This window comes from Cebidichthys violaceus, unplaced genomic scaffold, assembly GCF_023349555.1.
Source record: "Cebidichthys violaceus isolate CVI_PGR_0920_01 unplaced genomic scaffold, fCebVio1.0.p SCAF_22, whole genome shotgun sequence".
Lineage (NCBI taxonomy): Eukaryota > Metazoa > Chordata > Actinopteri > Perciformes > Stichaeidae > Cebidichthys > Cebidichthys violaceus.
Genome location: NW_027176395.1, coordinates 2178653 through 2291234, shown reverse-complemented (window position 1 = coordinate 2291234; position 112582 = coordinate 2178653). Strand labels below are relative to the sequence as shown.

At 41.5% G+C, this 112582-nt stretch overlaps 9 protein-coding genes across 21 annotated transcripts in view; 5 read left to right on the top strand and 4 right to left on the bottom strand.

The window, feature by feature from the left end:
* The window catches only part of dctn1b (dynactin 1b), a 40444-nt gene extending 31230 nt beyond the window's left edge, over nt 1-9214 (top strand). For all 11 annotated transcript variants that reach the window (XM_068717592.1, XM_068717591.1, XM_068717590.1 and 8 more), the window contains 3 exons: nt 6732-6805; nt 6900-6989; nt 7181-9214. In XM_068717592.1, coding sequence (XP_068573693.1) covers nt 6732-6805; nt 6900-6989; nt 7181-7318 — 302 coding nt within the window. In that variant the 3' untranslated portion in view covers nt 7319-9214. The remainder of the gene's footprint in view (nt 1-6731; nt 6806-6899; nt 6990-7180) is intronic.
* Nucleotides 9208-21796, bottom strand: alms1 (ALMS1 centrosome and basal body associated protein). Its single transcript, XM_068717581.1, has 18 exons — nt 21730-21796; nt 20313-20487; nt 20085-20205; nt 18101-19967; nt 17780-17939; nt 16521-17624; nt 16310-16425; nt 14901-15942; nt 14543-14662; nt 13744-13899; nt 12466-13436; nt 12201-12318; nt 11287-11502; nt 10920-11161; nt 10179-10344; nt 9936-9993; nt 9669-9768; nt 9208-9571 (listed from the first exon to the last, which is right to left on the bottom strand). The coding sequence occupies exons 1-18, from the start codon at nt 21742-21744 to the stop codon at nt 9527-9529; spliced, it is 6792 nt and encodes a 2263-aa protein (XP_068573682.1). The 5' UTR covers nt 21745-21796; the 3' UTR covers nt 9208-9526.
* A 1789-nt stretch (nt 21797-23585) lies between these two features.
* LOC137877630 (RNA polymerase II-associated protein 3-like) lies at nt 23586-34910 on the top strand. Its single transcript, XM_068717641.1, has 18 exons — nt 23586-23761; nt 23950-24002; nt 24309-24384; nt 24975-25141; nt 25330-25413; nt 25502-25558; nt 25676-25879; nt 26379-26579; nt 26860-26914; nt 27054-27144; nt 27241-27382; nt 27538-27642; nt 28315-28423; nt 28526-28715; nt 29098-29172; nt 29532-29634; nt 30256-30362; nt 30665-34910. The coding sequence occupies exons 1-18, from the start codon at nt 23734-23736 to the stop codon at nt 30798-30800; spliced, it is 1983 nt and encodes a 660-aa protein (XP_068573742.1). The 5' UTR covers nt 23586-23733; the 3' UTR covers nt 30801-34910.
* Nucleotides 34911-56323: 21413 nt separating this feature from the next.
* On the top strand, nt 56324-58103 carry LOC137877728 (nanos homolog 1-like). The gene has a single exon (XM_068717792.1). It carries the CDS (start codon nt 56431-56433, stop codon nt 57085-57087), a length of 657 nt encoding a protein of 218 aa, XP_068573893.1. The 5' UTR covers nt 56324-56430; the 3' UTR covers nt 57088-58103.
* Nucleotides 58104-60433: 2330 nt separating this feature from the next.
* On the top strand, nt 60434-63299 carry neff2 (neuronal intermediate filament family member 2). Its single transcript, XM_068718033.1, has 3 exons — nt 60434-61606; nt 61926-62050; nt 62208-63299. Exons 1-3 carry the CDS (start codon nt 60599-60601, stop codon nt 62266-62268), a joined length of 1194 nt encoding a protein of 397 aa, XP_068574134.1. The 5' UTR covers nt 60434-60598; the 3' UTR covers nt 62269-63299.
* Nucleotides 63300-64457: 1158 nt separating this feature from the next.
* Nucleotides 64458-66165, top strand: mrps26 (mitochondrial ribosomal protein S26). Its single transcript, XM_068717781.1, has 4 exons — nt 64458-64809; nt 65142-65288; nt 65420-65543; nt 65745-66165. The coding sequence occupies exons 1-4, from the start codon at nt 64589-64591 to the stop codon at nt 65874-65876; spliced, it is 624 nt and encodes a 207-aa protein (XP_068573882.1). The 5' UTR covers nt 64458-64588; the 3' UTR covers nt 65877-66165.
* Nucleotides 66166-68525: 2360 nt separating this feature from the next.
* loxl3b (lysyl oxidase-like 3b) lies at nt 68526-90732 on the bottom strand. 2 transcript variants are annotated; one of them, XM_068717577.1, is made up of 15 exons: nt 90323-90732; nt 86841-87212; nt 86070-86233; nt 84248-84465; nt 77611-77818; nt 76725-76905; nt 73819-73973; nt 72927-73097; nt 72188-72343; nt 71452-71611; nt 70888-71131; nt 70300-70415; nt 69985-70121; nt 69412-69523; nt 68526-69298 (listed from the first exon to the last, which is right to left on the bottom strand). In XM_068717577.1, the coding sequence occupies exons 2-15, from the start codon at nt 87202-87204 to the stop codon at nt 69225-69227; spliced, it is 2460 nt and encodes an 819-aa protein (XP_068573678.1). In that variant the 5' UTR covers nt 87205-87212; nt 90323-90732; the 3' UTR covers nt 68526-69224. The 2 variants fall into 2 exon arrangements, with proteins under 2 accessions (XP_068573678.1, XP_068573677.1); XM_068717576.1 differs by lacking the exon at nt 72188-72343 and having other exon boundaries at nt 90323-90731.
* Nucleotides 90733-92092: 1360 nt separating this feature from the next.
* pank2 (pantothenate kinase 2) lies at nt 92093-99021 on the bottom strand. Of its 2 annotated transcripts, none has more exons than XM_068717579.1 (7): nt 98669-99021; nt 97840-98192; nt 97079-97332; nt 95923-96099; nt 94801-94924; nt 93950-94075; nt 92093-93713 (listed from the first exon to the last, which is right to left on the bottom strand). In XM_068717579.1, the coding sequence occupies exons 1-7, from the start codon at nt 98859-98861 to the stop codon at nt 93663-93665; spliced, it is 1278 nt and encodes a 425-aa protein (XP_068573680.1). In that variant the 5' UTR covers nt 98862-99021; the 3' UTR covers nt 92093-93662. The 2 variants fall into 2 exon arrangements, with proteins under 2 accessions (XP_068573680.1, XP_068573681.1); XM_068717580.1 differs by having other exon boundaries at nt 95956-96099.
* A 400-nt stretch (nt 99022-99421) lies between these two features.
* On the bottom strand, nt 99422-106705 carry mavs (mitochondrial antiviral signaling protein). Its single transcript, XM_068717578.1, has 5 exons — nt 106618-106705; nt 104862-104984; nt 104146-104326; nt 101835-102556; nt 99422-101385 (listed from the first exon to the last, which is right to left on the bottom strand). Exons 2-5 carry the CDS (start codon nt 104982-104984, stop codon nt 100639-100641), a joined length of 1773 nt encoding a protein of 590 aa, XP_068573679.1. The 5' UTR covers nt 106618-106705; the 3' UTR covers nt 99422-100638.
* Nucleotides 106706-112582: the final 5877 nt, after the last annotated feature.

Genomic DNA, 112582 nt, shown 5'->3' with positions numbered 1-112582 from the left:
TATTATGTTGAACAAAGTCAAAAAACAGTCATAGTATATTATGTCGAAAACAGTCATAGTATAGCCTGTCAAAAAAAGTGAAAAAACAGTCGTAGTATATTATGTCGAAAACAGTCATAGTATAGCATGTCGAAAAAAGTGAAAAACGGTCATAGTATATTATGTCAAAAACAGTCATAGTATAGCCTGTCGAAAAAAGTGAAAAACAGTCATAGTATAGCATGTCGAAAAAAGTGAAAAACAGTCATAGTATATTATGTCAAAAACAGTCATAGTATAGCCTGTCGAAAACAGTCATAGCATAGTCTGTCGAAAAAAGTGAAAAACAGTCATAGTATATTATGTCAAAAACAGTCATAGTATAGCATGTCAAAAAAAGTGAAAAACGGTCATAGTATAGCATGTCGAAAAAAGTGAAAACGGTCACAGTATAGCATGTCGAAAAAAGTGAAAAACGGTCATAGTATAGCATGTCGAAAAAAGGAAAAAACAGTCATAGTATATTAAGTCGAAAACAGTCATAGTATAGCCTGTCGAAAACAGTCATAGTATAGCCTGTCAAAAAAAGTGAAAAACGGTCATAGTATATTATGTCAAACAAAGTCAAAAAACAGTCAGAGTATATTATGTCAAAAACAGTCAGAGTATAGTCTGTCGAAAAAAGTGAAAAAAACAGTCAGAGTATAGCCTGTCAAAAAAAGTGAAAAACGGTCATAATATATTATGTCGAACAAAGTCAAAAAACAGTCATAGTATATTATGTCGAAAACAGTCATAGTTTTGCATGTCGAAAAAAGTGAAAAACGGTCGTAGTATAGCCTGTCAAAAAAAGTGAAAAACGGTCATAGTATAGGATGTCGAAAAAAGTGAAAATGATCTTAGTGTAGCATGTCGAAAAAAGTGAAAAACGGTCATAGTATATTGAGTCGAAAACAGTCATAGTATAGCATGTCGAAAAAAGTGAAAAAACAGTCATAGTATATTATGTCGAAAACAGTCATAGTATAGCCTGTCAAAAAAAGTGAAAAACAGTCATAGTATAGCATGTCAAAAAAAGTGAAAAACGGTCATAGTATATTATGTCAAAAACAGTCATAGTATAGCCTGTCGAAAACAGTCATCGTAAATTATGTCGAAAAAAGTGAAAAACGGTCATAGTATAGCATGTCGAAAAAAGTGAAAAACAGTAATAGTATAGCATGTCAAAAAAAGTGAAAACGATCTTAGTATAGCATGTCGAAAAAAGTGAAAAACGATCATAGTATAGTCTGTCGAAAAAAGTGAAAACAGTCATCGTATATTAAGTCGAAAACAGTCATAGTATAGCCTGTCGAAAACAGTCATAGTATAGCCTGTCAAAAAAAGTGAAAAACGGTCATAGTATAGCATGTCGAAAAAAGTGAAAAACAGTCATAGCATAGTCTGTCGAAAAAAGTGAAAAAAACAGTCATAGTATAGCATGTCAAAAAAAGTGAAAAACAGTCATAGTATATTATGTCAAAAACAGTCATAGTATAGCATGTCAAAAAAAGTGAAAAACGGTCATAGTATAGCATGTCGAAAAAAGTGAAAACGGTCACAGTATAGCATGTCGAAAAAAGTGAAAAACGGTCATAGTATAGCATGTCGAAAACAGTCATAGTATAGCCTGTCGAAAAAAGTGAAAAACGGTCATAGTATAGCATGTCGAAAAAAGGAAAAAACAGTCATAGTATATTAAGTCGAAAACAGTCATAGTATAGCATGTCGAAAAAAGTGAAAAAACAGTCATAGTATATTATGTTGAAAACAGTCATAGTATAGCCTGTCGAAAACAGTCATAGTATAGCCTGTCAAAAAAAGTGAAAACGGTCATAGTATAGCATGTCGAAAAAAGTGAAAAACGGTCATAGTATAGCATGTCGAAAAAAGTGAAAAACAGTCATAGTATAGCATGTCGAAAAAGTGAAAAACGGTCATAGTATATTATGTCAAAAACAGTCATAGTATAGCCTGTCGAAAAAAGTGAAAAACGGTCATAATATATTATGTCGAACAAAGTCAAAAAACAGTCATAGTATATTATGTCGAAAACAGTCATAGTATAGCCTGTCAAAAAAAGTGAAAAAACAGTCGTAGTATATTATGTCGAAAACAGTCATAGTATAGCATGTCGAAAAAAGTGAAAAACGGTCATAGTATATTATGTCAAAAACAGTCATAGTATAGCCTGTCGAAAAAAGTGAAAAACAGTCATAGTATAGCATGTCGAAAAAAGTGAAAAACAGTCATAGTATATTATGTCAAAAACAGTCATAGTATAGCCTGTCGAAAACAGTCATAGCATAGTCTGTCGAAAAAAGTGAAAAAAACAGTCATAGTATAGCATGTCAAAAAAAGTGAAAAACAGTCATAGTATATTATGTCAAAAACAGTCATAGTATAGCATGTCAAAAAAAGTGAAAAACGGTCATAGTATAGCATGTCGAAAAAAGTGAAAACGGTCACAGTATAGCATGTCGAAAAAAGTGAAAAACGGTCATAGTATAGCATGTCGAAAAAAGGAAAAAACAGTCATAGTATATTAAGTCGAAAACAGTCATAGTATAGCCTGTCGAAAACAGTCATAGTATAGCCTGTCAAAAAAAGTGAAAAACGGTCATAGTATATTATGTCGAACAAAGTCAAAAAACAGTCATAGTATATTATGTCGAAAACAGTCACAGTATAGCCTGTCGAAAAAAGTGAAAAACGGTCATAGTATATTATGTCGAACAAAGTCAAAAAACAGTCAGAGTATATTATGTCAAAAACAGTCAGAGTATAGCCTGTCAAAAAAAGTGAAAAACGGTCATAATATATTATGTCGAACAAAGTCAAAAAACAGTCATAGTATATTATGTCGAAAACAGTCATAGTGTAGCATGTCGAAAAAAGTGAAAACAGTCATAGTATATCAAGTCGAAAACAGTCATAGTATAGCCTGTCAAAAAAAGTGAAAAACGGTCATAGTATAGGATGTCGAAAAAAGTGAAAATGATCTTAGTGTAGCATGTCGAAAAAAGTGAAAAACGGTCATAGTATATTGAGTCGAAAACAGTCATAGTATAGCATGTCGAAAAAAGTGAAAAAACAGTCATAGTATATTATGTCGAAAACAGTCATAGTATAGCCTGTCAAAAAAAGTGAAAAACAGTCACAGTATAGCATGTCAAAAAAAGTGAAAAACAGTCATAGTATAGCATGTCAAAAAAAGTGAAAAACGGTCATAGTATATTAAGTCGAAACAAGTCATAGTATAATATGTCGAAAACAGTCATAGTATAGCCTGTCGAAAAAAGTGAAAAACGGTCATAGTATATTATGTCGAACAAAGTCATAGTATAATATGTCGAAAACAGTCATAGTATAGTCTGTCGAAAAAAGTGAAAACAGTCATAGTATAGCATGTCGAAAAAAGTGAAAAAACAGTCATCGTATATTAAGTCGAAAACAGTCATAGTATAGCCTGTCAAAAAAAGTGAAAAACGGTCATAGTATAGCATGTCGAAAAAAGGAAAAAACAGTCATAGTATATTAAGTCGAAAACAGTCATAGTATAGCCTGTCGAAAACAGTCATAGTATAGCCTGTCAAAAAAAGTGAAAAACGGTCATAGTATAGCATGTCGAAAAAAGTGAAAAACAGTCATAGTATAGCCTGTCAAAAAAAGTGAAAAACGGTCATAGTATAGCATGTCGAAAAAAGGAAAAAACAGTCATAGTATATTAAGTCGAAAACAGTCATAGTATAGCCTGTCGAAAACAGTCATAGTATAGCCTGTCAAAAAAAGTGAAAAACGGTCATAGTATAGCATGTCGAAAAAAGTGAAAAACAGTCATAGTATAGCCTGTCAAAAAAAGTGAAAAACGGTCATAGTATAGCATGTCGAAAACAGTCATAGTATAGCCTGTCGAAAAAATTGAAAAACAGTCATAGTATAGCATGTCGAAAAAAGGAAAAAACAGTCATAGTATATTAAGTCGAAAACAGTCATCGTATAGCCTGTCGAAAAAAGTGAAAAACGGTCATAGTATAGCATGTCAAAAACAGTCATAGTATAGTCTGTCAAAAAAAGTGAAAAACGGTCATAGTATAGCATGTCGAAAAAAGGAAAAAACAGTCATAGTATATTAAGTCGAAAACAGTCATAGTATAGCCTGTCGAAAACAGTCATAGTATAGCCTGTCAAAAAAAGTGAAAAAACAGTCGTAGTATATTAAGTCGAAACAAGTCATAGTATAATATGTCGAAAACAGTCATAGTATAGCCTGTCGAAAACAGTCATAGTATAGCCTGTCGAAAAAAGTGAAAAACAGTCATAGTATAGACTGTCAAAAAAAGTGAAAAACGGTCATAGTATAGCATGTCGAAAAAAGTGAAAAACAGTCATAGTATATTAAGTCGAAAACAGTCATAGTATAGCCTGTCGAAAAAAGTGAAAAACAGTCATAGTATAGCCTGTGGGAAACAGTCATAGTATACTATGTCGAAAACAGTCAGAGTGTATTATGTCAAAAACAGTCATAGTATAGTCTGTCAAAAAAAGTGAAAAACGATCATTGTATAGCATGTCGAAAAAAGGAAAAAACAGTCATAATATAGCATGTCGAAAAAAGTGAAAAACGGTCATAGTATAGCATGTCAAAAAAAGTGAAAAACGGTCATCGTATAGCATGTCGAAAAAAGGAAAAAACAGTCATAGTATATTAAGTCGAAAACAGTCATAGTATAGCATGTCGAAAAAAGTGAAAAAACAGTCATAGTATATTATGTTGAAAACAGTCATAGTATAGCCTGTCGAAAAAAGTGAAAAACGGTCATAGTATAGCATGTCAAAAAAAGTGAAAAACGGTCATAATATATTATGTCGAACAAAGTCCAAAAACAGTCATAGTATATTATGTCGAAAACAGTCATAATATAGCATGTCGAAAAAAGTGAAAAACGGTCGTAGTATAGCCTGTCAAAAAAAGTGAAAAACAGTCATAGTATAGCATGTCAAAAAAAGTGAAAAACAGTCATAGTATAGCATGTCGAAAAAAGTGAAAAACGGCCATAGTATATTATGTCGAACAAAGTCAAAAAACAGTCATAGTATATTATGTCAAAAACAGTCATAGTATAGCCTGTCGAAAACAGTCATCGTATATTATGTCGAAAAAAGTGAAAAACGGTCATAGTATAGCATGTCGAAAAAAGTGAAAAACAGTCATAGTATAGCATGTCGAAAAAAGTGAAAAACTGTCATAGTATATTATGTCAAAAACAGTCATAGTATAGCCTGTCGAAAAAAGTGAAAAACGGTCATAATATATTATGTCGAAAAAAGTGAAAAACAGTCATAGTATATTATGTCAAAAACAGTCATAGTATAGCCTGTCGAAAACAGTCATAGCATAGTCTGTCGAAAAAAGTGAAAAAAACAGTCATAGTATAGCATGTCAAAAAAAGTGAAAAACAGTCATAGTATATTATGTCAAAAACAGTCATAGTATAGCATGTCAAAAAAAGTGAAAAACGGTCATAATATAGCATGTCGAAAAAAGTGAAAACGGTCTAAGTATAGCATGTCGAAAAAAGTGAAAAACTGTCATAGTATAGCATTTCAAAAAAAGTGAAAAACGGTCATAGTATAGCATGTCGAAAAAAGTGAAAAACGGTCATAGTATAGCATGTCGAAAAAAGTGAAAAACGGTCATAGTATATTAAGTCGAAAACAGTCATAGTATAGCATGTCGAAAAAAGTGAAAAAACAGTCATAGTATATTATGTCAAAAACAGTCATAGTGTAGCCTGTCAAAAAAAGTCATAGTATAGCATGTCGAAAAAAGTGAAAAACAGTCATAGTATATTATGTCAAAAACAGTCATAGTATAGCATGTCAAAAAAAGTGAAAAACGGTCATAGTATAGCATGTCGAAAAAAGTGAAAACGGTCACAGTATAGCATGTCGAAAAAAGTGAAAAACAGTCATAGTATATTATGTCAAAAACAGTCATAGTATATTATGTCGAAAACAGTCATTGTATAGCCTGTCGAAAACAGTCATAGTATAGCCTGTCAAAAAAAGTGAAAAACGGTCATAGTATAGCATGTCGAAAAAAGTGAAAACGGTCTTAGTATAGCATGTCGAAAAAAGTGAAAACGGTCACAGTATAGCATGTCGAAAAAAGTGAAAAACGGTCATAGTATAGCATGTCGAAAAAAGTGAAAAACAGTCACAGTATAGCATGTCGAAAAAAGTGAAAACGGTCACAGTATAGCATGTCGAAAAAAGGAAAAAACAGTCATAGTATATTATGTCGAACAAAGTCAAAAAACAGTCATAGTATAGCATGTCAAAAAAAGTCATTAAAAAGTCATAGTATAGCATATCGAACAAAAGGGCTTTCATTTTTAAATGCTACATCAAAATGTCCTGGTTGTCTCTATACTACGACTTTTTTATGACTTTTTTCGACATACTATACTATCACTGTTTCCGACTGTTGTGCACAAAAAAAGTCATAGTGTAGTTTGTTGTAAAAAAGTATCATTAAAATGTCATTAAAAGTCATAGTATAGTCTTTCTTAAAAAATGTCAAAAAGATGCCATTGTATGGTATGTTGTAAAACGTCATAGTGTAGTATGACTTTCATTGCACACTATACCATGAGATTTTGTAAACATTGACACTCTAACATGACTCTATGCTCAAATTTGTGCTGCAGTGACCCCTGGTGCTCAGCTCCTGGAACAGACGGCTAGATTACAGTCCCTCAGCGACACTCTGGGCAGACTGAAGGTAAGCACGCCTTTCAAATACTCCCCTTACAGGCTGATTCACCAACAGTTCAAATGTCCTCCTCACTCCTCCTCTTTCCTCTCCACTCGGTCAGGACGAAGTAGCTGAGCACGTCGTCCACCAGCATCCTGGAGCGCGAGTCTCGTCTGATTTTGCGACGTTTCCTTCAACCTTGTTTGTTAAGGTAAGAGCTTCAGATGCACCTGTTAAACAAATGTTATCAAGCATCTACTGTCTCCCTACCTGCTATCATTCATCTCGTTTTTCCTTTTATCAAGAAAGCTCAGTCAGATGTCTTCAAAAACAGAGCAGGGAAGCAGAAGTGAAAAGGATCTTACCACAATCCACCATGTTGAACCCTTTTCTTGTGTTTAGGCGAAGGAGGAGAAGCAGGGCGACACGGTGCTGGTGGGTCGGGTCATGGTGCCGTGTAACCGCGGCCAGGAGCAGGTCCATCGCCTCGTCCTGTCACAGTCTCAGCTGCAGAGAGTTCACAGTCTGCTGCAGACCTAAACTTCACCTGAGATCCTGCCTGCTGCACCAACACAACAACACCACCATTACCACCACCACCACCACTCAACAGCTAAATGATCTTTATTTGAAATGCAAGTTGATCTGTGACAGTCAGGGCTGTAGTTTGAGACCACTTTGGATTTTGGTTAGTCGACCGATTATTCAATCTAGAGACAACTGTGATTGTTTTACTCAAAATTGCCAATCATTCAATGATAACAGCCCCCTAAATTTAAGAATTTGCTGCTTTTCTTTGTCTTTTAAAACACTAAACTGAAAATCATTAGGGGTTCAAAAGAAATCTGAAGATGCCACTCACTCAAAACTTTGTTAAATTGGAACATTTCATTGTTTTTTAGCATTTTATTGACAAAGCAATTAATTTAAAAATATATATTATTAATTGTTATCACTAATTGTAGACCTAACTACAGTTGTTAATTTCTAAAATATAAGATCAGGAAAAAGGCATATTAATTTAGTGGTATACACTTCTACAGAGTTAAACGACCACCATCAAATATTATAGTTTCTTTCCTGGAAAACTTCCCAATGAACTTGGTTTTCAAAGTGATTTGGACTAGACGTCCGTTACTCCACTACAGCCCTGAATACTGTAAATTAAAGACCGGGTGAGGCTACATTTAGTTTGATGAGATACTTGTAACTGCTGCATGCTGCCCAGATTCACAGATTGTTTTTGCTGTCGAGTAGAATATGTATGAAGCTCCTCTTTGACCCCGGTGTGGAACCTTCACATTGTGGCTTATAGTCGGCCAGAGCGTTTCTATGTTACACTGTTAAAGCTCCACAGTATTAGAGGGATCATGACTGTGTGTTGTGTTTTTAAACAGGTGTCACTGTTGTGTGCTCCCATTTTTTATAACTTAACTGTCTAAAGGGAAAGAAGGATCACGTGATTTAGAAATGATTTGTCCATTTTAAAGTCGTGGATATTTGACTGCGGTTTGATCAAAAAGAGACTTTTTTTGCACATATTTCAAGTCCCGAGTGACCGACGAAAACCACAGAGAAGGAAATGCTGCACAGTCGCTCTACTCGGATGTGACTTTAATTCACTGATGTTTTAATGACAAAATGATTTTAGCAATGAAGTCAACATGCAAGCAAACTCCAGAATGTGTCGAGGGTTTAGTATTTAGCTCTGTGGTTTGATTAAAGCCGCACAGAACAAAAGGAACATCTGATTAACCTCGAGGGATTTACTGTGTAAAACGCGGATAAAATGATTTTGCTTTTGCAGATATTTTCATGTTTTATTTAAAAACTCAAATGAAGCGTTGTATGGTTTAAATTGTTTAGTATTTATTACACTCGGCGTCTACTTTTACATGCTGGGTATAAATGACACGCTGGTTGTATTGGTCACGTTACTGAATTACAAAACAACCTTTTGTTCTGCTGAGACTCCTGCTGCTGTTTCAAACGTCGTCCGAGCCTTAAGCCTGCAGAGAGCCTGGTGGTGAAGAGCGGTCACCTGCCTTACGTTTCCTTTGTTTAGACCAAACCTCGTTCTGCGCAAAACTACATCTTTGCCAAAGAATCGTTGTTTCTCTTCACCACGTTTGCCATGGCTGATTTTAAAAAGAAGTTTCATTATTAATCCATGCTAATTGTTTCATTATTGATTGGTTTAGACTACGTTTACACAGTATTGTCACAACTTGAAGTTTTATTTTACAATTAATTTAATTAATGGACATCTACATAACTGTAGCTTAAGAGGGAAAATGCAGATATTTATTTATTCATTATGTTATTTATCTGTGATGTGCTGATTCAGCAGCTTGTCTAACTTGTCTTACCTTTTCCCTCGTGTGGCTTCCTGCTCTTGCACAACCAATAACCGATCAATAAAGACATTAAAGCCAGTGTGTCTTTGTCAGCCTTCACTGTCTTCATTCAAAATGTGGAATTTAGAGAAAATGTTAAAAGAAACTGTTTATTTTTTTTTAAATTAAAACACATTTTCAAGTTTTAACGGATTAAAACAAGTAGAAAAAGGTCAAAACATTTATCCAATGATTCTACTTTTCTACATAATATTTCAAATATCAACTAAAACATATAAATAAAAACTATTTTTTTAGTTAAGTTAGGTAGTTTTGTTATAAAAAATGTAAAAAACGCCTTCACATCACTGATTTAATCTGCAGTAAAAAAGAGGTTCACTGGTCTGTTTGATCACTGCCACGCTGCTCTTCTGCCCAGGATGTGGTTAGTGATCCTCTGAAAGAGAACAACAGGAACCAGCTGTTAAAGAAAACGTGTCAGGTGATTTATTTTTTGTAGGGTTTGTGAATGAGAGCAGCGGTTCGTGTCGTACCTTGTTGTAGAGTTGAGCGTTCAGCCGGTAAGATCGATACTCTGCTTTTCTTCTTTCCTCGTCTCTCCTCCGCTGCACCTCTGGGAGAGTCTCATAAATCCTGGTGAAGAGGCAAAAAGTTAGCAAGAGCCAAACTTAATATTCTGCAACATCTGAGTCAAACAACAGTACTGCAGCACCAGTTGTACTTTGATCACAACACTCATAATACCTAAACCTTTAAGACAACGGCTGCATTTGAAATGTCATTAGATTAGAAAACCTTACTGTTTGGATCTCTGTATCATCTCTTTTCTGGGAACAGCCCTCCTGAGCAGAGCGGTGCCTTAACACACGTATAAAAGAAGAAGTCATCAGTCCAGCTTTAGAAAGAACACATTCAAACATGTGCAAAGACTGTAAGGAGCCTCAGTTCAGGCAGTCCGTACACTAGAAATAGAGAGCTGAAGTATCCGGTGGGTGTGACGATACAAACGGCACATTTCCCTCCTGGTGTTTGTCGTCGGTTACCTGCAGGCTTCTGGAACCTCCCTGGTCCTCCCGGCCGGCTGAAGAGTTCGTCTCTCTCTCTGCTGAAGACTTCCTGGAGCTTCCTCTCCTCCGCCTGCAGAGCCAAGCGCTTCACCCTCCACCTGGACTGAGAGATGAACTCTGGACGACGCGTCTCCAGAGCTTCCTGCAGGGTTGGAGAGGAACAGTAATGTTTTCAAAAACACACAAAAAAAAAAGGATCAATAATAAAGAGATTTGAATAAAAACATAAAATCATATCAGGACTCCCAACAGTTTATCTTAAAGGCAGTGAAAAGTTATGTTTTCTCAATCAGCTTCTTCCTTTAATAAGTGATTGTTATTCTACATTAACAGTTTTCAACCAAAGTTAGAAGTTTAGGTTGTTTCACATGAAAGCTCTGAGTTCAGTTGGGAGGAAGTGAAACTCGGCAACAAGTGGTTTGTTTTTGACTGTTAAACGATTAATAAATAATACCTAAAATTGTTTCTTTTACTTTAATTGTTTATATATTTAAAGGTACTCTGATATTCAGAGCATTAATATGGCATAGTGAAGACATAGTGGAGTAATGTCTACCTAAGCAGAGAGACTCTCCCTCTGTGTGATGTAATCCAGCTTCTCTGTGATCTGTTTACTCAGCCGGGTCGGCACAAACAACATGTTCCGCTCTCACTTGTTAAATGTACAAATAAAGAGCCTGTTCGGCGATGTTCTGTGAAGAAAAAAGACAAACCAACCTGAAGAGAGACACGAGCCAGACCCGAGGACATCGTTTTGGGTCTTGGATCTAAATCGGGTTCAGCGTGTTCGTTTCTGTCCTCGTGGACTTGTCTCTGACTCAGCGGTTCTCTCCATGGATTCATTCTGCTGTGCGGTTCAAACCAGGCGGTGCTCGGCCTCCATGTCGACTCCTCCTCTGGACGGTTCTCCTTCCTCGCCTCTGACCTCAGGTCTTCAGCAGGGATGAACCAGGAAACACCTGGAAAGGACCAGGGGAATTCAAACCAGACAAATCAATAACAATATTTAGTTTTACTGTTTACATTTGTGCAATAATACAACAATAGCTGAGAGCACAGACACCGAATCTGTAGTCTGACGTACCTTCAGGGAAGGTCTTTGGTGGGCTTCTCTTGCTCTTTCTCTGTTTTTGTGACCCCTGACTCTTAGAGGGGCTCCTCTTCCCTCCAGAGGAGATCTGGTGGGACGTTCTGGTGTCACCAGGCGAAGGGAACGTGGTTCCAACATCTCTTGTGTGGCGTTGAGTCCCATTTACATTGATGTCATTATAATGTAAAGCTGATTCATGTGCATTTCCTCCTGTAAATAAACAAATTACTTGACTCATTCTTCCATCATAAAAGGAACAAGTAACTCTAGAATTGCAATAATTTGTTTTCTTTTACAAATAAAAAGTCAGCTTCCAAACTGTTCGAGAGGAATAGTGTTGTAGCCTTAGCATGCTAAAGCTAATGAGTTTCTTCAACTGAGTTTATTGTATCTTTTAGAGTCGAGTCAGCCCAATAAATGTTTACGTAGCTCAGACCCGTCGAGTCCAGAGAACGAATAATTTGTCACGCTGCCAAAAATAATTAGTGTGAAAAGTGTGAATGTGATGAACTGAATAAAGAATTTGTTGTTAATTAAACTGGACAACCAACACTAATGTGGCGCTTGGTAAAATAAAGTTTTGATTTTACAAGAAGACTCTGTTGGTACGTTTGGGAACGACTCTAAAAGTGTTTCGTATCTTCAAATACTCTTTTAATATCCCGCGTTGGAAAATGTTTGGTCGTCTTATATCCGGGCCAACACAATAATAATAATAATAATAATAATAATAATATGTGACATTTTAACACAAATGTATTTCGCTTCTCTCTATTGGTGACTGAGGAAACGCATCAGTAATTTATCATGAACAGACATATTTAGCACTGTGTGATGGGTCTCTCTTGGTAAAAAACAAAAAAAACATAAGAAATATACAAGTCACTTCAGCAAACGCTCTCACTGACCTGCCTGGACGCCTCTGCTGACCAGTTTAACAGCCTTCTTGGCTGTCAGAGTCCTGGAGGCGCCGCGGTGAGACGCTAGGTTGTCAGTGCTGGTAGATGTTGTGGAATCAGCAGCAACCTGAAGGCCAATGAAATGACAAACATTTAGACAAATAGATTGAAGGGTGATGACCAAATAGAGCTGTGTTTATCATAGATATGATTATCCTTATACATCTGGAGTTAAATTAGCTTTTTACGGTCGATTATATGCAGAAATACTTACTATGGATTCATCAGTGGTCTCTGAAAGTGTGATGAGGTGAGGTGGCTCTTTGTGTCTTCCTCTCCTCTGTTCCCTCCCTTCTTTCTGCTTGTTGATGGTGTTGTACAGTTTACTGAGGCTGGAGCTCGACGTCAGGTGCCGGACTCGGTGGGCGCCGAAGACTCGGATCAGCCGCGCCGTGTCCACGGTGGACACCGAGCCAGAGACGGTGGACAAGGTCTCCGACTCGTCTCTGTCAGCGGGACAGAGGCGCTGATTCCGGGAGGAGCCCTGAGAGAAGCCGGAGGTGAAGGAGTCGCGACTGTCCTCGTCTGCAGGTTGAGACGTTTCCTCTCCCTGGAGCCTCTGCGTCCCGGCCTGAAGAGGGACGGGAGGTTCGCCGTGGACCTTTCTACCTCCTCTGACGTTCCTCTCCATTCCTCTGGCCTCACAGCCCACGCTCCTCTTCACCTCTCCATCATCCTCTCCCCTCCTCCCCCCCGGCTTTTCTTCTTGTACTCCCGACATGTTTGTATCCCTGGTGCTATGAATGAGGCGGGACAGGCGTTCTAGCCGCTCAAGCAGTAACGCCTCTCTGTCGCTGGTTGGTCGGGACTCCTCCAGGCTCCACCGATCACAGAACCTCTCCCACAGCTGGTCCAGAATGCTGCTGCTCTGCCGGGCAGCAGGGTGAGCGAGGTGAGGGTCCCTCCTCTCCCGGTCTCGCTCCCCTCCTGCCTTGGGGGCGGAGCTTTGGTCCATGTGATGGCCCGCCTTGTCGTAGTCCACATGAAGTGGCTGAAATCTCACGCGGCTTCGCTCTGGTAGATCATAACTCAGGAACTGCACTGGACTGGTCCCCTGGTGTCTCTTTGAGGCTTCCTGGTTGCTCGATAAAGACAATCTGGAAAAGGCAACCGATCCCTGAGAGGACGGCTTTGGAGCTTGAGACCCAGCTGTTTGTGAGGTTCCATCTGTTGATACAGAGGCACCTGTGAGGAGAGAGCGAGATAACAGGTGTTACTATAACATTCAGTTTTCTAAATAATATATATGTATTACTCTTTGCCTTATCTACCAAAGAAACATATTGAAAAACAAAGCAAAGCTGTGTAAGCAGAAGCACACATAAGTGCGATTTACATTTTAAATGTTTCTGCTGTTTTGATGTAATTCAACCAAATTAACAAATTAACAATTCAGGTTTTTTTTGCAATTTATCTACAGATGACTCTTGTTTCACGGACGCATGTAACACAACAGAAGTGACCGAGTATGCGTCCCGTGTCTTCAGCTCACCTCTGTGTCCCGGCTCGTGCATCCTGACGGTGGCCGTCTTCAGCCTCTTGCTGTAGATGCCCTCCGAGTGTCTGATGGTGACTCCGCGGTCCAACCCAGCGTCTCTGTGTCCGAGGACCTCGCTGCTGAAGCGGGGGGGCACGGCGTCGTCTGAGCCTGGGCAGAATTTTAAAAAAAAAGTGGCCTTTCACATCGTGGCGCTACTAGAACAAGACTGTCCTCATTTCTGAGATGACAGATGAATAACGCCGCAGGAAAAGTGACCAAAATTCGTCCTTTCTTTAGCTAGCAATGAGCCAAAGATGTTTAAAGATATGGAGTCTGCAGTCCCCTCTCTCCCTCCGTCTCTCTGTGGGGCCCCTGCTCTGCCTTTGTCTCACTCAGCCCCTGAACATGAATAATGAATGCACTGCCTGGTGTATGTTACAATAGACCAGCTGCTCCCCATACAGGCACTGGGGAAAAGAGAGCAGAGCACTCCTCATTTAACAGTTTAATTCTCTGGATTTAATAAACTCATTTCATTAACCTTTTTTTACTATTTGATATGAGTTCAGTTTGCTGCAAGATGCAAGAATCAGTCAGGATATTTCTCAAAAGTAATTTGTCTTCAGCCCCCTTGTAGGCCCCTCACTTATTTCCTCTATCAGACAACATTAGCCTCATATTTTAATGCCTTTTCCATCATCTGTGATTTGAAAATTCAGACTTCCACACAGTCAGACTGACTTTAAGTCAGTTATGGGGCGGAAATGCAACCGATGTTCTCTGTGACCTCCTGTATTTGAGAGGAGTGTACCTGTGTGAGAGCTCTCCATGGTGGTGTCAGAAGGGTCGGTGGAGGAGACGTCGGCTTCTGTTTGCGGGACGTAGAAAAGCTCCTCACTTCCACGAGGTTTATACGGTAACAGAACAGGCACTGTTGAAAGAACATACAGTCAACTTCACCAACCACAGAAAATCGAGAACAAAGACATGTTGACAACTTATGATCTAATTTTGCTAAGAATGCAGCATCAGAACATGCAGCCTCATAGAAGCAAATATCATAAAACACAAATAAATTACACAGTATGTTCTCATCCATCCTCTAGTTTAGAACTCAATAACTGGAGGTAAGTATTTACCATACACTGTACATTTCACAACAAGCCTACCTGGTGTTTCAGCAGTGAACGGTCTTGGAGACACAACAGCTCTGTGACACGGTGTGAAGCATTGTGTAGATGTGGAGGTCATCCGTCCCTGAGGAACGGCGGTTTTGAACAAGGCGGACGTCTCGGCTCTTTCAGGCACCCGCCGTCTCACTGGTTCTCTGGTGTCGTACCACTCTGGTGGACTGGACAAACCGACACCTTCGTCCGGACTGCTGGCAGCAGAGGACGAGTGTCTGAGGGGGACGAATTCTTTACGTGGCAGCTCTGTAACGGCGTCAATGTGACTGGAGTGGACAGCGGTGGCCGGGCTGTGATCAGTGGCTTTGGGGGACGGAGTGAGATGGACATGCGAGACGTGACCCGTCCCTGCTGCGCGTTCAGATGTGGATGAACCTGTGGCCTGTTCAGCTTCATGACTAACACCAGAAACAGAGCTATCCTGGACGGATAACTCGTCATCTCGCCTGAAAGACTGCGTGTTGTCCTCTCTACCTAAACCCAGTGAGGGTGGGGGAGGGTCTTCCAGCTGGCCTCCCACGGTGTCTTGTCTCTTCTGATTCCCTGGCGCTGACAGAGGAGTCAGGTTACTGCTCGGTTCAAAGACCAATGCCAGCTCCCTGGCTGCCTCATCTTCTTCATCCGTGGAACGGAGAAGCACCCGGTTAACTTTAGGGTGTTCGGCGGCTCCCGTGGAGAGCTCGGCCAGGTGGAGCGGCTCTGGCGCTGGACTGAGGGGAGGTGACGTGGATGGAGAGGGGGAGGTGGAGCGCCTGTGGGTGGTGATAGATGTGAGAGGCTGAGGGTTTGTCCTAGCGAGGGTTACCCCTTCTCTGGCTGCGATCTCACGTATCTGAGCCTCTAGATCCGGGCGAAGAGGGTTTTGAAGCTGCACACTGGAGCCAGAGAGCTCTATGCGGAGGCCCTGCAGCGTCTGGCTGTTACCCAGAGGAGCGAGTGTCTCTGCTTGCTGAGGTGGATCCTGCCCCTTTAGGCCTCTAACACTGGATGCTGCACTGCTCTCTGTATCTGTGCTCCCCAGACTCTGAGAGGAGAAGAAGAAAAACAAGAACTGTGAGACCAAGCAAGGTCCTAGTTTATGTTATCCAGGGAACTCATTCATGAGCTGCAAAGAAAAAAAACCTTTTGCACTGCAAAATTGCTCAGGAAACATTTTTAATTAATATTTCCAAAAGTCTGACATGCATCTGTTGACACAACATGCCTGCCACACAAGTTACCTTCAGCCTGAGACGTGAACTGTCCAGAGATTGTCAATATTCAAAAGATTTAAAAGGGAAATGCATGAGAAAATGAACATTAGTTATTGTTAGTTTACAGTACTTTATAGATGATGAGACGGATTGCTGTGAGATTGTGGAATGATAAGGAGCTCTTCATCGGTGGTTTACCTTTATGGGGTGTTTTAACAGAAGCTCTCTCTTGATCTCTTCAATCCTCTTTCTGTCTTCTTTGTCCAACTCCAGAGTCTCACACTGCTGTCCTGATATCTTCAGCTTAATCCACTCTGCAACATGCAAACTTTTATGCTTGTGCAGATGATTTGTTTGAAACGTTTAATCGGGATGTTTAAAGTGTAAAATAAGGTGTGAATCCTCTTACCTCTGGCTTTGCTCTCCTCTTGGTCAGTGACGCTGGGCGTACTGGACACCATCGTAGCTGGAGATTCACTCTGCAGCAACTTGGCCACTCTGACTGCCAGCGAGCTCTCACTGCTCCCATCGCTCATCACGCCCTGATCGGCGTCCTCGAAGGTGAGCGAGGAGGGGCCGCTCTGCACGGGGCCTTCCAGAGAAGTCTGTTTGTCCTCCTCTGTGTCTGCAGGAGTAGATGTGAGCTGTTGTGTGCTCAAAACCGGTGGAGTCGTGACGACTGGTGGCCGTGGGGGGACTGTGTTGTCAGGGGGAGCAGCGCTGCAGCCCTCGGGCTCCGCCCGCCGGGCTGATTGGGAGAGGACAACGGACGGCCCTGAACCTCTACCAACAGCGCCATCTTGTGTTCCTCTGTATGCACCTGCTGCCGGCGCAGTCACAAGAGCTTGTGTGGATGAATTATTAGGTTGCCCCAGTGAAGTCATACTCTCTTGACCAATGGAGCCTTCTCTCAGTTTCTCTGAGGTCAGCATGGAGTCGGACGAGGACGTGGCCCACAGTAGAGAGGGGTGAGGTCTGGGATCCTCTGTGGCAGAGGAGAAGGAGTCCTGGAGCCCGCTGGTCTTCTTCCTCTGTGAGAGGAAGATGTCATCATCGGAGAGCAGACGGGGCCTTGCAGGGGAGGCTGAGGAGGCCTCAGAAGACCCAGCAGATAACGCGTTCTCCGCCTGAGAGAGGAGTTTACGGATCTCCAACAAGGCCGTGGAGCCAACAATAGAAAGTTCAGCATTTTGCTCCAAACTATGGCTCGATTGCAAGGGAGACTCCGAGTCAAACCTGTCTCCTAGCTGGATGGTATTCTGGCTGCTGGCTAAGCTGCTGTCCATGTGCTGTTGCTGGGTAGAAGGATAAGAGTCTTCATCAGGCAGGGAGGAGGGTGCCAGTCTGGGTTCAGTCTGAAGAGCTTCTATATCTGAAGAAGGAGAAACCCGCCTGGTCCAGTCTGGGACAGAAACACCGGGACCAAGACTGTCCAGGCTCAACGATATGGATATACTGGAGTCCACTGACAGAATGCTGGACCTTGAGAACTGTCCTTTATGGGGACTGCCACCTGAAAATACAATAATTTACCAATTAACAGTTAGTAAATTGATCTTTAAGTGGAAAATATGAAAATTGGTTTGGACTGGTCAGATTTGTATGGCCCGTCTTCAAATACAGTATAAATAAAAAAAATTCTCTTTAGAATGTCTGTTGCAAAAGTACCTTCAGAGGTCTGGGTGCTCTTGGTTGGTGTTGCAACTGATCCCTGAGTTGTACAGAGATCAGTGGGAGAGAATTCAGGCTCTCTGATTGGCCCTCTGGGTGCGAACGGAGTTAAAATTGTCGAGGGAGATTGGTCAATACCCAGGTTACGCAGATACAACTGCAAGAAAAGAAATACAGAACATATCAGAATCAGGTACAAATCTACACATTTATCTCTGAAACTGTATTTGAATTAACAACTATATAAGTTTCCAGTCTTAAACATATTTTTAAAAGATCCTATGCTTGTTTATCAAGGATTTTCAGTTTTTTAATTACCGGAATTCTCTCTTCGATGTTGAGCTCTCGTGGTCTGGGCAGAGGTGGTGGCGTAGATAGCTTTGAGGTCCAGTACGGCGCGTAGTTATCCACCTCCAGGCTGACAACAGAAGACGCTCCGATGGAAGTTCCCAATTTAAGTCCACTGTTGTAACTACCTTGGGAACTTGAGAGCGTCAAATCTGACACATCACTGAAATGGCCGAGGCTCATGCGAGGCGAAGGTTGACCTGTGGCGCTTGGCTGACGATGGACACCATCGTGACTCTGACTGCTCTCTTCTTCTGCAGGTCTGTTTTTCTGCTGATCTTTCTGGACCGACATGACAACGGTGCTGAGAGAGGATTGGGACTGTGACCTGCCGAAGGGGGAGGCAGAGGGTCTCGTTGCAGACCCAGTGTTATCTTTGTCACTTGGAGCACTGCCCACCGCCTCCCCTCTTCTTGTAGGTGAGCCAGAGGGAGCAGTGGAGGAGCTCTGTGTGACATCCTGATTGACAGCACTTGAAACAGCCGGCTGTTCTAAACTCCTCACCTGCTGACTCAGGATGTGATTCGGGGGCTCCGATAACGCATCGTGAGCTTTCGTTTTAGGAGAGATGCCAGAAAGCCCTTGTTGTGCCAAGCTATCAAATAGTGACGTCTTGCCTGAACTCTGATTTGCCCTCCAAGCGTCTACTTTCTGCATATAGTTGAGACTTGGGAGAGACTGGACTTTTGTAGAGGTAGCTTCCTCTTGGCTCTGATTTGCTTTGTCTGGGGGATGGACATCAGCCATAGGAACATCTGGCTGTGGAGACATCCCCGTGTTTGACTGATAAGAGTTATCTTTATTAGATTCTATGGCAGAGAGTTGCCCTAATTTAGCCTTGCCACTAGATTTGGGTGGAGCTTTAAAAACTCCCGGAGTGGACTGAGACTGTGGAAGGAAACCCAGGTAGGACCCATCGATCCCTGTTTGGTTCCCTGTGAACCAGAGCTCTTGCTCTCTGTGACCCCGTTCGACTCCTGCTGAAAACGCTCCGGTCCACTGCAGGCCACCCAAATTTGTTCTGGTCCCACTCTGCTTGCCTTCAGACGTCACTGTGGGATATGGTGATGTAGGACTTTTCCTCTGTTGGTTTTTAGATCCAGCTTCACGGCTGCTGCACCTCTCCACCTCAGACAGCAGCTCTCTGTGTAACACGTCACTGCTGTCATCGGGTTTAGTGCTACGGGACCCCATAGTGATGTTACAGACCTCAGACGACAAGGTTCCTGATTGGTCAGGGTATAAATCTTTGTCGGGTTGTTGTGTCTGCTGCTGGGGAAGAGAAGCTTCACCCGGAGGACCTTCTCTTCTAACCATGCTTTGGTCAGTGGCCGGTTTACAAACTTTAGCGCTTTTAGATTCTTCGGTATAAGATGCAGCGGCCTTCACAGAGGTCTCCGAGGTGGAGGAAACAGCACTACTGCTGCTGCTTGGCATGCCAATATCTTTCTGAAGGAGTTCCAGAAGATGCTGGGCAGGAATATGCTTACTCAGAAAGAATGTCTCATCTTCAGCAGCCTCTCCCACTGGCTTATCTGGAGGGTCAGTTAGCGTCTCAAAGTCCTTCTCTCTGCTACTGGCATCATCTCTGGATGGTACTCCCTGACCGTCAGTGGTGGTAATCGGCGGGGAGTGAACAGTTTCCTCTCGTCTGCCTTCGTTTATCAGTGACAAACTGTGCTGGGAAAGAGAGCAGCAGCTGCTCACTCCTTCAGACAGGATGGTGGCCTGGGCCAAAGGGTGCTGGGACAGTGAACCACACTCAGAGGCCCGAGAGGTGCGATCCTGGGGTGGAATGTGAAATCTCTCTGATGCCATGGAAATGTCAGGGAACGCCCTTTAAAAAAAATGAATAAATACATTTTAAAACGTCTGAACAACCAAATGATATGTTACAGAAATGTATGTCCACAGAACCAATAATTGTCTTTCAATACATTTATTTATTTTTTACCTCAAAGGGGCAAATTCGTTGTCACTTTGTTGGAATAAAGAATATTCGGTGAAGTTGTGTTCCACTCCAGAGTTTGACGGCAACAGTGAAAGGGCTGGAGACAGATTACTGTCCTGGAACTCTGATGATAACGAAAATCCTGAATGTCACTCACAGGCATCGTAAACAGAGTTAAAAATTAATTTTGAGTGATTGGGTGAAATTCATTGTTTTATTCAATGTACATACCTGGCTGTGAAGAGCGCTCCCATGGCTGCTGAAGCTCCCACCCATCTGTTTCCAGCCTGGGCTGCCTCTGGTCCTGACTGCCACGTCTATGACTTTGAGCTCCTGGTTGATTTAAGGATGTTTGTCCAACACACTGACTCACATCTTCATCTGCTGGCAATTGAGGAGGTTCCCTCTGTGAACCAAAATAACCAAACACAGTGACTCGCTATTACTGTCCTCTTTTGCCCTTTAACACAGCTTATGAACAAGTTTCTCTGGAGGCTTAAAACAACAAATGCTGGTAACGACTCTGTAGCCTCTAGAGTTGGTGGTGGAGAGGAGCTGCACAGACTGTGATTCATCCTGAAAAATGTCTCACACCACCTCCACAACCTGTTGGTCAAACCTTCAACAAAAAATGTATTGGACTTATTTGTCACACAAGGAACACAACAAGAAGGCATCCCTCCCAGCTGCCATCACTTTGTATAAAGGTCCCCTCTGTGTTGGGACTTGGTTGCTCCTCTGTCAATTAAAACCTCAGCTTTTTAACAAGGAGAAGCTGCTCATCTGGATACTGTAATGTTTTACTATGTTGGTCTATTCTGTAACACAACATCATTGCATGTCAGTCCATCCTGGAAGAGGGATATCTGCTCTGTTGCTCTTCCATTTTTTACCCTTTTAAAAGGTTTTTTTTCAATATTTGAATCAAGGGTCGAAGGATAGAGGGTGTGACGCTGTACAGATTGGAAAGCCATTTGAAGAAATATTGTGTTATTTTGCTATATAAATATGTATGTATGGTAAAATAATGTAAACATTTCATGGGACATTATTGCTTATGCAAATGAGCAGCATTTGCAACACACCTGCTTGTTTGTGTTCATCACATCCTGCAGTGCAGTTTTTGAACAATTATGTTGTTGTTCTTGTAATTCCACTGATTAGCTTACCTCTTAAACATTTGTAACTTTCCCATGAGAAGTTTAACATTACTTTATTTATCAGATATAGTTGAGAAGCATTGCAAAAAGTTAGCTATGGGTAACAGGTTGGTTAGCTTGTCGAGAGACATGCTCTGTATGACCTGCACACACATTGCTAACATTAGCAACTCACATCCAAGTAACAGCCAGTCATCGACCATCAGTACTAACGATGGAAACGCAATATAATGTCTGACAATTAGGTTTTAAAGGAGAAGTAACGTTGGGTAGAATGTCTGTTATGCAGAGGATTACTTTGCTAGCTAGCTAACTAACTAATAACTCAGCCAAGTTAGCAGTTAGCTAACTAGCTAATAACAACGGCCAGCGTTGTTTAAACGTTGACGTTAGCCACGTTTCTCCGGGTGTAATCGACACGGACAACACAAAATGCTGCAAAACCCTAATGTTCGCAACAGGAATGAAGTTAAAGCTTTGCAAATTACCGCTGGGGGTTCCATGTTGTTGTCGTCCTCCTGCTCGTATCCAAGAAGCGTTGCTAGGAATTGAAGGGGAAAAAAAACCCGGAAACTGGAGCGGGAAGGAAGAGCGCGCGCGAGAGGGATGTGACTGATTTGAACTGAAGAAAGCAAAAGATCGTCTATTAAACAGATGGATCACTCGCGTGCGTTTAAAGAAACTTGTATCATTCCACTTCAAAATGGGTGGGAGTCCACCCCGCCCCCTTTTCAAGTTTCTGTAGTCACTGTATAATGTCATCGAATATCATTATGTTTTGTTTTGTTTTCCTGTCAATTGTTCAGTTTCTCTATTTTCCATTGTGTCTCAGAAATAAAACAGAGTTAACCATCTTCGCGTTTTGCTCCTCTCAGTATTTAAATCACAATAAGTTTGTCGTTTTGCTATGTTTCACACAGCACACATTATATATGTATATTTTGTAGTGTATTGCACAAAATAATATATTTTTGGCTGCTGGTGAAATACACTGACTTACCAACAAAATAGGAGGTATTATACAATCTCATCAGAATAAGAATCAGACTTAAAATTAGACTTAACACCTAGGACAAGGAAAGGACTGTTATGTACACAAGTACTGAAAATAAAATGATATATATATACAGTATATATATATATATATATATATATATATATATATGTGTATATATATATATATATATATATATATATGTATATATATATATATATATATATATATGTATATATATATATATATATATATATATGTATATATATATATATATATATGTATATATATATATATATATATATTATATAAAGCACCATGAATAATTAATGGATGATTATGCACAGTGTGTACATGTAAAGATTATTAAATACATACAGTGTGTAGGAATAATATTGACATTGACAAATGATATGTTCATTTTAAACAAATTGTGCATTTAAAAAATGTAAACTTATAATGTATAATGGCAGCAGTGGATATGTTTTTGTTAGAGGGTTACTGACAGTGTATGACTGATTTTAACTGTTCGTCAATGACGGCCTATGGGGAAAAAACTGCTCTTGTGTCTGGTTGCTGTGACGCACATTGTTCTGTAGTTTTGTAGATGAAACAGGTTGTCTCCAGAGTGGTCTGCAGTGATGTTTCATGCCTTCATTTTAATAAGAATGTCCTATTTGGTTAAACACAAATTTGTCTAAGAATATGCACCATGTAAATCTAGAGACATAGGCGGGCAACTGCCCTGGAGCCCCAGACCCAAAGGTCTGTGCATGTCAACTGGTTTTGGTTATCTGATTAATTGCATTAAATAAGACAAGATAGATAAAATAGGATAATCCTTTATTAGTCCCACAGCTGGGACATTTACAGGATAACAGCAGCATAGTGGACAGTTCAAACAAGAGACATAGTAAAAAAAAAAAAAAAAAAAAAAAAATATCGAAACAAGTATTACAAATAAGTAAATAAGCAATAAAACAGTAAAGAACATTAACTAAGTAAAAAAGTAAAAAATCCACAATAACAAATATTTGTATATATAATATATTATATTAAAGATGTGTACAGCACTTTACATACATGTTGTTTTAATAGTTATATTTAATTTATACTACTTTATAGTATATATTATACATTAGTTGTGGCATCATGACAACACATTCGCAGAGCGTTGAAAAGGGAGTTTTTTGCCCTCTGTCTGACTCTAAGGCATTACTCTACTCCGCCTACTTTACAATGATTGACAGCCCCAACATCCAATCAGGGCCCCTGAAAGACATCGTTACAATTTGATTGGAGCCTCTTGGAGGCGGGAAGCAGCCTTAAAGGTTAAAGCCAGGGCAATAAAAACTCTCTGTATCAAACACGGAAACAAGAAGATAACAGTGGTAACTCTATAAAATATACCTTCAACGAGAAAGATACAAATAACCTTAAATAATACAACGTCCGTAACAGCCGCAGGAAAACCACCTCAAATACATTTGATTAAATCATGCCTAAAAAGAAGGACATCGTTAAAGGTGAGATTAAATTGTCATTTTGGTAGTTAAGTTTCATTTAACTGTTACTGAGAACTGTTAGCTTACGAGCTAGCTGGCTAATGATGTGTCGTTTGGTGACGTAACCACAGACTTCTGCTTCGTGACGTCAAAGGCATACGTTTAATAAAACCATGTATGTTTATGTATTTTACCTTTTTTTTTTCCAGGTGGTGCTCCTATCGCCAGAATGCGAGAGAACTCGAGACTGATGCGCACGCACGTGAGTATGAGTCAAGCAGCTGGAAACCTGTATATTGTGATGTTGTTATTATTGTGGCATAACAGGTCTGTCCTATTTTTTTAAGTGTACTGTTGGTAACATGCCACCAGTTATACCTACAACTTAGTAGTTTGAGTCTGAGCTACCAGAGATATCAGGCACAAAAAATGACTGAAAGGTTACAAAGTACGTTACTTTTAGCAGTATGTAGTTCATATTTGTGCACAGTAGACGGGTGTTTGTGTGGCTGCAGCATGGACACATTAATGGATGCATTTAAAGTCGCTTGATTTCTCTCTTCATCAGGAATCCGTGGTAGATTTCATAAATGGACGTCGCTCTGCAGGCTCTATCCTGGATGTCTTTACCTCTGGATTATTAGGTAAAGGTTTTTTTTTCTCTGACAGGTTATTTCTAAGTGACGGTGGGGATAAGACAAGTACATTTAGTTGATTTTAGTCTCAGAGATGTTGACTGTTAGACAGGCTGACGGCTGTAACAGTTTAGGTAACATAAGATGCATATGTCCCTTTTCAATCAATCATTTAATAATGAACACCTGAATAAGATCGGCATTAGCTCATTACAGCAGAACACAGAAGCAGAGCTTGTATCGGAACTCTCAGAGCTGCCAACCCATTCATCCTTCTCTTCTTGTTTCGGCTCAACATTGGTTTTAGAGCTACAATATCTCGCCTATGTAATTACATATTATACAATATTGTCATGAGTCAGCAGGAGTCCAGTTTAGAGACCAAGGTGAGCCTAACACACCCTCATAATTGGTCTTGTTGTCAGTGAGCTGCAGATTGCATCCTGTTTAATATTTAACTGTTCTGTACTGTTCATCTGTTTTCTATTGAGCTGTTTGCAAAGGATTATGGGTAACCTTACAGGGCTCCAGACTGCGACCGAAATCATTTTTTTCGTGGTTTCATGCAAGTTGATGATGATCGTCATCGTATCTCCCAGGTTTAGATTTTTTGAGGACCTTTGAGGGAGAACTGGAGGACGACATCGTGTATTCTGACGACGACTACGATGCTGACGAAGATGAAGATGATCGTCACGTTTATGCACACACTGCTGCTTACAAGCATTTAGAACCACATCCCCGAATAAAACAACTCACCGACGAGGTATTTACACTTCTGTATCACTTCTTTGAAAGTGAAACCTTACAGTTCACTTCATTATCTATCCCTGGGTTGTAAATACAACGTTCTGACTGACTCGTGTACTTTCATGTTTTCATGTAAATTCATGTACTAGTTTCATTCTCAGACGCTTTGAATTTATTTGATTTATTTGCCTTTTCTTTTTTCAGGAGGCTGATAAACATGCAAAGGAACTGATAGAAGAAGAGGAACGACGTAAAGATAAAACAGAGAAGAACAAGCGTAAGAAATTGGTCAGTGTCATAATTATTAGGATTTCACATTTTGAGTGTTGTTTTTCTTTGAAAGTCGCTCACGGCACATTTCGTCTTTCTGTTGCAGCGTAAAAAAGAAAAGAAGCGGTTAGAAAAGAAGAATGCAGTAAAAGACATTTTAGCTGTAAGTCTTGTTTAACTGATGTTACAACAAATACACACATAGTCTGGAGAGAAAATCCACACAGTAAGGCCTTTTTAAAAACCACTTGTGGTCTTGTTTTTCTCTTTTTCATTTCAGGAAGAAGAACAAGGGAAGTCAGACTCCTCGGAAAATCCGGCAGAAAATCTTGTAATTGAAAGTAATGCAGAAGCAAATGATTCTCCTGAATCTGGTCAAACACAAAATGGAACGGAGGCAGCTGGATGTGATGAGAAAAGTGCTAATAATAAAGAAGAAGAAGATCTTGCAGAGATTAATAAAACAGAGGATGGGGAGCAAAAGGTTCGTGGAGATTTTTACATTTCTTGAAACTAGAGAGTGTGTGTGTGTGTGTGTGTGTGTGTGTGTGTGTGTGTGTGTGTGTGTGTGTGTGTGTGTGTGTGTGTGTGTGTGTGTGTGTGTACACCAATTATTTTCAGGCTAGTGCAGACATAATGACTCACCAGTAATTGATAGGAAGATGACGGTGTCACAAAGACATAGACTGGTCTGTTGTGTTACACCCATAGACTGTATACAAGAAGTGTTTGTGGACTACAGCTTTAAAGCCTCGTGATTGACATTTTGGCCGTCGCCATCTTGGTTTTTTGCAACCAGAAGTGTCACAAGAAGGTGGAGCAAAATACAACCAAATATTTACTGAGGTAAAGAATCAAGAGAGAAGTAGAGTCATTTTCTCATAGACTAGGAGTCGCCCCCTGATGGACATTAGAGAGAATGCAAGTTTAAGGCACTTCGGCTCAAGATGTTAAACCTTTTTGTATTTAATTATTTTCTGCAGGATTTGGATTTAGATAATTCATATTCTTCTACAACAAAATTGGTGGCCAACGAACCGTGTAATGAGAGACCTGCGAGAGAAAAAAAAAAGAAAAAATCGAAATTACTGGAAATTGCGCAGTCCAACGAGGAAATGCAAAAAGTTGTGGAGAAACCTGAAGTTCATAAGAAGAAGGAAGAGAAACATGAACCCAATAAAGAGGTGGGGACACGTTCACATGTCTTTAAGGCATAATCTTAATAAAGTTATTTATGTTTTCTGATGTTGTATTGGTCACTTTATAAAAATAGATAATACTATACAAGAAGATTTGAAATGATCAGCCTGGGAAAGCTTTTTTTCCTATTAATGTCTGACTATCTTTATTTAATGTGGTCAAATAATAACTAGTTGGGCCTTAAAACCATAACTTTGATAATCGACAGAAAGCTACATCCTGTAGTGCTGAAATACTTCACAGACTCACTCTTAACGTTAACAGAAAATCTTGGACCCCACTGCAGAAGAGTTGGCCAAAAGAAGCAGAGAGCTGGCTGGTGGGTAATATTTTACATTCACATCACTGAGACTTTGACAAAAGCAAACACATGAAAGTACTGAAGCAGACACAACCTCTCTCTCTCTCTCTCTCTCTCTCTCTCTCTCTCTCTCTCTCTCTCTCTCTCTTCCCTCCAGGTTTAGGAAATCGTTTGGCTGCCTCCGGACAGTACGAGGCGGCCGTGAAATGCTTCACCGACGCCATTAAATACAACCCAAAGGAATTTAAGTAAGCACACGGACTTTGAATTGACTTCAGACTTCCATGTTTCCACGCAGGAGCAGTGACTAATAATTACTAAGAATTACGTTTACTCCGTTTCAGGTTATTTGGAAATCGGTCCCTGTGTTATGAAAGAATGCAGCAGTATGAAAACGCTCTCAGGGATGCTGATCTAGCGCTCTCCATGGAGCCAAACTGGATAAAAGGTTTATTTAGGAAAGGGAAAGCTCTCTGTGGGCTCAAGGTAAACGACTGCTCCTGTATCCAGTTAACCCTGCTCTCACTGAGATCCTTCCACTTACGTAATGTTCTATTTACATAAAATCTAAAGGTGTAACTAAAAGCTAATGTGCTTTTGTTTTGCTTTAAGAATTTTAAATTTCCCCTCTTCTTCTCCAGAGATACTACGAGGCCTCGCTGATCTATAAGGAAGTGTTGGAGCTGGAAAGTTCGAGCGCTGAAGCCATGCAGGAGCTGAAACGAGCGCAGACCTTGCACCTCATGGTAGGAGAAGCCCATGTTTACAACAGTTTACAAAGGCTTAAAAAAAAAAAAAGGCACAATATAGACCATCAGTGGCTGAGAAGAAGCAGTAGAAAAACGTCACAACCTCCTGAGAGCGTCCAAAGCTCGTATGAAAGTTATTAATAGTCATTTTGCATGATGTTGGCTCCAAATGGCGACGTCAGGAAACACTACATAGCCCACCAGATGACACAGGATAGATGGATAATATGGGCTAAGACCAAAAGTTTTGAATTGGATGCATTTTGTCAGAATCTGTCGTCCGTGGCTTTAAAGGACCAGTGTGTAGCTTTTAGGGGGATCTTTGGCAGACATGGAATATTATATGATTAAGTATGTTTTCTTTAGTGTACAATCAACTGAAAATGAGAAATGTAATGTTTACATTACCTTAGATTGAGCCGGTTGTATCTACATCGGGATCGTCAACGGAGCCGTACGCCATGTTTCTACAGTAGCCTAGAAGGGACAAACCAAACACCTGCTCTAGTTTGTGTAGTTCTCCTACACGCTTGGCACACGGGAGAGGTTTTAGTCAGTTGTGATCTGCATTCTCACCACGAGATGCCGCCAGATCCGAACACACTGGTCCTTTTCCTTTAAACGTCCGTATGCTGGTATCACCAGGCTGTCTCTGTTCGTCCATTTTAGGAAATGGGATTCACCTGGGGCCAGAGCTCGGAGGCCTTGAAAACACACGCCACGTTAGAGCAGGCTGTCGAAGCTCTGTTTGGTGATGAAAGCAACGCGGGTCCCGGAGGTAAACGTTTCCCAAACTGTTCCTCAAGAGTTGGAGAGACGTGTGACCCCGCGTCTTCGGTGGTGTTCTGGTGTTTGAACAGGCTTTGTTGGCTCTCTTCAGATGCCGGTGCCAGTTGGGACAAAACGGACCAACCAGTGGTGTTGGAAGAAAACTACGACGAGGGAGAGTGGGAGTTTGTCCTGCAAACGAATCGTCCCAGAATGCAGCAGGTCAAAGACTCCGACTCTTTTGTCCAGAGAAGATCGAAATCGCAGTCTCCGACGCCTCATTCAAAGAATTCTGCGAAACAGTAAGACGGCATATTATTAATAAGTAGTTTTCACAAACCTAATGCAGTTGTTCTGGAATCCTATTTGTGACCCCTCACCACAGGCTGCATATGTCTCTCAGATTGTTTCCTTTATGAAAGTCAAAAGGTAATACTATTAACAATTTTACAGAGCAAAAGAAAAGTCAGAAAAATGTTGTCTTCCTACATTTAAGGCAGTATATTTATGTCTTTTGCAAACAGGAAGTATTTAACAGGATGTCAATTAGTGATTTTACATTTACGAAACAAATGTTGCACCATTGAGCAAGAACAGACGTTAATGTGGAGCGGTCACAGATTTGGTTAAAGGGTTTTTCCAACATAATTCTAAATAGTTTAATCTCTTCTGTTCTGTGTAAAGAGACATTTTCTCCATTTGGGTCGGATCCTTGGCTCCTGCTGTCACCTACTCGACGCTCCACGAGCTCTTCAGCAGGTAAAGTATCTCCTCCACGCCTCCAGAAGAAGAATGGAGAATGCAGAATACAAATAATAAAGTTAAAATAACATCCACATTTGTAGATATTTAGCTGGTGCAGTTTGAGTTTCTGGATTGCTCTCATTTTAGCATTTCATTTAGATTCCATTAATACTTTTAGATAAGACAGAAAATCACAATATGCTGAACTATTGAGGGTTTTGACCACCAGAAGGCTCGAATGTGTCGACTCTGAGCTTATTTATGTATTGCTGCTGAAGTGACGCGTTGACTGTATTCCCCATCATTGACTCCGAGCTGTGAAGCGAATCGCCTTGTGGGGATGTTAAAGCTCGCTGCTCTTCTCTCTCTCTCAGAGCCGGGACGGTCTGCAGCATCAAGATGCTGCTGGAACACCAGTGTGCCTTCGTGAACTACACCAGGAAAGAGGACTGTGACCGAGCCATCCAGTGTATCAACGTATGTATCTGTTTACATATGAAACGCTTTTTGGCGTTCAGCTGATGTGACTATCTTGAGCCACTTGCAGCTGTTAAAATAGTAGAATAAGCTTGTGTCATTTGTGACATTTGTTGTAAACGATCTTTATTTAGAATGGGATGACTTGGTGGAAAAGCACGTTGTCTTCCATCCTTCTGTTACATCTAACATTGACCCAAATCTTCAGCTGGAGCCACAAAATAAAGATCCTAAAAAGACACGATGATTTATACTCACAGGCAAATGTAAAATGTTCCTGTTAGAAGTAAATCAGAACATATGTTAGGATCTCTGTATTCACAACTGAGCAGGAAGTTGGAAATTTGGAGGAACCTTATTTTTGATTGCGTGTTGTTAAAGCAGTGACTAACAACCGCAGCTCTGTGAAAATGATGCGACTGTTTTAGAGAAGCAGACTTTAAATCCGTGAAGTTATTCATGGTTCAAAGTCTGTCTGCTTCTCTAAAACAGCCGCGTTATTTTCCCATCACACAAATCCAACTCTGACGTGAATCCCACCGGTAGTTTCGGTTTCTCGTCTTCTATTCTAAGCTGTGGAGTTTTGTTGCGCTACATTTTAAACGTGTGTTTCCTCTTCAGGGAATGGTGGTAGAGGGCGCTCCACTCGCTGTGCGATATCCCAACAAGTTCTTCACTGGACTGGGTTTGCCCAAATCGGCTGCCTCTGACCCCTTTACACGCCTCAGGTGAGAACACGCCTTCGTTCTCCATCGGACACTTTGCTTACAAGTTCATATTTTCCTTATCTTCAGACGGGAGAAATTGTTCTTAAAAGTTTAAAACACAGAAGCTGTAAGAAGGATATTTTACCCCCACATCTGCATTGGATTCAATAATGGTGAAAAGCATAAAACGAGTATTAGATTGTCTTTGTTCATATAGGTTATTCTGCTTATTTGTGACCATTCTTTAGAGGTGCAAAGGAAGCCTGTCATTCCACGGACGCAGTTTAAACTCTAGAACTGACATTGTGTTTCCCCCGCTGCAGCCCGTACAAGAAGGAGTGCTTCTTCTGGAGGACCACGGGCTGCACCAGGCAGGACTGCACCTTCCGACATGTCCCAGAGCACAGGAACATCGACAAGGACAAATTCACCAGGAAACTGGGAAGTACCAACATGTAGGAAATCAGAAATGAAAAGCATGCATTGTTTCCTTTTTGACATTTGACACAGTGGTGGTGCCAAAGTAGTGAGCTGCTTCTAGTCGCCTCTAAGTCCTCTTGGCTTTTGGTTTAAAAAAAAAAAAAAAAGACTAATTGTGTTTTTAGATTCTTTTGCATTTTTGAAAATGTTTGCACCATTGTTGTAGAAATATAAAGGACGCATCAAACGACGTTATACTACTGCATTTTAATAATGATTAATGTGCTTTGAGCATTCCTTTGCTAAAGGATTTTGTCAGGGATTCTTTTAGATCATCTAATCTGTTTTGAAGATTATGTTAAAACACTTGATTTTTACTTTTGTAGCTTTTGTTTTTAAAAAAAACAACAGCTTTTTTCTGCTGATTTGTCAGTCACCACTAGGTGGCGCTGCTACCTTTTAGCCCTCTAGGGCTGCAAACTATTCTGCTTTCATTTTAAAAGGCTGTGATTGATGAGTAGTTTTGCTGTCGGCACATTTAACGCGCCATGTTAAGTTACTCTCTGTAAATCTATTTCTGGGGCATTGAGTTCTGTACTTTATGTTTAAAATGTGTAACGCCACGTCTGTTGGAGGATAATGTTTCAGTGATGTTTGGACACAAACAAATAAGTGCCTTTTTTAGTTGCACCATTGCTGCAGTTGCTCATGGATCAGCCCAGAGGGAATAAAAGCCTCAACTTTAAGAGTGTCGATGTCTTGCCATACAATAATAAACACGGAACAAGACCAAAGACTTGGTGCAGGTGGAAGGCGATAAGCTGCACAAGGCTGAAGATAAAGCATGTCATTTAGGATATCGCTATGAGGTCGGAGGAAGCCCACCACTAAAACGTCTCCAGATTAATCCCTGCAGCAGCAGCTGTGGATCCTGTTGCAGTGTCCTTGAGTGAGAAGCTCTCGTCTCAGGTCAGCCTGAGTTAGAGTAAAGAGCCAGTTAAACGCCTGAAAAGTAACTTTTGTCCCTGAGATTTTATCTGAAGCGAGATTCTTCTAAGCCTAAAATGCCTCCCTTCAATCTCCCAGAGCGTGTCTCTTCCCCTGTTAGTGTGTGTGTGTGTGTGTGTGTGTGTGTGTGTGTGTGTGTGTGTGTGTGTGTGTGTGTGTGTGTGTGTGTGTGTGTAGATCCCTCTACCCTAAAGCACAGCAGGTTTGTTATGTGACTCGGGCAGTTCACGGTCACTTCTGTGACCCCCGTTATGTAACGTTTGGGGTGTGAATTACAAAATGTTCCCAAAGAGCTGAATAATAACAAAAAAGAAGAGGTAGAAGCAGTGGGAAAAAAAAAAAAAAAAGAGGCATTAAGCCGTGAAAAGTGCTTAGTCTTGACCTTACAGGCAGAGCAGCTGTACTCGTGGGCATTAATTGGCTGATGGTGGCATACCTCACAAAGCCCTTCTGATCTGTGTGAGATTTGAGAGCATGAAAGGCCGGTAACACTAACAACATGAACTCCGGTTGAACCCATAGAAAGCACTGGGACATTACCGACTCGCAAAACACGGGTCTATATTTAATCGTATTGGTCCGCTTGGCTTTGAAACCTGTTCAAATGCAGATAAAGAGCGATAAGAGGCTGGCGATCATCAACATGCCGGACAAAGCCGATCCCTTACTTAACTAAAGCAAACACCGGGAAGATTAAGTGCATCTTGTTAAAAGGCCGCGTGGTTTGCAGAGCTTTCAACAGATCTCTCTTCCCTCCCAACAGGAGAACAAGAAAAACACAGAAACAGACATGACATGTTGCTCTCCCACTCCTTTTTTTCTTGCTTTTGATATATGGCTATGCAGCAGAATAACCCCTCTAGAGAAGTTTTGAGTCAGGGTAATTGAGTGCATTGCTTTTAGCGCAGGGATACGTAATCTAATTTTTATTCTAATTCTTTGGTTTCTCCCCGCTGGTAACTAAACTATTGATGTGACATGAGGGAGTAGCTGACTCACGCTGTATATCAACCGTCTGATTTGTTTCTCAGGAAGCCAAAATAACTGCTCCACTGCAGCTCTGCAGCCGCTCGGCTCGAACTATAGGACCTTCCCAGCAGGGAGTGACACTTCAAACGTAGCAGTGTGTGCATTGTGGAGCAACAGAGCTTTTATTTTGCTTTCTTTACAACTAATGCTTGCGGGAGTATTTTCTTAGCAGTTTAAAATCCCCTAAAACGTATTTATTTATTCAGCTTCCTGAGCGTGAGCAACAGGAGATAGATGTCAGCCTGCACTGCTCTGTCTTGAACAGTCGAGTTTTAGCAACGTTTAAATCTAAATCCTACAGTTACAGGGTTGTTACTTAATGCTGCTAATCAAATGTAATAACAAAGAGATGAGCTTTTCTTATTCAAATCTGGAAACACAATACTTAAGGGTGTTTTTTTCCAACTTAAACTTCAATTATTAGGCAATATTTACAGTTATATGTCGTCTTTGTCAACACCAAACTTCATACATTTTTTTTAACATGTATGAAAAGACACTGTTACAATTTCTTCATCAGCAAAATCCTGAATTTTTGTCAGTATTTACATTTGAAGAAGTGAGATTTGCTTCGTTTCCACTGGAAATTATGTCAAAAATCTCTTTAAAAAAAAAAATGCCAAGATGACCAATAATCTAATTTTAAGAAGTGACCCGTCCTATTCTTTATTCTGAAATGTAAATACACAACTTTGGACCAAACTATTGCGTCTGCAAACTATTGCGTCAACAAGATGTTGTGGTGGTGGTCTCGCACAATGGGGAGGCATCTGGTTCACCGCCGTGTCGTCTCTGTGCTGGATTCCTTTGTTGCACATGTGAAATGAATACAGTAATTGTCACAATGAGAAATTGACCTTCCCTTTTAATCTAGACAGAGGCCCCCTTAACAAGTTAAAATAGCGCAAACCCAATTAGGGAATTGATTGCTCGCTTTCATTTCCCTCATTTGCATCAGGGTCATCTAGGGGCGATAAAGGAACGTCTCGTCTTTTGTCCACACTGTCGCTGCTGCTTGTGGAGCGTCTATCGCTGAGAAATGAGCCGGAGAAAAGTCTTTTGTCATCTCTGATAATCTGCTGTTGAACGCCCACAGAAAGAAAGACCTTCAGGAGATTAATACCAACTACTTCACCAATACAGACGTGTTCACGTCACCGAGATGATTTGATGCACAGCTGTACTCTACTGTCGTGTTGAAGTTGTGTTACAGGTTTTGAATGTGATTTATTTTAACTGTTAAAAACTCAAAGTTCTCGTTGTCAACAAATCCCTCCATGAAAAGGCCCAAACCAACGACGCAGTAGTCCGTCTCTGACCTCTCTGCTGCTTCTTTGTCCCGTCTTTTCAAGTCCTACTGGTTCCTTCAAAACACGTAAATCTATACATTATACTTTCATTTAAAAAAAAAAGGCTCAGGTATTTCCTAAAACAGCTGGCCACTGTAGTTTTCAGCAAACTGGGGACTATTTTCAGCGGTGGATTAATACACATTCGGTGCGCGGTGAGTATTTACAGTGCGTGAGTCAAAATGTGGGGAGCACTACTATGTTACGATGCCTTTTGTGGCTCCAGAGTGAGCCTCGAGTGATGTCACTTGAGTCAGCGCTGTTAAGACTAAAGACTACAAGTTGAGAAATGAATGAGAGAGGTTACCAGACCGCTGTAGCTCGACCTCATCTCAAGCTAGCAGCCCGGGGCTACAGTAGTACAATAGCTGCTAGCATAACGCAACAGAATCTTCAACCAAACTGTCCGTGGCCGGGTTGCATTGTGGGTAATGTAGGCTTGAGGTTTTGACAAGGAACAAGAAAGCAGAGTGCAGCGCTCTCTAAAATGTCAGACTGTGTGTTTTTAATAACAATGGAGCTCTATGGCACAGAGGAATAAGATATTTATTTACTTAGTTAGTTTGTTGATTTTAGTCTTTTCATGGGATTTGTTGACAAAAAGAAAAATATAAAATATCACCAGATAAAACTGTTAAAACATTTAACATTAACAAAGTGATATGATGATTACTGTGTGTAGTTAACACAAAAACACTGGTATGGTCCTTGTAACGTCCTTGTTTTCATGTTTCAATGTTCAATTAAAACTGTGCATCCATAATGTACACTCCTGTTGATTTTCTTTACATCATTATTAAAGAGTGCGGGGTTTTTTTTGTGTATATGTGCACTTTTATGTTTCCCCCGACAGACTGTAGGGTGACAGGGAGGATAATGGCGTCGACTCCCTTTGTCGTCTTGCCTGATGAATGGCAGTTTAAAGGTTGAATCTGGCTCCTCTTCCATCTCCTTCAGACGTGCACAGGCACAGTATCTAAGTGTTGTTACTTTATTTTGCTCTTTGTCTCTGTGATCGATTGAGAAATGGCCTACATGGGAGCAAAGTGTCATTAACATGATTAGAGGCTTGTAAACAGAAGAAAAAAAAAAAAGGCCGTTGGCTTTCTCAAGGCACCGCTGAACACACTGTCATGTGGAGCTGGGCATGCCCCGACCTGTGTTTCCTTCAAGTATTTACGTGGCTTAATGGGCCAAGAAATATGTGGCCTGTGTGTGTTGTAATCATTAAAACCTCCAGTCGGGCTGTATTTCATCCCGCTATCGACCGACGTATCTGGAGGTAACATGTTCAAGGGCATGAAAAAATGCCACGGCCTCGTAAATCCTCTCATTGTTGCCTCAAGGAGTTTGACTTCCAATAATTGATGCCCACTTCCATACATCACCCCGTGTTCATTCCTGCAGAACTCTTAATGCTAAATCTCACACGGGGCCTCTTTCGCACATTGTCCGGTGACGTTTCGTGTCGTTCATTTCTCAAAATGACCCCCACAACACCAAACTAAATAATGTCACCATTAATCTGCGGGTTATTCCTTGGCCTGTAATTTATAACGGGAGACACTTGTAATAAAACCTTGCCCTCCAGGCTTTACCAAAGTGCGTGCTTCCTCTACAAATGAAACCTGCTTCCTTTAATACAGATAATGCTGAGTGGCAGGCCGGCTCGGTTCGAGTCTTCTGCGTTTATGAATGGACGTGAAAAATATGATTCACCGACGATTGTTGTCACTCACTGCTACGGCGTCAGCGTAGTCAAATTTGTCTTCATTACTGAAGCGGTTTTGCAGCACCGAGCTTTATTGTTTAAACACCTTGTGTACTAGTGACACAAGGCAAACAAGGCGGTTTGCTTTGTAGTGTTTACCACCCATTTAGGAAGCACTGAGGAGGCTGTTTATCTCTTTTCTGGTTCTAGAGGCCGCGCAGTAACCAGGATGTCTGGGACGATTTAAGACTTCCTCCTGCTCGCCTGCTTGCTTTCCCCCCCGTTTGAAAATGCAGCAGAGGATCCATCCATTCCTCCCGTTGTAATGAACCTCCCCGGGGGCCTGGGCGCACCATGTGAATACGCCTCAGTACCAGAGCGATTCATTACCTCGGAAATGTGAGCTTTTGTTCCGTTTTCAGCAGAGCCCCATTAATCTCGGGCTGCCTCCTGGCATGCAGGCCAGGTACCGTTAGGTAATTACAGTTAATCATCATTCAGACGTGCACATGGACCGCGGCCTCCTCAGTGGCTTCAAAAAGCAAATCTACACTCTTGTTTACACCCCCCCCCCCCCCCCCCCCCCCCCATACTGTACAAGCGTCCCAGTTGCACCACAAAGAAAGCCTCATTTCTGTCTTTTTTTTTTTGTGTCCCGGTAACCGAAACCGCGGGCGTTTTTGTTTTTTTTGTAATTGTGTCCAGGAAGATTTGGCTCCAGTTGAGCAGCAGCCTGCACAAACAAGTAAACATCCCAGCTCCGCCTCCCCTCCAAACATTTACTCTATCCAGCTGTCTGTGTTGCACGCTTACTGAAGCCTACCGTTCACCTGCCGTTCATGATTGCCATTAATGGACGGATTACAAGATGGATCATTTTCAGGAGCAACAAGCAGAAGCAGACCATCTGTATCTCAGCAGAGGCACAGAGAGAGAGAGAGAGAGAGATGACTTCATCACCCAGGGCTTCCTACTGAAAACATGGACAGCTTTGATGTTTAGAGCTAAAACAATACACTACTGACCAAAGCTGAGCAGCAAAGAATTATGATGGACATTCATAGTCCCCAGAGGATAAATCATACTCACTTCCCCTGGAGTCATCATGAGATTAGCATTTGTTTTTGTTTTTTAAAGGTCTCAACAACTATTGGATGAATTGGCTTGAAATTCATTGATCCTCTGACTTTTCATCTAGTGCCATCATCTCGTCAATCATCTATTTTTCCAATAGTTTTGGTTCATGAACAAATACCTGCGAAACTACTGACTTTCCCATCAGCCTCAGCTAAACTAATTAGCATATGTTTGAATGCTAACTCGCTAAATTAAAATGGTGAATATGATTAACGGTACAGCAGTTAATCATCAGCATGTTAGCGTTGTTAAATGAGCCTGTTAGCATGCTGATGTTAGCATTTAGCTCAACGTAAGTACAGTCTCAAGGAGCGGCTAGCTTAGCTGTAGACTCTTGTTTCAAGAAAGAATGCAAAAAAAATGTAATAATTCCTGCTTCTCAAAGGAAAATATTTGCTCATTTTAGTCTTAAAGGGATAGTTCGGAAAATTTGAAGTTGGGCAAAATGTGTTTTAGCCACCTAAAAGAAAGGCTCACCCATCTTCAATGGGGAACGATAGCCGGTATCTATGTTCTCTTCAAAAGTCACTGTTGTTTTACCTCACAGAACACAGGAGTTGCTGGTCTACCGCTGCCTCGATCTGTTAGTGTGTATTATTGTGTGACTTGTATGTGGTGAATAACACCGCGATATAAAGGCTTGAGTTCTGCTACGGAGAGTTCTGTCTGACTGCAAGGTAAAGTGGAAAATAAGTGCTAAATATTGCACTCAAATTGATTTCTTTTCTTCAGGTGGGTACGGTATGTTTTGCGGCCGCCTCCGTCCACAGCAGCATATTGCTTTGTTTCTGTGCCTCTAGACCTGTTTGTTTCTCTAGCTATCCCTTTAATATCTTAATATATTTGGGTTTTCAACTGTTAATCAGACAAAACAAGCAATCTAAATGTGTCAACTTGGAGATTGTGACGGCCATTTTTCACTATTTTCTGATGTTTTACAGACCAAACTATTATAATGGATGAAAACAATTAATTGCACTTATTTTTAAATTGAACTCCCTGCAAAGCAATGGAGTACAGGCTGCTGGTTGATTTAGTTGAAAGTGTAATAATAGCCCAGATTGCATTATTATATAATTCTACGGGAAAAGAAGATTTCCATTCTGAGAATAATAAAGCGTTTCCGTTATCATTTATCGTTCATTATTCAGCATCTCTAAAATATTCAGTCAGTAAGACTGTTATGATTTGCAAGAAAGGGCATTAAGGAAAAATGTACTATCCATCATCAATTAGTATTTTCCTTTTTGTTGTACCATGTTTTTACTTTCAGCTGTAGGTAATAAAGGTACTGGTAATGTAGTAAAAAAGAGAAACAGGGATATCTGCTGTAGAAAAGACAAAGAGGAGGAAACGTAGCAGACGTTTGAATGTTGATGCAACATTGTGGTTTAAGACCGAAAGCCTTTGCATATAGATTCTAGTTGTTTACTCTCTTTCACGTTTCTCCTCATGGTGAAAATACAAACTGTGCTCCTTTTCTTTGACACGTTGTTGTTGTTTCTTTTTTTTCTTTTTTTTACAACAAAACCCTTCAGCTGTGCAGTTCCCCAGAAGAGCATCCATTCAGTCATCCATTCAACACCAGCATCGAGGGAAAACTGTGGAGACTGTTGATCAGCTCGCTGCTGCACATTCCTCTGAAGACCAGCCACAAGCTCTCGGGGTATTGATTAACATTTTAGATATGAGCAAAGAAGAGAATCAATGTGTGCTGTCCTATTAGCTAAACGTGCCCTTAGCGGTTTGCTGTTTGTAATGTGAATGGAGATAAACCCGGCGCTTAAAGGCTGCAGCAGTAAATAAGATAGTTTTAGTCTGCTTGACCTGCTTCAAGGAGAACAAAAGCAAACTCAAACAAGGCCGCGCTGTTGTTTGCTTTACTTGATAAAAAAAAAAAAAAAAAAAAAAAAAAAAAATACAAAACACAAAAAGCAGAGATCGGAGTGATGGTCGAAGTATGCTGAGGACGTTTGGTGTCCCGTCTGTCGGAAATGAGGAATGAGTGAGGTTTGTTATCTGATGTCGGAGGAGAAAAGAAAGCTTTTCTCAGGTCTGTTTCGCACCTGTTGGGTTGCGTAAACAAAAGGAGGGAGAAGCTGGAAGATGTCCTGACAGTGTCGTCATCCAGACTTACTCATGCATGCAGAGAAAACAAAATCACAAAAAGAAGCAGAAATTGTTCTTTTTCTACATAAAAAAAAACCAACTAAATCCTGTGAGCAAGGAACCAAGTCTCCTTTGGGTTAATTAAATAGCTCAGACAAGCTATTCTTAATGTCAACAAATCAGTGATGAACGCGCTGTGAATTATGTCTGCCAAGGACTTACCCTCCCTTTAAATGTTCTAATGTATAACATCAGCAAAAAGTAGTTTCAAGTCCATGTTGGCTCGTTGTCAAGCAGGCTGCAGACGCATTAAGGTAAAACTCAGAGCCAACTTGGGACTTGAAACACTTTTTGCTAATGTTCTAAAAATACAAAAATGCAAAAGGAGCTTTCAAACAGTGTTGCAAGTCTTTGCAAGACACAAAATCCCATGAAATCACCGAAACCAAACCACGAACTGCTCCTGAGATTCAACCATTAAACTTCCATTTATCAGGGATGACAACAAAAGGGGGTCAGTGCCATTATCCTCCCGCTCACCACACTCTCTGTGTGGGAACATAAACACGCACATATTCACATCAAAACCTGCACACTTGAATAATTCGGTCACATGAAAAGAAGCAGGAGTGAGCATTATGGATGCAGGCAGGCGGTTTTACTGAACATGCGTTATGTGCGGAAACATAAATAACATTGGTGTTATAAGGACCACAGCAGTGTTTTGGCATTTCAAGCTATAACTACCAAAATATTTATATTACCGCTGACATTTGTCTGTAGTGTTTCAGGCAACCAAGGGGAGGAAACTGTTTTGAAAGATAAGTCTAGTGACTATTCTATCATTTTCATATTAACAACTTGTGTGTGTGTGTGTGTGTGTGTGTGTGTGTGTGTGTGTGTGTGTGTGTGTGTGTGTGTGTGTGTGTGTGTATCAAATCCTGATATATCTTATTGCCATAGAGCTTTATTGTTGTCTGCAAATGATTGAAAACGAGTCGCACTGTTGCTCTGGGTGACATGTTCCTTCATTACCATAAACACACACACACACACACACACACACACACACACACACACACACACACGGTAGTATATTTTGACTTCATTCCTCCTGCTGCCCCAAATACTCACTAGCGCACCAAATGTGGATTAATCCGCAGATGAAAATAGTCCCCAAGAAATAAACTATTTTACTTTTATTTGAGTGACATTTGGCATAAAATGCAGTGTGCAGGGGATTAGTTAAAGGTGCATAATATGAAACAGTATAAAAACTCCAAAAACAGTGTTTACCTGAGAGGGGGGGGGGGGGGGCAGAGGGTGGCTGCTAGTGCTAGTGCAGAGCAGTGGCCATAAGCTAGCACGAGGGGCACGCTCACATGTACTGACGTGCACGCTCACATGTACTAACGTGCACTAAAAGGCACACTCGGCCGGCCCGGCTATGTCAACAAAGCACGGAGAAGCTCTGATAACAACACACACACTATTACACGATGTAATCTTGAACGAGGAAGTATAAAGACAGACAAAGCACATGTCGTTTATTTGTCACGTAACATGCGTAATGCAGTTACTGCACTTCTTAACGACGATCTAGTCCTAAATATAACTACGTAGTTTTGTTGCCTAAACCCAACTGAGTAGTTCCCTGTAAAGAGGGAAGTTTATTTTGAAAGGACTGTATGCATGTGACGAGGGGAATTGAAATTGATACAAGTTTTTGGCTTTGGTAGGAAAACATATACGTGTATGAATTTGTGGGGTTTGTGAGTTTTTAAATATTTGTATCTGCAGTAAGAACCAATGGTCTTAGGGAAAGAGGGAAGGGAAGTCAGAAAGCATTGAGAGACGGATTGAAATGTTGTTTTTTGGCCTTTCAAAATAAAGAACACCAGCCTTATCGTTTGTAGTTTTAGGGGTATTTGTACAGGTATGATATAACTGTAATTATGACGAAGTCGTGCAGAAACAAGCTCCAGATTCTACAAGTTCAGGACCATATCTTTCTCAATGAAGCCTCGCCGATTGTTTGCTTTTACCTTTGTGTCCTCCTCACCCCGCTGCCACCTTAAACTGCAAGACACCTGTCCCTTTGTGTGACACTGTCCACACATGGTGCCCGCACACACACACACACACACACACACACACACACACACACACACACATCTATTGAAAACCTCTGGGGGTTTCTGCCCAGTCATTTGGCACATTTTTGATGTTGAATCAAAAAAAAGACAAAATGAGAGAGCGAGGAGGGAGCAGGGAGGGAGAGGGAGCAATCTAGGCTTTCCACTCCAGTGAAAGGCACTCTTTGTTGAGCACTCCTCTGCAAACCCCCCCCCCCCCCCAACCCAACCCCTCCCTCTGTATCCACCCTTCATCCCCCTCCCTCCCTCCCTCCCCCCTCCAAAGCCCGGGCGGATTTTTCATTAAATGCTATCACGAATGTGACTGGTCCTATTCATGGGCAGATGGAAGGCTGGAGACCAATACCTTCACTGGAGAATGACAGGAATCTGGGCTGTAGGTGAAGGTCCGGGTGGACGGACCGGGCAGACTTTAGAGGACCTGACGAAGACACGGGGGGGGGGGGGGGGGGGGAAATGGCTTTTTCTTTGTGTTTAAGAGCTTTTTCATTTCCAAATATGTATGATTTATTCCTCTGGACCAATGTGTTCTCACTCTGATTTTCTCCGGTCAGACCTCCTTTGTCTGCAGAGAAAAGAAAAACAACCTCACATTTGTTACATTCAATGGCAGCGCAGTGTTTTCTCTCTGTGTTCTGAGGCTCCTCCAAGTAAGACCTCCTTGTCCTCATTTAAAAAAAAAGAGAGAAGCTACTTAAAGTGTTAAGAGCACTCTGCCTAAACAAAACAACATATTGTGCCTCTGTTTCCTCAGACAAACAAGGTGACCAGATCCATCCGCTGTTCATTTCTCACCAAAGGGAAGAGATGAACCTCTCATATTGTTAGAGAGCGGTCGATTATGTCGCGGCACAATGGGAGGCAGCGGGTTGGAAGAAAACACAAACAATGATTTCCGCAACAGCAATTTAATCCTCTGGCGTTAAAACCTGACACAAAGTGGACAAAGGCGAGGAGGCTGGCACGAATAAACCCCTGAATCTGAAGATTAAGCACAAAAAAAAATAAAAAAAGAGGATCCTTTGTGCAAAAAAAAGGCCCTTTATCTGCTTTTGAAGTCTGTGAGACCTGCCAGCCGTCCTCAGCCTCTCTTTGTAACCGGCCCCCATGTCCCACAGCAAACCACCACCTCACTTTCATCTGCCCGTCATCTTAGGGGGCAATTAATGCCATTCAGGTCTACCCACTACACGCAGAGAGAGAGGGGGGGGGGGGGGGTGGTGGGAAGGCTCGTCTACTTGTTGAAGCAGGGACTTGACAACAGTTTAGTGCAGCCTAATTTGGTGCATATAAGGCAAGTGTCATTTCTTGATCTGATAAAATTCGGCGCTGCTCTCCTCTCTCTGTTATTATTTATATTTGATTGGGCTTCTGTTTACAGGCAGGCAGCGTGGAAACCAGCCAGGCTGTTGCTTAATGAATATTTCACTGCCTCCACACAATGAGCCTCCCATGATAGCCCTGTGAGTAACGCCCCGCTCTGCTCTGCAATAACTCCAACTCATACTTGATAAAGCTGCATGTGAGGAGAAGCCCCCCGGGTTTTTTTGTTTTTTTTTTATCGTTGACCTTTTCGCTCCCCGCTGTAGTTCCTTTACTCTGGGGACTCCCACTGTTTCTCCTCCGCCGTTCTAATACAGTGGCCCCGGCGTCTGCGTCTGCGAGAGGCAGGGGAAATAAAGCCTCCATTTGCATTACGTAATTTCATGCATTATTCAGAGCTTCAGAGAATCATTTCACCTCGACAACTCCTCAGAGAGCAGTGAGGAGATAACTGTTACTGACAGGACTGGCTCATGAAATGCAGAGTGACTTAACCACCCAATCTGCAGATATTACCCCGGCCTAAATTGGAAATAGACACCGGCGCACTCACGCAGATGCGCTCCGACAAAAGTACACACTCGCAGTTATTTTCACTGTTTTCTCTTTTATCGCTGAGGGGGAACAAGTGATATCAGATGCAAATGTTTACGGTGTATCTGCTTTATGATGCTCTCGATGTTTCAAAGGGGTTTCAAAGACCACGCCACAGATGAGTAGTGCTTTTGGCTGTTTTTTTTTTTTTCTTCCTCACACGCGAAAGAGGCACAAAGATTTTGAATTCAGCTACTGTTAGATAATGATGTTCTATTTGTGCTTGCCTTTCCCAACGCAGCTCTTTCTGCAGTCTATAATGTTGTAGTCTTTTAAAAAAAAAAAAAAAAGAAAAACGGGGCAATATGTAAAGATTGTATTGTCATAATCTGTCCCCTTTTTTTGGTTTAAATGGGCTGCATTAGTGTGGAAGCAGAACTCGCAGCAGCCAGTTGGTCACGAGGCGAAGAGAGTGCAGACAGGCCAATTAGTGCAGTCAAACAGCCACTGTAGCACATAAGCTGCATAGCCGGGCTGCTCACAGCAACTGGACGGTGTTTCTTTATATTGTCCGGGGCTCGAAACCCGAAAAAGAGTGTGAAAGAGCCAACAGCTCCTACGGTGGTGCAGTTGTTATCGTAGGCTGCTGAGAAATAAAGCTTTCTCCCTCTAATCATAGACAATGGAGTGTATTTCATTAAGCCAGATAATGGTGTGTGCATTTCATTACCATAGATAACTAGGGATATTTAGATGAGGGATGAGGTGCTCATAAAGCGCCAGTTGGTAGCCATGGTAACCTGGATCTTGGCAAACAAAAGAGTCGGGGAGAAAATGTTTGCTCGGGGACGGGAGAAAGAAAAAAAAGGGGGGGGAAAAAATGGAGAAAAGAGGCCGACCGAGAGGAACCGCAGAGCTAAACAGAGCGAACGCCCCCATGTCGTTCTTTCTTCCTGCTTCCAGAGGAGGACTCAGGTGACCACCGAGGTCCCCCTTTGTTCTCAAAAGTTAAATATGCTCCCCCTCCGCACGGTACCCAGGATAATCACATGCTAATGTAGCCGCGGGGCCATATAATAAACTTAATCACCCAAATGTGGAAATCAATGTGCAGCAAGAAGAAGCCATCCATCCATCTTTCGCTGCGCTCCTGCGAGCGTTACGACCCCTGTGTGCTCCGCTCACGCTGCCAGTCACAACCTGACTTGACGTGTCGCGTGAATTTCAAATGAAGACGAGAAGAGCCTCTGAGCCCAAATCAGCCCAAAAGCCTGACCTAGACCTTTGGGCGACGGTTCTCATTCAGCCTGTTTCAGAGCTGTCAGTCTGAGGACGGGTTCTATTACAGAGGATGACATTATAGAAATGGAAATCCTGCAACATTAAGCCCTGCTCCTCGGATTGACGTCTGTCGTTAATAAGGTTGAAACATCGTTTGCGGCTGGAAAAATTAAGGGGTCGGAGTGAGTGACGACTCAGTTCAGCCGATTTGACATTTGCAAAATATAAACATTGATTATTAATGCGCATATTTCTTTTTGTTATCATAAATTGGCCACTCAAGCTTCTGTAAATTACAAGTTAAATCATAACTGAGTCATCTAATTTGACAGATTAAAGCATTTTGTCATACTACCGACATTTATATTTTTCATCAGATGACATAAAAAGACATGGAGGGAAAAGGTCTTTTCTTTTCTTTTCTTGGTTAATGCACTTCTTTGCTCAGTTTATTTAATTCATTTGTCCCTTATGTGCATCATGAGCTTCTATTCCTCTTCTTATGACTGTGTGATTCTAGAGTCAGAGTCTACAGTCACGCTGCAGTGAGGCTGTACTTAATCCAACGTTAGCAATCAAATGCTAACATGCCGATGCTAAGCAGCTGTAATGTTCACCATGTTCACCATCTTGTTCTAGTCTGTCAGCATGGTGACGTTTACTGATTAGCACTAAACACAAAGTTAAGCTCTGGTTGATGGGAATGTCATTAGTTTTGCAGGTACTTGATGAAAAAAAACAAATATCTGACACATAAAATTAATATTTTTGACCGGATGAGGATACTAGCTGAAAAGATAAGAGATCACCAAAGTGAATACAATTCATCCGGAGGGGAACATGAATGTGTATTGTGAGGTGACTTTATTCTTTGCCTGAACTAGGGCGCTTTCGCATTGCGTCATTTTGTGATCGTACTTCTGAATTAGAGGGAAACTAGGTTTGCTTAGCTTAGCTTCACCAGCTTCATCATCCTCTACTTGCCAAAAAAGGACATTTTTTTTAGCTTTAACAAAGCTGAAAGAAAGCACGAAAGTAACCATTCAGTTTCCCCAATATGTGATAACACCTATTTGGAAATTTATGCCGGCGTTTTTGGAGCTATGAGGAGCTGTTTACTGTGTTGTTGTGATTACTCTCACTTTTTTTTATATGATAAATCTAATCAAAAAAACCCAATTGTATGATAGCCATGACAGACACAGTGGGTTGGTTTAATTCGCTCTCTAGATCTACTAATATTTTTGACATCTTGACTCTCTGTGCAGACCTTTGTCGATCCCTCTGGCAGTGAGAGTAATTACAAAAAACACTGTCGACATATGCATTTGAGTCTGACCGACAGATGTACTGATGTGCTTCGCTACTTTTTAATTCCTCATAGCGAACACGTCTACACCAAGAGACACTATAAAGTAATTAAAAATGTCCTCATATGTCTGTCCCCCCCCCCCCCGTCACTGATGGGGGCGGTACTGTAAAATAATCAATCACTGCAGGGAAGCTAATAAAGTTCCTAAATATCATCCGCTGTTTACAACACTTCTTGCGCTAAACCAGAAGAACACAATAAGGCTGATACCAAAATAACTTGTTCTATTTATAGAACTTCATTCACTTTTGTAGTAATAAATTGTTCTTACAAGCTTCAGGTTAAATGTTCTCCTCTTTTCTTCTCGACCGTGTTTACGTTCTGAGAAACAGCAGCAGATGACGCAGATACCAGTGAATAAAGCAACACATGACCTCCACACTGAGTTCAGCCATTAGGTGAAAGCAGATAGGAGTCCATATGGACAACCTCCTTCTTGTTACCCACCATACTCCACTTTAACAGGAATGTAGCACTGCTGTCAGACCTTTGATCTTTCAAAAGAAATTCAGCTTTTAAAACTTTTATTCTACTCTGGAACTGCTTTACGGAGCATAACGAGCATGTTCTCACTAACACCCCTGCCTCACGTTCAGCATCCATATTTGGAAATCTCAAATTCTCAGACTGCAGCTGCTCCAGGAATATGTTTCAGAGCTTTGTTTAAAACATTTTAAGATCTGATTAAAAAGAAAAAGGGTTGATATTCTTGTGCCAGTATTTGTGTTTTTAGTAATGAATGTAAAACCAGAAAGAGGGTAAAAGGGTCAGATTCATGTATAATTTCCCAGATGTATTACTTCGATTTCCATGAAATATTAAATATTGGCCAGTGGTGGCCCACAGCTAAATACATACTGAGGGTGAAGCGGAGTACGAACCCAAAAACAATATTAAACTCTCAGTATTGGCCTTCAAAATGAGCTGTGTTACCATGTAGCTGGTTGCACATCCAGCATGTGAGAAACCTGAGAAGGCACCATTTCCCTGGCATCAGAACTCAGTTGTGTTGTTATCTAAACATACCAAACCCACATGGAACCAGATTTTTCCGGTTTGAACAGCAATGAAAACATCTGACAAACCACACAGGTGAGAAACCCCTCCCCACACACACACACACACACACACACACACACACACACCAGGGTGGATCCAGCCTGCGACAGTCAGGCATGATAATGTGGATTCCCCTGATGATGTGTCTGGATCCAGACTCCAGTCTTGGCCCACAGTAATAGGATCAGCCTGTTTGGGCCTGACAGGCTGAGCCTCTCTCAGGGTGGCCCATCTGGCCAGCGCCCAGGCCCCGGCGCCAGCCACCGGCTCCACTGTGCGGGGACCCATCTGTGGTCCCGTGTGGTATCGACCATTACGCTGCCAGGCCTGTCCCGGTCTGCACATGGGTCCACGGGTTCTGTGTGTGTGTTCTGCAGATGGGATAGTGGGTCAACTAATAGCAGCAAATCACTCTTAGGGATTGTAGTAACCTGCCTGAGGTGTACAGATGGGCTGGCTCTATACCGCTGGTTTCAAGCGGGTTGTTTGATGCAGGAAAAGCACAATTAGCAAAACAGCTAATATTTGGTAAAACTCACTCAGTATTCACAAACTGAGTCAGAGTTCTTTGACCACTTAGAGCCACTGTAAATGCAGACGGCATCAGATAAGCTGATTCACTTTGTTAATTCGTCTCCCAGCAAAAAAGCACTTTACAGCAAACAAAGTAAAGAATATAGAGATGACTTTAAAGATAGATTGAGGCGGGGGATTGCAGAAGAGCTTGGAATTCGGGGATGTACGAAAGATTAGACAGCAGCGATTGTTTTCCGCGCAGCTAACGGTAGCGTCCCGCTATCATTCATTCATCGGCCCTGTTTGGGACTAGCAGGTCTTTTAGTGCCAATTTCTGCAACAGATAGAATAATAAAAGACATCAGACTCAGTGGGCGAGGTTTCTGTACGTTACTCTGTTTTTATCAGATGACGGATTTAAAAAAACAAGAACTACGGACTTGGTTTTCAAAGGCCTCTAGATCTTTAACAATAAAGTTAAAGCTGCTCCTGTTGGAGCCACTTTGAACCCAGAGTGAGTACAAAGTTAGTAACAGTTCAACTGTTAAATTATAAATGTAACTTAATGTGATTCTAAACTTCATGCTGGTTTTTTTACCAACCTGGACAGCAAGTTTCCATCATGTTTGTTTTTCCTAAAACTACAAAAACAGAAAGTCAAGTCAGAAGAACTCTCTTAAAAGTAAGTACAGTATAGAATAAGTGGCATGAAAAAAGTTGAATTCATTTTAAATAACAAAATAATAATAATAAAATGTATATTTTTTTGCACTACGTTAAGATTAGTTGATGCCAAATTCCTGTGTGATAATCACACTTGCTATGATATTCACCTGTGTTTGTTCTCCTGTACTTGTGATATTTCACTGCTCATCATCATAAGATATATATATATATATTGTTTTATAACACAAAACATGATTTGAAGCTCGCTCCACTGGACTGCATTAATCAACCTCACTGTCAACTCCACCAGGTCCCAAACCTCAACAGCCAGTAATACAGTCCCAGATCTGACGGTGAATGCATTGACGAACACGAACACACGGAGACCGGGATTACCATCCAGCCATGTAAGCAGTCAACTCAGTTATGTTGGATCTGTTGCCCATAAGTCCGTAGTTTCAGAATGCAGACGTGACAGCAGCCGCATAGCTGAAAGATCACAAGAGACCGCCGAGCATGAGCTAATATGAGACGCATCTGCTGCTCAGACCTAATGGCCTGTGAGGTACAAGTACATGGAGTTAACTGCGTATTACTGTAGAGAACCAACAGGAATGTACTCTGTGAGCAGAGGATTTTAGTACAGTAGTATAATATGTACAGTACATCAGAGTTTAATCAGAAAGCAACGTCAGTCTGCCTGTTTGTGGGTCGGAGTATCACTTTGGTCCACATTGAAATATCTTTTTATTAAAGTGTTGTCTTCTCCTGTTTTTAAGGGCCGAATTACAGTAAAGTGACGTAATTTTCCGAACTTACTAGCTGTTCTATCATTTGCCTTTACCTACTTATAAACACATTGCTGATGATTATCAATCAAAATCCCATTGTGTTAAATATTTTGAAAAGCACCAAAGGTCTACCCAACATTATCGTCGCAATATCGATATCAAGGTATTTGGTCCAAAAAGTATGGCGATACTTGATTTTCTCAGCACTAGTGGATTGCGATGAAATTTTGTACAGACATTCGTGGTTCCCAGGGGATGAACCCTACTGACTTTTCCTCTCGCGCCGCCATGAGGTTCACATTTGTGGTTTTGAGGGAAATGCTTCGAGAACAGTTGGATGGATTTGTCATAAAAATGTATTAAAAGAAATCAAAGTTCCCCTGAAGATGCCTTATAATTCCTGAACTTCTCATCTAGCACCATCATCTAGTCCATTAGTCCAATACTTTGGTTCACGACCAAATGCTACTGACCTTCCCATCGGCTGTACTTTGTGTTCAGCGCTACTAGCGAATGTTAACATGTTTGCATTGCTGACTTTAGCATTTAGCTCAAAGTACAGCCTCACTTATTTCTCTGAAAATGACTCACAGTGATTCTACTGCACAGCTATCAAAACGTATGAGCGATTGAAGACTGCGGCCTTTTGTTTTTGTAATGTTTCTGAGCGGGTTCTTCCTTTTTTCTTGAGGTTTGATGGTTCGCCATGTTTCTTAGGATTCTTTCTCTACAGTTCATCTGAGGGACTTATTATTCAATCGGTAGCCCACCTAATGTCCAGCCCTAAAGGACAATGAGGATCACACAAGGGGACACTGCAAGATAAGTCGGATGGTCCCTATAAAACCTTTTACCTTACATATACACATTCACCACTTTATAGCACTATGTTACAACCCATTAAGCTCCATACTACTGCATATATTTTAGACATGGGTGGCCACAGTGGCAATTAAAGCCCCGGCAGTGCTAGTGTTAGCATTATGCTGCAACCATAAAGCAGGTGCACGTATCAGCATTGTTTTAGTAACAGGCGAAAATACTACGAGTGGACTTCAAACGCCTCGCCGTCCACTCGCCTGGCTGCACAGTTTAAAAGCTCGACCTGGTGTGCGGGACAATGGCGGCTCTCGAAAGCATTGTGGTAATCAGGGACGATGGAATTTTCCCTGCATCATTAAAAAGGGATTGGTGCGCTCACTGCGTTCATGGGAAGTGCCGTTAGTTAACCCAACAAAGGTGCTCTGGCTGTGGACCCCCAGAGATGAAGGGCATCGCAGGGGCTCAACGAATCCACCTCTAATCCTCTCGGCCCCTTTGTGCCGATACACTCTAAAGCCTTTGACCACTTCCCACTCTGATCTCTGCAGATTTGGGCAAGTTAAACAAGTTTCTGATCCGTGGGCCCGCAACTTCCCTCCTCCTCCTCCTCCTCCTCCTCCTCCTCCTCCTCCTCCTCTGCTCTCCTCGCTGTGGTGACAAGTTACAGCAGAGAGTTTTTTGACTCCCTTTTTACAGTAATACAAATATATATTTTATACCATTTAAGACCTTTTTTTAAAACCAGTATTACAAAGCACTTTTTAAGCAGTCCCAACTAGACAATGGTTCATCTAGAGACAAAACGATTTGTGGATTATTTGATTAGTTGAGTGTCCAATTCATTGTTTTTCTTTATCTAAAATGATGGTAAAATGAACAATATGGGATTTGGACTGTTGGTCGCACAAAACCGTCATCTGAGACATCACATCAGGCTTTAGGAAAGCGTTATTTATAAATGGTACATTTTATAGACCAAACAACTAATTGAAAAACAAGAGGTAGATTATTTGATGGTGAAAACAATTGTGGGCTGCAGCCTCAGTTTCAACACAATTAACAATTCATTGATTAAGAGCAAGTGAAGTAAAAAGCTGTTTAATTTAATTATAAAACAGAGGATGACTTCTGTTTAGAGATCATCAATCAATGTTTGTTTAAACATTACAAACTGATGTGGGACATAAATATTGAATGAAATAATTACATAAACGGGGAGAAAGCTCCAAACTCTCACATCGGAGAAGCAAGAAACAGGAACTATTTGGCAATTCTGCTCGATGAATTATTTAAACGATAAATCTGATTTGCCAAATCAATTTCTTGTCCATCAACGAGTAGTTTCAGCTCTGATGTGCGACGGTAACATAATATAGAAATCAAGAGTTAAAGGTGTCAAAATATTCACGTAAAACATGAATATTAATGTGCACATTTAGGTTTTCCCGGGTCTCTAGCTCTATGGACGTTCATCCACATCCCTGTCAGTTGCACCACTCTCACCCTGTCAAGAGGATATTGTGTTTGTGTGTGTGAATACATGAATGCCGAGCTGCCGGGAGGAGAGGGCGGAGCTTTTCGGGGGGGGGGGACCGAGTAATAGCAGAGAGCTGGTGGTCGTGACAAAGCACTTGACAGGCCGAAAGGCATCCCCCTAATTTCGCGTTGACCTTGGCTTGTTTAGCATTTCCCCATTGCTGCTGGTGACGACGACACGCGTCTGGAGTTGGGTGGACTCAAGGAGCAGACGGTGTGTGGTAGTGTGTGTGTGTGTGTGTGTGTGTGTCTGTGTGTGTGTGTGTGTGTGTGTGTGTGTGTGTGTGTGTGTGTGTGTGTGTGTGTGTGTGTGTGTGTGCAGATGGATGGACCGTTAGTCTTATATTCCCAAGAGAGGAGGCAGAGGTCAGGGATCAAAGCCCCATCCGACTCCCCACACAGCTCTGTGTCGGGGGACTTCACAGAGATCCAGAATGAAGCTCCATTATGCAGTTTGTGCAAATTAATCCAGCTACAGCAATGGCGGCCGTGCTTGTGTATGTGTGTGTGTGTGAGTGTGTATGTTTGCATGGAAGGGGGTGTTGTGTGTGTGTGTGTTTGTGTGTGTGTGTGTGTCTCTTCTGCCGGGCCCGTTGTAGCTTGCACAATGTAGCAGTGCAGCTGGCACGTGCCACACACACACACACACACACACACACACACACACACACACACTCAGCAGAGTCTAGAGAGGTCTTTTAATTAAGGGATTTGTTAATTTTCTATTCAACCTGACAGTGATGAATGGGGGAGCAGGGTCTGCCCATCTCAGCCTCGGCTGCTGGGCAGACAGAGCTTCCTCGGGGTGTGATCGTCACACTCTGAAAACCAAATTCACACGTGAAGATTTTTTTTTTTTAACCCTTTGAAAGCCAAAGCTTTAGAGTCACTGGAGCCGGAAGAAAAAAACAAAAAGCGAATAGTCGTGATTCACACTCTGTAGCAGCCTGTGTGAGGCCAGATAGCACTGACAAGTAAACAGAGGGAAACAATGGCAACACATTGTGTGAACAAAGCTGCTATTTGGCTCCAATGGAAGTCGCTCTTTGACTCCTTTTTGTTATCTTGGCGAGTTTATCATGCACTCTTTTTAAGTGCCTCTAAATGCCTTCTTTTGCTTCTTGCTTCCCATCGACTTTGAGCGGTAAAAAAACCAACCAGAAACTTCAAATAGCAATCAGTATGTATTAGTTTAAATGTATTAAACAGACTATTAGAAAACTGCAGCACATTCAGAATTATGTGGGAGATCTGAGCACATTATTACACTCATTTTCAGTTCTTTGTATTATTATTTTAAAGGATAAGGCTGGCGTTATTCTGTATTTTTGTCATTTTCAACAAATTCAATAAAAAGATCAAAACCAAGAGTGAGTTAGTTTGTGTCTAAATATGTTCTGACTTCCTGTCTGTTACACTTATCCCAAAGCCAAATGGTTTCTACTGAAGATCTACATCTTAAAATAAACTATATACATACCTATATATACATATATATATAGTTTCTTTTTGGTTTTTAAGACTCGATACTTTCATAAAACATTACTCTAAACAGGAGTAAACAATGCATTTTGTTGGGGCCTATTTACAGCTGCGGATTGATACCCATTTGGTGCTTGTGGGTATTTACAGCAGCAGGACATTGACTCAAATACAAACCACAGTACCTGTTTGTTGCAATGAAGGAGCATGAAACAGCAACTCATTGATGTGTTTTTAACTGTTTTTGTACATAAATAGAGGCGCAGGGATGAGTCTTGAAACCCAGAAATGAGTCGGTTGATGTTTTTTTTTTTTTATTTTCTTAAAGGTCTGTAGTTAACACAAGCTTAAGCTTACTTTGCTCACAGTAAGAAAAATATAAGACAATTAGAATCCTCCCATTTTAAATCACTGAATATCCCATAATAATAATAACCCTATAGAGGCTGATATGCTTTATCATGGAGTGCTGATTCAACTGTATCATCATTCTGATTTTGCGTTGAATATACTGGCAGGTGTTTCTCATATTTTGTCCATCACGTTTATATCAATGACAGCAGTCTCAATAACAGAAACGTCTCTCGCTAAAAAGCAACACAAAACTCAACCTACGATCTCAAAACCAACCCTGAGGTTGAATCAACAGTTGATTTGTTGCAGGACTGTGTTCGTCTGAGCTGAGTGTATCTAAAGAACTGACTACTGAGTGTATAAATCTACATGTAGGCAAAACCAGCGAGCACGATGAAGCTGCATTTAGTTAACTCTGGCCTCTTTTAAAGCTAAATTAAAAACTGTCCCGTGTCTTTTGATTTATTTTCTCTGCTGCACTTTAGTTTCCTTTATTACATTTTGGGTGATTTATTACTGCACAATAACTGCACTGCCTGTTTAGTATTTTTTTGTCTATTTTTATCTCATCTTACTCTTCTTTAACTGCTTTGTTGTGTTTTAAAATCGTCTTTTTCTCGTGCAGAGCTCTTTTTGAATGACTCTTTGTGCCGTACAAACACAAATAAACTTGCCTTGAATCCTTTTCTTTCATGCAACAAATCATCCTAAAGAAAAGCCGCTGCCCTTTATCAAGTCATGGGACTCCAAATGAACGTCCTAAAATGTATAAGCGAATGTATTTCATTTGCATTATCAATACTGTCTTTGTTGCTGCCGAGCACATTTTGCATTAAGAGTCATATAGGCACCCTGAAAGCAGCAGAGCCACATGTCATATTGGCCCCAATGCAATTTATCTATTGTGATTTGGCAGCCATTCATCTTTTAAATGCTCTCTCATGATTTCCTTTGTGCATGCAGAGCCGGCGGTGACCTTGAAAATAGACCATGTGGTGTATTCTGATGATAATTTATTCTCACGTACAAGAAACTGTCTCACTAACATGATTTTTTTTTTCTTCATGCGTTGTGCCGTCTACACTCGCTGGAAACTTCCACGGCAGCAGCCGACGTCTTCTCTTTTCAAAGAACCCTTTTTAGGATTTATAGGGTCAATGCAAATTTTTTGGATTTTAGCATGATTCAATGTCAAAATTCAATTCTTTTGTAACACCAAACACAGGTCTCTCACTTCAACGTTAAATACTGATTGCCAAAGGAGACAAACCTAAAAAAAAAAGCGTATAAAGTTATGATAAACAACATTGAATCCAGAAGTAGGAAGATAAAACTATGGGTTTGAGTTTTTTATATAATTCTCCCAATAACACTGAAGCACAGGATCATTTTCAGAGACTCTGTAAGTCTGTGAAGGACTGATATTGATTTATTCCCCCCCCCCCACGGTGTTGGCAAACTGGATCTTAGCTCCAGTTTCCAAACATAAGACATGCAAATGACTTTTGTCTCAACTTCGACTGCCTTTAATATTTCACTTGAGGGTCTGACAAAAATAGTAACGTAGTCATTGTCCCAGCAGTCAGGTCACTTATCAGGCTCTTTTTTTTTTTTTTTGTGAGCCCGTCTTACTGAGCTTTAACTGACACACACACACACACACACACACACACACACACACACACACATACGTGGCACACTCCGTTTTAATGCATATTAATGAAGTTAAACGGGCCGCTGTAGAGAGGAGACAATGGAGCAGAGGAGGGCTGGTTGTGAGCACAAAGCCGGGGACTCGGGGGAAGCAGAACAGGTGCAGGGAGGACACGTGGAACAGCTCACTATAGGTTCATCAGTGCAGGAAGGGACCTGCTAATGTGTTCAAATGCATGATGCTGAAATTCTACCTTCATGGTCGTCGTGGTGGTGCCCCTTTGTACTAACATCGCCATACGTACAGTGAAACGGCTTTTGGTCTCTATAATAATCCTCCTCTGAATACTGAAGATGTAAGAGATGTGGGACAAAATCCACAGGAACGATGTGAAACTATCCTTGAAGACTCTTCATAATCTAAATCTCTTTATAAGCTACGTCTCTGCGGCTGCTTGTCGGATCGTCTATAAGTTGTGATGCGTGTCTCTTCATTCTCAGATGGGTTTTCTTTCTGGATGTTTATAGTCGTACGTTTTCCAGTGATTCCCAAGCAAACATTAGAATAAATAAGATGTGTGTGAGACACTACGCAGGTGACGAACTGTTCCTGTTCTGCATGTGTTTCTTGATCCGACCTGATCTGCAAACATCAGGTGGAGCATTGTTGTCTGTTGTCTGTCATCTCGGAGGATGCAGGAATAGACTGCAGTTGCAACAATATCTTTTATCTGTATTGTGCAAAGTTATCCAAAGATCTTTGAAAAGGAAACCTCCAATGATTTTACACACACACATACACACACACACACACACACACACACACACACACACACACACACACACACACACACACACACAGATCAGTCTTCTCGTCGTGGTTAGTACTGCTCAGCCTATGTGGAAAGAGTTTTATTACGGTTTCTGTGGCTCTAAAAGCTTTGTCAAGTCTGAGAAATTAGCCCTGTGATGTAATGAAGGCTTTCTGAGCTTAGCTTAGACCAGTATATATATATATATATATATATATATATATATATATATATATATATATATATATATATAAGACCCTGACCCACATGTTTAGGGTGAGAGGCTATGAGAAAAATGTAGGATCCAGTGTTGAACAAACAGTCGAGGTGTCTGGGCCTCTGGGTTTCTTGAAAGTCATCTAACTTCATGCAAGTGTGCCGTAAAATAAGCGGAAGGCTCCTTTAAATAAACTTCAGCTGGACGCAAACAAAGTACCACAGTCTACTTCTGTGTATTAAAAAAAACCTTCATCACCTGACTGTAAACCAAACAACCGTTGTTTTCTATCAAGTACAAACTAAACATCACTGTCGTCAATACAGCGCCAGCAATAATACCAACAAATCACAAGAGAATAAAAGAGATCATCAGTTTAGAGAGGACTCTCTTGCAGCACAAAGAGACACTCTTTCAGTGATAATAGTCACATCCTGGGAGGGAAACAGATTTTTTCCTCCCAGCTCAGTACCTCCCTGCTCTGCTCTGTGGACCCTCCTATGGAGCCACAGAGATAATCAACTTGAACCAAACCACGCCCCCCCCCCCCCCCCCCCCCCCCCCCCCCCCCCCCCCCCCTGTTTTATTCTGGGGGATTTATCAGCGCCTGCATGTTGACTGCTCTCTGCATACTCGACCCAGCAAGAGAAGAGAGAGTAGACCCCCCTCCGCCAGACCACTCATGCTGACAAACACACGGTCCGAAACGCCTATTCACCTCTGCGGACGTTAGACTCTGCAGCTCCGACAGGATGGATTTCTTAGACAGCGGCTACCTGGACGCGCGGTCCCCGTATGACAACACCTTTAATTTTTGGAACGACTACCTCGGCCTGTCGACACTCGTCGCCAAAAACAAGATCAACAGCCCGTCCTGCAGCCCCAACTCCATCACCGAGTCCCTTAAAGCGACGCTGGGCTTGGAGGACGACTCCCCGGTTTGCTCCTGCGTAATTGGGCACGGCAGGGACGGCGACGGACACCTGGACTGCTGCTCCATCTACGATCTCAAGGAGCGCATCGCGCTGCTCAGGCCGTACGAGCACCTCGCGGGTGACTCGCCGCTGGGAGACAGAGACTCGCCCCCGTACAGGGGGAGCTTCGCCGGCCTCGACCTGCTCTCCATGGACCGGAGGCGCAAACAGACTCAGAGGGGCAAGCCGGAGCCGAAGGTGTGCGTCTTCTGTCGGAATAACGGCGCGCCGGAGGAAGTTTACGGCACCCACATCCTGAAGACGGCGGACGGCAGAGTCCTGTGCCCGATCCTCCGGGCGTACACCTGCCCGCTCTGCAGTGCCAACGGCGACAACGCGCACACCATCAAGTACTGCCCGCTCTCTAGAGACCAGCCGAGCCAGAGAGTGGCGAAGGGAGGCAGACCGATCGGCAAACGGCTGAAAATCTTCTAAGCCGGGAGCTGAATGAAGTTTGAGTTGCACTGTATAAATTACTAGTGTGTATGGCAGTAACCATTTCATGCACAAGACAAGTCTGGAGTGAAAGACTTAAAGAAAATAAGATTTTTTTTTAAATATTTTTCTGCGTGTCACTGCTTCATTTGTAATGTTTTTTTTCTTTTTGGTCTATCTTGCAACTCTGTGGGCACATAGTTTACACTTGGATGCATTACGCGCAATACCCCCCCCCCCCCCCCCCCCCCCCCTTATAAGGACTTGGTGATGAAAAATGAACCAAAGTACTGTACAGATCGACCTGTGAATGACCACCTTCATGCTGTAATCAGAAGCACAGTGCCAGTGGAAAACAGCCCTGTGCATGTCAGCGGGGCTGCTCTGGGTTTATTGGTTTATTATTATTATTATTATTATAGGATGCCATCATGAATGAATATGCAGCACTCCTGATATGAGATGAATGTTTAGTCCCATTAGAGTTCACCGGCCCGTGGATGGAAGGAGTCGGGCCACGCCAGATATACTTCTTTATATGTCGAGCGCAGCTTTTCTTTCCTGCAGATAAATGTTTTCTACCAAAGGAATACACTTTTGTATTGAGACGTAGCCTAAAAGGGTCATTTCTGTATTGTTTCTATGTCGGATCACGTCTTACATTCATGACGTGATTTCATGTGGATAGGATTTTGCAGATTTCAACTGAATGTAAAAGGAAGATCTGAGACGCAGCACACGCTCTTCAAGTAGCTCCAAGCTCTATTATTTCAGTTCCCTGTTTAAAAACAAAGATGCTGAATAGATTTTTTTTTGTTGTTGTTTTCAAGTGGAAATGTATTTCTGCAACTCTTGTAAATGTATTAACGGGGTGAAACATTTTAGCAATGCAAAAGCCTGACATTCCAAAGTCTTTATCTGTCAATAGAAATGTTTTACGTACTTCTCTTTTTACTTTATGTATCATTGGGAAATATATTCTCTGTAAATGACTCTGAATAAACATGTAATTTGCATTTTTCTTTGACTACTTGGGACTACAACTGATTTTAACACACAACAAATCACAGCAGCAGAAGGATATGACTGAATGCTACTTTGAGTTGAGATTATTTTGTCACAACTTGTATTTCCTCTGAAATAGTCACACTGCGCCATCTAGTGTTCAAACCGTAAATGACAATAACCTTTCTTTAAAGGTATCCACTGGACTCTAAGTTATTAAATAAAGATGACGTAGTAATAGAGTCCATTAATGAAGACCTGCGCTGAGATAACACATGGTGTTTATTTATGATGGATTGGTCTTTGTCATGTGAGACTAGATCAGGAAGATCTTTGAGTGTTTGAAACGTATTAAAACTGGTTGAGTGTGTTTGTTGTTGGGTTTATAAAAGTTCTAGATGAAACTTTTTAAAATGAGATCTGTGGAGTGTTGCAAGTAACCGTGTCGTATTTGAAATGAGGAACTGCCACTGTGAGCATGGCATTATTTTAAAAAGATTTGTCACTCACTGTAGTTGAGGGAATTACAGCTGATGGCTGAATTACTCAGGCAGTCACACAAAAACAGGGAAAAGGGAAAAGATTCATTGTGTTTTCTTGGCAAGCTGTCCCTTTAAATGTTAACCAATCAATGAGTTTTATTGACCTCTATTGGCAACTACCGAGAACTGCAACAACATAAATGGACCTTATCACCCTCTAAGACAGTTAACAATACACAGCTGTGTGCCAGAAGGTGGGCGAGCGTTTCTATTGGAGCCCAGTGTTCATGTTAAATGATCAACACATCAGTGGCTGCTGTGGCTTCCAGGCCATGCCGTCATAAATCTATGACAGGAGGAACCATTCTCTGACCCCTAACGCACCTTTAAGCTGCCTCTGTGTCCGCTGGATGGAGCCGAAACGGTCGGCTTTTACACAGCAGACGAATGACTTCTCTTAACATGAAAAGAAGACGTGTTGCCGAGTCATGACAGTGATCTAACATGTGACTCAGTTCTTCAACTTCTCATCTTTTAGTTTGGCAGGTGTTAAGTTTGGAAACAAGAACTAAATGGTGTCACGTGACGGCATTATAATATCGCCTTATCTTTTGCATGGTAAAGCATGGTGCTTTATGCCCTGAAGGCCATCTTGCCTTTATCATGGTGGTACTGTTGATGTGCTCCCTGTGTGTGTGTGCGCATTCTCACACTAAATACTACTAAACCCACACATCTTCTGTGAGAAATCTTAATTATTTTCCCTCTACTGTCAGGGGTCAAAGAGTGAGTTCAGCAGGATTACAAATCCTGACATCCTCTAATGCTTTTAAAGTGACGGTCTTACAACTGTACCAAGTCCGAAATGTCCGCCACCACAAATTACAATGGAGTCCTGTACGAGAGGATCAACTTGATGCCTCTTTTTTTTTTCCAACACCAGGGATGATTTAAAAGGAACCTCTGACTCATCTCTGGATGTTACACAGGACTGTTTCTCCGTGTCAGCAGATAGAGATTCTTCCTCGGTGGTGTCTCCCACACACTGGCGGTGTCGGGACATCAGTGACTCATCGATGTACAATCTAGAGAGATCAAACGACTAAAGATTCTCTGGGAACAATAGCAACATATAGAGCATCGTAAAGGACATTCATAGCAACACAGGAAACGGTGACGAGTAGTGATGGAAAAAAGAGAAGTACATAAGACGGAAATATTAGGTTTTAAACTATCTGTATATGTATAAAAGCACCAGCCATCTGTTTAATGTTCAGCGAGGAAAGGGCCTTGATATCTGTGTATGTGGGAATATTCAATCATCGTTCACATGATTCACATAAAGCAGTGGGCACTTATCAACCACATCAATCTATTTAAGTAGCAAGCAATCTGTGTGTGTCAGTTAATGAATTGTTTTCTATAACATTAAAACCTTTAAGTGGCTGCCTGTTAAAGTAAATGCCCCTTTACGTACTTTGTATTGATCTCTCTCGATGGGTTGTGGAAAAGACTTTGTTTCCGGTCATTTTCACATGGTTTGCTTTCACTGTAATAATAAGGATGTGTTTTATTCTCCGAGAGATGCATCTGAGCCTGCATTCGGGGGAATAAAGTTGAGTAAAAGACGCCTACAGAAATGCTGTGAGCGTAGTTGATTGCGATGCACTTTTTAGGGCAGACTAAAAGAAAACCTGCACTACCACATCAATTCTGCCCGTTTAGGCTGAGAGTGAGTCTGAAAACCAACCTCCCCTCTCCTCACTGCAGCAGTTTGCTATTGGCCTGGTGGATGCTGACAGCACTGATGCTTTTATGTGGTGGTGGGGGGGGGGGCAGCCTCACTCTATAAAAGCCAGGGATCTGCAGCATCACTGAGCTGGTGCAGTGCAAAACGCCCGCTCATCCTCACCGATGGTGTGCAGAACAAGGGGGACATAAAAAAAAAAAAACCTTCTGAAACTAAAAAACATCCACATCCTTTTCTTAAACAAAAAAAAAAAATCCACAACAAAAAATTCACCATGAGCTACGATTCCTTCTTCTCCTACCGCCGTCCTTGGGACAGCTACAGAGGCTCCCAATCCACCACCAAATCCTCCATGTCCTCCTCCCTCTACTCTACTCCTCGAGCTCCTCCGTCTGGGAAGAGGATCCCGAGGCTGTTCTCCTCTTCCCTGCCAGACGGGTCTGAGCGGATGGACCTGGCTCAGGCCAGCTCCATCAACACAGAGCTGATGGGCCTGCGCTCCCAGGAGAGGGAGCAGCTGGTGGACCTGAACGACCGCTTCGCCACCTACATCGACAAGGTGAGGCACCTGGAGCAGCAGAACCGAGCCCTGCTGGCCGAGCTGGAGGCGCTGAGGAGGCGTCAGAACGACCCGTCCCGTCTGCAGACGCTTTACGAGGGGCAGTCGCGGAGTTTGAGGGCCATGATAGACTCGGAGAACGGGGAGAAGATGCGGATGGAGGCGGAGAGAGACTACCTGCGCGACGTGTACGAGCAGATGAAGGAGCGCTTTGAGGAGGAAGCGAGGCGGCGCATGGATGCCGAGGAGACCCTGCAGAAGGCCAGGGAGGAGGCCGACAGGGCCGTGCTCTCCAACTGTGACGCCGAGGCCTCCGTGGTCTCTCTCTGTGATGAGATGGTGTTCCTGAAGAAAGTCTTTGCGGAGGAGCAGGCAGAGCTGCAGGCCCAGCTGCAGATGGCCAACATCAGCGTGGACGTGGAGGTGTCCCGGCCCGACCTCTCCACTGCCCTGCGAGACATCCGGGCACAGTACGAGCGGCTGGCCGGCAAGAACATGCAGGCCGCCGAGGACTGGTACAAGGGCAAGTTCGCGAGCGTGGCGGAGATGGCCAGCAAGAACAACGAGGCCGTGCACGCCATCCGGGAGGAGACCATGGAGTACCGGCGGCTGCTTCAGTCCCGCTCCTCTGAGATCGAATGTCTCCGGAACGTCATCGAGTCCCTTCATAAGCAGCTGGAGGATCTGGAGGACACGCAGGCCAAAGACGTGGCAAAGTACCAGGTGAATGAGAGGGTTAACTGGATCCTGATCTGCATGAATAGTCACCCAATAGGGGAATGTGAAGCAGTATGTGGGACCTGGTCTGGTGCTCTCAGAGTAGGAGCAATCTCCTCCTCCAGCAGAAAGCATGTAAAGGGTCTTGGCCTCAAGGTCAGACATACGATGCGTGAAAAGTAGAGCTCAGCAGGAAATGATGGCCGGCTCACAGCGACCGTCTGAATGAACTGTGAGAGCACAACGTAGGAAGTCCCTCGTGTCTAGCATCACTAACTGTGATATTTCATAATGAATGTCTGTGGGGGTTTTTATGCACTTATAGATGAGGATAAGTGAGCTGGAGCGGGATATCACCGACGCCAAGCAGGAGATGGCGCGCTACCTGAGAGAGTACCAAGACCTTCTCAATGTGAAGATGGCCCTTGACATTGAAATAGCTGCGTACAGGTGAGATCTGGACGTGGACATTTAGTTCCTCTTAATCAAACGTGTATGATTTTATGACTATGACTATGTTTTAAAAAAATTCTGTTTTTCATACTTTTATTGTGTAAATACGTGAACAAATGCACAGATAGGATAAGATCATCTGTTTTCTTTCCAGGAAACTTCTGGAGGGGGAAGAGATTCGTCTGGCTTACCCTTCCTTTCCCGCCCTCAACTAAAACCTAAATGCCACCAGTCTGGCATCAACCTGAATTCTTCACACCCCTTCTTTCCTGCCCTGACCTGAACATCACCCCTCTCCCTCCCCCTCCCTCATACCTTATACGTTCTCTCCCCCAAATACTCCCCTCCATCCTTTACTCCTCCCAAAACCAAACCAAAGCTCATCCTTTCTCAAGACAGATGCGCCCTTGTGCTAAAACAAGAGGTCCACCAGAAGTCCCCCTTCTTCTACACACGTTCTGACACCGCACATCAAGAAGATGGCAAACTGTAAAATGCAGAGTGGCTGCACTGCATTAGTCGCATAGCTAAGTCGGACAGCTGTATTGTTTTGGCCGAGTTCCTCTCTGTCACACACGTCAAGGTCCAAGCAGCAGAGTTACTGTTCGACTCTTCTGATCCCTCGTTGTGCAAACATTTGACCAATTGTTTGTGAAGGAGGACAAATATCCCTTTTATCTCTCGCTGCTTGGACTTTATCTGTGTTTGAACTGATGCAAGAAACCTGCAGCAGTATTGATCAGGAACTCTCCCAATCGATCCTGCATTGTCCTGCACCCCTGGTTCTCTAGTCGTCAGTGAACCAGTGACCTTAAAACCTTTTATTTTCACGATATTAAAGACCCATTTTTGTCCTTTTTAGTTATTCTTCCTCTGCATTTACACAAATACTATACATATTGGTTGGTTTAAAAACCAGAGTGAGTTTGGGTCTTTCAATTTGGCTGGTTATTTAAATTTCTAATTTAAGCATTTGGACATGTAAATGCTTTGGAAGACTAAATTGTTACTGGTTTCTCCTTATATTCATGCAGTGTGTCTCACAGCTTATCTGCATTTGTTTTCTGTTCTGTGGGTTCATTCAAAGCTAAACAATGAAACTGAAAGACAAGTGCAGGAGCTCCTTGTTGTCTGCTGATGTTAGACCTAAATGGTGCTTTACATCTGTGAAACTAATACAAAGTCTGCACGCTCGGTGTACCTGTAACAGCCAAGCTGAATAAACATATAACTGACCTGCAAATCAGTCCACGTCTCCTGTCTTCATTTGACACTTATGAAGCAATTGATGCTGCTTAAAACTTCTCCTTACTTACAGCTCTCAATGTCACAATCAGCGACACGGCGGCACTGCACCATTTCCCATCATTCCATGTTTTTGGCACGCTGACTGTAGCTGTAATGTGTTGGTACCTCGCCTCAGCATCATCCGTCACCAGGCTGACACCCGGCATCTCACTGCACCCCTGAAGAAAGAAATACACACAAAAAAAATAATTTTTACATGTATTTTACCTCATATTGTGAGCGTAAAGCAATAGCTCAACATACAGAACATGAAGTATTGTGTCACTGGCTCGTTTTAAGAGCCAGTTGGTTTCTTCTGTTGAGAACATCAAATACAAAGTCTGTTATATTTAGCACAAGTCTTAGGTTCGGGTTACTTGGTTCGCAGTAGATGAGGCATCTATTTTAACACACATTTTACAAACAACACAGACAATAGACAGCCATTGTAAAAGTAACCAAGGCTCCAATATCACTAAAACACTCAAATAAATCCCCCCGTTTCACGATTACATTTACAAGTACTTAGGTATAATTTAGAGGTACTTGTACTAGTGTACTAGTATTTCCATTTAATGCTACTTTATACTTCTACTCCACTACAATTCAGAGGGAAATACTGTACTTTGTACTTACTTACAGTCATTTAATATTATTCTGATATGTTCGACTCTATTTCTACTGTGCTGTTGGTACTTCCAAGAATACTTTTGAACTGTTACTTGTGACAGTGTACTTCTACAGTGTGATATTGCTACTCTCATTTAAATAAAAGATTTGAGTACATTTTCCACCACAGCACATGTGTTTGACAAAGTAACTTGTTTATAAATGTACTTGCCTGGTTAACAATTACGAAGCTAACTAGCTACCTAGCTTCGTAGCTAGCTAACTGATATTATTGTTCGCACTATAACACCGGTATAGCAGAGCCATTTAACTATGAAAACTATTTTAATATATCAATAAGGAGCACATACTGCTTCTTATATACGGTCTATGGCATACTGATATTTTAAAAAAGCATCGTCTGCGACCTACAGATGGCGGTAGAGGCTAACGGACGCCTTAGCCGACCTAGCTAGCTACGTTGCTAATTACTTCCGCCAGTCAGAGGTTACCAACATGGCCGCTGCCTGCTGTCGATAACATTTCTGTCTCAATGTTAACTTTCAAATGCTTTTAATTAACCTGTCACATTGAGAGACTTACAATCTGCACCCCGTGGAGCCACATTTCGACGCCGTCATGTTCCAGGTAATCGGCGGGAGGAGCGTGCAGGTGACCCGGCTCCTCGCGCCCAGGAGCACCGTGATCGTGGAGGCTGTCCGGGGAAGAAAGTCCCGCACCGACCCGGTGGCCAAGTCCAAAGAGGGGCGAATCAAGGTGCCTCCTCCGGTCGATGCGACGGAGATGGTCGTCCTCAAGGAGAGATACACGGAGTACCAGATGATCACGAGGGCGCTTCGGTACGTTAAATCACGAACTTTAACGAACCTGGTGTTGTGGCAAATTCTGTCTCCCCAAACAAATGTTGGGCCGGATATCGTTCCCAATGTGTGTATTTTGAATGAAGCTGGTAAATAAGATGAAATAAGATTGACTTGTATTGATCCCCAGAAGGGAACTTCGTTTTTTGCTTCCCTTAAAATTATTCATACGTCATTTTGTCAGAGTTGTGAAATATTGTGCGCTTGATATTTTAAATTTAAACACTGTACTTTAAAGTAAAATATTATCTTTGAATATTTCGTTGTCCTTTTTTTGAATTGACGTGGTTCTCTCCTCTGTGTCTCGTCAGTCTGGAGTTTAAGGAGGAGGTGCTTCGGAAAAAGTACGAGGAGGAGACGGGCTCCCTGGCGGAGGAGAGGGCGAGGCAGGAGGCGGAGGAGCATCGCGCCCTCATGGCCTTCAACAACCAGGAGAACCTCCGCATGCTCCAAGTCCGGTAAGAGGAAACTCCGAATCCCAACACGAAGAGTAGAAACCTCATTTTAAGATATGATTAACCACTCTTGGTTTGGGTTTTATTTTTATTTTTTTCTATTATTTTCCTCACGTTTCCTCTTTATGTTTCAGGATGTTGAGGATCCAGAAGGAAACGGAGGACGCTGAGCGTAAGCAGGTGGAAGCTGTGGCTCAGCGAGAACAACAGCAGCAAGAGTTCATCAAAGAAAGAGAGAGGGAAATATTGAAGTTGCAGGTATGATATTTTTCTCTATCTTCTTTCTGCTTTCTCCCTCTAAACTAGAGTAACACATGTTTATTAAAATTGGCAATTCTTCAAGCTACTTTTTCATGTTTTTATGGTCGACAAAATCAAGGAACATTTGAAATTCTGCCTCAAAAAAGCACTGTGGTTAAATTCCTAAAATACTGATCTCAACAAATGTGACTCTTTCAGGAGGATGCAAAGAACTTCATCACATTGGAGAACTTGGATCAGCGTATAGAAGCAGCTCTGGACAATCCAAAGAATTACAACTTTGCCATTGACAAAGAAGGGAGGGTTGTGAAACAGACGATGCTGCAGTGAAACACCAGAGCGACCTGTTGTGCGTCCGTCTCAGAGGACAGACGGAGACGGATGGACGGACATCATTCGCTGTGAGCCGAGTTGAGTCTCATCCACCCCGGAGGCAGAAAAACATTCAGCGTGAGAAGATTATCGTACCTGTAAAAACTAAGAAATATGTGAGACTCTTTCATTCGCAGATAACTTGTAAATTAAAGCTTCTTTTCCTGCTTTTATTCTTCATGTTTCTGCTTTATGTTCTTATGTGAGTGCTGTACTGTCAAAGTAAAGACATGTTCTTTTGATCATTGCCGTCTTCTCCTGATATATATAAAGTATGTAAATGAATGTTCTCTGGAGTTTTCAGTAAATTAGTCTGAATCTTTTTCAACAGTATAGGATGAAAATTAGACTTTTTCTATTTTTTTAGTTGTTAATCTCTAATTATATAAAATGTCAGAATATTGCTCATCAGTATTTCCTAAAGACATTTTCAAACGGGTTATAAAATAGAAAAAAAAGCCGAAAACCCTCACATTCAGGAAGCTGGAACCAGAGAAAGATGGACATTTATGTTTAAAAAATGACTTAAATTATTCATTAATTAATATTGTTTTATCTTCTTAACTCTCCCCTCTTACGACCGATAAACATCCTTCAAATGACACAATCCGAAATTCAAAAATCACTCTGGGGTTGAGTCTATATCTGTTCATGTGTGGTTATTACCTTTTTAAAGAGAGGTCACAATGACAGTAACACATTTAAATAGACATTTTATAGATTCATTTGTGTTGCTCTGGAGTCTAATGAGCGTTTTCACTTTGGTCCTGCACATTCAGCTGCAGCCCTCTAGGGGTCGCTGTGAGCAGCTCCCCTCAGAGTTCACAGTGTTTACAGTGTTTACAGTGTTTCAGGCATTAAGCTTCTCATGTGTGACAACGTGCTGCTGAACCCCGTTAATCCTCTTCCGTCAGGCCGGGCGTGCAGGTTGATGGGATGAAGAAAGTCAGGAAACCCGCAGCGGCTTTAGAGTGAGGAGGGCAGAAATAAACATGGCCTCTGACCTCAGGTGATACTTGGTGAAAATACACACCTGTGTTGTTTTCTCTCTCTCCTTGAAATTACTTCATTTTTTATCTCCACAGTGCTCACGTCACATTAACAGGAAGTGTAAAAAAATAAATAAGAGTCGAGAAAATATACATCAACACTCATTTTACAAACATTAAACAAACAATAATCTTGTCATTAAAGCCAATTTTAAATTCTTCATCCATATCTCTTTAAAAATACAATCAGTTCTAATTGAGTGTGTGGAGTTGAGCTGAAATACGGTCATTGACAGACAATTTTTTAATTTTTTAAGTAATTAATGAGTCATTTAAGTCATTTTTTCAGTTTCCTCAATGTGAGGATTTTCTGCTTTTTCTCTATTTTATAACATTTTAAACTGAATATTTTTCTCTAGATGTTTGAAGATGTTTCTTTGGTCTTTAGGAAATACTGATGAGCCTTTTCCACAGTTTTCTGACATTTTACAGCATAAGAAATTCATTTCTTAATAAAATAATTTACAGATTAATGAAAAGAAAAGAAATAAAAGTCTGATTAGTAATTTTCTGAAAGATAATTAGGGTTTGTATGTATTCTAGTGGTTTTATTCTGAGCATCCAGCACTGTTGGGACTCCCTCTGTGTACTGACTTTAGTGTTAAACATCATAGGATGTGACCCGAGTTGCCGTAATGCACGCAGGTAATGTGATCGGTAACTGAGGTTAATGGGATTGTTCAACCGCGGCAGCGAAGGCTGGGATTACAAGTAACACGACACAGTAGATTGAGATGAACTCAGATTAGCAGCAAACAACTGGCAGCTGTTCTCCGTCACGATCGCAGTCACTGCATCCAGCTTCTACTCAGTGGTAAAGATTCTTTCATTCATTTAGAGGTAGATCTGTAAACCAATTTGTTAAAAATTAAAATCCAGTCAGTATCTATTCAGGCCTACAGGGTCAATTCATCCTCAGCCTGATTTAAAGAGGAAATCTTTTAACGGCTCCACAAATAGCAGAAACGTTTCCCCAAACTGCTCATTCATCAAATGTGTTGTTGCCCAGTGAGTGAAGAAAATATAGGCTGTAAAAAAAGTAAATATTGGTCTTATAGAGTCAACTGGAACAGCAAGAAAAAAAAGGATTAGAGAGATTGTTATCGTGGTAAAAAAAAATATATAAATATTTTTGGAACCCCAAATTATGTATTTCAAACTTTCCTTTATTCTATTTTTCTTTCTTTCAGGTTCTGGATGACTTTTAAAAAGAAAGTATTCAAACAAAACAAGGACGTAATCAGATATATTTACATACATATTTTCTACAATATTTGTTTTATATTTTTATTGTTCATTTATGTATTCTATATTTATGTTTCTGGACGTTTGCAGTACTTGCTGTTATTTATATTTTCTCTGACCACGTTTATTTTTTATGCACCAATACACCAAAACACCAAAACGCCATCTCCTCGTCTGTGAAAACCTGGTTCTGGTTCTGAAGACGAGTCGTGGTTAGAACTGGTCACGAGCTCAACATGTGGAGAGCTTCCCTAAACCTGCCAGGATGTGACTTCACACAGTTTCTATTAAAATAAGTCTCTCAGATGCAGCATCACTATCATTCCTCTCCTTTTTATTCGGTGCAGCGGGTGAGATTACATCAGCATACATACAGACATTCATGAGGGTATTTGTAGGTTTATTTTTGCCTGATAACATGTAAGTTCTGACCCTAAATGACTATTAATAGTAACACACAGACTAAAGCTACAGACGGCTTCAAACTGGTCCCAAAGCACCTCGATTTTAGCAATAAATACATTCACAAAATATTGTAACTCCAAAACCATTTCTGTGACCAAGACGGCAGAAAACTGAACAGTAACTGATGTGAAAACCTTCAACCCCGAGCGAATGGTCCAGGTGGTGTTAACTGATCTGAGGCAATGGGACAGTCGGTATGAAGACCAGTAGGACTCTCACAGAGCTGCATCTGTTCCACTTCCTGCCTCAGTGTTAAAATGTGCTACAGCTAACGCTAACAATCGCAGGTAGATCTCAACCTGCTCGCTTAAAAAAAACAAAAAACACAACACCTCATTCATAACTTGGATCATTCATAACATTCATCGTGGTAAAAATATAGCTCACATTAGACTGAGAAAAGAGAAACACTTGAATATTCAAGTATTACATAAAACACATTCAGGAGAAATACTGTTGGCTTCTTCCAGGACTCCAGATCATACGTGGGGGAATGCATTTTTGTCGCTGTTTGAGCTGGTGAAGTGTGTTTTTATTAAAACCTGGATTATGGAATCTGGTTATTGAGCTGCCCGGGGTATTTCTCAAACCTCCTCTCTGCCTCCTCACTGAAGGCGTCACCTGTAGGGATTAAAAACAAAAGGATCACAGTTCAAAACAAAGGTTTGAACACACGAGGTACATGTGACGTGAAGCAATCGGGTCGTTTTTAGTGGTTCTTTTTGACTGGTTACCAATGTGGCAGTTATGGAGCCAGATTCGATGTCCGTCATATTTGCAGTTACATTTCATGGCGTTGTTGGTGAAGTCGCTTTCAGACACTTCCTGATTTGGATTGATAACAATCTGAAGGGATCAGAAACATAAAAAGGAGCATTTTTATAACAGAATAGACAATCACATACATAAAAAAAACGCACCAGGTAAACCCCTTCGTGGTTAAAAGCTGGTGTTTGGAAATGAACTGCTCAGTTTTGACAGGATTAATGAACTTGTATTGAGGTTGTTGTGGTGAGAGGAGGGTCTCGATTCATGTAAACAGAGTTCCTGAAGTATTTCCTTCAACAAATAATATGTCCCTCTCCAAATACTCAACACACTTCACCGAACTATACAAAAGGGAAAGTTCCCCCCAACAGACCTTTTCCCTCCAAAATCATCCTCCCCGAGAAAAATGAAACAAACGTACTAAAAAGTGAGGAGTGCAGAGTCTACTGTAAATAATAGTTGACTGAATGTTGGTTTTGGATTATATCCACACACTTATATAAGCAAATACCCCGGGTTTCCTAGATCTACATGCTCACCTGCAGGATGTAGTTTCCAGGTTTGACGTCTGTGATGTCGATCCACTGGCAGTCGATGTCGTGTCGGTACAAATCCCAGCAGCCCACAGTGATGCCCTGATCGCCGAAGTTGGCGCACTCGTAGCGCTTAGAAACACCTGGGAGGCAAACAGATTCATTGATTTTAAGATGCATTAGTGAATCCATCACAAAGTATTTCACAATGACTCTTTGAGTCAGAAAGTTCCTGTATCTTTATTATCACTTGTTTGAACAGGTAAGAGAGCTGAGATGGTGTCTGCTACTCTATGACTGGACTCTGTGGGTCAGACTCACCCTCTTGACAATCTGTGTCCTCCAGACAGAAGCTGGCCTTGTGGCCCTCGGCCACTCGGGTACCGTTGGCGTTCAGCAGATCATAGTGGGTGAAAATATCCATGCTGTGGTAGTGGCTGTAAAAGACAGAGAACACGGTGTTAATGACGAAACACTTATTCATTCCACACCATTCAAAAACAATACTTTAAAAAAAAAGAGCCGTAAAGGTCCCGTGAAGCGAATGTGACGTTAAGGTTTTCTTCAGCTTGTTGGCGTATTTCTGGACTTGATCACATGTTTTAAAATCTAAAGTGTTCTTGATGCCACAGAGGGCAATATGTTTCAGTGAATACTAGAAAGGTGCTCTAAGTAGAGGGCAGATTTTAGTGCATAAAATAGGAACACACAAGATATGAATTGTTCTGTTGGGCTGGAATGTAAGCTGATGTAGATTTATGACAAAATAATGTCACCGCATTGATGTAAACTTCATCTCTTTGTGTTTTTCTTCCCCACTGAGACAGATGAGATTACATAACCGCACCATTAAAACTCCAGTGGGTCTTATCCAAACAGCTGATTGAAGTTGATGACAGACGATATTACCCGTGGCAGGCGTGCCAGACCCACGAGTGGCGCCCAGCCTTGGGCTTGAAGTCGGCCCGACCGATGTTGTGGATCTGGGAGGAGAAGCGCAGCAGGCGGCGGTGTCCGTAGGGCCAGTCGGCCTTGGCCGCGGACTTGGACAGGCAGTCCTCCTCGGCAGAGCAGTAGAGCATGTGCAGAGGGCGATCCTCGATGTAGACCGTCTGCTGGACCAGAGGGGCGTTCAGGACGAGGTCAGAGGTCGCTGCGTAGAGGGGCGGGCAGTAGGATGAGGGTGGAGTTTCACTCATTTAAATGTTTCTTCTCGTACCACTTGATGCTTCTATTCCATTAATGCAAATACAGCAATTTTGTAATAATGCGCTGGAATAAACTACCTAGCGATTAGAGTTAAGAACAATGATATCGCTCATGATATCAGTAACAGCTAATGGTTTGATAACAGCAGTAGGTCAAAATGAATCATTTCTGGCTGCTGTTTCTGGATTCTGAGTTTCATTATATGCAGATCAATAACACATGCGTGTGATTGTCCTTTCCTTTCCGCTTGTTTCCTTCACTCACTGTCAGAACAGATGACTCCCGCTGCAAACTTTGCCGCCGCTTTCTGGCAGCTGACCGTTTTGTGATGCTGGCACCGACTCAGAGACATCTCGTTCCCGGTGCACTTCACGCCGCTCATTATCATCTCCGTCACGTTACTGCTGTCCCAGTACCACGTCTCCTTGGATGGGGGTTCAGACAGAAACAAAAACACGCAAAACGGAAAAAACAAGCACAGTGCACCGATCAGGAGAGAGTCGTCCACAAACGGAGCTGCAGAGAGTTCAGGGAGATGTTCTGACAAACACTTGTTCATGACTCGTTTTTGGTTGCGGTCTGAGGACACGGTGCAAAGCTGAGTTTATGATCACTGGAGGACAATAACTCATTATGTGATTCAATAATCTTACTGGATTGTAATAATAATTGTGATACGTTTAAAGTATCTCTAAATCAATCAATTCTTTTTAATTACCCAGTATATTTTAATCAGTTTTTAATGTATATATTAAGATACTTTGATAAGCTTTGCTTCTCTGTTCCCTCAGTCTCTACAGGAAAAGTAAAAACAATTTAGATCTCAGACTTTTATTGGAATAATTTACAGGAATATTCAAAACTAGCCTTATTTCTCACATAAAATCAAGTTCCTCCTGCTTCTCCTGTTTAACTTTGTAACTTACGTTTCCCCTTTAAACAATACATTCGTTCAACATCTCATCGAGGAGCAGACGTCTTCATTCTCTGGTCTACTTACAGTGACGGCATGCATGGAGTAGCCGAGCCCTAGCTGCCTGCAAACCACCATGGCTTCCCTTGTGGTCCAGCCTGTGCTGCACACTGTGCCCCACTTGGAGCCAACCTGAACCTCCACCCGGCCCTCATAAGTGGTCCGGCCTCCCGCTATCCGGATCTGCAGAAATGCCCTGCTGGGAGTCAGTGAGGGGGAAACACACTTCCTGTCCGGTCTCTGAACTGTCTGGGCTGAAACTAACGCCTGCAGTCGCACAGTCCTCCGGCGGTGGAGGACGCCTTGTTGAAGCGGTGCTTTGGTTAGACTTCTCTAGGCCTGGAGAGCGTCAGCGTGGTTTCCAGATGAGGCCACCGCTTGGCTTTAGTGGCGAGTCGCTTGTTGAGTTTGATTAGAGACTTCATGCGAGTCTTTTTTGAGAAAAGACCAAAACGGTTTCATGATCTTCCATGTAGGAAAAAAGAAGCTTCTACTCCATATGGAACTTATAATGTACTGTCATTAATACTTCAAGAATATTCAGAAAACACAACTTAGCATATGTTTTAGGAAGATATTAGAATGTGTTACCGGATCTAATAACAAGTATTAGTGCTGCCTGACCAGAAGTATTGATCATATTTGATGTCTTGACTGTATTGAAATGAAGTGTTCATGACAGTATATTATATTTGCATATGTCAAATATACCAAAAGGCAAACCGGCTGGTGAAAGCAGCTCTGCTCGGTGGTGTTAATAACCTACTTGCACGCCCTGGTTAGCGTAGCCCAGGCCCAGCTGCCTGCAGACCACTATGGCCTCCTTGGTGCTCCAGGTCTCTCCACAGATCAGACCCCAGCTCAGCGTCCCGTTAGAGTCCGAGCTCAGCACCTCCACGCGGCCCTCGTAACGGGTCCGCCCTCCCGTTAGTCGGATCTGTGTGCGGGGCCGAGGGGGTTAGAGAGCACAGAGCAGAGCTAGTAGATACACAAGAGCCGGGCTGGATGAAAAAAACTCTCATCTGTTACAAGTTCTATTGGTGCACATCTTGATGGTGACATGGTTTACGCGTCATGTGACCCGAAATTGAAAAGATGAGCGTGAACCCTTGCAGAGTTTTTTTCATCCCACTCAGTCCGTCCTCAATGTGTATCTACAGGAAACACGGAGGAGTATCATCTGGTGGAATATGAACTGCACAACCAGAAATACTCTGTGATAAGAGGAAATCACTGCTGTCGCAAAAAAGAAGAAGAAGAAGAAGAAGAAGAAGAAGAAGAATGAGGTCTGAGTTGGTTTCAAGCAACTGAATTCATTTGGAATACACATGACTGTTTTTTGGGACAGCAGTGAAGAAGTATTGGTAGAGAGTGAAAATGAGTATCAGCTCTAAAGCTCACATGTTAGGGCAAAACCAAAAAGACGTTTAGAGCAGCAAAGAGCTAAATGAATGGATAATACAACAAAGACTATTATTTCACATTATTCAGAAGAAAGTCTGATGCAGCTAACCAATATTCACCAATGATTTACTTAATTCCTTGTGCTATCTGGGGTAATAAATAGTATAAAAACAGTATAAACAGAATCAACTTTTCCTCGAGTTAACAGAACAGCTTTAAGAGGAATCATTGCAGTAAGAAGGTTCAGCTCTGACCGAGTCCTCGAGTCCCATGTGGGGCACGTTGCAGCGGACGGCAGCGTCCTCCACGTGCTGACAGTCCTCTGAGGTGATGTTTTTAAAGGGGCAGTTCCAGATGGACTTCTCCTGGCCGAAGCACTTCACCTCGTTCATGTAGATGGGACCCATTCCTGCACAGACACACAGACACACGGACAGAAAAGCAGCTTTAAGGTTAAAGAAAACAGACTTGTTGTTGGATTAGTTTGAAGTTCTGCGAGAACAGGATGAGGCAAAGTTTCTCTCCACTTCTATATTAACAGTTGTTTGAGGAAATAATACATTTAGAGCTTCTTTGGATATCAGCAATTACACATTTTCCAGTTAACCTTTTTTCTAGGAAACCCAGAATCAACTGTTATCAAATGACAAGTCATCAAATTACAAAATTAAGAAAATAAGTCGTCAGCAATCGCACTTGATTCCATACAGAACTGGTAGTTATGGAGTCCAGCCTTTCAAACTACATATAGCTCACTTTTGAACCAGTTTGCTGAGCATGCATGTTCTCTGTCAGCGACACCCTGGTTTACATTCACCCTCTGAACTCTCACTCCGTCACTACTAAGACACAGCACCATGAGGCGATTGTATCAGGACATTTCCGGTGGAAGGAATTCCTTCAGCCGTGACGTTTAGGAATGTTTGTTGGATTAATTCAGCCAGGTGGAGGTCTTAACGTCCCTCTGAGCACAGAGAGTCTCCTCGAACGACTTCCTCTGTGGTAGGAATCATAACGTACACACACACACACACACACACACACACACACACACACACACACAAGAAGACATCCCCACCCAGCGCTTCTGAGAACTGCCTTTCAAAAGACTGCTTGTTTCTTCTTTGGTGGAATCTGTGGGCAGTTTACCAAAAGAAACTACACACCACCTCCATGTTCTAATGACGAACACACACACACACACACACACACACACACACACACACACACATATACACGCAAGGATAAATAATTTAGCTTCATTCACTAACAGTTTTGTTTGGTTAGAGAATAATTATTCACAGCAATGTTTCACTTCCTGCGTTCTTCTTCTTGCTACAAGTATTATTTTGTTTTTACAATATTATTAAAACAATTCTGTGAGTTTATCAACTGTACTTTTGCACCCTGGGTATGTAACTGTTTAGTATGAAGTCATTTATGTCTTAAAATGTGTCCAAAGTAAGTAATACTGCAAGGGACTTGGTTTGAAAGGTTGCCTTTGTCCCTCATACGTGTCCACTTATGAGGGAATATGTTTTATGAAAAGGTCTTTAGGGTGAGATGTGCTCACCAATAACTAGGAATTATATATATAATTAAGGTCAAGTTGTCTAATTTAAAACAGAGAGAAAAATATAATAATATAATATAATTCTAAAATATGAGTGTGTGAGTGTCTGACTTAGAACAGAGCTATTTAACAAATGAGGAAGTGTAACGTCAGGATCGTAGTGGAGATTATACACTAAGTTTTGTCTATTATTGGAGTAACTTGTTCAGAAAATGAGCCGCATGTTTGTTTTCCGTGGTGGCCGTCTTTCTTTCATGTGTTTTATCTTTGTTTCTTTTCTTTCGCCTGTGCACAGAATTCCTGAACTTATTAAGATATCGAGGAATCTGTGCAGGAATGCGCCCTCATCACCGGAGATGACCTGACGGATAAGACAGGCTGCAGATGGACGGCTGATGACTGACGTCTTCTCTGAAGACAGGTATAAACACAACCTGTCTCAGGTGACGGGTTTAAAGGGATTTAATGCAAAGCACAGAATCGACTGGGCTAACCTTAAAAAAATAAATAAAAATTACATGAAATAAGGATTATGTGGCGACAGGATTAACATTATTATCATGAAGGGCTGTACCCAATGTCCTTTCTTTACACTCAGAGGTTCTATTGAGGTCTTGGAATGAAGTTTCAAATGTCTATCGCCTCTTTTATTTGACATCGTCTCACAAAAAAATGGAGAAAAAAAACGATTTTGTTTTATTGTGGCTCTAGAAATGTAATGTATGGTGCTGTTAGATTGCTGCTTCACCGCCTCGTTCATACAGGTGTTGCATCTGCACAAACTTCCCTATAAATGCAGGGTGAACCTTAAGACCAGAGGTCTTCAACAGGGGGTCCGCGACCCTTACGGGGTCCGCGGAGGTACTGCAGGGGGTCCGCGAAATTTGGGGTTGATTTTTTATTTTTTATTTTTTTTCCAAACATGAATCTGTCCATTATTTTAATAGTTCAGCATTGTCTGCAAGATAACAGGTATGTTTATGCATGGCAGTGGTACTAATAGGCCATCACTCATTTTCGTTTGCACATTTATGTTTAAAATAAAAACGTCAATTTGAATAGCTTGTATGCATGATCATCATACAAGGTGTGTTCATAAATGGCAGTCCCTACTCACTGTACCTTTAAAATAAAAACATGAAGATATGAACCTGTGTATTATTTGAATAGCTTAGTATTGAATGCACAATAACAAGGTATGTTAATACATGGCACTAGGCCCAGTTTAATTAATATAAAACACAATTTTATACAATATATATAGTCGGCTCCATCTCTCGATCAGTTTGGGGGTCCTTGGCCTGAAGAACGTTGAAGACCCCTGCTTTAGACCCTTGTAAGGGATACAGTGCCAAATCACACTAAGGTTGAATATTAAAATACATATTAGATTAGTGTATTTGGCCTCCTCTCAAACAGGAGGTGAACTACTTCCTTTTTCTGAAGCGACAAAGTGAAAAAAAGTATTCTTTATTCTGGACTTAATAGCTGAGAATTGTCAGGCTTGTAATAACCTTTACTGTTATTTGAAACCTCTTCCTTTCATCACCGACTCATTCTTTTTCGTCACAGAGTGTTTTAACTTACCTTGTCCCATGCGGCCTCCAGTGAGCGCCTCCTTGGCGCTGCCGAAGCCGACCTCCCTGCAGACGACGCTGGCCGACTGCAGGTTCCAGCGGTCGTCACACACGGTTCCCCACTCGTTGTCCTTCAGCACCTCCACCCGACCCTCGCCCACCCTGGCACCTCCCTTCAGCCTCACGTTGCTCTAGATCACAAGCAGACACATAAAACTTTAAATTTAGTTTATGTCTATGTTTTACGTCTTCTGAGCAGCCTGGAGGGCGGTACCAACAGTAATGTGACCAGGCTAGTACACAGCCTGCTCTTGGGTAATACGTTCTAATAACTGTTTAATGGAGCGATCTCTGAAGATCTGATACAGAACATGTTGTATCCTTAATTTAGACTGCTTCAATTATTAACAGATATAAATATTTCACTTTCTATATACTGTATAATGACATATATTTAAAGAGTTTTCATATTTCTGTAATGGAGTCTTATTTTAATTTAATCTACCTCCATTACTCAAAATTAGAAATTTAAATGTGCTGCTCAACAGAGTAATGAAGCTATGCTATGCTTCAGTGACAGGCTTTAAATGAAGTAAATGAACTACATTTATCTATCAGAACATGACCTCCCATAGGCCTTTCTTCACACTTTACATTTTGACATGTCGTAGTAGGAAAAGCACATTTATAAATAACCAATTATCGATGCTTAAATTCCATTTAGCTGCTTCGGTTTCAGGGTCATGGTACTGTCCATGCTAGCTTACCATCATGACTTACTGGGACACTTGAAGAGAGCGGAGACATTTTTAATTAAATTAGAAACACCTGTGCCTTTTCCTACTATAACAAGTCAAAATATCTGCTGAGAAAAAAACATTTAAAGACTACTTTACCGAAGTTTTAAGTTTCTTTTTCAAGCCGGTGTTCTGAACGAACAGCGGCCCCGGCATGCAGCTGACGACGGCCGCCATGCCGCCCTCGCAGGAGGACGTCGCGTTGGGCTTGCTGAACTCCAGCGGACAGGCCGCCAGGTGAACCTCCGTGCCCGTACACGCCACCGAGTGAATGTGGAAGTGGTTCTTCTGACGCTCCAAATACAACCTGCGGGGAGCGGAGACGAGGACTGTGGTGACGGAAACATGAACTGTGTCCCAAAGCCATACTTATTATACACAGTATGTATATAATCATCATAGAATATTGTTTAAACAGTTGGTTTAGAAAAACATAAATGTGTTGGAAAGCTACTGCCAGTTAAATCATCGAGTGTGAAGTTTTGACATTATGCTGAGAATTAATAACAAAAAAAGACCCAACAAATGAATGAATCACTAAAAAATGAGGCAACATACTGTTCCTTATCTACAAAGCTTTGTATATGAAAATGTTGTGAGTTTGTTTCAGGTCATTACAACATGCACAACCATCAGCTCATGTTACAGTAAGAATTACAGCATTTAGGTTTGCACAAACTATCACAGATATCGTCTCCAATTATAAAAACATGTTGGACAAAAGGATAAAAACTCAGTAGTAAAGCCAAATAATAAGTGAGGCTCACTGTATAAATTGAACTTGCAAAACCATTAATTAGAGGCACTGTTTGACTTTTTAGTAAATATGCTAAACTACTTTTTTTTTGCCACGAGTAACTCATCTGTTCAGACTGCATCTTGGCCCATAAAATGAAATCTGTATCTCTTATCGTCTCTAAATGTAGAACCTGAAGTAGATCACATTTCTGGGGTTGGACCCACATGGTCCAATGCACTTCCTGTAAGTGGCTTTGGATAAAAAGCTAAATAAATGTAATGTAATGTTATGAGTGGGAGGAGAAGATTGATACCACTATCATGCATGTACAGTAAATATATTATGCTAAGCTAAGCTAAACTGGTATCAATCTTCTTATTTAACTTAAGGGAACAAGCATATTTCCTTTTCAACAGAAAATGTTTCCTTATGATCAAAAATCCTTGGAATCGTTTGCATAGTTTTAGGACACATCAGGCGTTTTAATTCTGCACATTCCAGTACTTTGACTAAATATTCACACAACGAACATCGTTTTCTGACTTTCCTATCAGTTTGAATGACGTGTGTTTGGGTCTTTTTTCCCCCGACTGCTTGAAATTTCTGTTCATCCTCAGATTACCTTTTGCCAGCGCTGCTCTGTTTAGACTTAGCGTTAGCGTTAGCTTTAGCTTTGGATGTCTGCCTGCAAGGTAAACACGGGTTAGACGGCACAGTCAGGAGAACACGAGCGGACAAAGTGAACAATCACAGTAACAACAGTTACATGACGCACAAACAAACTGTAGCTACGCTGCTCAAAAGGATGTGTCTCCTCCAGCATGGTTGTCTATAAGAGTTGTGAATACATTTTTATATATAGTGTTATATATAAGACACACAGACTTGTTGGAAGTGACACATCCCTTTTAGATGCATGTAAATAAACACAATTATGACCAAGAATTAAGTTAAAATTTGGAGATTCTGCAGTTAAATCAACACGGGCTCATATTCACTGCATGGCCAAAAGTATGTGGACACCTTTCTACATACTCTTGTGTACTTCATGGCATCTTAGTTCCATTTGATGGAACATGATTTTCCCGGTTTGGTGTGGGAGAAGTGGAAGTGTTTGGTTGTCCGTATACCTTTGACCACATAGAGAATGACACGTAAAGCATGATCATTAACATGTTTGTTAGTACTTGTAGTTCTTCTAAAGTGATTTTGTTTGACGTATGGCATTGCTGTTAAATCATAGAGGTCGGTTTAAAAGCATGATATTAAATATTAATATCATGAATCACACACAGTCTTTGTTAATCGGTTCTTCAACGTTCTCAGTACTGCAGTTTCATTTTGTGAAACACACCTCAGATATTTTGCTACTCTGGTCCAGAACCGAGTCATTTAGAATCTGCAAATTATTATTATTATCTTGTTTTAACATATCAAGAGATAAGGAAATGTGGCTCCAATACAACAACAAACCTGAAAGTGGTTAAACCCGATAGTTGGTTTTGATCTTTTCGTGAATATTTGTTGACAATAAAGATTATATAGAAAGCTCAGCTTATCAATTTAGGCCGTGGTTCTCAATCTTTTTCGTGTTGAGGACCCCTAAATTCATACACATTAGGTCACGGACCCTCATTTGATAAGATCCTCGCTTCAGGGACCTCCATCCGAAAAGAGTTTGGTTGTTAGATTTGATTAATTCTATAGTAGAATTAGACAGAACTGTGGAGGAAGTGAAACCTATGATCAGATTAGTCACGCTTACTTACATTTTAGAGTTGATTAAATAGTGAAAATGAACTATTCCTTGACCCTTAACCCTTATTTTTTGGGGACCCCTTGAACTCCACCTAAAGGACCACTGCTTGAGAACCACTGCTTGAGAACCACTGGTTGTTTCAGGTACATTTTTGTCGGGGTCTCCACACCACAATCATCATAAGAAAATGTTATTTTTTATTGGATATTCACTGTAATCACTTGGTTTGATCTCCTTAGAGCACCTACTTGACGTCACTTTATAAATGGTGTCACATCATAACTGTGGTCCTGCGTGGTAAACTCTAGAAGGCGAAAACAAACGCTGAGAGTTATTTGCAGATTCTACCGGACACAGGTGGGTTCTTGTCACGTGGACTCTCACGTGAGACTTTATTTTTTTTTTTTTTTGTTGAAGAACCCAGAATGAAAAGTTACTGACCTCCTGGATAAAGCATGCCATACTGTAATGAGGAATGGGATTTCCAGCTGCTGCATTAGAGGACTAATCCGTGGAAAAATGAATCTCCAGTAACTGACACAGCACAGATTAAAGACATATTTCTCATCAAAAAGGGCCTCGAATAGCTTACATTATTATAAAAAAAACAATTGACTTCATGTTGAGAGCAAAGAAGTAAAAATTTTGTGCATTTACTGCACTTACAATCCATTTGAATTTGTCTTTACAATCTGTGCCATGTCAGGGGAAATGTGAAAAATAAACAGAAATGACAAGAAACCTCCACACAACCACGAGCTTCAGTAGGATAAATACAAAACTACAACCCATTCACATGCTGCTCATCACCACAATACGATACAAGAAAGAGGGCAACCAGCTGGAGACGGGAGCTACATGGTTGTTGTCTACGACCGACAGGAAACCCACTGTCCCAGCTACAGAGTGCAGACGGAGGGTTTTCCCGGGGACAGAGTACCTTCCACCGGCTGAAACACTGATCTTTGGCCTGGAGAGCGTCTCAGCTGCTCGCTTTTTCAGACGTCTGCAACAGTGAGACAGCCAGAGTCCATCACATACAGGAGAGAGACTACATGCAAACACACACACACACACACAGGCTGCATGTACAGCACACACCAACTGTCTCTGAGCTGCGCACACACACACACACACACACACACACACACACACACACACACACACACACACACACACACACACACACACACACACACACACACACACAGATTTCTTTCAGGTGAAGTATCCTGGAGGGTCAGAGGTGAATAACATGTCTGACATTCCTCCAGACATCAGTATATTGTATTACAGACTTCAGGTCACCAAGGTACGATCACGGAGCTATTCCAACTATTCAGAACTATACTGAACTACATCGCCTCATGAATACAGAGTATCTCTGGTACTGGCTGGTAATACCATAGCAGTCCAGTGACAAACTAGACAATTAAACCTGTCGGATTTCTCTTTAATACTGATTCTAAATCACTTCAGGGGATTTATTTTTTAACCTAAAACGTCTCCCATAAGTTTGTTTAGTGCTTTGATGTCATCATAGACTTCAGATGTACAACTGAACCCACAGAGAATCATGTGATTCTTCACTTTTAGTCTGATAAATGGAAATCAGCAAGCCTGAAGTTTTCAGCTACAACGATGTGAGCTTTTCTTAAACTCAAACATAGTGTCTCCTCATAAGAAAAATCCCTAAATATGTACGTTAATTTGAAATGAAATGGAAAAAGTTTGGAATGAGATCGGGAGAGAAACGGTGCTACAGGAGAGCAATGCTCAGAGTTTGAAGACGGAGAAATAAGAGCCAGCACTCCCTTCATTCACATGTTGCCGTTTGTATCGGCTGGTATCAGCAATCCTGATTACATTCTCAACTTCTTGGCATTTTTTTGGCATTAGAATGGTCAAAAGTTGCGACTGGCAAATAGTCTCAGTAACTGAAGTAAAAACTAAACCTGGATTGGAGTGTGAAAGGCTGGTTGTCCATCTTCAGCCCGTCCTAAATACATACAATATAACCAGAAAGACTTAAAAACGACAGAAGCACAGAGACGGCACAGAGCGACTTGACTCCTCCTGAGTGCAGGTTGGCTTCTCTCCAGTCGTTGTTGTCTGTTCAGTATGCGACCTCCCTCCCTAAAAGCCGGATCATTCCTCTCAGCCTTCACACATGTTTGAGAGAAAACACACGTTTCCCCTCGTACAACTGTGAAGACATCTGCAGGGGATGAATAATGTGTGCAGTCATACTGGAAGAACAAACTGGGGGGGGGAAGAAAGCGGAGGTCTGAGAGTTCACCAAAGTCTTTTCAGTTGAGAGTCCATGTTGTTTTAATTTGTATAGAAAACAATGTCAATAGGTTTAAAATGTTAAATGTATTTGGACCATTGTTGTCCAGTAAGATTAGTTGTTTTTAACCCTCTGTGCATGCATTTAAGCCGTTAAATATTTTTATTCAGGGCTCAAACAATTAGACGATTCATCACTAAGTTGTAACTATTTAAAGAAATGGATTGATCGTTAGACATTTATCAAGCAAAAATGCTAAAAGTTCCTTGTTACAGTCTCTCAGTTATGAGGATTTGCTGGTTTTCTATTTTTTAAATCATTGAAGGCTGAATGTGGTTTGGTACTGTTGGTCGGAAGAAAAAACAACCGGAAGACATCACGCTTTAGTAAATTGTTATGGAATTTTTCACAATTTTCTGTCATTTTATAGACCAAACAACTATTTAGGAAAATAATTAGCGAGTAAAAAAATGCCCCAAAAAATTAGAAAAATGGCGATCGTGAGCTGAAAACAAAGGTGATGTCTTTAAACGTTCTAAATTTTAAGATGAACAGACCAAACGACTTAAAAATGCTCAATTTAAATAATGTGAATCATAAAAAAACATCAAATCCTCACTTTTGAGCTTTATATTTTGGGCTGATTAATCAAATTAAAAGATAAATCCACACTTAAGTCTGTTGCCTGTTAATGTTCTGAACTATCTGGGCCAAACAAAGCCCTGCAGGTGTAAAAACACGTGGGAAGAAACACGCTGGTCGATGCTTTTCCATCTCTGCAGGCAGTTAATAACCAACTTCATCAACAAAGCAATAAACACAGAGCGAGAACATGAAATATGTGACCCGACCAGGACACCATAAAAAAAAAAAAAACATCCTCAGAAGGCAGAAATATGACACAGAACAGAACAATCAGAGACTCGTGTGCTCGATGCAGATGGAAGAGAAAGTCTTCTCGATCACGTCCACCGTAAACAGTAGTCCCTATAACATCCACTCTTTACCCAACAAAGACTTACATCCTGCTTGCGGTTTGGTGTAAATGTTGCCACTTTGCTTTACAGACTAAAACCACAGGAATGTCAAACAGCAGCTGCAGCAACAATCCCTCACTGAGTGATGGAGAAAGTTACAGACACTTTGCTAAGTGGCCTAATTCCCACTAGTGGTACCGGGAAGCAAAGACGGATCTGCATGTTTTAATGGAATATTGGTTAAATGTGCTCATGTTTAGAGACTGCCTATATCAGTTTTTAAGAAACAGTTTGACATTTGGGGAAATGCTCTTATTGGCTTTCTTAGCGAGAGTCGGACGAGAAGATCAGCACCACTCTCACATCTGTATTATCTGTCTTTATTTGAGCTTTAGAGACTGGAGATGGGGGGAGAGAGAGGGAGGGGTATGATGCCACAAAGGCCCCAGGGATGGAATCGAACCCGGGACGTTGTGGTAACATGGCATGCACTGTAACCGCTCGGCTAAGAAAGGGCTAAGGCTAGCTTAGCTTAACATGAAGACTGGAAACAACAGCTAGCCTGGCTCTGTCCAGAGGTAACAAAATACACCTACCAGCACCTTAAGAACTCACACATGAAATTATATTTTCAAATACGTACAAAAACCAAGTGTGAAAACAACAAAATGTGGTTTTCTGGTGGGTTATATACCAAGCTAGCTGTTTCCATCTGTTTCCAGTCTTTATGCTAAGCTAACCAGCTGCTAGCTGTAGCTTCATACCTACAGTAACAATTTGAGTTGTATCAATCTTTGCAAGAAAGCAAATTAGCGTATCTCCAAAAATACTGTGAAGACGAGCTGCAGTCTGTTTCTACCAAATGAAAGACTACAGATTTGTCTTTTTTTATGATTTCTGCCTAAATAGTTGTAAGAGGCAGTCGAACCAGAATCAGATTATACTGGTTGAAGTCAAGCAATTCTACTTACTTGTAGAAGTTCTTGTTGACCTTCCTCTCATGAGGGAATCCCAGCATGCCGCAGACCACATGTGTGTTTTTGATCGTCCATCCCAGGTCGCAGATCTGCGCCCAGCCGTCTTTGTACTTCACCTCCACCACGCCCTCCGTGACGGGCGGCTTCTTCCTGGACATGGCGACCACGGGCCGGAGACGCACCTCCTCTATCTTGTTCTCATCCACTTGAGTCTGTTAATTAAAACAATTCCAGATTTAAAATTTGACAGAAAACTCTGACTCCTGTTACTCATCTGCACCTAAATCGTAATAGGAATATCCATATACAGAAAAGATGTCTTCCTCTTGTCTCTAATAGTGTAGATTTCTTTAAAATCTATAATGATGACAGTTAAATGTCGTTAAGAGGCTTTAGTTTGCAGATAAAAAGGGTTGTTTTCTTTATAATGATCATACTGACACACATATGTTCGTCTCTTTAAGACTCTTGAATGAGAGGAACAGACTAAACAATGAGTCACAGCTGTTACGGAGTGACTTTGGGTCCAAACAGCTCACACGGGGTAAACGTGACTACCTCTTGATTGCCAGCTTTGCAATGAGTCACTTCCTCTGTGGTTTATTTGGAAAAGAAAACCAGGCCTGTGGTCACACATTGAAGTCTGGACGCCACATTTGACTGAGCCCAAAGAGGGAGAGTAGCTATGCCTCTGACAGGCCGCCCACTTATGAAACGCTTATGAAACTTTTTTTCATAAGATCCTTCTATGTAACAGAGACGCCTCGTCCAGTCATTCAAGCAGAGTCTGCGGAGGACGAGTCCCCGCTCTAACCTTGTTCACCTCGGACCAGTCGCTTAAAGAAATGAATATCCAAAAAAGGACAAACGGGAAAAAAAACGATGACCTGGCGGAAATAGCCGGAATCCCACACGACAGTGTTTTCTTTAGATTAAGATTCCAAGGTTCCCTCAGTTCTACATCTGTATTTATCCAAAGAGGTTTTACTGAAACACTGTGCTTCACATTCAGCCATCATTCCCACCTGAGTGGTTTGCACATATTCTTAATTGTGTGAACAACATCCTCTTTGTTTTAAACACTCTACAGCTCTAAAACAGATATATTTAACATATTTTTTAATTGTAAATGACTATTTTATATCTATGATTCTTGACTTTTGGGTTCATTTTTCCTCTTTTCTTTTACTGTTTATTGTGACCGTTGCGCACCAAAATTTATTGTATGTAAAAAATGTATTTGGGAAAAAAAAATGTACTCTTATTCTGATGTAATGAGTATCAGTTCTTTGAAATTAGGTGTGTAACGATATGAAAATGGAAATATTGATATCATGTCTTCCTTCCCAAACGCCCCTCACACAGATGAGTAATTAATTAGCCCAAAAAAAAGACAAAATGCACAATAAACATATGGTGATTTCATCCTTAAACACTAACTGTGAGTTGCTGCTGAAGGAGTGGACAACATCACAACAGAAGAAGTTTTACATCTGACCCGGTGACCTGAGTTCACAACCCCGCCGACGATCAGTCAAAGGACCCTTCATGTGATGGAGGGCACGTCAGCTTTACCGAGGAAGCTCCTCACTCACTACGTCAACAGGAGGGCAACATATATGGAGAGCCTGCTGCTTTTACCAGGCTCAGACACATGGTAAAGAGAATCAACACCATGTGTGTGGCAGCTCCAGGGCGGAGAATGTCTTCCATGTGGGTTGAATCGTATAGTCTATAGGCTGTGGAGCCCAGTTTTATGGCCTTTTAACAGCTTCTAAATTAACGTTATCTTTACTGCAACAAAATTACAACTTACGTCAATAACATTTGAATCCACGTAGCCGGGGATCCTCTCGTCTTTGCACACGACCCCGGCGTCCTCGTCGTGAGTGCAGTCGCTGTTGCCCCAGCCGCGCGACTTGCAGAATTCAATGCTCTTCTCACCGCCGCTGCACTGCACGTTGTCCAGCCAGATTTTACCTGAACAGGCAGCAGACTGTTAGTGTGGGCCCAGCACACTCCCCGGCCTTTCGGAAAGTGTATCTATGCATTTATTCATTTAGTGCGAGCACTTTAGGACAGTGCACATTAATCAACATTTCAGCTCAATGTAAATGTGCCGAAGTTAGCAAGAAAGCTAATTTCCCTCCGTAGTCAAAATACATTTAAAACTGGACACCACCATGAGCTTCTCTCCTTTAACAGAAACATCAGGTTGGTGAGTCTCTGTGGGTTTCATTGTGAAGAACATACAGACGGGTTTTGTTTAAACATAAAGAACTGTGTCATCAGCGTACATTTGAATGTTGACAGAAGGGCAGACTAGAGGCAGGTCAATAATGTACATGCTAAACAAAATAAGGCCCAGTATTATCAGTAGTAAGTGATCAGTCCAGGCCTTGAAGATACACTTTTGGTGCTCTGGGAACTTATGGCAGCAATCTCTCCACAGTCGCTCGAATAAAAGAATCGACTAAATGTCTCAAATGTAAATGTAGTCCAATATGTTTTAAAGTACTCTGAATAAAGATGAGGGGTTCCAATTTTCCCATATGTGATACCAAACTGTGTATCAAGTGGCTCTTACCTTGGCCCTTGCCGTATTTGGCGCTGTGGGTCCATCCCGTGGCCGAGACGAAGCCCAGTTGGCGACAGAGCACGTTGGCGTTGTGTATCGAGAAGTCGTCGTCACAGATGGTTCCCCACTCCCCCTTGTGGAAAAGCTCCACCCGACCCTCGTTGTGTTTTCTTGGGTATCCAGACAGCCTGACCTTTAGCCGTGCGGTCTGGGACTGGGGGGACGGGGACGGGGACGGCGTGGGCGATGGCGAGGGCGTCCGCGTAGGTGTCCGAGTGGCTGCGTTTGGCGTCGTCTGGGCCAAACAGCAAGGTAACCACAACCCAAACAGAAGGCTGAATGCTAACCGTTGCCTGCGTCTTGACTTCTCCATTATTTCAGCTGCACATGAAGAAAAGGAAAAAGAGACATGTCTAAATATTATATAAGTACCGTTTTGTGCTATTCTGATACCAGAGGGAGGCCTTTGAGCAACCCAAGTTTTAGTTGTCCCCCCAAATGTCTCTCCGGTCTGCCCAAATAGACTTCTGGTAACACTCTGGGCAGCCCTGGTGCCCCCTAAATGATACCCTGAATGTATCTTATAAGTAGCTGTAGCTAAAACCAAGAGGGTTCCCACAGAGGAGCTGAAAATACAATACGCACATGGAAGTACTGTGAGGATTGATGCAACCGTGGAGAGCTGCTCCGGCAGTTTGAGTCAAACCATCTGGTGAGTGTTGACTTCCCTCAGATGTGGGGAGGAATAACAGGGAACAGTGTTGTTGGAATATGTTTCTATGATATCAACAGCTGCTGTTTTGTAGCTTTTGTCCATATTTTCCCCCACTGTTGGCGAGCTACTGTTCAGTTTTTATTGGGCAGACATCCCTGCCACTCAGGACATTTTCCTCCGGGTTGATATTCATTCATACTTCTTGATACAAGCCTCCTTTTCGAGACAAAGTGTTCACCGTGCTCTCTGAAACATTCCTGTACAGCGATGCTAACATAGGCCTGCTATTGATAACTTGACAGCTACACTCCTTCTTTGCTTTTAGCGAGTGGTGGGTGGGTGGGTGGGTGGGTGGGGGGGGGGGGGGGGGGGGGGGGGGGGGGGGGGTTGTTCCTCCAGAGACACAAATACAGTAGTGTGATGTGTTGGTACAGAAACCACAAACTTAAGGTGCCCTTTCCAAAACATGTCTGAGAATGACTGCGTCGTCTGAGTCCAATTTCACGGCGTATGGAAGGACACACACGTTCACACGAAGCCTTTAAAGGCACAGCCACTATGCTTCAACTGAAGCTTCTTTTAAGGATTTCTTGTCTTTATGGTATTGTTGATGGTAGAGATCAGGCATACAAAGGAGGAGGAGGAGGGGCCAAATAAACAAAGATACCCAGAAAGAATGAAACCAAACACAGCTTAAAGGAATACTCCAGCAATTTGAGGATTAAACTCCTTTCTTACTGCGAGTTTAATGAGCTATCAGTGTTTGTGCTAAGCTAGGCTAAAAACACAGTTATAACGCTGATCATACGCTGGATGTATTCAACCAAATCCTGATGAGAGGGCAAAAAGGTGCATTTCACATAATTCTGTAGTATTCATGCGTTTCATGTTCAGCATTTTTAGAAGGGAAAAATCTCGTTAACGTACGTCACTCATCCGTCAAAAAATGCCTGAAAACCATCACACGGTGATGGGTGGTGATGGGTGGTGATGGATGATGAATTTGAAGGCCCAAATCCAAAGATAGATAGCAATAAACACACTACACCACCATGACTTCACTTCACCACCACGAAGCTAAAGGCGAATGACGCTTAGTCGTCTCGTTAACCTCATTCCAAGCTCCGAACCAAAAACCCATTCAAGAAACCCATTGACTTTGAGACGAGGGAACAGGAAGTGTAAAAGTGCTGACTCATTCCTGCTAGCGCTCTATAGACGAGGACACGAACAACAACCATTTCAACTGGAAGAGACAAACGAACACCTCCTCTCTGTGGGTGTATGGAATCCTGGGAAATGTAGGAAAGTACCAAATGAACGTTGCATCTGTTGAGCCAAACTGTGTGGAACTATAATAATGTTGTTAACTGTCTGTTGTAAACATCCATCACAGTTAACAGACTGCCATCTGTACAGGGTCAACCTTTAATCACAGTTGGGGGTTCGATCCCCGGCTATTAAGTGGGTGAAGTATATTACACACAGAATATTAAAGATTGATTTGGTCGCTATTGTTACAGGAAATCTCCATCACACACCATTTCTCTTCCCATCTCGCCCCCTTCACTGAAGCAGGGACTCTCCATACCAATGTGCACATGGATCAGGTCTTGTGAAAGGCTAAAATCAACCAGCAGCAGCAGTTCTCCGCATCGGCGCATTTCTTTGCTTCAACATACGGAACACTTTGGTCATCAGAAAGTCTTTGTCGAGAGAGAGAGAGACACACATTCCCACCAAAACAAACACAAAACTCTCTGATAAGTTCACCAGCAGAGTTCTGTACCTCGCTGTGCTTCTGTAGACTGAAACAAAAATGCTTCCGAGGCAACAGAAACTTGTTTTCCTGTTGACCTCAAAGGAACTTTGTGAAACTTTACGTCTAAAAACGAGACAACGTGAGACGGATGAAACTGCATTAAAGAGGAACACTGAAGGATAAGACAGGTTTCAGTTTTAAGAAGATCAGGAAAAAGGGAAACTAAAGTTCTTAGAAATTCTGAGAAAGTGCAATTAGGGTTTGTTGGCTTTCTGATCCCCCTGCTTTGTAAAGATGCAAATCTCAAACAATAACACAGAGTTGTAATCTTTTCCAAACTCAACAGAAACATTTAACACTTTCTACTAAGGGACCCTTTAAAAGCTGTTACGTCTTTTTAGCTCTTTAAGACATCAGGAAACCCAACTGATGCACAAATGTATCACTTATATTCTGGAAAACAACTGCAGAGCATCTGGACCAACAACTTATATGAGTTTAAAACCCACAGACGTGATGGGTTATCAGTACGGAGTTATTAATGCATTGAGAACATTGATTACTAAATATAAAACACCATCAGAAAGGATTTTACAACCCAAATGTGGCTCTATATATATACGTGACCTACAAAGCATTAGTATAAACTTCATTTTTCGTTAATAAATACAGCTGCAGCTTATTTACCCTTTGTGAGTGTGGCTTATGAGGAGGTTTCAGGGCATCACAGCAGATATTTTGGCAGCAAGGATTCCTGTGAATACACTTCTGACTAGTCAATATTTGGCTTTGGGAACACATCTTGTTTCCTGTTGCAGCATTCCTCACATTTTTTTCCATCTCCAATATTCAGCACCCTAAAAGTGAAAGCGTTTGTTGTACTAGTACACATATATATATATATATATATATATATATATATATATATATATATATATATATATATATATATATATATATATATATATAAATATATTACGAATAGGGCATGATTAACAAGCACATCTGCCTTACCTTATGTGTCCAGTGTGGGGAGGTTATAACTGTTCCAGTGGAGAGGGGCTGGGTCTTCAGTTGTTTTGGTGATTCCAAGAAGTTCACAAACTGAATCCTCCAAAAGTCAAAAGATGAATAAATATCCCAGAACTGGTGCTAAATCATCTCCTCCGTCAAACGCGGGTCCAATTTGCAGGGCAGTGGTCCATCGAGCAGCCAATTACTCCTTCCAGCGGTATTGTCTGTAAATTGCCAGCTGTGCAGCCGTCACTGAGGATGAGGATGAGGAGGAGGAGGAAGAAGAGGAGGAGGAGCAGCAGTGGGCTGGCTTTATTCCCTGGAAAGACACTAACTCATTCATGGGTGGTTCTGTAACAGGAGGTCCTACCTTGCATAACGCCAAAAAAAAAAAAAACACGTGAATTTCACTTATGTCACATAAGATTTACAACCTGAACATATCTGCAAATAACATTATTGGGGAAAGATTTTGTCTGTAAAATCAATACAACAAATACCCTTGTATTGACCTGCAGTTTAAGCAGGTAGCTTGGGCGTTAAGGGGACTAACATTCAATCTTATTTGTCCAATAAATAAATACCTTTCTGGTGAAAAACATAGGATAGCATAAATATGTTTTAACAGTATTCTTCCCCCTAACTGTAGCCTTAAAAAAAATACAATTTGGCCTTTCAACAAATCTTTAATTTGAAGGAATAATTCGACTTTTCGGTTGGCATGTGAACGCTCGCATGCTAGCCAGTAAAGCTAAATTAGTTAGCTTGCTCATTAGCAACTACGTAAATAAGCTAACCGCACGTTCTCTTATAGTTTAATGTGATGTTGTAATAAGCAGCTCTTCGTTTTTGTTTTTAACTGTAACCCTGTAACGTGTGATAGAGGAATACCGAAGGCACAACAATCGTGACTGACTTTTAGACCCATAATGTCAAAAAACGTTCACCGCAGATGCTCCTCTCGTCAAACCACTACGACACTTTTATTGGCTTTTCGGCAAATCACTTACGGGGTTTCTAGGCGAACTTCGTCCTCGTTAGCGACACATCTACCTGGAAGCAGAAGCGATTCGCTCGTGTCTCATAGAAAATGAATGGGGGCGAACTCCACCTCACGTTCGACTTCAGTTTGTTTTTTATCATTAAATTGGATAATACTGCATGGTAAACACAGTAACTAAGTACATTTACTCAAGTTCTGTACACATTTCAGCTATTTATAGCATTATAAGTAACTAAATATAGTTTTATACTTCTACTTTATTTCAGAGGCAAATATTAAACGTCTTATTGCGCGTTCATTTGCTAGTCCAGGTTTTGCAGCTTCAGATCAATAATACAAAGTATAATTAAATTATGATGCATTATTCTGTATAATGAGAAAACCTACCTGGCACTATATATAATAAAAAATATAGCTACAACATTAAAGTAATGTAAATATGAATGAATCAATAATTATAATTCAATAATATATTATTCTGAAATTAGCCACTCTGCATGACTACTTTCATTTAGTTTTAAGTATATTTTGGTGCCAATACTTAAGTACTTTTCCAATTTTGAATGCAAGATGTTTACTTATAAAAGAGTATTTCTACACTGTGGTATTGCTACTTTTACTTAAGAAAATGCGCACATCTTCCACCACTTAAAACTAAAGTAGCTGGTTATCTTAGACTGGAAACAGACAGACAGCTATACTGGCTCTGTAGAAAGGTAACAAAGAAAGCAAATAAACATATTTCTCCACAAGTTGTCACAAAGATATGAAAGGCATGTATTTAATAGGAACAACGAAATAGGACATTTGTCATGACTTTGCAATGTAACATTACAAGCAAACAGTGGGACACCCTATAGATTTACAGACCAGTTTGTCTCATTTTAAATCACATTGCTTAACACATTATTGTATTCTATACAAAAACATGGCAGGCACTTCATTTTAAAATCAACTTACTGTATATAGAACTTTCAGATACATTTCATCAAGTAACTAATTTGTGAGTCAAATCTCTGTTAGGAAGTTGAGGATTCATTATGGTCCCTGTAATCCATCGATGGAAACAGACAACATTAAAATGGGACGGATAAGCATTAAATTAAACGATAGGACAAACAACAACTCTGACAACGAGCATGTCAGAGACACAAGATGGACCATTTTTCAAGTTCTACCTTCAGGAAGCCTGACTAAGATGTACAGTGAACTGAAAACATTGAAGTACATACATGCTGAACAAGACAAACATGGTTTGGGATCACATGATCTAAAGCCTCCATTGGAGGGATGCATCAAGTTTCTGCATTAAATTAACCTTTTTCTTACTAAATCTGGGGAAAACTCAGGGATTTAATGCCCTTATTTTTACCTCGATTCTCACATTCATCAAAATCTATTTCCACTTGCTCTGATTTCCCTCTACAGGGAGAGGGATGCAGTGGCTCAAGGGCACTTCAGCAGGGCAGGGGTCAGAAAGGGACATTAAATGTATCACTTGAACTTCACAGTCCAGTCTCACGAACCTTCAAAACTGATTGTCTAGATTTTCTGAAACCCGCACTGTTAAAAATGACAGCTTGGAGTAAAGAATTGGGTTCATAAACGTGACGCACATTAAGATCTTAATAGCTAAAAGTAAAGAAATGATACACATTCTACAACAGTAACAGTTCATTTCTCCTTCACGAGTATCGGATGGATGGGAGTACTATCACCACAATATCTTGCCCGACGGTCTTTAAAGTTGAGTTCATCCTTCTCAAGATATCATCCACGACTTTGACTAAATTAACCAGTGTTGATTTCCCATATGTTGTTATTTAGGACTGCAAGTATGTAGGGCTGAAAGGATTAGTCAATCAATAATAACCTGCAACATTATCATTACAAAAAAAGGTCCCGTTTGTAATTAATTGACAACATAATCAGGAAATAAACAATGATGAATGACGCTTTACTGGCAAAATATTTCCTGTGATTATCTTTAAATTCTAGTCATCATATTATGAACTAATAGAGTCGAATTGAACAAACTTCCATCCACCTAAGTAGGGTAAATATCAGGCCCAGGACCTGACACCCTCTGAGGGCTGAATACAGTCCTTAAGACTTTGTGATGACGAGTACTTTTTAAGTGATTCAGGCTTGATTGCTGAGAATATAATAATAAGACGTTGACATGTTTGACGGTTTGCCTGCCCCAACCACAATTTAGCAGTAACTGGCTGGTGGTCGACGCAGCATCCCAGTATGGAATTCATTCTGGCCAGTCTAAAGTGCGAAAGGTTTCTGCAGCAGATTGACAAGTACTTCTTTGGATGTAGAGTGGACCGATTAGGACGGATGCAGAAGCTCTAACAGGGCTCCAACGGCTCCGAAGTAGCCCTAAAGAAAACAGACAATAACTGAGTTAGAAATTACACTAAAGCACAAAACTGCAATTTTGTGTCTCTTTAAATCTTTTCTAAATACTTACATTTACTGTATGACTTATTATTGACGTATGTAACTGATTGTATTTGTATGTACAATTGTACTCCATTTAGTGTTACCTCCCTTTGTAGCTTTTGTTGTTTGAAAGGTGTTGTATAAATAAAGTTGTTATTATTGTAGTTGTTTACCTCATGCTGGAGGAAGAGCGCCTTGAGCTGTCCTTTAGACCAGTAGTCCATGGCGTAGGCCAACAGCTTCATAGAGAGAGTGTTCACTCTCAGGAAGTTACCCACAAACACCACTCTCTCTATGTTCTTAGTGGGGAAGGAGAATAATGGGGGACAAAACAATTTGGTTCATGAGTTTATCTGAAACAGTATAAACACAAATGACAAATATTATCCATGTGTCAAACTGTGAAATCCATTGAGGCAGAATTCAACGAAGCAAAATGGTTGTTCAAAGACTTTCTCTTACAATAATAATAATAATAATAATAATAATAATAATAATAATAATAATAATACCGCTACGTCACAGCTAGTTATAGTAGTAATAATAGAAGACATAACTAGAGCACTAAATAATACCCTTCATTTATCAACTCAACTAATAAATCATATCAACATAAAACTTTTCTGCCTTTATCATTTCATGTATTTCTCTCCAATATGCTCACATTTAAATCATCTAACTGCATTTTTAGCAGATCTACAATAATGGTAAATATCTATAGTTTTTTAAACCTAAAAACTATAAATAAATACATCTATTTGACTACTGATTAAAGACTGTATTTCACACCTGCTATTCTCATTCACTGGTTTAAATGGTTGTGGGGTTGGAGACCCTCTGCTTTAGGTGTAGAAAGCTCCTCCACGCCTTCATAGCCCTGTACAATGCTGCTTGATCATGATGCCACAAGGCAGCACCGTAAAGAGGCTGAACGCAAAGAGGAAACGAGCAGCAGGGTCCACAGACAGGTTCATCTTTCTAAAAAAAAAAAAAAAAAAAAAAGGTCTTTCATTTCATCACCAACCTCATTGAGAGCACACATCCTGGTGATGGAGCCGATGTTGTTGGTGATGGTGACCAGTGTTGCCCGGGCCAGGTCCTCTTTGGACACCGACTCCCTCTTCTCTTTGGACATCATGTTGCCAAAACTGTCAGATCGAAACATGAGCCACATCAGATGAACAGATAGAGGAATGTTGTATAATCAGGTGTTGGTATTCGCTGGGTATTCTATTTGAGGATGAAAACAACTGAAATCTAGGCTTCTTTTTCACCCTTGGATAGGATCTAGGTGTGGGAATCTCTAGGCATATATTATTAACAAATAGAAGAGATGTGTCAACTGGAGAGTTACACTGCCAAAAGAGAACCAACAAGTCATGTGACATAACAAGCTGCTGTTATTCACAAATAAATAATAAAGGCTTCTCTTCAAACAAATGCTGCTTACATAGGCAATGAGCGTTCAGATCTCGTGCAAAAACAACGCTTTCTTGAACATGTGGTAAAACGATGCATACATAAATAAGGTAAAGTAAGCGGTTACAGCGTGTTACTACCATCCCATCCACTTTCCTCAGTGATGCCGTGACTTTAGCTTTGTTTAGGTTGTAGAGTATCGATGTGTCCGTAAAGCGTCGAGAAGAATGTTGTATCTCGGTTCCAAAGTGTGAAAAAAATAGAGCGAAAGCTCTGATTCTCAATTACTGTGTAGAGGCGCAAACCCTAAAGCGTAGCGCTTCCATACGTTAGCGTTTAAGCCAGGGGGTGCCGGTGGGATTGTATCCATATTCGGCTGCTCGAGCTCAGCCGCCCTCAACCAAAACTCTGCTAGTATTTAGTTTAGTTTAACGTGTATTACTGTGTTGCGTTCAGGGGCAGCGGTTAAGAATGGACATCCCAGTGTCACAGAATCGTTACCAGCAATCATAAGGTTGAGAATTGAGTTTTAAATTTGCGATTATTGAGTTTTCTGCTTCGAGTCGTAATCTCTCAAGAGGAAATCAATGCATCTAAGAATCGATTTAGCACTGTCCTGGTTCCCTGTTTCATTACAGCTGTGACTGTGTTTATGCTGGAAGCCACCAAAAACAGACCCAAAGTAGTAAAAAAAACAAAAAAAAAAAAAAGCTACTGTAAACCGCACCTTGAGGCTACAGCCCAACCTGGCAGCCCAAACCTCTCATAGTTTCCTCCATAGATGTCCCGAACCAGCTTGTCCACTCGTGTGCTCTCCCCTTGAGAAGCCATTTCTAGAGCTTCCTCGAAAGTAGAGCAGCCAGTCAGCAGGCAACACAGGCCCAGGAAGGTCCCACCACCGAGGCTGTAGACACAGGAACAGAGATGATATATATATATATATATATATATATATATATATATATATATATATATATATATATATATATATATAACAGCTATTAATATTCTAGAAATGTCAGCAGTCTGGAATGAAAGTCTAGAATTGGAGTCTAAATTAAGGGCAAAGAGAAAGAGGTTTTGTATATAATACAGATTCTCTTCTAGTGTTTCTTTCTCAGCACAAAGGGCCATTATGTCGAGGGACAAGTGGACAAGTAAGCATTCATGAGTCACCAGACAGAGAAACCACATTCAAACAAACCAGAGGAGGGAAAACTTTAAGCTAAACCCAAATCAAACTGACAAAGAACCATTTTGCTACAGTTAAGTGAGGGACGTGGTTTTGTAGCAGACAGCTAAAAAAAGAAAAAAGAAATACTGCTACTTTTCACACCGAGGCTCTAGGGAGACACAAGGGGCAGACGTCACCGAGCAAGCCGCCCACTTGACCGGAGTGCACCCACCTGCAAAATCCCTGCATCACTTTAACCTGGAGTCAGCCTGCGTGTGGCTCGCTAGTGTCAACTCTCGTTTTCTGTTCTGTTTTTCTGCTGACATTTGGGGCAAGTGGCACAAACAACCAATATGTCTTATAATGCTGCACTCGAAAAAATAGAGTTTTGTTGTTTCCTTTTGCTCATTCTTTCAAGACTGTAGAAGATTATCTGACCTCCAAATGCTTTCTCTAATCTTTCAACTGTGGCAGATGAAGGGCTGACGCATCACGAACGTAATATATGAATTATATTTTGATTAAATGGGAGCAGCCTGCTTAAAGCAAAGTGCAGCAGGCCCAGTGGATTTCCACTAACGTCCTACATAAGCAAAACAAGCACCTAATACGTAAATGTTTATTTACATTATTTGAATAATATGAAATGACTCATAGTCCACCAGCCAACATGACCAGAGCCCAGTAGATCTCCATCACTGGTCATTACCTGGTCCCTGTAACTCGTTTGTAGTTGCTCTCAGAGTAAACGGCCAGGATGCTGACCCCGGACCCTATGTTGACCAGCAGCAGAGGGTAGGGGTTCTCCAGTGTGTAGGGCTTCTGGATGCAGCGGTCTGGGTCAGTGGGGTTTTCAAAGTAGTAGCACTCCGAGGGTCCGCTGGACACCACCGAGTCGATGTACAACACCCCCCGAATCAAACAGTCCAGCTCATCCAGCTTGTGGAGCTGCAGGTCCGCCATCTTTTTTTTTTTTGGAAGGGAGGAAAGAGAATATGGACAACATCACTGAAGGGATGTGGTCAGAAGAACAGAGGCGGGAAACCGGGGGAGGGGGGAAAGTATGGGGGGTAACAAAACAGGAAGAGTTGATAGGCCCTTTAGCGTCCAGTCATGATTTATCTCATTGTAGTCACTGTTTTATTTGTCCAGATTAATTAACTGATGTTTTATCATGGTCCAGAAGGGAAGAAATATGTTAAATATGTCAAAAAATGGATTTGCTTTGATTTGTAACCAATTGCATGAGGACATGCATGCCTTTTTTTGTCCTTGTAACCACTGGCAGCATTGCTACATCTTCAAACGTGGATTTTAAGTGTTCTCCATCACTGGCTGTTCCGTTCAGATTACATCACACGCTATAAATAGGTTACACTTCACAAGTCAGTCTGCTCCTTCCTTCCTGACAATCTTCACCGTCCAAGCCTGTAAAAGCAAACGAGAAGAAGAAAACAACTGCAGACCCACCGTGCGGAAATCAGACTCAAACTTGTACGCCCCCCCTCCTGTGGCGCAGAGGGTGGTGTGGAGGCTGGAGAAGTGCTTGTTGCGGCCCATCTGCAGGAAGGCCGGCAGGTCGTGCGTGGGGAAGCGGATGAAGTGCAGGTTGCCCGTCCTGCCGCACAGCGTCAGGTCCTTCAGCTCCAGGTGCACGTCCCTGATGCCCGTTTTCCCATAGGCGGTGTTGGAGGTTAGGTAGCGCCGGATGCTCTTTAGGTTCTCCACCTCCTCCTGCTCCTCCTCTGCTGTGATGTCTTTGGGCTCAAAGTACACCAGCTTCACCAGAGTGCCTCCAATGTCCATCCCAAACCAGGGAAATGCTGCATTATGTGAGAAAATATTTGAAGGGGAAACAAAATAAAAATAAAAAAAATCACCATTATTTTGTTTATGTTTTAACATTGCATGATAACATATATTTCAAGTTGAAAGGCTTAGTGACAGTGAGGACAATGGAGCTGATGTCTCAATGCTGGCCGACATAACAGAAGCAGAAGTACAGTGTGTACTGTGAACGCCATCTTGTTGCAAAACAGATCCTGGCTATTTACTGCCACTACAGTTTATTACATTGTAATACCAATACCAAAATGATTGTGTCCGTTTTAGCTACATCCCAGGTTATTATACAGACATTTACAATTTATTTTGAGGAATTTTATTGCCACTCGTTAAGAGGACACTATTTCCACATTTTGTATTTTCACGACATTTATTTTGTATTTTGTGTACATGCAAAACGATGCGTTTCCCGGCAAATACACCGAGCCCCATGCATGAAACGGTCAACACCTACGCGGCCTTGTTTTCTTCACAGAGTCGCTCCGAAGCCTCGCCGTCGAGTTGGAGGTCCGCCGGTCGGATGTGTCTCTTCCTGCGGGCGCGGCTGCCTCATTGTCGGGCATCTCCTTGTCGGACCGCGGCTGCTTCGTGGGCGTTTCGTCTTCGTCGATATTTTCATCCTCGCGTTGGTGGCCATTGAACGCCATTATAATAACTTAACTCACTACATATATGCTACAGTTTATGATTAAATAAAACCTCTTGAACGTCAATGATTTGCTACGGTCTATGAGCTAGCTAATTAGCTAGCTAAGTAGCTGTGTGGTTAACGGTCGGTGTACATGTCCTTTTTATGTTCGCTGTCAAGACTGGGGTGGGCGGGGTCAGTCGGTGATTGAAGGACTCCAAAACCAATCAGAATGCGAACCCACCAGTCAGAAAACAGTCTGTAAAAAGAGGCTGATGTCACATTTTTCTCGAGTTTAACATCATTTATGCATGAGAATAAAAACAAGCACACTTTTATTTATCCCTTACAAACATCTTGAATAATATATATAGCTACAGTATATTCCACAAACTCCTATATTTTTTATTTATTTATATTTCATTTATTATAGATTAAACAATAGATGTGAATAAGACATTTAACATGTTAAATGTAATTTACTAATTGAAAAAAATTTACTGCAGCTTGTTTTTTAAGATGCACTATCTATTGTATTTAATTTCTCTGCAGGAAAATTAACATGCACACTCAATAAAGGATTTTTTTAATTTAAGTTTATTGTTTATATGATTGTCAAGTGTATAACTAGAGACAGTGACTCAACATTTTGATAAACCTTAAACTGAGATTACAATGAGATTGTACAATGTGTTCCATAATGGCAATACATTAAATATACAAAGCATCTTTGCAGCTCACACAACATGAATTAATCCTCAAACTTGCTTCTATTTAAAAGGAGAAAAAATCCAATGGAAAAATAAAATGCCATCTCAAACATTGGCCAGAGAGCACACAGCCTCCAGCGAACTGCGGCAAGGTTTGCCCATTTCCAAGTTTCTATTGTGCATTATTAAATTGATCTCATTGCATAAAAAAAAAGTGATGTTTACACTAACTCCATGTTTTTGATGTTTTCAAACATCAAAACAGAAGAAATAAGCAATAACCACAAAAATGACCATTTAAAAACTCAGTTAAATATGAAACTACTGACACGACATCTCACGATTAACACTCTTTGGCTCTAAAAGAAACAGGAAGTGCTATGGTTTTTAAATGTTTTGGAGAAACTGGTCTGAGCTACGGACCATTTGAAACTTAAGTAAAGTATGTTATTTAAATATACAGCGTCTAGCTGACTGATTCTTTGAGAATTGAGTGCTTTGGAATGTTTTCAACACATCCGTTTATCTTAAAATACCTATATAGTGTAAATATGTACAAATAAATACAGACAGTGCACTAGCCATCATTTACAGAGTGTGATGCTGGTACTCTGTCTTCCACAGTCCACATCCGGTCTAATTCAGGTCCTTTTGTACACTGATCTTTACTGGATGACAGCCAACAGTCGTATCTTGAAAGTGCTTATCAGACAAGTGAACATATAAACATTTCTATCACTAATACACAGCTCAAGTGTATCTCTACGTTCCACCTATTTGCAGCGAGTGCATAAATAACCTGAGATCTCAACCTCAGTTCCGTGAAGTTCCATTACTAATTTAAGAAGGGAAGGTTTGGTTTTTGCTCACTAGGGAAAACTTCATTCAACATTCAAAATGATAAAACATGGTCCGACTTTACGACATAATTAATGACCAAAGGTCTGGCAAATCAGCTATTATTACTATAGGTAATTATTAAACAGCTGCCTCTCGCCTTTCCAGTGATACAATAAGGCACCATAACCCTAAGATCCCCTTTCAAAAGCCTCATCTTAACTTCCTTTAAAAGGGTATTAAATCCCCTTAATTCCTAAACCTCCACGCCAAAAGCAGTGCACAGGCGGCCACTCCTGCAGCGGTCAGAATGTACTTTGTATTAGCTGGCTGGGTGCAAGAGGCCGTCTTCTTCTCTGAATCCTTCAACCCTGGTGAAGTATCAGCGGGTGCGGGCTCAGAGGGGTGGTAGTCCTCACTGGACGGGGTGTTTACGCTCAATGCAGTGTCAACCGTGTTGGTGGAAAGTGGCGGTGCAGAGGCGATCTCCTTGGCGGCTTCTCCGTTAACGATTTGAGCTTGCGTGGGGCTCTGGCCGTCCAGGTCGAGGATAGACGGCTCCCCGGACACATGCACCACGTGGGTCAACACCTGGTGTATCTCCACACCCTGACAAAGGGACTCGTAGTGGTTTTCCTCCGGTTCGTTATGGTTAAGAGCAATGCCGTTCTCCTGGCATGGCAGTGCAGACGCTGTACTCTCAGCGATGGAGCCGACAGCAGAGCACGCAGGAGGTTGGGGTTGGGCGGAGGTCACGGCGTCCGGTGCAGCGACGCTGATTTCCAGACGCTCACTGTCACCCGAGTAAGGCTGCACCGGGGAGTCGGGTGCGCAGACAGTGGCGCTGCCATTATTTTGTGGGTGGATGCTGATGAGTTGGCCAGGCTTGCTCAGACACACATGGCTGTCGTCACAGAGAGAGGCGTCTATCCCAGCAGCACCCGGCAGGGGGGAGGATGCAGCTGCGGTCTCTGTCTGTGGGCTGCTTTCAACAACCTGCAGATGAAAATGAGGTCAAGTTTAGTTTTTTAAAAAAGGAAGGTGGTGTAGATTCTTCTCTGTCAGGTACGTGAAGGTGGTTTGAAAAGTACAGCTTAACAACTCCAAGTGAAGTTGAATTGATCCCTCTCAAACATAGTGTTGAACAACATTATAAGAGCATATTCTACTCAAAAATGTTATGCTGTTGGGTGAAAACACCCAAAGTGTTATTAGCAATGGATGTAATGGGTTTCATCCTACGCTAGGTGACTAGCAGCTCTGTTTCTATGAGTGGATCCCCGTTTTTGATGTCGTTTTATTAAACTGATCGAGAGCGGACGGCTGCAACGAGCCAAGAAACGCCGCAAAAAAATACACATTACAGCACCCTAAGAGACTCATAATACAGCCATCTTTTGTGTTTTTATTACTGAGTCTTAAAATGAACATATTTTGGTATTCACCTGTGTGACAGGAGGTTCAGAGGTCTCTTCAGGCTGCAGGACAACAGCTGGTTTGAGGTCCACAGGAGGGGTGGTGTCCTGGACTGGAGGCTTCTCTGGAGTCATCGTGAGGACAGAGGATCCGTCGGTGACGTCTGAGTTGGTCTGGGTTGGAGAGGGACTCCGTGGTGGCCTGACCTCCGCGGAGGTAGTAGTTGTCTGGAGAGGGTCCGGCCTGGGTGGAGTGTCCGTTTCGCACTGGGGTGGCTGAAGAGCGGCCAGCTGGTCGATCGATACCTCGCCGTTTTCTGCGCTCTCCTGATCAGGGATCACACCATCATCACCAGAGACGTCCTGGATGTCTGATTCAGAGTTTTCCTCCGGCTCCTGGTGACAGTTGACCTCCCTCTGAGGCGATGGAGCCGCACCCGTCTGAGCGTTTGGGCTCTCAGGGGACGCAGGAGGTGTTGATGGACGGGCTTCCACTTCAACCTGAGTTGACTGTGGGGGCTCAGGGACCGGCTCAGGTGGAGAAACGGCCTCAGGAACTTGTGGCTGCACGGGGGTTTCCAGAGGGGGGGAGGCCTCGGCGGCTGGCTCTGGAGGAGCCGACGCTTCAGCCGGCGGAGCAACAGCAGCCTGACTGTTTGCACCGCTCTCTGGGACGGGCGGAGGACTGGCAGATGGTGCCGGATGGACGTGTGCCCTGACGACAGTCGTCGGAGGGGAGCCGGGGTTGGAATCTAGGGCAAAGCAAACAACGCTGTCTTTTAAATCCATTTTGAACGCATGTGACTAAAGCTCCTGAGGGGCTAGCTGACTGTAATAATACAGCAGTTCAGTTATCATTTACTCACTCACTGGAGTTTCTAACGGCAGACAAAACAGCACTCAAGTTCACAGGAAAATGTGCCGTATGTCTGATAAATGTATTTATTTATGTGGATTTATCGTTTTTGTATTTTTGAATTGTCACAAAGATCTGATAAATTTCCTGCAGGTGTGTTTATTAATGTGAATATATCAATTTTATAATTTGATATTGTAACCAAGGTTTGATATATGTCCTACAGGTGTATTTATCTGTGGCAAATTATTATTTTTTATATTTTAATTACGATCTGATATATGTCCTACAGGTGCCATTTATTAATGTGGATTTATGGTTTTTATATTTGATATTGTCATTAAGGTCTGATACACGTTCAAAAGGTGTTTTTCTTCATGTGGAAGTAACATTTTTATATTGTTATATGTGCCTTTTATACATGCCCAGAGACAACAGATGGAAATTAGCATTGTTCTATATCTGGTGCAATACATTTATTGTACACTGTCCCGCTCTTAAATGAAGAAATACATCAAATGAATGAATGAAAACATCCAGCAAATTGATACTGTGTTTCTGCTTTTTTTTGTCCCAAAGAATGGTTTTATATTGTCATTTGCCTTTTATTATATTAAATGTGTGGTGAATCTGGAGACACATTTCCACAATATAGACAATGAAGTTCCTAACTAACTGACCCCAGCTGAAGTGTTCAGTGTGCAATATGTTACTTACAGATATCCCCAAAAAACATCTTTCCCTCATATTGTATAAGTGCAGGATGTTAGAGTTTAGAGTTCTCCCACACATCTGTCTCTCAGCACAGTTATCGCTGAAGGTCACACAGCTGTTTTGCCTCCGCTGTATTAATGAGCTCATGTGAGTCACACGCTCGCCTGTTAACTGTCCATGCACGGGCCACAAATAGACAACAACATGAACATTTATGCAAACATTTTACTTCCAAATGACTGCAATGTACTATGCTGAGTAGGGCTGCACAATGATTCATGTATTAAGCGCTATCACGATTTGGGATTTCCACATTTTGGCCATAAAATAATGTCGAGTCCAACATTTTCTAGAGTCTAACTCTTGCCGACAGTCAATGCTGTTCTTTGCTCTTTTTTTTCCCCCAATGAAATAATACTCTCCATTTCTGATGTAACTGATGCTATTGCAGCATCTACGCTAACCTCACACCTAAGCCACGCCCCTAGTTTACCAGTAGCTCCTCACAGGATGCTGATTGGTTAGTGCTCCATCTTACCGGACACAAACACATTGCTTGAAGCCTGACAAGATGGATTTTTTTTTTTTTTTGTGCTGTATGATCAATCTCTTGAACTTATTTCATGGTTAAATACTGAATTCCTTTAATATCTCACATATGACTTTGATCAACCCTAAACATTTGATAGAATTAGTTTGAGGTAGTGCTGAATATGTTCTGATTAAAAAGGGAGTAATACACGGCGCGAGGTACTTGATCTAAAGACTCACTGTTGATGCTTCTCAGAGTGTCGTATTCCGCTCTTATCTCTGCTGCTAGAGTTGTATGCTCACACGCGTCGAGAGCGTCGATGAACTGCTCCAGCCAGTTCTCTCTTCTCTTCAGACAGTCCAGAAGAAGCACCATGCTGTCGTAGTTCCCATAGGTTTCTCTTTTTGCCTCTATGTTTTCCTAAAATTAGATTTCATACAAAAAAACAACAACATATGAATGCATCAATTCATCAGTTTGTTGTTAGTGGACTGATGATTTTTTAGTGAGGTTAATTGTTCAAAATGTACTGTTACTGTCACCAGTGGTAATACACATTATAAAAGCCTAACAATAACCAAATTTGCGCTTTTCTTTTTTCTCCAAAAATGTTCCTGATAGGATGTGATGTTAGGTCAAAAACTAAATGTATAGACTCTCAATGGTTTATATCAATATTGACCAAAAAAAAGAAACAGTGTTGGTCGGGCACTAATGCTAACAGAGCTATGCCATGTCTGCTTATACTGCAGTTATTGGTAACTTTTATAAAACTGCTCAAATTTGCTCAAACCGTCACTATATCCCGACAGTAGTACATGAAACCAAAGAATGAGGTTCCTCTGCCTCCTTTAATGGCATTTGAAAGATACCACAACCCCCGGAGAAGAACAACCACTCAACCAGACCCTAGTCCTAGTCCTAATCCTAGTCCTAGTCCACTAATACAACGTACCCTGTCGTGAGGAGTCAAGCAGGGCAGGTGGACCATTACTTCTCTCACTTTCACCTTGGTCACAATTATCGGCATTTTCCGCCGCAAGTATCCGTTGTACAGCTTGTCACTGGCAAATGACATCTGTGAAAAGAGAAAGTGGACAAAAACACAGAGACAGTTAAGACTTTTTAAAATAATGCAATATAGTTTCTGCTCCTGGTGTCAACCCTTTTACTACATGTGAGATGGGAAAGTACCCAAAAAAACACACAGCAAGGCAACCTGATCTTTATTGTCTGCAATGATTCACTTATTCCGGACTTTTTACTCAGTGAAACCGAAAGTGAAAGTGAAGATCAGACATCATGCAGCTATGGGATAGAAAAAGAAAACGTTACACTTTCCTTTCAATTTACAGAAACTATTTCTTTATTTTAAAAGTGAGCGACTCTTTCTGCACAGCTGAAACTCTTTTTTTCCGTGTTCAAGGGGAGGACGACGCTCTTTCATTTCAAGGTTGCAGTTGTCTGGCATACGAAAGAAGGTGAACAGGCCCAGACTAGTCACTGATTAATCAATCACCTCCGCGCTTCAGTTTAATATCCGAACTTTAAATGTGCAGCATGAGGGTCTCCCTCCACACACACCCACACACCCACACACACACACACACACACACACACATTCACACATTCACACGGCGCCGTCAGGGTCAAATAATAAACCATGGGCTCACTTTTGTTTTGTATTGAACACACCTTAAAACCTTCACTTTGTTTGTATCTAAACAGTCAGGTGAAGTAATCTGCTGTCAGTCGGGGAGGGGGGGGGGGGGGGGGGTGTATATATTCGGCAGCAGTCTGGAACAAATGTCAGAGGCAGGAACCAAAGAGCAAAGTCTTCCTCAATGTATCATTAGCCCTCAGGAGGCCGAGGTTTACCTGAGACACACACACACACACACACACACACACACACACACACACACACAGCATGGCAGGGCAATATGCTTCGTTAGTGTTCAAGCTTTAAGTGGAATGTAGGAAGACCGCGGAGTTGTATTTTCATGCATCTAAGTGTAAAGTGATGAGGGATTTCAGATCGCCAAGCCAAGGGAGGTGGTGTGAGACGGGAACAAAAGCACCTTGGCACGAGGGCGAATTATGCAGAGCTGAGCCAAATGAATGACCTCTAAACGGGCAGGCCACGGCTGTCCTGTCTTCTTGACATGCCGTCTCCTCGGCTGTCCAAGGCTTTTGGGTCAAATTTCACGCAGAACAGATCTCATTAAAAAAAATACAAATCTCACAACTACTGCTTCAAGTCTTATTTTAAGTCTCATTGGAGCTTTGCGAGAGTTCAGATTCAATTTAACTTTATTATCCCACGCAGGGAACATTCGACAAGAAGTGAAAGCAGATGTATTAAGACGTACAAACTGGCACGAGGAAATAGCTCAAACCAGTTTGGGGGTAAACATGAATAGGAAAGGTGGGAAAAGAAGAAAGAAAAGGCTGCACGCAAACAACAACAACGATAGAGACTGATATCTTCATATAAAATATTGAAATACGTTGTGAAAAATACTTTTCAAGCCTATTTTTGGATTAAAACAATTGATTTAGCAGCTTTGGAGGACAAAAACCGATGCATAGGAACAACAAAGACGAGCTAACTGCGTGTAACATATTGCAATGTGTTGTTAAATAAAGCTAAACAATAACACAGTTACTAAAGACTAAGTTATCGTAATGTCACATAATATAGTTCTCACCTTTCGTGTTTTGGTGCCTCAGCAGTCCGTGACTCTCCGTCAGAAGCTATTCCTGCTCTCACTAAAACCTGCGTTGTCTTCTTCACACACACACACATCTGCGCAGCTGTTCCCCCACGAGCTCCTCGTTCTCCATTCCTATTGGACGAGAGCGCCGCCGATCAAAACACGGGCCAATGGGATTGAGGTCAGGCTGCGAAATAAGGCGGGGCGTGCTTAATCGTGACCCTAATGGTGGCCTTTGCTGTGCTGTGCTGGGATGGCAGCAGAATTAGAATGGATCTAGACTTCTGCTTTACATCTGTCTCTAATCCGTGATCCTAATCCGTTCACATAGACACATACGCATACACACACACACACACACACACACACACACACACACACACACACACACACACGCACACAGACACACACACACACACACACACACACACACACACACACACAAAGGGGAGGGAACAAATTGTGTTATTTATACATGAAACAGAAAATATGACCATAACAATTGTGTTCCTGAATGAAAAAGTTGGTATTCAACAGCAGGAAATCCAGGAGCATTAAAACACACAGTGGTGGGATAGTAATGTTAGTGTTTGAGGTACTTCTAATTGAATATGTCCATTTAATGCTATTTCTACTCCACTTCTGCTCCGATTCAATACAGACAGAAATATTGAACTTTACACGATGTCCATGAATTGTTACAGATTAAAAGTATCTAACAGGATATATAACCACACAAATCAGCTCATACAACAGCAGTCTAACTCAAATTATTATCAGCAAAAAAACAACTAATAACTAGAAATGTAGAGGAGCAGAAAAGTAGCATGAACTTGAAACACTCAAGTGAAATACAAGTACCTGACATTTGTAAATGTCATACTCTACCACTGCTGGTATTATTACATTTGTGCTTTTGTCATATTGTTTGTACTGATATGTATTTTTGTACGCAGTACAGATTTCAAATGTACTAATCCGCATTTAATCATGATTAATCTGTGAGAAACAACTATAGGCGACCGCAGTGTCAGCATTCATTTATTCATTTATTTATTCCAGTAGAAGACCAGAAGACTCAGCACAAATGAAGAATCCTCTTTAAGGCCCTGATCATTCCAGTCTATGCTTTTTGCCATCTCTCAAAAAAGTTTGTGGTGTGTTTCAGTGTTTCAGCTATTGTTTCTTTAATGTCACCATTTATTTTGTCTTATAAATGTTTGCTTTATGTTCTCAACGAGGAAAACGCCGTATTACCGAAAACCCTCTGTGTGGTTTTTATTACAGTTACCGTCATATTGTTGAAGCTTGACCATTAAAGACTTTATGATGGAAACAAGATAAGAATCATTTTATTGATCTGATTAAGAGAAAAGTGTGTAATTGAGAGTGTAAAGTGTGTTATGGGAGAAAACAATAGATCCAAAGATCTGCTGAATAATAAAAACACAAGTTACATGAGTTTAAATTAGGTCTAGAACACAAGTTTATAGCACCAGAGCAGCAACATGACTCAGTCAAGTGTAATCATGGCTTATGCTCATTTCTGAACACAAGGCGGCGCCACTCACTCACTCACTCACTGAGTCAGGAGCTGTCTACTGTGTTCAGTAATACACTGTATGCTTTTACAAAAACCTCCCCTGAATAAAACGAGCATCTACTGACGTGTACAAACAGGAGATCCGTCTTTTGTGTGACAATAATCTTATTTAATGCAAGAAGCCAGTTAAGAACATGAAGAGGGTCCCGTGTGATCTGAATTACTGGAGGATTATGGGACGGATAATGACATCAGGCAGGCTGTTAGTTCATTATATCGCATGTCTGTTAAACAGGGATTGAATGGGCTCAATGTTTGTCTCAAAGTTGTTGTTTTTTAGTGATAAGATGCTCTTTATCCTGCAAACGTGCCTTTAAATACTTTACATGAAATGCAAACGACATCTCTCATGAGTTATGATGCAAAGAGGTAATAGCAGAGGATTTGAATTTATATGCTGTTTGACAGTTTTTCTGGGGAAAGTGACAAACGGAACGAGAATAAACACCTCAGCTGACGCTTAAAGGGTCAAACAAAAAGACAATATCAAACTGCACCATGGGAAGTGTAGGATTCAAGGGATTTGGAGCTTGACTCATATTAGGAACTGAAGATCTGGATATTTTATCCGCTGATATTTCCATATTGACCGTAAATCTCTGGAGCGGCGCTTTAAGTTTTGAACCTCAAAACAAATCAGCGTTTCCATTAAAAAGTGCATTACTCCGGATGCTCTGCACTTCCCAGAGATCACCTGTTCATAAAACCACGTGGGTGGTACTAGTCTGTGACATCTCCTTCCGTACATTTCCCTTTGTTGTTTCTGCATGTAGGTGGCAATCTCTTCTTTATCATTTTTCCACATTACTGTTCAGCTTCTGTTGTTTATTTTTGAACCACTGAACTAAACATAAAGCGTGTCACTGCCAGAGGAGTGGCAGAAGAGACAATGTGTGTGTGTTTAGAAAAGCAAATGTCGGGAAAACAAAGATGTGTTTGGATGAAAATGATTACTTTTATGATATTTGATGAAAGCACTGATTCGGATGGCAGTCTAGACATCGGAGTGGCCAGACAAAAAATAAGAGAATGTGAAAATCAGTTGGGAACAGACAACAAAACGGACACGAAACAACACAAAACCATCTTTATTCGGTGAATCCCAACCCTCTAACCCTCCTTGCAGCTCTTGCTAAAACTATTAGCGAGTCCCACTTTGTCTCAAGTCTGCTTCAAACCTTTCACATCTTGCAGGGCAATCCTTCCTTTGAGAGACGATGGCTACAAATAAAGCCACAGCGACGGCCTGAGGCAACATCAACAATCCATCACGGTTGAGTGGGGAGAAAAAACACCAGCTACATGTCAATAAAAGAGCAGGACTGTACTCTTTTCAGAGGCCTTTAGCCGTAAAACTACAGAAGAAAAAGATGGAGTCATAATGTTCAAGGTTCTCAAGCAGCACCACGCAGATATTTCAACTCAGGCTTCAGTAGTTGTTCAATGTGAAGCATTGAAGGTAAAAATGCAGAAAATGTTACTATATACTATTATATATTATATCATTAGATTATTATTACTGATGCATTAATGTAAAAGCAGGATTTTGTTGTTGTAGTTGGTTGAGGTCGAGATCATTTTGAACTATTTACTCATTTTCATTATGAATTAATCTGCTGATTATTTTTCCCATTAGTCGATTGATTATTTGAGCTGTAAAAATTCAAAATATAGTGAGAATTGCAGTCACCATCACGCAGAGCAGGTCCAATGGTTTTATGTGAAGCACTTTGAATTGCCTTGTTGTTGAAATGTGCTATACAAATAAACTTGCCTTGCCTTGCCTTGCCAAACAATATTTCAAACACATTACAATTATTACAATTATTAAAAGGGAAAGAATCAAATCTTCACATTTAAGAAGCTGGAACCAATGAAATGTTAAAAAATGATGATCAAAATATCAGATTTGACTGATCGCTCCAGCCGTTCTACTGTTGTGTAGTTTCATTTAAAACCTCTTCATATGTTTTGTATGCAAACAATTGAACAGTGACTAAAGCTGTCAGATAAATGTGGTAAAGTATAAAGTACAATACGTCCCTCTGGAATGTAGTGAAGCATAAAGTGGCATGAAAAGAGAAGACTCAAGTTTGAAGTCCCTCTGCCGATCGAACCTGTCTGCTTTTTCATTTCATGTGAGTTCAGATCTTGGTTAAAGTTCGTCAGTTCAGTCTTCAGCAGAGACGGCTAACCCTTAACCCACATATGAAGAAGCTCTCTGGCTGTATGAATGATGAATGAGACGGCTTTCATTAAACACGTGCACATTAAAGGGAACTCTGTGCATCGCGCATGTAGAGTAGAAATGGGGCCTTATAGACTTTATCCCCCAAAGGCGGTTTCATTTCTTTTATACTGGCGTTAAGTGAACCAAGCATCATGGCTGCACCACACAACAGCCTATACTGCTTTTTAAACACACGGCACCTCTGACAACATTAAACTTCTCAGAGAAGTGTTGCAAACACTTGGGCATGCCATGTGATAGCGAGGGATGCTTTGTGAGCCGTGTCTTTCAGCGACATGGATAAGAATTTACCAAAAACACTTTGTCTCAGATCGCACTGGCTTATGAGGAAGTGTCCCAACCTCGACCCCGATTCTCTGCTGAGTGAATGAATGTTCAGTCTGCCTGAAGTGTCTGTGATCTGGATCCTGGATAGCTTGCACATGCGCTAACACCTTCAGGGTTAAAGGTGGGATCTCTATTGGGGTTTTAACCTATAATAAAGGCAGCGGAACACAAACAGCAGTGGAGAAAAGAAAGAATCCAGGAATTGAGCTTTTTTTTTGCAAAAAACCTTGGATTCTTCTGGAGAAATAATGCTTTTAATACATCTTTATCAAATCAAAAATACCAAAAATAAAATGCATGAGTGAAACAGCTTATCATGAGAAGCTAATGCTAACGTGACTTCAGTGCTCTGCACATTAATCTATTTTTTATTGTATTGATATGATATAAAATGTATACAGGTTTTTATTTCTCTTGATCCTTGAAGTACATTTTGTGTTTACAATACTAATGCTTTACATTACTAATACTTCAGTACAAACTGAATAGAACTGACTGATCACCGTCTGGTTAGTCAAGTTCCTGTAAGGAAGCCAATGCAGAAGTGTCTTAAACTTGCATTCTCTCTAATGTCCATCAGGGGGCGACTCCTCTGGTTGTATAGAAGTCTAGTCTAAAATGACTTTACTTCTCTCTTGATTTATTACCTCAGTAAACATTGTGTACATGAGTTTATGGTCTCAATCTGTTGTTCAAAGTCTTCTTCAACACAAAATGATGTTCATTTATTAAATCATGGTCCCATTTAGAGTTGAATAGACCATAAAGCTAAGTGTGATTTAGGGCGGGGCTACCTTGTGATTGACAGGTCGCTACTCAACAAGAGCCGTATACACCGTATCTACATCACCTCTCCGCCGTCCAAATATGGTCACTTCTGTTCACTGGTTGCAAAAAAAGCCAAGATGAGCTACCATGAAGCCACACTGTCACTAACTGCAATTCCTAAATATAATGATAAAAGACAGAAGGATCTACAATATGTGTTTGAAGGATATATCCAGGATATCAAACTCATTCGTCAGCAAAAACTGCCTAAAAATATAAAGATAGAAGCTAAAGGCCACAGAACACAGTGAAAAAGTAAACACACACATCTCCTGGTGATGGAGACAGAAAATGGCAAAATTAAGGAACAATAGTGTTCCTGTAAAGCCAGGTAGCTCTTTATTCACTGTTACAATCACTAGAAAACAAAAGCAGCATGTGTTTACATTCAGTATACATTCAGTAGCTAGCGTAGCATAGAAGTGCTAATGCTAGTTTATGATGTGCTAACGCTAGTTTATGATGTGCTAACATACTCTGCTAATGTTAGTTCCACATGTTTTTACGTAGAAGCGTTTGAGAAATATATACCTCCTTCCAACCTCTCCGGGTAACAAGTATCACTATTACACAAAGTTTAACCATAACTAGCTCCAAATCCACAAAACCAGCCTGAACATGAAGAAAATGATTGCATGAGAGTCTGTTAAGCAGAGCCGGTTAGTTGTTGGATTCTGGACGGAGCTAGCTGATGCTACGCTATGATTGTTATATCGCTAATTGACGTGTGTGAGTTTTACATGTATAATTTCAATGGTCTTATCACAAAAACGTCACTTCCTCTCAGCTACGTTGCCTAATAGCGACACCTTTAAAGCAACGGACTCAGGAAGATCTTAGTAAAGGAATGGGAAAGGTAAATTCAGAGTGCCATAGTGCTTGGATTTCCAATTGTGGTAACAGTATTGCTATATATTTCAACCTTCCAGAATCTAAATATTTGAGCAGAA

Excerpts from the sequence above, each read along its gene's own strand:
- neff2 (XM_068718033.1), top strand. The coding sequence starts at position 60,599 with ATGAGCTACGATTCCTTCTTCTCCTACCGCCGTCCTTGGGACAGCTAC. Across the intron at positions 61,607-61,925 it reads AAGACGTGGCAAAGTACCAG|ATGAGGATAAGTGAGCTGGA; the intron begins GTGAATGAGAGG and ends ATGCACTTATAG. Across the intron at positions 62,051-62,207 it reads ATTGAAATAGCTGCGTACAG|GAAACTTCTGGAGGGGGAAG; the intron begins GTGAGATCTGGA and ends TTTTCTTTCCAG.
- loxl3b (XM_068717577.1), bottom strand. The coding sequence starts at position 87,204 with ATGGAGAAGTCAAGACGCAGGCAACGGTTAGCATTCAGCCTTCTGTTT. Across the intron at positions 71,612-72,187 it reads ACTCCATGCATGCCGTCACT|GAGACGTGGTACTGGGACAG; the intron begins GTAAGTAGACCA and ends CCCCCATCCAAG. Across the intron at positions 70,416-70,887 it reads GTCTGGCACGCCTGCCACGG|CCACTACCACAGCATGGATA; the intron begins GTAATATCGTCT and ends TGTCTTTTACAG.
- pank2 (XM_068717579.1), bottom strand. The coding sequence starts at position 98,861 with ATGGCGTTCAATGGCCACCAACGCGAGGATGAAAATATCGACGAAGAC. Across the intron at positions 94,925-95,922 it reads GGTTGGGCTGTAGCCTCAAG|TTTTGGCAACATGATGTCCA; the intron begins GTGCGGTTTACA and ends TCGATCTGACAG. Across the intron at positions 93,714-93,949 it reads CGCTCTTCCTCCAGCATGAG|GGCTACTTCGGAGCCGTTGG; the intron begins GTAAACAACTAC and ends TGTTTTCTTTAG.
- alms1 (XM_068717581.1), bottom strand. Across the intron at positions 20,206-20,312 it reads GGAGCGCTCTTCACAGCCAG|AGTTCCAGGACAGTAATCTG; the intron begins GTATGTACATTG and ends CGTTATCATCAG. Across the intron at positions 11,162-11,286 it reads ACCAAAGACCTTCCCTGAAG|GTGTTTCCTGGTTCATCCCT; the intron begins GTACGTCAGACT and ends GGTCCTTTCCAG.
- LOC137877728 (XM_068717792.1), top strand. The coding sequence starts at position 56,431 with ATGGATTTCTTAGACAGCGGCTACCTGGACGCGCGGTCCCCGTATGAC.
- mrps26 (XM_068717781.1), top strand. The coding sequence starts at position 64,589 with ATGTTCCAGGTAATCGGCGGGAGGAGCGTGCAGGTGACCCGGCTCCTC. Across the intron at positions 65,289-65,419 it reads CTCCGCATGCTCCAAGTCCG|GATGTTGAGGATCCAGAAGG; the intron begins GTAAGAGGAAAC and ends TTTATGTTTCAG. Across the intron at positions 65,544-65,744 it reads GGGAAATATTGAAGTTGCAG|GAGGATGCAAAGAACTTCAT; the intron begins GTATGATATTTT and ends TGACTCTTTCAG.
- mavs (XM_068717578.1), bottom strand. The coding sequence starts at position 104,984 with ATGTCATTTGCCAGTGACAAGCTGTACAACGGATACTTGCGGCGGAAA. Across the intron at positions 102,557-104,145 it reads CACTCTGAGAAGCATCAACA|ATTCCAACCCCGGCTCCCCT; the intron begins GTGAGTCTTTAG and ends GCTTTGCCCTAG. Across the intron at positions 101,386-101,834 it reads CTGAACCTCCTGTCACACAG|GTTGTTGAAAGCAGCCCACA; the intron begins GTGAATACCAAA and ends TTTCATCTGCAG.
- LOC137877630 (XM_068717641.1), top strand. The coding sequence starts at position 23,734 with ATGCCTAAAAAGAAGGACATCGTTAAAG. Across the intron at positions 25,559-25,675 it reads CAGTAAAAGACATTTTAGCT|GAAGAAGAACAAGGGAAGTC; the intron begins GTAAGTCTTGTT and ends TTTTCATTTCAG. Across the intron at positions 27,145-27,240 it reads TACAACCCAAAGGAATTTAA|GTTATTTGGAAATCGGTCCC; the intron begins GTAAGCACACGG and ends ACTCCGTTTCAG.